Source organism: Hemiscyllium ocellatum, chromosome 5 (genome assembly GCF_020745735.1).
Source record: "Hemiscyllium ocellatum isolate sHemOce1 chromosome 5, sHemOce1.pat.X.cur, whole genome shotgun sequence".
NCBI lineage: Eukaryota > Metazoa > Chordata > Chondrichthyes > Orectolobiformes > Hemiscylliidae > Hemiscyllium > Hemiscyllium ocellatum.
Window position 1 is genome coordinate 99,101,282 of NC_083405.1, and position 144,179 is coordinate 99,245,460.

At 40.9% G+C, this 144,179-nt stretch overlaps 2 protein-coding genes and 1 pseudogene across 2 annotated transcripts; all 3 read left to right on the forward strand.

Moving 5' to 3' along the window:
• The first annotated feature begins 247 nt into the window (after positions 1 to 247).
• Positions 248 to 47,589, forward strand: LOC132816126 (patched domain-containing protein 3-like). Its single transcript, XM_060825588.1, has 5 exons — positions 248 to 360; positions 36,531 to 37,311; positions 41,828 to 41,949; positions 42,056 to 42,201; positions 44,363 to 47,589. Exons 2-5 carry the CDS (start codon positions 36,583 to 36,585, stop codon positions 45,997 to 45,999), a joined length of 2,634 nt encoding a protein of 877 aa, XP_060681571.1. The 5' UTR covers positions 248 to 360; positions 36,531 to 36,582; the 3' UTR covers positions 46,000 to 47,589.
• A 13,666-nt stretch (positions 47,590 to 61,255) lies between these two features.
• LOC132816223 (patched domain-containing protein 3-like) lies at positions 61,256 to 72,505 on the forward strand (annotated as a pseudogene).
• Positions 72,506 to 104,976: 32,471 nt separating this feature from the next.
• LOC132816224 (phthioceranic/hydroxyphthioceranic acid synthase-like) lies at positions 104,977 to 133,761 on the forward strand. Its single transcript, XM_060825718.1, has 6 exons — positions 104,977 to 105,034; positions 109,438 to 109,591; positions 114,853 to 115,013; positions 124,306 to 124,509; positions 127,894 to 128,075; positions 128,194 to 133,761. The coding sequence occupies exons 1-6, from the start codon at positions 104,977 to 104,979 to the stop codon at positions 133,759 to 133,761; spliced, it is 6,327 nt and encodes a 2,108-aa protein (XP_060681701.1).
• Positions 133,762 to 144,179: the final 10,418 nt, after the last annotated feature.

Genomic DNA, 144,179 nt, shown 5'->3' on the forward strand with positions numbered 1-144,179 from the left:
CAGTGCTTCCCGACCTGGCAATCCCACCCTAAGCTGACCTACCTTCACATCCTGAAACTGCCCTAAACACTCATCTACTTACCTTCCACCCTACCCTACATCTGTATTTAGTTGCATAAGCAAATATTATGCAGAACTGAAAAAGATTCATTCCACTCTCTAGTGGTTATGAGTTCCGCCCTTTCCTGGAGTTTGCTTCCCTTGTGACCAGTCACATGTCGTTGATGCTGCATTTTACCTCAGAGAAATCAGAAACAGTTTGTGAATGAGGATAGTCTTTCTGGCTTACAGCAAGTAAAAGACTGCACAGAAATTGATCTTAGCCACAGCTCTACAGTTGGAAGTGTATGTATTAATCAGGTAGGTTTTTTTGATGCTTTACCCAAATATAATGCTGATGCAATATTATTCTTTACACATCCTCTATAGATTGTACAATATCTGTTGCTAACTGTAATCACATCGGTTAGACCATTTTTTCATTAGTTTTGAGTTTTTGTACGTTGTAATTATGTTAATAAAGCCATTTGATTGAGAGAATGATCTGTACGTCAGTTGCTACTGTTCTGCTTCCTTTCTCTGCTGTGGCATAGTTTTAAGTTGACAAGCACTAGGTGTAAGGTCAAAAACAGAAACCACAACCTCAATCAGCAATAAAGGGTAAATTTGTCACAAACTGTCCAAATTTAAATAAAGAAATTTAGAAAAAAAAATAAGATCTATAACAAAGTTATCCTAATCACTGTAAATGTAACAGCCAAATTTCTAGTGCCAAGACTGGCTCTCATGTAATTAGGGGTACATCAGGTTCTAAGTGATTGATTATGAAAGGGAACTCTCTCTAGTCAAAGGCACAGACAGACTTGTCTGAGGCAGAGAAATCAGAATGGTGTGTTATCTCCCTGGTACTGTCATCAAAGATATCTCAGAGAGGGTGCAGAATATTCTCAAAGGGGCGTGGGACCAGCAGCAGGTCATTGTATACATTGAAACTAATGACATAGGAAGGAAAAAGGATTAGATTCTGAAGGGAGAATATAGGAAGTTAGGCAGGAATTTAAAAAGGATGTCCTCGAGGGTAGTAATGTCTGGATTACTCCCGGTGCTACGAGCTAGTGAGGGTAGGAATTGGAGGATAGAGCAGATAAACGTGTGGCTGAGGAGCTGGTACAGTGGAGAAGGGTTCACATTTTTGGATCATTTGAATATCTTCTGGGTAGAAGTGACCTGTACAAGAAGGATGGATTGCATTTGAATTGGACGGGGAATACTGCACTGGCGGGAGATTTTGCTCGAGCTGCTTGGTAGGATTTAAACAAGTAAGTTGGTGGGGGGGAGAGGTGGGACATAGAGAGACAGTGAGGAAAGAGACCAACCTGAGAAAAGGAGCTGGGAAAAGGAGCAAATCAAACAGTCAGGGCAGGAAAGAACAAAGTAGAGAATGTTGTAGGACTGATAAATTAAACTGCATTTATCTCAATGCAAGAGGGCAAACAGGGAAGGCAGATGGACTCGGGGCATGGTCAGGAACATAAGATGAGGCTATTATAGCGATTCCAGTGACATAGTTCAGGGATGGGTGGGACTGGCAGCTTAATGTTCCAAGATACAAATGCTGTAGGAAGGATGGAAAGGGGGGAGTGGGGGGTGCAAGAGAGGAGGGGGACTGGAGTTTTTGATAAGGGATAACATTATGACTGTACTTAGGGAGGATATTATTGGGAACATGTCCAGGGAAGTTATTTGGGTGGAACCGAGAAATAAGAAAGGGATGAGCACCTTATTGGGATTGTACTATAGACAATATAACAGACCCTTCATCTAACTCATCCGCTACCACCAGATATCCTAAACTGACAGTCCCATTTGCCTGCATTTGGCCCATATCCCTCTAAACCCTTCCTCTTCATGTATGCATCCAGCTGCCTTTTAAATGTTTGTAGTTGTATCTGCAGAGTATTTTCTTTAATTTTAAAATTTTAATATATTTTCTTAAAAGTAGGGGCGTTAGATTATGATAAAAATGAAGAAAGGTCCCCAGCTTAATTAAATTCTCTTTATAGGTGAGGTGTTGGAAGACTGGAGATTGGCTAACATGGTGCCACTATTTAAGAAAGGTGGTAAGGAAAAGCCAGGAAACCATAGACTGGTGAACTTGACATCGGTGGTGGGCAAGTTGTTGGAGGGAATCCTCAGGAACAGGATTTACATGTATTTGGACAGGCAAGGAACGATTAGGGATATCGACATGGCTTTGTGTGTGAGAAATCATGTCTCACGAACTTCATTGAGTTTATTGAAGAAGTAATGAAGAGGATTGATGAGGGTGGATATGATTTATATGGACTTCAGTAAAGCATTCAACAAGGTCACTCATGGTAGACTGGTGAGCAAGGTTAGATCACACGGAATACAGGGAGAACTAGCCATTTGGATATAGAGCTGGCTAAAAGGTAGAAGACAGAGGGTGGTGGTGGAGGGTTGCTTTTCAGACTGGAGGCCTGTGACCAGTGGAGTGCCACAAGGATCGGTGCTGGATCCACTGCTTTTTGTCGCTTATATAAATGATTTGGATATGAACATAGGAGGTATGATTAGTAAGATTGCAGTTGACCAAAATTAGAGGTGTTGTGAACAGCGAAGAAGGTTACCTCAGAGTACAACAGATCTTGATCAGATGAGCCAATGATAAATGTACGGTTCTGCATTTAGTAAAGGCAATTTAGGGCAGGACTTATACACTTAATGGTACAGTCCAGGGGAGTGTTGCTGAACAAAGAGACCTTGGAGTGCAGGTTCATAGTTCTTTGGAAGTGGATTCTCAGGTAGATAGGAAAGTAAAGAAGGCTTTTGGTATGCTTTCCTTTCTTGGTCAGAGCAATGGGTTTAGGAGTTGGGAGATTGTGTTGTGGCTGTACAGGACATTGTTAGGCCACTTTTGGAATATTGTGTGCAATTCTGGTCTCCCTCCTATAGGAAGAATGTTGTGAAACTTGAAAGGATTAAAAAAAAGATTTACAAGTACTTTTCCAGGATTGGAGAGTTTGAGCTGTAGGGAGAGCCTGAATAGGTTGGGGCTGTTTTCCCTGAAGCGTCAGAGGCTGAGGGGTGACCTTATAGAGGTTTATAAAATCATGAGGAGCATGGAGAGGGTAAATAGACAAGGTCTTTTCCCTGGGCTGGGGGAGTCCAGAACTAGAGGGCATAGGGTGAGAGAGGGAAGACTTAAGGGGCAATGTTTTCATGCAGAGGGTGGTGCATGTATGGAATGAGCTCCCAGTGGCAGTGGTGGAGACTGATACAATCACAACATTTAAAAGGCATCTGGCTGGGTATATGAATAGGAAGGGTTTAGAGGGATATGGACCAAGTGCTAGCAAATGGGACTAGATTAACTTAGGATATCTGGTAGGCGAGTTGGACCATAGGGTCTGTTTCTGTGCTGTATGACTCTGATTCTGTATGCTTGTTTTATTCATGATAAAAAAATATTCCATGGTTTTGTCAGAGCTCTTCCCCTTTTTTTTCTGGTGAAAATGAAAACAAACTTAGGTTTTTAATGTCATTGAACATTTTTTTTTGTTAGCTCAAAAAGGGTGGAATTAAATTCCTGACAAAATGTTAGTACCCGAAAATGATCAAGGCCCAGCTTTTGCTTCTGGGGTATAGAGTCGTAGAGTTGATCCAACTCATCCATGCTGACTAGGTCCCCCAAACTAAACTATGCCCATTGCTTGTGTTTGGCCATGTCCCTCTAAACATTTCCCATTCGTGTGCCTATTCAAGTGTCACTTAAATGTTGCAACTGCATCTACCACTTCCTCTGGCAGTTCAATCCACATACGAAACACCCTCTCTGTGGAAAAAAGTTGTTCCTCAAATCCCCTTAAATTTTTCTCCCATCACCTTAAAATTAAGCCATCTTGTTTTGAATTCCCACACCTTTGCTATTCACCCTATCTATGTCCCTCATAATTTCTATACATTCATCCCTTCACCCCTTATGTTCCAGGGAAAGGAGTCCCACTGTATTCAGCTTCTCCTTATAATGCAAACCCTCGAGTCTCAGTGTCATCCTTGGAAATCTTTTCTGCACCCTTTATGGTTTAATAATATCCTTCCTATAGTAGGGTGACCAGAACTGTACACAATACTCCAAATGTGGCCTCACCAACATCCTGTAGATCTGCAACATGACATCCCAACCTCTGTACTCAATGGTCTGAGCGATGAAGGCAAATGTGCCAAACACCCCTTTTACTGTTAACCTGTGAAACAACTTTCAAGGAACTATGTACCTGAACTCAGAGGTGTCTGTGTTCAACAACACTCCCAGGGCCCTACCATTAACTGTATAAATCCTGGCCTTGTTTGTCTTACCCAGATGCAATGCTTCACATTTACCTAAATTAAATTCCATCTGCTACTCCTCAGCTCAGTGCCCAGATGATCAAGTACACTTAGATAAATCTCTTCACTGTCCACTATACAATCGATGTTGGTGTTATTTGCAAACTTATTAACCGTGCTTCCTCTACTCTCATCAAAATTGCTTAGGTAAATGACAAACAACAGTGGATCCAGCACTGATCCCTCGGGAACACTGCTGTTACAGGCCTCCAGTCCAAAAAACAACTCGCCACCACCATCCTCTGTCTCCTAACACCAAGCCAATTTTGTATCCAATTGACAAGCTGTCCTCTGGTTCCAAGTAGTCTAATTTTATAAATCAGTGTACCATGCGGTACGTAGTCAAAGGCCTCACTAAAGTCCACTGAGACAACTCCTACTGCTCTGTCCTCCTCTATCTTCTCAGTCACATCTTCAAAAATCTCACTCAAGTTTGTGAGACATGATTTCCTTTGCACAAAGCCATAATGACTATCTCTAATCAGTGCGTGCTTCTCTAAATGCATGTAGATCCTCTCTCTCAGAATCCCCTTCAAAAACCTACCAATGACTAATGTCAGACTCATCAATCTATGATTCCCAGGCTTCTCCTTGTAGTCTTTCTTAAAGACACAACATCAGCCATCTCCATTCTTTGGTCACCTCACCTATGGCTGTAAATGATTTTTTAAAAAGTCTGCTCCAGGGGCTCAGCCATCTCTTGCCTATCTTCTCACACTGGGGGCCCCCCAGGGGTGCGTACACAGCCCCCTACTGTACTCGCTGTATACCCATAACTGCATCACCAAATACCAGACTAATGCCATTTACAAGTTTGCTGATGTCACCACCATAGTTGGTCGAATCTCAGATGATGATGAAACAGACTACAGATGCGAGGTGGAAGACTCTGAAAAATGGTGCACTGAGAACAACCTAGCGCTCAATGTTGTCAAAACCAAGGAACTCATTCTTGGCTTTTGGCAGGATGTTACTCATGCCCCCCTACACATTAACAGCACAGAGGTGGAACGAGTGGAGAGTGTCAAGCTCCTGGGAGTGGTCATCAACAACAAGCTTTTTTGGACTCTTCATGTAGACGCACTGGTTACAAAGGTCCAACAACGTCTCTTCTTCCTCAGGCAGTTGAGGAAATTTGGCATGACGGCGAGTACCCTTGCCAACTTTTATAGGTGCACCATTGAGAACATTCTGTCTGGATATATCACTATCTAGTATGGCAACTGTACCATTCAAGATCAGAAATGGTTACAGAGAGTGGTGAACTCAACCCAGACGACTACAAAGGCCAACCTCCCATTTATAGAATCCATCTACCAGGCCTGCTGTCAAGGAAAGGCTGCCAGCATTCTCAAAGATCCATCCAACCCTGGCAATGCTTTTCTACAACCTCTACCATCGGGGAGAAAGTACAGAAGCCTGAACACATGCACCAGCCGGTTTCAAAACAGTTTCTACCCTACTGTTGTTAGAATACTGAATGGACTCACAAACTCTTAGCATTCACCTGTACCTGTGTTTTTGTTTACCTATTATTTACTTATCTATGCTACTTAACTATGTGATTTGCCTGTATTGCTCGCAAGACAAAGCTTTTCACTGTGCCTCGGTACACGTGACAATAAATTCAATTCAATTCAATCCAAATTCAAAGTATTGCAGTGATAGTGTACCTGTGGTGGTAGTAATATGTAAGGACTCAATGGAGTGCCAATTGAGTGAGTTCCTTGACTGGTGCTGTTACTCTACTCCCTTCAGGGAATCTGGGCTGTTAGATAAGAAGTGTCAGACATCCTCTTAACTCTGACAGCTGCATCTTAGGGAGCTGGATCAGTGTCAAGAACTCTGCACATGTAAATAAAAGGTGACTTGGTGCTGGGATACCAGCCACTGTGAAATTATTCCAGAGGTGTTGAGAGTGGAATGAATGATGTAACCATACAAATGCACCTACCATCTAAAGCAAACATGGCTCATGTCAAGCTTCGTTAAGGACAGCACCCGCCTGCCAACTTTGCATGAAGATCTTATGTGCCAAGGACTGGGTATTTATCCAACTGTGAAGAGTGGTTTACCGAGTTTTTAACATCCCCACGAAAGTGAACCGACCCATCAAGCTTCACAATCAGTGCTGCCCATTCTGCAACTGGACTGGTTTGATGATTCCCTTGTTTTCCAGCCTTCTAATTTCTACCCCTAATTTTGCCCATAAGGCAAATAACACTGTGTGGGCCTTGCAGAATTCAAACATACTCTACAACTGGCTTTATCATTGGAAAATTCAGAAAGTGGAGCATGAGAGTTGCAGGGTATTCAAATAGAATTGGACACTCTTGCCAGTCCAACTGAGCTTGGGGAACACCACTTGAGTGAAGGCAATTACATCACCTCACTCAACATATCCTGAAGAGTGGGTTTGTAGGTCAGCCCATATCAAACCCCCAAAGTAAAGCCAAGCCTCAATCAAACAGTTAAAAGTTTGCTCAGAAGCCATTGCTGCTGGTATGTGGAGTCGAGACATCAAAAATACCTCATGAGACCTAAATTGAGTAAGAGACCTCAGGCTAGTATCTTGGACAGTATGCACCTTGGAAAGTTCACCCACATCTGGTTTGAAACAGTTAAATGGCTCAGCAACATCCAAGTTAGAACTAATCAAAATAAACATTTGGTTAAATGGTCACCTGATTATAATGTAAATCAACACTGGTGCAGCTGTTTCAGTCTTTAACAAAGTTCGCTCTGGACTCCAACAATTAAATTTGTTCAAAGACCTGGGCTACACTGAGAATCTATACTAAGGAACCTTTTCAGATTAAGGGTGCAACTTCGGTTCCAGACTCTTATGCGAAGCAGCTAGTTCAGTCAACACTGATTGTAGTAAAAGCCTCTGTTCCAAGCTTGATGGGGCAAAATTGGTTGAGAAAGATTCATCTAGCTTATCCTAATTAAATACCCAGAATTATTTCAGGATGATCTCAGGACTATCTAAGGAGCATGTTGACCAGAAAGCCATTCCACAATTCTTCAAGGCCCACGCAGTACCATTTGCCTTACGGGCAAAATTTAGGGGCAGAAATTAGAAGGCTAGAAAGCAAGGGAATCATCAAACCCAATGCCATTTGCAGAATGGGCAGCACTGATTGTGAAGCTCAATGGGTTGGTTCACTTTAGTGGGGATGTTAAACACTCGGTATGCCATTTTTCACAGCCGGATAAATACCTGGTCCTTGGCGCAGAAGATCTTCATGCAAAGCTGGCAGGCGATGCTGTCCTTCACGAAGCTTGACATGAGCCATGTGTACTTCGGTTAGATGAGGATTCCTAGATGCCTGCTACAATTAATAGCCATAATGGTTTGTGTGAATATACGAGACTGCCATTGGGGATATCATCAGTCTGTGCAATTTCTCAGCAGACGATGGAAAACAATTTGCAAAGTCTACCCCAGGTCGCTGTTGATGGTCTGAACAATGTGCTAATAACAGGAAAGACCAGTAAGGAGCTGAGATAACTTGGATATCTTCCTTAGATGTTCCTCCCAGGCAAGCAAATGCTTTAGAATGGAATAATATGTATACCAGGCACCCCAAGAGACCTGCATGTGCTACAGAGTCGACACAACTGGGTTACACCAGTTAGAAGATAAAGTGAAGGTGATCAAAGTTGCCCAGGCTCCCACACCTGAATTGGAGCTTAGGGTGGCACGGTGGCTCAGTGGTTAGCACTGCTACCTCACAGCATCAGGAACCCAGGTTCAATTCCTGTCTTGGGGCGACCCTAAGATGCGCAAGTTATGTGAATTGGCCATGCTAAATTGCCTATTGTATTCAGGGATATGTAGGTTAGGTGCATTAGTTCTGGGTAAACGTAGAGTAATAGGGTATGGGAATGAGTATGGGTGGGTTACTCTTCAGAGGGTTGGTATGGATTTGTTGGGCCTAATGGCATGTTTCCACACTGTAGGGATTCTATGATTTTAGGGCTGGTGAAATATTACAGAAAGTTTATATATAATCTGGTCTCCATTCTTGCACCTTTGCATCAACTTGTAAAAAGAGTGCTCAGCCTTGGAAATGATCATGTCGCCAAAGCTTTCAGCGAAGTGAAGAAACAGCTAGCATTCTCAAAGGTGTTGGCACACTGTGATCCCAAGTGAGATCTGGTGCTGATGTATGATGCCTTTCCATTGGGCATTGGGGTAGAAATAGCTCATAGGTGGCCCAATAGAGGGGAACACCCAATAGTGTATGCATCCAAGACTTTGGCTCATGCAGAGTGTAAAAAGCCCAGACAGAGTAAAAAGGTTTGGCAGTCAGAGATGGAGTCAAGAAATTCCATAAATACCTTTCTACAGATGTAAATTTGTAAAGTGATAAACTGCAAACCTCTGTAATGGTGATGGGGGAAACCAGAGGGCTATCACAACCAGAATTGTAACCTTTTTGAATCTGAAGAGACCAGATCACAGTAGAGGACAGCATATTATTATAGGGTGCAAGAGTGATTGACCCCAGCAAATGTCACCACCAGATATCAGCTGAACTCCACCAGGGTCATCCAGGAGTTTCCAAAATGAATATGTTAGTGAGAAATGTTACATCTGGTGACCAGGATTGGATGCAGACCCATAGCTGCATTGCTGGGGCAGTGCCCAGAGTGCCAACAAGGACAAACATTACCGCCAGCAGCTGCCCTACATTCGTGGAACGAGCCAGATAAACCCTGGACTCGGTTACGCGTCAACTATGCAGCTCCTTTCATGGGCTCAATGTTCTTAGGCACTGTAGATGCCCTCTTAACATGGTTGGTCAATGCACAGAGTTCATTCGTTAAACACAATGATAGAAAACCTGTGCCCATCTTCTGCTGGAAACAAACTCTTGGAATTGTTGATCACAGATAATGAGGCATTGTTTACCAGCAGGGAATTTGAATATTTCCTAAAGTTCAATGGTATTTGTCATATGAGGACAGAAAAGGCAGTCCAAAATTTGAAGGTAAGCTTAAGAAAACAGCCTACAGCTTCACTAGATACGAAACTGTCCAGGTTCCTATTTGATTATTTGACCACTCCTCATAAAATGACAGGGATAGCTCCAGAAGAGTTGTTAATGGGGAGGCAACTTTGCACCAGGTTAAATCAATCTTCCCAGATGTTGGCAGGGGGCGGGGGGTGGTGTTCTTGGCGGGTGTTGGTGGTGGTTAATTGGCATCAGGAGTGCCAAAGCTGGACACAAGACTCTGCTAAGTGAGTGTTTATTTCAGGGGATGAAAGTTGGTGTAGGAATCTCAAGAATAGCGCTGCATGGATAAGAGGCATGGTTGATGCAAGTTCAGGTCCAGTGATGTGTAAAGTTCAGGTAGATGTGATGGCCCTGAACCAAGCATATGCACCACATAGAAGCTGCAAATTTGCAAACAGTGCAGGAGCAAAGGATGCCCCGCTCCTTACAAGCTTTCCAACTGTGCCAGTGCCCGTGGGTTCTCCCTGTCCATCAAGTGTTGAAGATATCACAGAATCTGAAATGGACATGGAGGATGTTGATGCCTTTGCTGCCTGAAGAGGAGGAGGAATTTCATCTGAGATGCTCCGGGTGCAAGAGGTGATCGAGTGTGCTTTGCACGCTGCCATGTCAGAGGCAGAAGTGGAGGAATGTGACCCCAGGAGCAACTGCAAACAAAAACAGCTGCGCTTGGACTTGGTGAGATGGGGATGGAAGAGATGAGGTGATTGTAATGAGGTCAGCCAGTTGGACCTCATAGAATATGAGTTCCCTGATTTGGAGTAGATTTACATCCCCACAGGAGTGTCAGGCAGAGAGCTGGATCAGTGCCAAGGAGACTCCATGTGGAAAGAAAGGGTGACTCGGTGACGGGATAACAGCCTCTGTGGAATTATTTTATGTTGTCCTGGTTAATATTGAGTATTTTAGTGTGTCATTGGAGTCGCAGTCAACCAGGCTAGCAAAGTCTACTCATTTTATAAATTTAACCTATTTTTCCAATCAACTTGTTCACTGGTATTATTACACTCCCCTCTAGAGCAGGTGGACTGGAATCCTGGTCTCCTAGTCCAGGGATGGGACAGTACAAGAAGACAAGGCCTATTCAATCACATTCCTGATATGTGCCTTACAGATGGTGGAAAAGTCTTTGGGACTCAGGAGGTGAATTATTTACGCAGAATACTCACTCTTTGGCTCATAATTACAATCCAGTTAAGCTTTTAGTTAATGATGACCTCAAGATGTAAATTTTGGGAACATAGTGATGGTAATGATGACTCTATCTTGTAAGAGATGCTCATTCCATCGATCATATATGACACTTGATACTTATCGGTTTAAGCAGGACAGAATCAGATATTGTGGCACAGTGATATACAGTTGGGAGCAAGCAGTCCCAGATATTATCAAATTGATTCCACAAGGCTCAGTTTGGGTGCTTGAGAGTTACAGGTTAGCCAGGAAAGACCCAAAGAGAGTGCTAAGAAGAGCCAGGAGAGGACATGAGAGGTCGTTGACGGATAGGATCATGAAAAATCCTAAAACTTTGTGTAGGTATATCAGAAATAAAAGAAAGAGCAGAGAAAGATTACGGCCAATCAAGGATAGTAAGGGAAGTTGTGCGTAGAGTCTGAGGAGATCGGAGAAGCACCAGATGAATATTTTTCTTCAGTATTCACCCTGGGAAAAGACAATGTTGTTGAGGAGAATACTGAGATACAGGCTACTAGACTAGACAGGATTGAGGTTCACAAGAGGGAGGTGTTAGCAATTCTGGTAAGTGTGACAATAGATAAGTCCCCTAGGTTAGATGGGATTTATCCTAGGATTCTCTGAGAAGCCCGGGAGGAGATTGCTGAGCCTTTGGCTTTGATCTTTATAATGTCATTGTCTACAGGAATAGTGCCAGAAGACTGGAGGATAGCAAATGTTGTCCACTTGTTCAAGAAGGGGAGTAGAGACAACCCTGGTTATTACCCTGACTTTGGTTGTGGGTAAAGTGTTGGAAAAGGTTATAAGAGATAGGATTTATAATCATCTAGAAAGGAATAAGTTGATTAGGGATAGTCAATACTATATTGTGAAGGGTAGGTCATGCCTTACAAACCTTGCTGAGTTCTTTGAGAAGTTGACCAAACAGGTAGATGAGGGTAAAGTGATTGATGTGGTGTACATGGATTTCAGTAAGGTGCTTGATAAGGTTCCCCAAGGTAGGCTATTGCATAAACTACGGAGGCATGGGATTGAGGGTGATGTAGCGGTTTTGATCAGAAATTGGCTAGCTCAAAGAAGACAGAGGGTAGTGGTTGTTGGAAAATGTTCATCCTGGAGTTCACTTACTAGTGGTGTACTGCAAGGATCTGTTTTGGGGCCACTGCTGTTTGTCATTTTTATAAATGATATGGATGAGGGCGTAGAAGGATTGCTTAGTAAATTTGCAGATGACACTAAGGTCAGTGGAGTTGTGGTTAATGCTGAAGGATGTTGCAGTTACAGAGGGACAGAGATAAGCTACAGAGCTGGACTGAGAGGTGGCAAATGGAATTTAATGAGGAAAAGTGTGAGATGATTCACTTTGGAAGGAGCAACAAGAATGCAGATTACTGGGGCTTTGGTGAGATTCTTGGTAGTATAGCTTGGTAGTATATCTGTGTCCGTGTACATAGAACCCTGAAAGTTGCCTCCAGTTTGGTAGGGTTGTTAAGAAGGCATACAATGTTTTATTGGTGAAGGATTACGTTTCGGAGCCATGAAGTCATCCTGCAGCTGTTCAAAGCTCTGGCGTAGCCGCACCTGGATTATTGCGTACAGTTCTGGTCACCGTTTTATGATGTGGAAACTTTGGAAAGGGTTCAGAGAAGACTTACTAGGATGTTGCCTGGTATGGAGAGATGGTCTTATGAGAAAAGACTGAGGGACATGAGGCTGTTTTCGTTAGAGAGAAGAAGGTTGAGATGTGATTTAATTGAGACATATAAGATACCAGAGGGTTAGATAGGGTGGACAGTGAGAGCCTTTTTCATCAGATGGTAATGGCTAGTGCGAGGGGGTATAGCTTTAAATTGAGGGTTGATAGATATAGGACAGATGGCGAATTTTCAGAAGATTTGTAGCTCAGGTTGAGGTTCTGGATGTAGGTTTGCTTACTGAGCTGGAAGTTTCGGTTTCAGGCATTTCATCACTATACTAGGTGGTGTAGCCCACTTTCTGTTTATATGTTTGAGTTTTCTTGAGTTGGTGATGTCATTTCCTGTTCTTTTTCTCAGGAGGTGGTAAATTGGATCCAAAGCGATGTGTTTGTTGATAGAGTTCCAGTTGGAATGCCATGCTTCTAGGAATTCTCATACATGTCTCTGCTTGGCTTGTCCTAGGATAGATGTGTTGTCCTAGTCGAAGTGGTGTCCTTCCTCATCCATATGTAAGGATACTAATAAGGGAGGGTCATGTCATTTTGTGGCTGGTTGATGTTTATGTATCCTGGTGGCTAGTTTTCTGCCTGTTGGTCCAATGTAGTGTTTGTAATAGTTCTTGCAAGTATTTTGTAAATGACATTAGTTTTGCTTGTTGTCTATATAGGGCCTTTCAAGTTCATTAGCTGCTATTTTAGTGTGTTGGTGGGTTTGTGGGCTACCATGATGCCAAGGGGTCTGAGTGGTCTGACAGTCATTTCCAAGATGCCTTTGATGTAGGGGAGAGTGGCTAGCGTTTCTGGATGTGTTTTGTTGGGGTTTGTTGCTGAGAAATCGGCGAACTGTGTTCATTGGATACCCATTCTTTTGAGTACACTGTTTAGGTGGTTTTCTTCTCTGTGTAGTTCCTCTGTGCTGCAGTGTGTGGTTGCTCATTGAAATAATGTTCTGATGCAGCTTCGTTTTGTGGATGTTGGGATGATTACTTCAGTAGTTCAATATTTGATCCATATGTGTTGTTTTCCTGTAGACACTGGTTTAAAGTTCCCCACTTGCTGTTCATTTTACTGCGACATCCAGGAATGGCAGTTTGTTGTTTTTTTCCTCTTCTTTAGTGAATTTTATGTCAGTAAGGGTCTTGAAGGTTTCCTCTAATTTATTTCGTTTAGTGATGACAAAGGTGTCATCCACACAACGGATCCAAAGTTTGGGTTGGATGTTTGGCAGAGTTGTTTCTTCAAGTCTCTGCATTCCTGCCTCTGCTAAGAACCCTGATATCAGAGATCCCATGGGTGTTCCATTGGTTTGTCTGTAGGTTTTGTTGTCAAAGGTGAAGTGGGTGGTAAGGCATAGGTCCACTAGCTTGACGATACTGTCCTTGGTGACGATACTGTCCTTGGTGATGATGTTGGTGGTGTTTGGTGCATGTGTGTTTGGTTCTTCTAATAATGTAATCAGTGGTTCCTTGGCCAGGTTGACGTTGCTGGATGTGAGCAGGGCTGTTACATCAAAGGAGATAATTACTCCATCCTTTTCTGTTTTTGGTGTCTTTGGTCTTCAGGAATTCTTGGATGGAGTGGCGTGAGTCTTCTACTAAGTGTTTTAGTTCTTTTGTGTAGGTCCTTGGCCAATCTGTAAGTTTGTGTTGCAGGTAGCGAGACTATGGGTCTGAGGGGGTGGGGGGGGGGGGGGGTCCCTTGTCTGTGAATTTTGGTTAATCCGTAAAAGTATGATGTGTTGGATCTGTCTGGTTTCATTTTTTGAAAGTTGGTCTTACTTTATTTCTCCACATTTCTAGAGTTTTTTTGAGCAGGGCTTTGATTCAGTTCTTTAGTTGTGGGGTTGGGTCTATTGCCACTTGTTGGTAAGTGTTTGTATCTGCAGGTTGTGCATTTGCTTTCTCAAAGTAGTCTCTTTGATTTAAGATGACTGTCAAGCATCCTTTGTCTGCAGGTAGGATAACAATGTTTTTATCGTTTTTTTAGTCTTTTTAGTGCTTTTCTTTCTTTTTTATTGAGTGTGTTTTCTTCCTTTTCCCTGATTAATGTTGGTGTGACTGCCTGCCTGATAGTTTGCTGGGTTTCTTTTGTGAGTTTGTTGTCTTTCAGTATTGTTTCTAATGCTGCTAAGAAATCTTTCTTGTCTGCATCCAGGAAGTTATAATTTAATCCTCTTACTAAGACTTTTTTTCAGTGCCTGTTAAGGGTCAGTCAGATAAGTTTCATTTTTATCCATGCTTCTGTGTTGTCAGTGTTGTTATTTTGTGTAAGTTTGTCTAGTTATTTTTCTGCAGGTCTAGTTTTTTTCATTTTCTGTGTATGTCGCTGTATAATATCTATGGCTTCTTGTACTGTGTTTGTCCATTCATGGTCTGTTGCATTAGTGACTAAAGCTTTTTGGTGCAAAATTTTCTGGTTATATTTACGGAGTCTGTTGTGGATGAGGAAGGACACCACTTCGATTGGGACAACACATCCATCTTGGGACAAGCCAAACAGAGACATACACAAGAATTCCCTGAAGCATGACTCTATATCAACAAACACATTGACTTGGATCCCATTTACCACCCCTGAGAAAAAGAACAGGCAATGACATCATCCTAGGAAATGATGTCACCACAGGAAATTACATCACCAGCCCAAGGAAACTCAAATATATAAATACCAGTGTTTCATTTGGAGGGTCACTGAAGATGTTACCTAGTATGGTGATGAAACATCTGAAAACGAACCTTCCAGCTTACTGAGCAAATCTACATCCATAGAGGACAGATGTCAGAGGTAGTTTCTTTACACAGAGAGCAGTGGGGGCGTGGAATGCACTGCCTGCAACAGTAGTAGACTTGCCAAACTTAAGAGCACGTATATGGTCATTGGATAGACATATCGATGAAAATGGAATAGTTTAGGATAGACAGGCTTCAGATTGGTCAGTCAGATCAGCAGAACATTGAGGGCCGAAGGGCCCTTACTGTGCTGCAATGTTTTATGTTCTATCCCATGAAGTCACTTGATATGAATACCCCCGCCCAAAAAAAAGCTGATGAATCAGCATTCTTTCAAGTTGAATACTACATAGTGGAGTCGAGATGTTTCAGAGTAAGTCGCTCAGCTGGAGTGCGTCCATTCCTTACGTTTCTGTCTCTTGTTTTTCTCTCTGTTTCTTGTCTTCTTTCTTCTCCCAGACTCAGTGCAGACCTGGCAAGGGGTCCTCCTGGCCCAGTGTGTGGAGGCCTGTGGTGGTCTGTCAATCCGGCATTTGAGGCAGCTACCAGTGAGAGTGGGGCATAGCCAGGTGATCAGAGTCTGTGAGCAGGTCCTGCAATCGGGGGCTGCGAATGGGTTGTTCCTGGACTCGTTCCAAGGCAGCAGGAGGAGATCTAAGGTAGCAGCTTCAGCGGGAGCAACTGCAATAATGGCATTGAGGCCCAATGTGGGAAGAGTGAGCAGTGCGGGAGGTTCCCTGGTATCTGCAGCGGTGGGAACAGACAGCTAAGGTTTCCCAGAGAGTGACCTAAGGGGAAGAGATTGGTCCACCAAAAAGCACTCCAAGACTGTTAAACTTTTTAAAATTTGTTGTGGGTCTGTTCGCCGAGCTGGGAGTTTTTGTTGCAAACGTTTCATCCCCTTTCTAGGTGACATCCTCAGTGCATGGGAGCCTCCTGTGAAGCACTTCTGTGATGTTTCCTCCGGCATTTATAGTGGCTTGTCTCTGCCGCTTCCGGTTGTCAGTTCCAGCTGTCCGCTGCAGTGGCCAGTATATTGGGTCCAGGTCGATGTGTTTGTTGATAGAATCTGTGGATGAGTGCCATGCCTCTAGGAATTCCCTGGCTGTTCTCTGTTTGGCTTGCCCTATAATAGTAGTGTTGGCCCAGTCGAATTCATGTTGTTTGTCATCTGCGTGTGTGGCTACTAAGGATAGCTGGTTGTGTCGTTTTGTGGCTAGTTGGTGTTCATGGATGCGGGTTATTAGCTGTCTTCCTGTTTGTCCTATGTAGTATTTTGTGCAGTCCTTGCATGGGATTTTGTACACTACATTGGTTTTGCTCATGCTGGGTATCGGGTCCTTTGTCCTGGTGAGTTGTTGTCTGAGAGTGGCTGAGAGACCACTAGGACTCATAACAGCACACAAACCAACAGCCACACTCAGACAACAACTCACCAGGACAAAGGACCCGATACCCAGCATGAGCAAAACCAATGTAGTGTACAAAATCCCATGCAAGGACTGCACAAAATACTACATAGGACAAACAGGAAGACAGCTAACAACCCGCATCCATGAACACCAACTAGCCACGAAACGACACGACCAGCTATCCTTAGTAGCCACACACGCAGATGACAAACAACATGAATTTGACTGGGACAACACTACTATTATAGGTGAAAATGTGTTGCTGGTTAAAGCACAGCAGGTCAGGCAGCATCCAAGGAATAGGAAATTCAGCTGCCTGACCTGCTGTGCTTTAACCAGCAACACATTTTCAACTGTGGTCTCCAGCATCTGCAGACCTCATTTTTTACTCCTATTATAGGGCAAGCCAAACAGAGAACAGCCAGGGAATTCCTAGAGGCATGGCACTCATCCACAGATTCTATCAACAAACACATCGACCTGGACCCAATATACCGGCCACTGCAGCGGACAGCTGGAACTGACAACCGGAAGCGGCAGAGACAAGCCACTATAAATGCCGGAGGAAACATCACAGAAGCACTTCACAAGAGGCTCCCAAGCACTGAGGATGTCACCTAGAAAGGGGATGAAACGTTTGCAACAAAAACTCCCAGCTTGGCGGACAGAACCACAACAACGAGCACCCGAGCTACAAATCTTCTCCCAAACCTTTTTAAAATTTATTCCTTTTTATCTTTCTAGTTTACATTAAGAACTTTAATGGTAACTATTACTTTATTTCTTTATTTTCTGCTTATTCTATGACAGTCTAAAATGCTTAACTTTTTAAACTTTGTTTCTTTACTACTTTGTACCTGAGATTTCTGTACCTAGATACTTCTGCACCTAAGATGGTCCCGTGTGTGGCGACATTAGACACTTTTCCCTGTTCTTCTTTATTTGCGTACACATGACAATAAAATCTAAATCTAAACATGAGAAATCATTGAAGGTGTCAAGGGCCCAGAACATATTTTAGATGGAGGACTTCAATATCCATCACCAACAGTATCTCAGTTTCACCACTACTGACCAGCTGGTCAAATCCTAAAGGACAGAGCTGCTCACTGGATCTGTAGCAGGTAGTGAGGGGAAAAACATACTTCACCTCATCCTCATCAATCTGCCTACTGGAGATAAAGCTGTCCATGACAGCGTAGGATGGAATTACCACCACATAGTCTTTTTAAAATATATTTTTATTGGAAAACATTTTTATACTTTTACAAAAAAATTACAACAGTGCTCATATTATTGTAATGTAATAATAAGCTACCCTACTGCCCAACAGGATACAATTGTCTTATACTTACTCAAATTAAACTAAAATCAAATTAAGTGAAGTGAAATTTGAGTAAGTATAAGACAATTGTATCCTGTTGGGCAGTAGGGTAGCTTATTATTACATTACAATAACATTAGCAATGTTGTATTATCCCTATTCTTTTCTATGTTTGTATTTTTATAATTTTTTAAAATTAATTTAAATTACATTACTCTACTCACCACACCTTCACCAAAGTTCCTGTCCAGGGGATCAACAGTTATTATACCAGTATTTACCAAATTTGGCCCCCATGCCTAGACAAAGGCTCTTGTCAGTATCACTGGCAAATCCATGTCGATATAATTTAAAAAGAGTCACCACGCCTTATAAAATTGCTCCATATTTGTAAGATAATCTTAGGGGACGTGCTCCATCACGAATCTGCACCACCCTGTAAGACCTGGGGTTTTATCTGAAGTCCCGTTCATTATAATGTTCCTCTTGCACATTATGTAAGAATGTTAAATAACCTCTTCCCATGTTCATTCTGAGAGGGCAGATTCCCAAAAGAAGGGACACCGGGACTGCCTTAATTCCCAGGATCTTCTCCAACTCATTCACTATGGCACCCAAGTATCTACGAATCTTGAAATATGACCAGAAGCAATATATAAGGGTGCCTGTGCTAATTTTACATTTAGGCTATCCTGGAGACGATCCTTCTTGTAATTTGCTAACCTCTCTGGTGCCATATGGGCCCTGTGAAGAACCTTGAATTGCATAGCTTGTGCTTTATTGCATATTGAGATTTTCTTCACATTCTCCCATATATCCTCCCATGTTTCTGATGCAATTTCTTCTCTTAGTTTCTGATTCCAGATTCCATGGAGTATCTCCATATCTCCCAAGTTACTCCCTCTCTGTAAATGATATATGGTACTGACCGAGAGAGCGCCCGCACACTGGAGCACTCTGCTCTCTCTGTCCGGCTTGTAGGGCTGAGCCAAGAGCGTGGTCCTCCTCTGTATGTAATCCCTAACCTGGAAGTATCGGAAGAGGTCCCTGCTAAGTAGCCCATATTTCTGACCTAATTGGTTAAAAGACGTCAAGACCTCTCCCTCAAATACGTCTCCCGAAAAGGAAATTTCCTTGCTCTCCCATGCTTTGAAGCTAAAATCCATTGGCCCCAGCCTGAATCCTGGAGCTCCCACAAAATGGGTAAACGGTGAAGTCTTAAGCAAATTGCCCTCACCCTGCCGCATTATTCTCCATGCTTTCAGTATGTTTAAGATAATTGGGCTCTTACAATGCTCAGCCATGGATTTCATCTTATCCATAAATAGTAAATTTGAGAGGGGACACCTTGCCTGTGAGGTCTCAACATCAAGCCAAATCGACCTTGAGTCCTTACGCACCCAATCACCCACATATGACAACAGGGTGCCTAATTGGCATCTCTTCAGATCTGGGAGATCCACACCCCCCATACCCTGTGGGAGTTAGAGCTTAGTAAATTTAATTAGGGAGCGCCAACTAAAGGAGCCAAGCCAGCGAGTGAACTTCTACAGCATCTGTCAGGGTATCAACAACAGGAGCGTCCTCGTAGGATATAAAAGCTGAGGAAGAACATTAATTTTAATCAAGGCTATTTGGCCTAACCATGATATTAGTAATCCGTCCCATTGCTGCAGGTCCTGTTTTATCCTATCAAACAATTGCAAAAGCTACCTCTGTACATCTGATAGAAGACAGGGGTGAGTAATAAAAATTCCCAAGTAGAGAAAACCTTTTGGCGACCCTGAAAGAGAAACTGCGTTCAACCCTCCAGCTCAGGCACTCCCACCAATCCCACAGGGACATGGCTTCCAACTTTATAAAATGTATCCTGTATCCCAAAAAACTGCCAAATAATTTAATTTTTTGTTTTAGCTGGGGTACGGACTTTTCCAAGTTAGTCAGAAATAGGACATCCTTTGGCCTTCCTACTACTTTTACCTCCCTACTATTTCAGGATCCTTCCGGATGGCCTCTACCAACGGTTCAGTAACCAAGGTAAATAGCAGGGGTGCGACAGGACACCGATGTAGGCTACCTCTCCCACTACTATAATCTGATTTAACACTGTTTGTGATAACCGCTGCCTTCGGATCATTATGTAGCACTGCCGCCCACTGAGCGAAGGCTGCCCCAAGACCAAAACAATCCAGAACACCAAGAGATACGACCATTCCACCCGAACAAACACCTTTTCTGCATCCAGGGAGACCACCGAGCCCGGAATCAATCTCTGCCGACATACTTGCACTTTATTCAATACCCTCCTGATATCAAGCTTCGACCCTTGATAAAACCTGTCTGGCCTTCTTTTATAATAACAGACAGTAGGGCCAGCATCTTTGATAAAATTTTAAAGTCTACACTCAACATTGAAATAGGCCTGTAGGAGGCGCAGTCCTTGGGGTCTCTCTCTTCCCTTAAAATAGGGGAAATATTGGCCTTCCTAAGGGAGGGCGGAAGGCAGTCCTGGCTATACAAGTGACTATACATCTGCAGAAGTGGCTCAGCCAACATGTAAATAAACTCATTGTAAACTCACTTGGGAACCCATCTGGGCCACGTGATTTGCCACTTTGGAGCTGCCTTACTGCCTCTTGTACTACTTGTATCGTCAGGGGTGCATTTAAAATGGAGGCCTGCTCTGCAATTATACCAGAGAAGTCCAAGTTCTCGAAAAAGGAATGCATTGTCGCTACTCATCCTCAAAGCACTCCGACCGGTATAACTCTGTATAGAATTCCCAAAATCTGGCATTAAACTTTTTCAGCTGTACCAACTCTCTCCCTAATAGATACAATGGACTGCGGAGTACTTTCCTTTCTAGCCAGGTAAGCCAGGACTTTACCTGGGTTATCCCTATATTCAAACCACCTTTGCTTTGCAAAGGAGACATCTCCCTTTGCCGCCTCCGTTATGTACAGAGTCCAGAGCAGCCCGGAGAGCCATGACCCGCTGTAACTTAACCACAGATGGCCTGTTATAATATGCTGATTTGGCTGCTTCCAGCCAGGCCTCGAGCACCAGCTGCTGCTCCCCTCTCTGCCTCTTTCTAGTTGTTGAATATGAGATAATCAAACCCCTTAAATACACGTTGATGGTCTCCCAAAGCATCAATGGATTATTGGCCATACTGAATTGATGTTCCAGAAGACCCTGAACTCTCTTGTAGTGTATTCCACAAAATTGCCAACCTTCAATAGAAATGGATCCATGCGCCTGTGCCGTGCACCAGTTCCATTACCCATAACTTTGATACCCAAGTACACTGCCATATGGTCCGAAATAGTTACGTTCCCAATCCTGCAGTCTAAACAATGAGTCTAAACAACCAACATAATAAAGAACACATTAGTTTTTATGTGGCACTTGTGTGGGTTGGAGTAGAAGGTAAAATTCCTCCCATTAGAGTGGAGACACCTTCATACATCCACTAGCCCCAACTTCCTACACGAGACCACAAGCTGTCTAGATTGCATGGGTATACCTAACCGACCCCTTAGCATCTTGTCTACCTTGGGGTCCATGAGACGATTAAAGTCTCCTCCAATGATCGTGTGGTGCACTTCAAGAGCCATGAATTTAAAGCCTGCGTCAATGAAAAATTTGAGGGTGTGCGCTGGGGAACAATAAACGTTCAAGATGCCATACTGTTCTCCATGTATTAAGGTCTTGAGAATGCTGAACTGCCTGTGTTCATCCCTGATTTGATCTATTATCTGGAAAGGGAGGTTCTTTTGTACCAGTCTGGCCATGCCTCTACTTTCCGAGTTGAAGAAGAATACCCTATCATATCCCCCTGCTGTGACTTCAAATGTTCCCCATCAGTTAAGCGTGTCTCCTGCAGCAGAGTAATGTCAACCCTTTCCTTCCTAAAGTTTGAGACCACCTTTTTCCTTTAACCAGGAGAAGAGTTCGCTGTTACATTCCAGGTGCACCATCTGAACGGATCATGAGCCATGACCGCCCACCACAGCGCTTGGTCCCCGAGAGGAAGGAGCTTATTGAATGTGCAGCAAATGGAAAAAACACAGACTTTACAGAATCTAAAAAAAACTATCCCTACAAACTCTACTGAAACTAAAAAAACTAACCACTACGCTTAACTTGAACGAATAAATATCTAAACCACAAATTGGTAGAGATTTCCCCCGTCACCCATAGGGGGCATTCTTTACAAACCTTACAGCCATCCTGGTTCCTTGCAGCTAAGGCTGCGCTGCAGACCCAAGCAATGCACAGACAAAGAAAACAAGTTATTTACACCCATGGACATTAACAATGGATGCCGTCCACTCCCCCTCCATACCTCAATTCCATACATCTTTACACAAAAGAAATAACCACCCCTCACCCAGAAAAAAGAGCAGTGAAGTAACAGATAATTACGAAATGGATGAAATATTAAACAAACTATGTTTTACACCAAAGCAGTGCCAAGCCTTTAGGACCAAAAACCAAGGGAAAAGAACAAAGAAAGAGTAAAAAGGCATACCATTGTCCGTAATTATCTACTCCCCCCTCTGCCCAAGTCATTTGTTTTAGAGTTCAAAAATTCTTATGCTTTTTCTGCCGAGTCGAAATATAAACAGACCCTCCATGATTAAAACACAGTAATGTTGGGTACCTCAGAGAATATTGAATATTCAGGTCTCTTAATTTCTTCATCAAAGGATTTCCTCCTCTTAATTATGGCTCTGGAAGAGTCTTGGAAGAACATTATTCTTGAACCTTTATTCGCCAGGGTCTGTGGATCTCTTGCCAGTCTTGTGGAGGGTTCTGTTATTAACTGCTTCTCTTTATAGTGCTGGAGTCACACTAGGACCGGGCGGTGACGCCAATCCAGTGGGTCTGCTCCACACTCACCCGACCTGACTCGATCTCCAGTCCCAGGAACTGTGGGAGCCACTGTTCCAAGAATCCAACCAGACTCTTGCCCTCCTCACATTCTGAATGACCGATGACCCGTAAGTTTTTCCTGCGATCTTGGTTTTCAAGGTTGTCAACCTCATCCAATAGGGCCTGAGCCTGGCCTTCCAAGGTTTGGATCTGCCCCTTCAAGTTCTCCGTTGCAGTCTCCGATGCTGCAGTCCTTTGCTCGACCACTTCCACACATCAATCCCACATCTAGATCCTCTGCTCATGCTTTTTCACCATGGCAGAGATCAGCTCGGAGTTTTATGAGCTCTGAGCGTAAATGCTGCTGCTCCACCGGGTTCAAAGGCGCTGCTGTGGGACTCGGAGTAGCACTGTGGGTGCGCCTGATGCAGTAGGGGAACGCCCTGCCTACTGTAATCCTTTTGCTTCCTTTCCCTTGTTCGTCTTCATCTTGATCCCAGAATTTGCAAATCAAAATTTAAAAGGTTCTAGGTACTTTTCCTGCTTTGTGCTACCAGTCTTTCTTAGAGGTGGCTAATGGGGGAGGTGTAGAATCCCACCTTGCTTGCAGACTTTTCAGATTGCCGCCATCTTGGATTTCACCACACAGTCTTTGAGTTCACTGTGTTTTGTATAAAGTGTGGCATGGTGGCTCAGTGGTTAGCGCTGCTGCCTCACAGCACCATGGACCTGGTTCAATTCTAGCTTTGAGCAACAGTCTGTGGGGAGTTTGCACATTCTCCCTGTGTTTGGATTTCCTCTGGGTGCTCTGGTTTCCTCCCACAGTTCAAAGATGTGCAGATTAGGTGGATTGGTCATGCTAATTTGCCCATAGTGTGAGGGATGCGTAGGCTAGGTGAATTAGTCAAGGTAATTGTAGAAATAGGGTGGGGGTGTGGGAATGATGCTTTTTGGAGGGTCAGTATGGACTCAATGGGCCAAATGGCTTGCTCCTACACTGGTGAGATTCTATTCTAGAATTTTCTCCCCTCCCCCAAGCCAGATGGCCTTCCCAATATTCCCAATGACCTTTTCCCTTCACCCTCTGGTCAGGGGAGGTAGTATAGCCTGACCAGCCCTGACAGAATTTTAAACATTTCAATGAGATTCTTTCATTCTTCTGAACTCCAGTGAATAAAGTGTCAACTCAATTCACATTCTCCTCATAAGACAAACTGCCATCCCAGGAATTAGTCCAGTGAACTTTAGCTGTACTCTGTATAGAATGTATATCTTTTGCTTGGTAAGGAGGTTAAAACTGCACAGAATACGCTAGGTACACACACACACACACACACACACACACACACACACACCCCTGTGCAGCTGCAATAAGATTTCTTTGTTCCTGTACTCAACCCCTCTCGCCATGAAGGTCGGCATACCATTTGCTTTCTGAATTGCTTGCTGCACCTGCATGCTTGGTTTCAGTGACTAGTACGGAGGCACCTTGTTTATTTCCACCTTGACCAAGTATCACCATTTTAGTATTACTTTGCCAATTTGTTTTTCTCACCAAAGTGGACAACGTTGTATTTATCCACATTGTACTGCATCTGCCACTCATTCACTCAACTAGTCTATGTCATCTTCAAGCCTCTTTACATCCCCTCGCCATTCACAATCCCATTTAGTTTTGTGTCATCAACAAATTTGGGAATGTTATATTTGACTCATTGATTTATATTCTAAATAGCTGAGGCCCAAACTAGGAAGAGAGTGTGGTGCTGGCAAAGCACAGCAGATCAGACAGCATCAGAGGAGCAGGAGAAATGATGATTCGGGCATTATCCCTTCCTGAATAAGACTTATGCCCGAATTGTCGATTCACTTGCTGCTTTGATGCTGCCTGCCCTGCTGTGCTTTTCCAGCACCACACTCTCAACTCTGACCTACAGCATCTGCAGTCTTAATTTTCTCCTTCTTGCCCAAGCTATGATCCCTACATTAAATCACTATCACTGCCTTCTACTCTGAAAAAGACTCATTTGTTCCAACTGTCTGTTTCCTGTCTGCTAACCAAATTTCAATCCATGCCAGCTGTATTACCACCAATCCCATGTGTTTTAAATTTGCGCACTAAACTATGTGAAACTGTATCAAGTTTCTTGTTTCGCCTTCCTCCATTCTACTAGTTGCACCCTCAAAAAAAACTCCAGCAGGTTTGTGAAATACTATTTTTCTTTCATAAGTCCCATGTAATCCCATTGGTATGTTCTGGGTGTCCTGTGATCTCATCCTTTATAATAGTTGCCAGTACTTTTCCTACTACGGATAGTAAGCAAAGTTAACTGTAATTCCATGTTTGCTCCCTCTTTTTCCTTTTTTTAAAAAATAGCTTGTGTCACATTTGCCACCCTGCAATCTGCCCGGCCTGTTCAGAATCTTCAGAGGTTTGGAAATGATGACCAACTTACCCACTATTTCCATGGCCACCTTCTTTAGTTCCCTGGGATGTTGATTATTCACCTTTGGGATTTATCAGCATATCATCCTAATCATTTCTCTGACACTCATAAAAACGTTAATATGAATTCCTTAAATGCTTCTTTCCCATTAGACATTTGCGTCTGTAGCATTTCTAAGAAGCAATTTGTGTTTTCTGGGAAGATAGAACTAATGCACTTGTTTAATTACTCAGCCATTTCCTGCTCCCAATTATGAATTGTTCTTATTCAGACTGTGCGAGACCAACATTTGTCTGCAGCAAACTTTTTCCTTTTACATGCTTATAGAAACTGTTACAGTTTGCTTTTATTTTCCATGAAAGTTTACTCTCATACTTTATATTTCCCCCCTTAATCAATCTCTTGTTCCTCCTTTGCTGAATTCTAAACTGCTCCCAGTCCACTAAGAACACTGCTAAGGCTGTTATTATGCAATCAAAAATATTTGCCCTTTGTGAAACATCCTGGTAATGAAAAAGAATGGTGGCAATCAAAAAAGCATACTTGACAATGAGAGCCTTTTTTGTAGCATCAGCAAACGACCTTGGATCTAACACTGTTCTTAAATTCTTTTGTTAACCACAGATGAGCCATTTTCACAGTAGTGTCCTTTCACCTAAAAGGAATGTATAAATGTTACAACGCATGTAGTTTTTTCCTTGGATATTAACCATTGCCAATCCATTCTCATGCTTTTAAATCAAGTTACCCAGTCTTTTACAGCCAGCCCAACCCCTCATTCCTTCATAATTACCTTTGAAGTTTGGTATTGTTTAAATTTAGAGCCTAGTTTCATAAGATGTAAGAGCAGAAGCAGACGATTGAGCCTATCAAGTTAACTTCACCAACGAGATCATGGCTGATCTGATCATTCTCAACTCCACTTTACTGCTCTCTCCCCATAACCTTGATTTCCTTACTGATTAAAAATCTGTTTATTTCAGCCTGGGATATACTCAATGACCCAGCTTCTACAGCCCACTGTGGTAAAGAATTCCACAAACACACTAGTCTGCGAGAGAAGACATTTCTCCTCATCTCTGTCTGAAATGGCCTCCCACTTATTGTGGAGTTATGCCCTCTGGTCCTAGGCTCTTCCACAGGTGGAAGCAACCTTCCATGTCATGCCCCTAAGAATCTTGTGTTTCAATAAGATCCACATCTCATTCTTTTGGACGTCAGGCTCAACCAATTCCATTTGTCTTCTCTCCATTTCTAGAATGAGCCACGTGAACTTTCTCTGGACTGCATCCAATGCCAGTACATCTTTCCTGAGATAATAGGCCCAAGACTGTTAACAATATTCCACCTTTGATCTGACTTGCATAGTTTTCACAAGACTTTCCTATTTCCTGATGAAGGGCTTATGCTCGAAACGTCGAATTCTCTATTCCTGAGACGCTGCCTGGCCTGCTGTGCTTTGACCAGCAACACATTTGCAGCTTTCCTATTATTATGTTCCATTTCGTTTCAAATAAAGGCCAACTTTCCATTTGTCTTCTCTGATACCTGCTGAAGTTGTTGGTTGCTTTTTGTAATTTATGCGCAAAATTCCTCGGTTGTGCAGCATTGTGCAGTTTCTCTACATTTTAAACAATATTCATCTCCTAAACTCTTCCTGCCAAAGTGAATAACCTCATATTTTCCCACATTATATTCCTCACTTGCTCATTTGCTTAATATGAAAATGTGATAAAAATATATTAAAACAATATGATCACAGCCTTTTAAGAAGTTAACAGCCAGAAAGGTGGGCTTGCTCAAATGGTGTCTGCGCACTTGTAGTAATGATGACAGTACAAGAAGATCGTTTTGGGAGTTAAAGTACATTTGCTACATTCAGTGAGGTCAGGTTAAGCGTAGCTCAAAGCAAGTTAAGTTGTCATGGCGCTCGTGGAGCTTCTCTGAAAGTTTACTGATTTCAGCTTTTCTGGGTGCGTATTTTCTGGAACAGATTAGTTGCAGCTTAGAACTTGGAAACTGCTGAGGCGGAAGTGAGTCTTAGCAGCACAAGTGCTGCTGTAAGCAAACATCAGGCAGTTAGGGCTCAGGAGAAGTTCCAGGAGTGGTGACTCCACCGTGAAATAAGTGAGGGCTAAAAGAAGTCATGCGACCCATCATTGCTGGTTAAGTGCAGCTAAATGTAGTGAAGAAAAAAACAGGAATCCGTTTTAATGAGATTCATTAACACACAGTATTGCTAATACAAATTTGGGATCCATCTTGACTGCATTGGCCATTTAAAGTGCAACCAATGAGATGTTCACCCAATGTTAGTTTGATAATTTGTGATTACCTTGTAACCCTAAATGTCTTGAATCCTTTTACCTAGTGAAGAAAACCACAAGCAATATTTGATTGATGCAACTGTGAAAAAAGTCTGAGCTTAGAGAAATTCACTAGTTTGGTTGAAGTTAGCAGTTTGATAAAATCTGAAATTGTGCTGATAATGAGTCCTGAGGCACTCATTCTTTGGAGAAGATTGAACTATTAAGACATGAACGGTTGTTCAGATGGTCCGAGATGGAGATATTCTGTAGGTGTTGCAAAGCTTGATCTTTGAAAACCAAGAACAGGAATCCATTATAATGAGATTCATTAACACAGTTTTAATGAGATTCATTAACACACAGTATTGCTAATACATGTTTGGGATCCATCTTGATAATTTGTGTTTACCTTGTAACCCTAAATGTCTTGAATCAAACAACAAAGAACTGTACAGCACAGGTTAAGGCCATTTAGTCCTTAAATATTGCTATTATACCTGTTTCGACCACCACCTCAGGCAGCACATTCTGGGCAGTTACCATTTTCTGTGTTTTAAAAAAAAACCTTGCCCCTCACATCTCCTTTAAACTTTTCCCCTTCTATCTTAAACTTATGTCCTGTAGTAATTGACATTTCTATCTGGGAAATAGATTCGGACTATCCATACCTGTCTTCATTTTGTATATTTTGTATTTTAGAGCATTTAAAAAGAATAGGGAGGGGGGAGAAAGAAGAGGGGGTGTAGCACTACTAATCAGAGAGGGTATCACAGCTATAGAAGCTTCCATTGTCGAGGAAGATCTGCCTACCGAGTCAGTATGGGTGGAAATTAGGAACCGCAAGGGAGCAGTCACCTTGTTAGGGGTTTCCTACAGGCCCCCCAATAGCAGCAGGGAGATTGAAGAAAGCATAGGTCGGCAGATTTTGGAAAAGTGTGGACATAGTAGGGTTGCTGTAATGGGTGACTTTAACTTTCCCAATATTGATTGGAACCTCCTTCGAGCAGAATATTTGAATGGAGCTGTTTTTGTAAGGTGTGTTCAGGAGGGTTTCCTAACTCAGTACGTTGACAGGCCAACGAGGGGAGAGGCCATTCTAGACTTGGTGCTCGGAAACGAGCCTGGGCAGATCTTGTGATGGGAGAGTATTTTGGTGATAGTGACCACAACTGCCTCACATTCTACATAGCTATGGAGAAGGAGAGGATTAGGCAAAATGGGAGGATATTTAATTGGGGAAGAGGAAACTATGATGCGAATAGACATGAGTTAGGAAGCATGGACTGGGAGCAATTGTTCCATGGTAAAGGCACTATAGACATGTGGAGACTGTTTAAGGAACAGTTGTTGTGGTTGATGAATAAATATGTCCCTCTGAGACAGGCAAGAAGGAGTATGACAAAGGAACCTTGGATGACAAGAGCGGTGGAGTTTCTCGTCAAAAGGAAGAAGGTAGCTTACATAAGGTGGAGGAAGCTAGGGTCAAGCTCAGCTCTAGAGGATTACAGGCAGGTGAGGAAGGAATTCAAAAATGGTCCGAGGAGAGCCAGGAGGAGGCATGAGAAAGGCTTGGCAGAATGGATTAGGGAGAACACAAAGGCATTTTACACTTATGTGAGGAATAAGAGAATGGTCAAAGAAAGAGTAGGGCCGATCAGGGATAGGACAGGGAACTTGTGTGTGGAGTCTGAGGAGGTAGGGGAAGCCCTAAATGAGTTTTTTACTTCTGTCTTTATGAAAGAAACAAACTTTGTAGTGAATGAAACCTTTGAAGAGCAGGTGTGCATGCTGGAATGGATAGAGATAGAGGAAGCTGATATGCTGAAAATTTTGTCAAACATTAAGATTGACAAGTCACTAGGCCCAGACCAGATTTGTCCTCGGCTGCCTTGGGAAACGAGAAATGTAATTCCTTCGCCACTTGCGAAGATCTTTGCATCCTCGCTCTCCACTGGAGTCGTACCTGAGGACTGGAGAGAGGCAAATGTAATTCCTCTCTTCAAGAAAGGAAATAGGGAAATCCCCGGCAATTACAGACCAGTGAGTCTCACGTCTGTCGTCTGCAAGGTGTTAGACAGTATAGAGGGTTATTGACAGGATGCAGAGATGGGCTGAGAGGTGGCAGATGGAGTTCAACCTGGATAAATGCAAGGTGATGCATTTTGGAAGGTCGAATTTGAAAGCTGAGTACAGGATTAAGGATAGGATTCTTGGCAGTGTGGAGGAACAGAGGGATCTTGGTGTGCAGGTACATAGATCCCTTAAAATGGCCACCCAAGTGGACAGGGTTGTTAAGAAAGCATATGGTGTTTTGGCTTTAATTAACAGGGGGATTGAGTTTAAGAGTCAGGAGATCTTGTTGCAGCTCTATAAAACTTTGGTTAGACCGCACTTGGAATACTGCATCCAGTTCTGGCCACCCTATTATAGAAATGATGTGGATGCTTTGGAAAGGGTTCAGAGGAGGTTTACCAGGATGCTGCCTGGACTGGAGGGCTTATCTTGTGAAGAGAAGTTGACTGAGCTTGGAGAAAAGGAGGAGGAGAGGAGACCAAATTGAGGTATACAAGTCGATAGCCAGAAACTATTTCCCAGGGCAGAAATGGCTAACACGAGGGGTCATAGTTTTAAGCTGGTTGGAGGAAAGTATAGAGGGGATGTCAGAGGTGAGTTCTTTACACAGAGAGTTGTGAGAGCATGGAATGTGTTGCCAGCAGCCTGCTGGACATGCATATGGTCACAGAACGTTGAGGGTGCATACATGAGGATCAATTGTCAGCACAACATCGTGGGCTGAAGGGCCTGTTCCGTGCTGTACTGTTCTATGTTCTATGTTCTACATTTCTATTAGGTTGTCCCTCACCTACCTATGTTCAATTCGCCACACTCTCTTCATAGCTAAAACCCTCCAAACCAGGCAGCATCCTGATAAACCTTTTCTGTAATGTCTCCAAAACCTCCATACCCTTCTGGTAATGCAACAACCTGAATTCTATATATTATTCCAAATGTGGCCTAACTAAAGGGCTGAAACATAACTTGCCAGTTTTTATACTCTTATGACCTGATCAAAGAAGGCAATTATGCCTTATGCCTTCTTGACCACTTTATCCACTTGTGTTGCCATTTTAAGGGAACTGTGAACTTGTATGCTTAGCTCCCTACTTATGTTCATGCTTCTAAGGGTTCTATCATTTACAATGGGCCCTCCTACATTAGTCCTTTCAAAATACATAATCTTGCATTTGTCTGAAGTAAATTCCACCTGCCATTTTTTTTTTCATCTGCCAAATCTCCAGCCTACCTGTATCCTGTTGTCTCCTCTGGCAATCCTCTTCATTATCTGTATCTCGCCAAATCAAAGTTAAGAATCAGGTTATTTATGTTCTCTACCAAATCATTTATTACAAATAACAGGACTCCAGGCGTTGATCACTGGAATACCATTGGTCATAAATGTCTAGTCTAAAAAAACACCTTTCCACTGCTATTCTGTCTTCTATGATCAAGCCAGTTCTGCATCCATCTTACCAGCTCACTATGGATCCCAAGTGACTTCACCGTTGTACCGGCCTACCATGAGGGACCTTGTCAAAGACCTTGTTAAAGTACATGTAGACAATATCCACCACCCTGCCATCCATCATCTTTGTAACTTCTGCAAAAAATGCAATCAAGTTTATGATCTGTGACTTCCCCTACATAAAGCCATGTTGCCGAATGCAAATAAGTCCTTTTCTATTTTCCAAATGTGAATAATCCTGTCCCTAAGAATCTTCTCCAATAATTTCTCTACTTTCAATTTGCATTTAAACCAGGAAAGTCAGAATATAGCAAAGGAGGACCAAGAAACTGATAAGGAAAGGAAGAATAGAACACAATAACAATTTAGCAAAAAAACATAACAATTGACTGTATAAGTTTCAGCGATCATGTGAAAAGGAAATGTTTGACTAAGACAAATGTGTGTCCATTTAATAAAGGGTCAGGAGAATTTATAATATGGCAGAAAAACAACTATTTATTTGTCTGTTTTCATGAGGGAAGATGCAATAAATCTCCCAGAATTACAGATCCAAGTGACTGGGGAGAATAAGGAGTTTAAGGAATTGATATTAGTAAGAAGGTTATGTTAAAGCAATTGAGAGGGCTGAAAGTTGATGATTTCCCAGGACCTGATAGTTATTGTCCCAAAGTGTTGAAGGAAGTGGCTATAGAAATAGTTGATGCATTAGTAATCATCTTGCAAAAGTCTACATAATCTAGAGTGATTTCTGCCATTTGAACACTTACAAATGATGTCCCATTGAAAGGAAATAGCAATGGAAGAAAAAAATGGATCTACAGACTTGACAACCTAAGGTCAGGAGTTGGGAAATGCTAGAATATATCAAGGATGTGATAAATGGAACTTAAAAATGATCTGTTGGGGCACAGTCACCTTGGATTTGTGAATGGAAAATCATGTTTGACAAACTTATTGGTATTTTATAAAGATAAAGGGGGTTGTGGATGTTGTACATTTAGATTTTCAGAAGATTTTTGATAAAGCCCACCACAATATGCTGGAATGTAAAATTAAAGCACATTGTATAGAAGGTAATGTACTGGTGTGGAGTATGGATTGGATAACAGGCATAATATGTAGAGCATGAATAAATGAGTTATCCTTATGTTGGAAAGCTATGTCTAATGTGGTACTGGAAGAATCAGTACTTGGGCTCCTGCTGTTCACAACACTTATCAATGATTTGAACGTGGCACCAAACTGCAGAAGATTCAAAACTAAGCAGGAATGTGTGTTATGAGATCATGGCTGATCTGATTGTGGTCTCAATTCCATTTCCCTGTCTGTCCCCGATAACCTCTGACTCCCTTGTCCATCAAAAATTCCACCTTGAATGATCCAGCTGAGGAAGAGAATTCCGCAGACTCATACCCTCAGAAGAATTTTTGTTTCCTCTCGATTTTGAAACAGATTTATTTTTTAAAACTCCATGCTTTCTAGTCCATGACCCTAATAAAAGTCATGAGATATTCTGTGTGACTGTGGTAAACATTTTTTCCCTTATCGTCCTCGATGTATCTGCAGTCTTTGACATGGATAACCACACTATCCTGCTCTAAAGCCTCTCTTCCTCTGTCATCCAGCTGAATTGGATTACATTGGCTTGTTCCATTCTTATTTATTCAATCATAACCAAAGGATCATCTGCAATCTTTTCTCCTGCAATATTACCTCTGGCAATCTATAAGATCTATTCATGGTCCCCTCCTATTTCTCATATACTTTCTGCTCCTTGGTGGCAACTTCTGAAAAGATGAATTCCCACATAGGACACCCAGCACTAACACACCATTATCTTTCATGACCTTCCACTTTCTTTGAGTTGTCATATTGTTTATCCAGCGTTCAGTTCTGAATGAACAGATCTTTCTTCCAACTAAATTTCAGAATGACTAAAACCATTACAGACAGTCCTTGCCACAAACACTCTTCCCTAGCCGTGAGCTATATCACTTTCCTTCTAATTTATGAGGCAGAACCAGTGAATTCACATCTTTTAAAATTTTGTTTAACCCTAAGATGAGGCTCCATCTACAAATACACTCCATCAAGGCTGCCGACATTCACCTCCATAACAGCTCTGATTCTGTCTTTGTTTCAACTTATATGCAACTGAAGACTTCATTCATGCTTTTACTTGACTATTCTGGTGATGTCCTGATCAGCATCTGGCCTTCCATTCTTCATAAATTTGAAATCAACCACAACTCTGCTACCTGCTTTATAACTCACCTCAAATTCTGTTCATTTGTCAACTTTGTAATTTGTAATTGCATTGGCCACAAGCCAGCCACATTCCGATTTAAAGTTCCTTATCCTTGCTTTCAGATCCTCCAAAGCATGTGACACCTGGTCCATATTTTGTTCTCTATCCTTTTTTTCCTGTTCGTCAGTCATTCATTATATTGAGGAATGAGATTGATAAGTTCTTAGGAACTCATGGAATCAGTGGAATTGGGGGATCAAATGGCAAAGAGTGATTTATACAATTTAGCCGTGTACTTGTTGAATAAGCAGGCTTGCTGCAAAGGGCCATAAAAATAGCTTACAAATGTTACTAAAAGTGATTGTGAAAAGAAACTTCAAAAGGTACATCAAAATTAATAAGAAATTCCATAGTTACATAAAGAGAAACCAAGTGATCAGGATCAATGTTGACTCATGAAAGATTGAAAGTGAGGATATTGTCAATGACCTTGAGGAAATGGTAGACATGCTGAGTTATAGGAAGGATATTAAGCTGGAGAGGGTGCAGAAGAGATTCACCAGGATGTTGCTGGGTATGGAAGGTTTGAGTTACAAAGAAAGGCTGAATAGGCAGGCACCTTTTCACTGAAGCATAGGAGGTTGAGAGGTAACCTACCAGAGATTTATAAAATCGTGAGGGGTATAGATAGAGTTAATAGTAGATGTTTTTTTCCCAAGGATTCGGGATTTCAAATTGAGGGAGCATATTTTTAAGTTGAGAGGAGAAAGATTTCAAAAAGAAATGGGAGCATTTTTTTACACAGAAGGTGATTTGCGTGTGGAATGAACTTCCTGAGGAAGTGGTGGATTGGGGCACAGTTACAACACTAAAAGACGCTTAGATAAGAACATGAATAGGAAAGGTTTGGAGGGATATGGGCCAGGATGAAGCATGTAGGACCGGATTATGTTCAGTATGGACTGATTGGGTTGTTTCTGTGCTGTATGTCTGTGTCTCTATGTTAGAATATGTTTGCTTCAGTATTTATGGTAGAAAAGGACAATGGCTTTCTGGAAATTAATAATGGTTTGGGGAAAGGAAATGAATAAAATTAACATAAATTAACATTTGATAATGAGGAAATTAATTAAACTAATGAGTGACAAATCCCCAAGACTTGATTGTTTCCATCCGAATATGTTAATAGAAGTAGGGGAGCATATTGCGGAAACTCTAATTAAAAGCTTTCAGAGTTCCCTAATTTCAGGAATCATCCTTCTAAATTGGAAAGTTGTGTATATTTCTATATATTAGAAGGGCAAAAGAGGAAACCTAGGAAATTACAGACCAGTTGGCTTAATGTCTGTGGTGAGAAATGTGTTGGAGGCCATAATTGAGGATAGGGTAATTGAACACCTCACAAAGTTTCAGTTAATCAGGAAGAGCCAACATGGATTTTTAACATGGAGGACATGTCTGACAAACATCTTTGAATTTTTCTGAAGAGCTGACTTAGGTCGTGGACAGGGGAATGTTTGAGTGTTGTTTATCAAATGCCTTATGGAACTCCATGTAAAGTCCCACATAAGAGACTGTTAACTAAGGTAGAAGCCCACAGAATTGAAGGCAAATTACTGACATGGCTGGCAATTTGTTTGAGTGACAGGCAACAGAAAGTAGGGATAATAGGTAGATACTGAAATTGGCAGGACAGACTATTATTATCCCATAAGGATGTGTGATAGGGGCTTAATTATTTGTGCTTTATTAACAACTTGGAAAATGGCTTAGTAATTCACATATCCAAATTTGTTAATGTCACAAAGTTAGGCAGCAGTGCAGATAGTGTAGATGATCGTATATAATTACAAAGGGACATTGATAGACAAGGTGAATGGGCAAAACTGTGGCAGATGGATTTCAATGTAAGCACGTGTAAGGTTATTTTGGACAGAAGAAAGGATAGAGTACTTTGTAGATGATATGATACAGTGGAAGTCCAAACAGAATGGGGGTGTTTACAATCATAGATCTTTAAAATACCACAAAGAGGTGCAGAAAATAATCAAGGTGGCCAATAGAATGCTGGCCTTGAAATCTAGAGGACTGGAGTTTAAGAACATAGAACTTATATGGCAGTTTTATAAAGCCCTGGTTAGACTCCAGTTGGAATACAGTCAGTTCTGCTATAATGCTTGTTTCTTCAAGCTATAACATGATTGAAAAATTTAGACCATTAATAGAGCGCAAACTTTCCTTACCTGTATTGGTTATGATGTGATTCTGGCCCCCATTAGTTTAAAAGGTGCTGCAGATTAAGCAATTTTCTAATAACGCAGGTCGTGTGGGAATGGAACGATTGTGTTATATCAGAACCAACTGTACGGTAAACAATCTGGGCACCACACCTGAGGAAGGATAAACTGGCCTTTGAGAGAGTATAAAGTAGTTTTACAAGACTAATACCTGGACTTCAGAGGTTAAGTTATGAGGACAGATTATACAAATTTAAGTCTGTTTTCTCTAGAATTTAGAAGGTTAAGGGATGATGTGATCAAACTCTTAAAAATAATAACAAGAAAGAATAGGTTAGAAAAAGATAAACTATTTCCACTGGTTGGAGATTCTAGAACTGCTGGACATAGTCTAAAACGTAGGGCCAGATCATTCAGGAGAGATCTTAGGAAGCATTTGTATACATACACGGTAGCAGTTTGCAATTCTCTTCCAAAAAAGAAGTTGATGCTAGATCAGTTGGTAATTTTAAAATCTGAAATGGATAATTTTTTGTTAAGCATTAAGCAATATTGGCCAAAGGCAGATGTATGGGGTTAGGCCACAGATCTACCAGAATGTTATTGAACATGGGAACAGGCTTGAGGCGCTGAATGACTTACTCCTGTTCTTATGTTCTAGAGCTTTGAGACTGTATGCACCTCCTATGTTATAGCATATTAAATTTATGTTACACCTAGCCACCATTCCACTTCCTTCTTAAGAGCGTTCTTTAGACACTCCTTCTTTGACAATGTTTTGATCCCAATGTAGTTTGGTGTTATGTTTTGGTAGGTGAATTATGTGAAGCTTCTTAGGAGAATTACCTACATTAATGATGCTATATACATGCTAGTTGTTGATGATGCACTTCAATGTCAATGCTTTATTTGTTCTTTACTCTTTTTACCAAATTGGACCCAGTCATGGGTGGACAGACTGCTGAGTAATCTCTCAATACAAACATTTCTAAATTGAATCACAACTTGTACTGGACAGGTTTTATGCATTATATGCCATAACCCATTTTATTAAAATCAGTTTATAATCATTGTTTCTGTCTTTGTCTTTCAGAATAATGAACTTGTTGAATTGAAAACCTTGGAATCCCAGTTCTGTTCTTATCATGGCTTGGTATCAGACGGATTGTATTGAAAAACCTCTTTGTAGAGCCTTCAGAAAACTGGGAACTTGTGTTGGTCAGAATCCTTGGTGGTTCTTGTTGATTCCTCTGTTTGTTTCTGGAGGATTAGGGGCAGGATTTTGTTTCTTTGCTCAAAATGAAAGCAATAACATAGAGGATCAATTCACACCCATTAATGGACCAGCAAAGTCAGTGAGAGAATTTATTAAAGAGCATTTTCCAACCAATGATTCTCAATTTTTCTCCAGACAGAGACTTTATACAGAGGGGACATTTGCTTCTTTGATTGCTGTTTCAAAAGATGGCAATATTCTGACAAAAGTAGCATTTGAAGAGATTCTATTGCTGGATAAAAAAATCAAAGACTTTCAAATTATTGACAATGGCACAGCCTACAATTATTATAATCTTTGTGCAAAAACAGCAAACACTTGTTTCTCAAATGCACTCTTAGCTTTGCTACACTATGATCCTCACCTGATTGAGAGTACAAATATTTCTTACCCAATAGCAAATAATGCTTTTATTGCTAGTACAGTGGGTGGTGTTGAATTAGATGAAAATGGAACTATCATAAAAATGGCAAAAGCTTTAAAGTTACATTATCCCCTAAGAGAAGATGATGAAGCATATAAGAGACTCAGTTTGCTGTGGATTGAAAAGTTTCTTAGTGAATTCCCAATGGATCTTACATATTCATCTCATATTGAGGTAAGGATTTAAAGTACGCAAATTATCACTTGGAGATATCCCTCTCTTGTCATAGTAGAATTTGACCTTGCAACATGATCAGAATAGATGTCAAAGCCTGGATGGCCAATCCATAATTCATGTTATAATAGCCAGATTTATGAGAGATCAGTTCTTATTTCAGTTGTATCTGCAAGTTCGAATTGCTCAGGAAACATATGATGCCTTTTTATGATGTCTTTGTAAGCTATAGTGCTTTACACCTTTAAGGGATACATCAAAGCACTGCACATGCCGTATTATTGCAGTACAGTCTTTGTTGTGTTAGTAAATAGCATACTTGACAAAGTAATCCACCATGCAAAGCAATTTCTCAAATCATGAGAGACATGGATAGGGTAAATAGACAAGGTCTTTTCCCTGGGGTTGGGGTATCCAGAGGGTGTAAGTTTAGGGTGAGGGAAAAATTTCAAAAAGGACCTGGGGGCTACCTTTTCCTGCCAAGGGTGCTGCATGTTTGGAATGAGCTGCTAGACAAAGTGATATAGGGTGGTGGAATTACAACATTTAAAAGTCAACTGGATGGGTATATGAATAGGAAGGGTTTACAGGGATATGGGCCAAGTGCTGGCAAATAGGATTAGATTATCTGGTCAGTATAGATGATTTGGACCAAGACTCTATGACTCTTAGATTCACTGCAAGTGGTCAGTCAACCCAATCTGTTTGTGTGATAAAACTGCCATCCCAGGAGTCAGTCTGGCACACGTTCACTGCATTATTTCTGTCAATTATACTTTCCTTCAGTAAGGAAACTAAAACTGCATGCAGTACATTAGGTGTGGTCTCACCAAGGTCCTATGCAGCTGCAGTGAGACTTCATTGCTCTTGTACTCAAACCCTCTTGCAATGAGGGCCATTGTAACATTTGCTTTCCTAACTGCTCGTGGGGTATCTGCATGCTTGCTTTCAATCAGTGATGTGCAAGGTCACCCATGTCCCTTTGAGCATCAACATTTACCACTTACATAGTACTCTGTTTTCATTGTTTTTCCTACCAACGTAGACAACTTCATGTATTTGCCCACTCACTCAATATAACTAAATTATTTTACAGCCTCTTCACTTTCTCCTCACCATTCATGTTTCATCTTATTTTTGTGTAGTCAGCAAACCTGGACATGCTACATTTGATTCCCTCATCCAAATTATTGGTTCAGAAGATATGGTGAATTGCTGGGCCCCATGCAGTGAACCTGTGTGACTTCAAAAATTGATACATTCTGCTCTGGAAAACACCCACTTATTGCTACTTTCTGTTTCCCATTTGCTAACCAATTCTTGATCCATGCCAGTACTTTAACTCCAATTGCGTGTGCTTTAGTTTTGCATACAAACTTTGAATGTCGATTCTCAAAGTTTTCTGATTATCCAAATGCAACACATCAATCGTCCTTGATCATCTATTCTACTAGTTATGTCCTGAAAGAAAAACAACTCCGGTCAGTTTGTGAAACATGAAAAGATTTACAAGGTTGCTGCCAGGGTTGGAGGATTGGAGCTACAGGGAGAGGCTGAACAGGCTGGGGCTGTTTTTCCTGGAGCTTCGAAGGCTGAGGGGTGACCTTATAGAGGTTTACACAATTATGAGGGGCATGGATAGGATAAATAGACAAAGTCATTTCCCTGGGGTGGGGGAGTCCAGAACTAGAGGGCATAGGTTTAGGGTGAGAGAAGAAAGATTAAAAGAGATGTATGGGGCAACTTTTTCACGCAGAGGGTGGTATGTGTATGGAATGAGCTGCCAGAGGAAGTGGTGGAGGCTGATACAATTGCAACATTTGAAAGGCATTTGGATGGGTATATTGATAGGAAGGGTTTGGAGGGATATGTGCTAGGTGCTGGCAAGTGGGACTAGATTGGATTGGGATATCTGGTCGGCATGGACAGGTTGGACAGAAGGGTCTGTTTCCATGCTGTACATCTCTATGTCTATGTCTATGTCTACGTCTATGTCTGTGATTTCCCTATCATCCGTTAATGTTGAACTCATAGCGTCACAGAATTGTTGTGGTGCAGAAGGAAGCCATTCAACTCCTCATGTCAGCATTAGCTTGGAGTATTTTAACTTTGTGCTAATCTCCTGCCTTTTCTCCAAACCTCTGCACATTGTATTTATTTAAACAGAAAACAATTCCCTCAATTGAACTTGATTCCTTCAGACTTCCTGGCAGTGCATTCCCTACCTTAATTACTTGCTGAGTGAAAACATTTTTTAGCACCTCATTTTTTTTGTGCAAAACACCATAAAGCCATGCTCTCAAGCTGATAAAGCACAAAATAGTCTATAATTTCCTGTTTTCTTCCTCCCATTGTATTTAAATTGGAGGGTGGTAAATGTAACCCTATTATCTGTGGGACTGTTTCACGATCTGCAGAATTTATGAAGGTGATAACCAACTCATCCACTACCTCTTCAATAATTTTTTGCATGAAATGATCCCATTTCCTCTCTGTTCTGCACATTCATGACATGGTTAGATGATGATTTAAGACTGATGTTATCCACAGAGCTTTCAGCCTTGTAGCTGTACCATTATGATGCCATTTGTTGCTCAAACTCTGAAACCCAAAATGGAGGATGTTCATAGAGTGAGGTCCTTCAGTCCATAGACCTATCTGTGCTAATTCTACTTGCAACACCTAGCCCATTGCCTTGAATGTTATGGCATTTCAAGTTCTCATCCATGTACTTTTTAAAGGCCATAAGGTTTACAATCTCCACTGCTCCCTCCCTGGCAGTGCATTCCAGACTCGATCCAGCCTCTGGGTGAAAAATCCTTTCCTCAGATACCCTCTCAATCTCGTCCAATCCTCTCGTTATTGACCCTTCTACTAAGGGGGACAGCTACTTCCTATCCACCCTATCCATTCCCCTCATAATCTTATATGCCTCAATTTGGTCACCCCTCTACCTTCTCAGCTTTGAAGAGAAGTTAGATAGGCTTGGGTTTTTTTTTAGAACAGAAATGCTCCAACCCAATGCAACATCCTGGTGATTCTTCTCTGCACCCCCTTCAGTGCAATCATATTCTTTCTATAGTGAGGCAGCCAGGACTGCAAACTGTACTACAACTGTGGCCTAACCAAACTTTCATTCCAATATAACCTCCTTGCTCTGATAATCTATGCCATGACTGATAAGAAGACATTTGGGACACTTGTCTTTAACTCTCCTATTAACCTATCCAGCCGCCTTCAGGGATCTGTGGACAAGCATCTTAAGATCCCTCTATTCCTCCAATCTTCCTAGTGTCCTAAGTTTCATTGAATACTTCCTTATATTGTTATGTCTTCTAAAATGCATCACCTCATACTTTTCAGGATTGAATTCTATCTGGCTCATCTGACCAACATATAAAGTCTTCCTGTACGCTTAGACTTTCTTACTTGGTATTAACTACCTGGCCAATCTTCCTGTCATTTGCATCCCTCCTACATTTTCATCTACATTGTTTATAAATGCCATGAACAATAAGGAACCCAGCACTGATTCCTGTGTTACTTCACTATACACCAGCTTCCAGTCACACAAACAGCTTTCTTCCACCACCTTCTGTCTTCTACCATTAAACCAATTTTGGATTCATCTTGCCAAATTACCTCATTTAGAGTCACCCATGTTGGACCTCGTCAAAGGCTTTGCTGAAACCTACGTAAACGACTTGAATTGTGTGACCCTTATCTATGCACCTGATTGAGTTTCTCAAGGTGGCAATCAGATTTGTTAGGAATGACTTCCCTCTGACAAGGGAGGCGTGGCTGACTACTCCTGATCAAAACCTTGCCTCTATAAGTAGCAATGTGGAGCTTGAACACTAGCCCATGCTATCTGGGACAACTCCCATTTCTGTGCTGCAAATTCCATGCAAAATATATAAATTTGTTAAAAATGGTTTCCAAAATTGTTGAAAATTATGAATTAATAATTATTAATTACTGATCATGCCATAATACTATAGATGTCAGGAGATAATGGACTGTAAATCACTTGGGAACTGAATATGGTCTATTAGGCTGTAGAGCCGGATTTATGAGCTGCACTCATTTTGCCAGTAAATATGAATAGTGGTTGAAGTTAATTGGCATTTTGTCCTCCAATAGGCTGTCTTTTGTGCCAAATGCTCAATTCTTTTGTCATTTGGTTTTTCCATGCCCTTTCTGACTGCCCAATTCCAGACACACACTACGGCAGTAACATCCATCCATGCATTGACTCTGATCCTTAACAGCTTTAGGACTCACTTGTAACCATTTCAATATCACAGATAGAATATATAAATGCCCATCATATACAGTATATCAAACATAATGTTGGGTTCAAGTCATTGAATACACGGAATGGCTTCCTTTTTGTGTTGGAAGATTGTATGATTGGACAAAGGAATCTTTTCAATTATTGTTGTTATTGTACATTCATAAGGTTGTTGTTACTTTTTTATAGTGTGTAAATAACATCTATTTTAACTACTTCCAGGTTTCACATTTTACTTCCGTCTCAAGACAAGAAGAATTTGAGAAAACTTCCAAAAGAATCATTCCTCTTTTTTCTGTAACATATTTGCTATCAATATCCTTTTCCATCTTGTCGTGTATGAGGTAAAGTTAATTTGTGTGGAACTTGGTGCATATGTTTGTTTCCATAAATACTTAATAGAAATGTAAAAGCCTGTTACTTCACTGAAGGTATGTTGCTTATTTTCAGGCTTGACTGTGTGAAAAATAAGATCTGGGTTGCTGCTATGGGAGTCATATCAGCTGGATTAGCTGTGCTGACTGGCTTTGGATTGCTACTCTTTTGTGGAATGTCATTTGCCATCAATACTGCAAATGCACCCTTTCTGATTCTAGGTCAGTATCATCTCAACAACACGTGAATTATCATTGTTTGTTAGGTAGGCTTCTCCGTAAATTTTGTTCTGGTAGGTTCCAAAGATATTTTTGGTAATAATAAATTGGTAGGACTGTACATTGCAACCTGACAGCATTCTGTTCATTGCTTGTGACTAAAACCCATTATACAAAAGATACACGGCAGCAACATCAGTACTTGGCTGTAACTTAGCATGCATTTAATCTCCACTTATAGATGAACTTGGCAAATAATAACCTTTAGGTTATCTTTAATTTAATCTTTAGCACACAGTATTTATGTCAACTAGCATAGTTGTTATAACTTACTCATGCTACATAAATCCCAGGCTTATTCACAAATGTTTCTCTCTTTCTAATATCCAACCCAAAGCAACCAAACCATCAACTCTAACACATCAATTATATAGTCCTATCAGTGTCATTAGTATCAATGATAACTGTATTTCTCCCTCCCACTCACATTCCTCTCCAGCCCTAAAGAGATTTCCTTAATTCTGGCACTGCACAGACAATACAGCTTTCACGTATCTCTAAAGTGCAAAGAACTGAATCTATCCTAATTATCATATCCCCAATGATTACTTTATTTCTGTTTCTTCACCCCCATTGAAACGACCTCCTGTCAAATGATGTTACGGTCAGTTTTCTCTTGCTTACTGCAATCTCTACAATTGTCAGCACAGCTTGCAAGAATCTCATAATTGATGGACAGTTCTGTGGACCAAGGCTCCATGAATGCAATCCACCAAATCCCCAATTTTTAGTCAAATCTTCAATGCAAATTTATATTGCATAGTTTAGGGATGTAACTGCCTCCTGGCTCAAATGTTCCGTAACCTGATGTGCCACAATATCTGCATTTCCCTGCACTCATATCACATTGCCACCACTGGACTCTCAGTAAGTAGGCAAAAGTGAGTACTGTAGATGCTGGAAACCAGAGTTTAGATCAGAGTGGTGCTGGAAAAGCACAGCAGGTCAGGCGACATCTGAGGAGCAGGAAAATCGATGTTTCGGGCAAAAGTGCTTCAAAAGTGGGCCTCTTGAGTTGTGCCTTTTATCCTCTCCTGTTTATTTCTCACTCTGGATAGCTTACTTCTTGGAATATACCTTAAAACATCCCTGTTCTCCTTTGAAGTGAATTCTCACTTTGCACCAAATTCCCAGTTTCACTCACTTAGCCTTTGTCTCAGGTGAAGTCACCAGTCACATTAACCATGCTCTTTATTAACGATGATTTCTGTTTCGCCATCAGGCACAGTGGTATATAACGTTAGGTATTAAACTGCTGTACTTAAAGAGCACAGTTTTCTTGTTGGATTATTAGAAAGGACAGATGCATAATTATCATGAATCTAGTTTGAGCAGCTGGAAAGATCCCCATTCCTGGCTTTTCCTCCAGACCTTGTGAAAGGCAAGAAGATAGACGCATTTCTGTCACAAGACTACAACAGGATAAAATCTCTCTTCAAAATAATTCTAAAATTATGGATCCATTTCTACATGCTTTAAAAACATGGAGGCAAGTTTTCATATTCAGTACAGTGTAATAAATACCTTCAATATATTTTATTCCTAATGGAATAATGCTGGGGTATACATGGAAATTTTGTGAATGGATTGTCTGTTCACTGGTATTAGTAATAAGCAAAGGTGTGATGCAGCACTTCTAAAGAGCAAAGAAAAGGTGTTACAATCTTTAATTATGTATAAGTTGATTCAGTCTTCCTCTTTTATCACTGTTTCCTTCTAAGTAGCAAACTATGCACCAAAATTCAGTATAAGTGCTCAATGTAACTGTTTCACACAGTGTTCTACATTCAAGTATACTTCATGAACGCCAAAAGAAAAAATTTTTTATTCGCTCATCAGCTGTGGGCGTCTTTGATTGGTTCTGCATTTATTGCACATCCCTAGTTGCCCTTGAGTAGGTGGTGATGAATTGTTGTTGCAATCCCATTGGTTTAGGTAGACCAAAATGACAATAGGAAGGGAATTTCAGAATTTTGATCTAGTAATACAGAATAAATGGCAACATATTTCCAAGTATGGATAGTAAATGATTTAGACAGGAATTTGAAAACGTAAACGCTGAACAAATTGACAGACTTATTTTACATTACACTTGAATCTGCAGGTATTGGCGTGGATGATATGTTTATTATGCTTGCCAGTTGGCAAAAGACACAAGTGCATAATAGAATTGAAGATCGTCTGGCAGAGACTTATGCTGAAGCAGCTGTTTCTATTACAATCACCACTCTAACTGATGTTTTGGCCTTTTATATTGGCATTATGACACCTTTTCGATCTGTGCAGTCATTCTGTGTTTACACAGGCACAACTGTTCTATTGTGCTTCATTTATAACGTTACATTTTTTGGAGCTGTCCTTGCATTGAATGGGAAAAGAGAAGCCGGTAATAAGCATTGGTTGACATTCAGAAAGGTTGAAGAAGATCATAAACCAGGAGAATCCAAATTCCATGGATTATGTTGTGTAGGTGGGACATACGATCAGGACTTGGGTACAGAATCAGAACTCAAAGTTTATTTTTTCTTTAAGAAATATTACGGACCATTCCTTACAAATCGATGGACCAAGGCAATCGTGGTACTCCTGTATGTCGGATATTTAACTGGCAGTATTTATGGCTGTTTACACATCAAAGAAGGAATTGATCTCAGAAATCTGGCTTTTGATGATTCATATTTGATTAAGTTCTATGATGACGAAAATAATTTTTTCTCAAAATATGGACCACGAGTCATGGTTACTGTTACTGACTCTGTGAAATATTGGGATTCCAGTGTTCAAGATGAAATTGAAACCTGCATGGACAGATTGGAGAACAACTCGTATGTAGATCCTGAACTGTCCGAGTCCTGGCTTCGTGTGTATATTGACTATTCTAAAAAGATGTCAATAGGTATAAAGGAGAAGAATACATTCATTGGAAATTTACCTAAATTGTTTAAGTTTGTCTCTTCATTTCAACAAGATATTGAGCTGTCAGAAGATAATATGAGTATTACAGCTTCACGATTTTTCATTCAAATTGTGAATGCCAGTGATCCGTTTGATCAAAAAAACATGTTGATTGAATTAAGAAACTTGACAACTGAGTGTAGAATCCCTTTACTTGTGTATCATCCAGCATTCATCTATTTTGATCAATTTCTTGTGATAGTGACCAATACAGTCCAGAATGTAATTATAGCAGCTATTGCTATGTTGATCATTTCTTTACTATTAGTACCTAATCCAGTTTGTTCTTTATGGGTAACATTTGCTATTGCATCTGTTTTAGTGGGTGTGGCTGGCTTTATGGCTTTCTGGGGTGTCAACTTGGATTCCATATCTATGATTAATCTGGTTGTCTGTATTGGATTTTCTGTGGATTTTACAGCTCATATTACATATGCATTTGTTTCAAATGATAAAACAAATGCCAATGAGCGAGCCATTGATGTGCTATACAGCCTTGGCTATCCCATTCTACAGGGGGCTCTTTCAACTATTCTGGGTGTTGCAGTGTTGTCTATTGCAGGTAGTTACATATTTAGAACATTTTTTAAGATCATGTTTCTTGTTATATTTTTTGGTGCTGTTCATGGTATTATATTTATGCCAGTGTTTTTGACATTTTTACAAGCTTGTGGCAAACAGAATAATGGTGCCTCAAACGGACAAAGTAGTAATGCCCACAGCTACCGGCATGTTCGTCATAGCAAAGTAAATGGAGATGCTTCCTGTGAACTGACAGAAAAATAATAACAGTTGCTGTTATATGAAACCAAAGAGATCTGTAGCAACTTTATTAATTTGCCATGCACCATCCAATATAAGCATTTTTCTTCCATTCCCATCAATTTGAAATCAAAAGCAATAACATCCCCTATTACACTTTGGTGTTTCCTAAGGACAATGGAGCTCTTCACTTTCCACGGGATTAGTTTCCTCTTACAGACCTGAAAAACAATAATTTGTTAATACTTAAAAGAATATTTCTTGATTGATAATATTTTCAATGCTTTCATCTCACCATTCCCTCTATGTCAATTCTTGCAATTAGCCATTCACCTTGGTTCCTTAGTCAAATGTTTCTCTTCCAGGACTTTGAAATAAATATAAATATTGTTATAGTGAACATTATATATAATGCTCTCATACAAAAGATTGTTCATAGTAAAGCAAATATGAATTATGACAAACTGTGTCTCCACCACTGTTGTTACCAAGCTGGTGGTGACATCCAGCACTGGATGAGTAGAAATTACTTGTAATCGACTATTTGGAAAATTGCAATGATTGTTTTCAGCCATCCTTCCAACTCAGTTCTCTCAGTATTGACTCTATCTCTTAGTACCAGTCTTGACTCTAAACCAATTTGTTTGCAAACTTGCCATCACATTCAAACCAACAAAGAGATTTAGATCATATATTCAAGCCCTCAACAAGGCTGCCATCTTCCATGTCCATAACATTGCCCAACTTTGTATCTACCACTAAAACCCACATTTTGTCATAGGGTCCCCACAGTGTGGAATAGGGTATTTGGCCTAACAAGTCCATACCAACCCTCTGAACAGGATCCCACTCACCCATTCTCCTACATTTCTCCTGGCTAATGCACCTGCCCTAGACATCCCTAAACACCAAAGGCAATTTAGCATGGCTAGTTCACCCAACCTGCATATCTTTGGGCTGTGGGAGCACCTGGAGGAAACCCACACAGACACGGGGAGAATGTACAAAGTCCACACAGACATCTGGTTGTTATCCAACCTTCAACCATCTGTTAACTTGAGATAATCTAAACCTCTGCTCCTTGTGTCTTAATTCATGGTAAATCTTGTTCCCCTTTCACCCTTGTGTTCCCTGATGTAGATTGGATACTGGTCAAGCAACACCTTAGTTTCTAAATTCTCATCCTTGTATTCAAATCCCTCTATAATGCTCCTAAAAGCACTATAATTTTCTCTGGAATGACAAACCTACAAGATATCTGTGTTCATCTCATTGTGTTTTCTTGAGTGTTCCTGGCATTAATCTGTGTGCCATTGGTAACTGTGCCTTTAAATGCCTAGACTCATAGCTTAGAAATTCCTTTGAAGCAGCCTTCCACCTCTCTTCTGTACCTTCCTCCTTTACTTCTTCAAACCTAGCTCATTTGGTCATCTAACATAATATCTTTTGTGGATCTGTGCCATATTTTATCATGATATTGAGGTGCCAGTGTTGGACTGGGGTGGACTAAGTTAAATATCACACAACACCAGCTTATAGTCTAACAGGTTTATTTGGAAGCACTAGCTTTTGAGGCACTGCCTCTTTATCAGGTGGTCGTGCCTCCTGAAATAATATCACAGCCTCCTGATGAAGAGACCATGCCTCAAAAGCTAGTGCTTCCAAATAAATCTGTTGGACTATAACCTGGTGTTGTGATATTTTATTATGGTTTTGTAAAATACCCTGGGGTGTTTTATTGTGTTAAATGTATTATGTAAATGTTAATTATTGTTATGGTTGTACTCTGCCATTGGATACCAGTTGCACTTTGCAAGTCCAAGTGTAGAAACCCTGAGGCTGTGAAAAGGTACACTTTAAAGGGTACGTCTTTCTCTACTGATGATCCAAAGGAGGGAGCCTCTTGGGAGTACAGACCTTGAATAGTAAATGCTGTTGACGCTTTTTGTCTTGAACTCATTAGGACAGTGGAGTGCCACAAGGATCAGTGCTGGGCCCTCTACTTTTTGTCATTTACATAAATGATTTGGATGCGAGCATAAGAGATACAGTTAGTAAGTTTGCAGATGACGCCAAAATTGGAGGTGTAGTGGACAGTGAAGATGGTTACCTCAGATTACAACAGGATCTGGACCAGGTGGGCCAATGGGCTGAGAAGTGGCAGATGGAGTTTAATTTAGATAAATGTGAGGTGCTGCATTTCAGGAAAGCAAATCTTAGCAGTACTTATACACTTAATGGTAAGGTCCTAGGGAGTGTTGCTGAACAAAGAGACCTTGGAGTACAGGTTCATAGCTCCTTGAAAGTGGAGTTGCAGGTAGATAGGATAGTGAAGAAGGCGTTTGGTATGCTTTCCTTTATTGGTCAGAGTATTGATTGCAGGAGTTGGGAGGTCATGTTGCGGCTGTACAGGACATTGGTTAGGCCTCTGTTGGAATATTGCATGCAATTCTGGTCTCCTTTCTATCAGAAAGATGTTGTGAAATTTGAAAGAGTTCAGAAAAGATTTAAAAGGATGTTGCCAGGGTTGGAGGATCTGAGCTACAGGGAGAGGCTGAACAGGCTGGGGCTGTTTTCCTGGAGCATGGAGGGGTGACCTTATAGAGGTTTACAAAATTATGACGGGCATGGATAGGATAAATAGACAAAGTCTTTTCCCTGGGGTAGGGAAGTCCAAAACTAGAGAGCATTGGTTTAGGGCGAGAGGGGAAAGATATAAAAGAGACCTGAGGGGCAACGTTTTCACGCAGAGGGTGGTACGTGTATGGAATGAGCTGCCAGAGGATGTGGTGGAGTCTGGTACAATTGCAACATTTAAGAAGCATTTGGATGGGTATATGAATAGGAAGGCTTTGGAGGGATATGGGCCGGGTGCTGGCAGGTGGGGCTAGATTGCGCTGGGATATGTGGTCAGCATGGACGGGTTGGACCGAAGGTCTGTTTCCATGCTGTATACCTCTATGACTCTATGTCAGAAACTCAAGATTACCAAGTACGAAAGTGACTAACAATTTATACTGCATGAGAAAGTGTGCTGGATAACATCTACTAAAAGACTTTGAATATATTATGAATATAATTTAAATTTACCAGTTGGGCTTGCAATGCGATGGCTTAGTGGTAGCATTGCTGGGCTGTTAATCCAGAGACCCCAGGTAATGATCCAGACATGTGGGTTTGAATCCTGCCACGGCAGATAATAAAACCATTAAACCAATGTTGATGTTAGGAAAAACCCATTTGCTTCACTGATGTTCTTTCAGGAAGGAAAGTGCCATCCTTAACTGGTCTGATCTAATGTAACTCCAGATCCACAGCAATGTGGTTGAATCTTAACTGCCCTATGGGCCATTAGGATGCAATCTGCGCAGTCGCAGAAGCATCTGAAATTGAATTGATTTTTTCAATTGCTTTTATATGATGTATCAGATTAATCCGTAACAAACTGTGTCCTGCATTGAATATAACATGTTTTTCTTGTCTTTTGATATACTCATGTCTACAATGACTGTGCCTAATAAGATGAACTATGTTATTAACATGTTATTGTCACAAGAAGAGATTGCAGTGTGATACTACTGTCATAATCAAATATTGTCTGAAAGTATCTTATTCAAATAAAGAGCATGGATTTACTGCAGTTATACTAGATAATTTGTATTTGTACTCTTGCATCTACCACTACCACCACATAGGTTTCTATATGCTTCTGGTAATATGGAGACCAAAAATATTTACATCACTTTAAATATGATTAACCTAAATTTTGGACAAATTTATGTAATTTTGCTTTTCAATTCTATGCTTATGAAATGACCTTTGTGCTTTTTTTAAAACCTGTTATCTGTTAATGATTTGTGTACCTGAAACTCTAGATCCTTTTATTTCTTAACATGTCTTCTGCAAAGAATATGCAAGCACATCCTTCTTTCTACCAAAAAAAACTCTTAAAAATCTGGGTTGAAGTTTATTTACCAATTACATGCCTGTTCTACAAGGTTACTAATATCCTTCTGAGTTTTGTTGTAATCCTCTTCTTCTATATCTACAAATGGTGTAACTGGCAAATTTTCAAATTGTATTTATGCTTGAACAAAATCAGGTGATGGTTATTGTACAAATAAGAGATCCCTGGATGTGTTAATTTAAGTGATTGTACTTCAAAAAACAGTTGTTTTGCAAGGAACCGTTAAATAATTTATGAAATTCCTTATTGGAAACCTTGTTACGGCACTGTGGTGAAACACTCTGTTATTTAAAACAAACACTCAGAAAAGTTCATTGCATTATCTCTTAAAATATGAGTGACAAGAGAACTCCAAATTCCATGATTTAAATAAAATGGTCTCAATTGTTTTTAACTCTGAAAGTGAACATTAAACAACAAGTATTCACAACTCTAAGCACCCCCCCCACCACCACCACCCCGTCTCTGAACTGCTAATTAGCATATATGCTCATATATAGGTTGGTCTCATATGTAAGTAGTGTTTTTGTCCAAAATGTCTTGTATTTTCCATATATGTTGTGTATAAGTCGACCTTAGCTCTTTAAGATAACATATTGACATTTATGAGTCAAAGCATCTGCCCGTTCGCTCCGCTCAGGCTTTCCAGTCTGCAGGACTAACCGCTCCATTCTGGGTCTTCCAATTTGCTAGGTATTACACTCTACTCCAGATTTTCAGAATTACTGTATTACAGTATGTGTAGACCTACATGCACTTTACAGTACTTGGAGCTGGAATACGGTACGGCAGTGCCATTCTAACATAGCAGGCAGAATGCAGACAGGTATTTTGTCAATAAATATTCAATAATGGCCATAATTCTTTTCCCTTTTGTTATTTATTATTTTATAGAGAGATTTGGCTTTTGTTTGTCCATTTTTTGATTCATACCAAGCATGAATTTCATCCCCTTGAAAAGAATACCTTGTATATTAGTTGACCCCCTAATTTCAGCTTTAAAAAGTCTTCAAAATGTGACCTATATACAAGTATGTACAGTCTCTGCCTCCAACTCGGTAGCAATATGCTATTCCAATAAGACACTTATTAAAATTACATCAACTTAATTTCAAATCCACATGGCTGCTGACATCAACAGTTTCTTTTTCTTCTGGCTGAAGATCTCCCTGGGTTGTTGTCTTTCTCTTTACTGCAAATATGTTTCATATGAATAGATACCTTTAATAGAGAGTGTTTCCTAACATATTGGGTCACTCTTGATGACAGTTTAGATTAGATTACTCAGTGTGGGAACAGGCCCTTTGGCCCAACAAGTCCACACCGACCATCCAAAGACCAAACCACACATACCAATTCCCCTACATTTACCCCTTCACCTAACACTACGGGCAATTTAGCATGGCCAATTCATCTAACCTGCACAAATTTGGACTGTGGGAGGAAACCGGAGCACCCAGAGGAAACCCACATAGCCATGGGGAGAATGTGCAAACTCCACACAGACAATTGCCTGAGGTGGAAATTGAACCTGGGTCTCTGGCGCTGAGGCAGCAGTGCTAACCACTGTGCCGCCCACTATTTTCTCTCCAATTTTCAAAATGCCTACCTTTTTATGTTCCCAACATTGGATCATCTCATTGGCTCGATGTTGGCAAGACAATAAATTCAAATTCAGTTGGATTTTAATATCCTGGGGCACAGTTTAACCTGGTTAAATTCAAATTGTTGTCAAAACAGCAACCAACTCAGGTATCCATTTCACAGCCAAATGTTACATATTTTCAATTTTCCAGTACACTGTGAGACTGCCATCTACTCATATACACAGGTGCTTGTAATCTCTCAGTTCAAAACAGCATTCAGTCTCTCTTAAGGTACAGTACATGCCTTCAACTTCATAATAGTCTTAACTGCGCAATTCGTATTACCCCTCTCCATTATATTGCAAAATAAAATACACAAGAGAGTTAAACATGATGGAATGAATTATCACTGCCTATTTGGGAAGCAAGAGGACTGGCAAATGATAGTTAAGTGCGTTGGTTGGGCAACCTGATGTCTTCCTGTTGCCATACTATTTTGCCAGCAGTGTGAATTTGGCAGCTCTTGGACCCTGCTGGGCAGTTAATTGAACTATTTACTTTCCCATATTTATTGAAATTTTCCCTGGATCAGGATGATCCGATACCACTTGAAGAAATACTGGGTGAAACTTGGCAATGTCCAGCGGGTTCTGCGGATGGTGTTCCTTCTTTACGAGTATTTCATAGTACATGGAAGTGCCTCCACCAGAAGCCACGGTCACTCAGATGGTATTGATGCAGTTGTTGCTCAACAACCTCCTCCAGACTGTTGCTGATGCTTTGCTGGCTGACCCTAGCTTCAATCCAACATAACTCATCTGCTATTGAGGACACATATAATTGAAGTAACCTTTATGTGGCAGATTGAACAATGACCACGATTAGCAGTGACACTCTGAACTGCTACCACATTGACTTAATTTGGCAGCTCTTTAGGATTGGGCCATCATTCCTATTTGGACTCTTAACTGGCCCTGTAATTGAACACTGCTGACAATATGCTGCAGTAAAAACAATGACTGCAGATGCTGGAAACCAAAGTCTAGATTAGAGTGGTGCTGGAAAAGCATAGCAGTTCAGGCAGCATCTGAGGAGCAGTAAAATCGACGTTTCGGGAAAAGCCCTTCATCAGGAATAAAGGCAGAGAGGCTGAAGGGTGGAGAGATAAGCTAGAGGAGGATGGAGGTGGTGAGAAAGTAGCATAGAGTACAATAGGTAAGTGGGGGAGGGGATGAAGGTGATAGGTCAGGGAGGAGGGTGGAGTGGATAGGTGGAAAAGAAGATAGGCAGGTAGGACAAGTCATGGGGACAGTGCTGAGCTGGAAGTTGGGAACTGGGGTGAGGTGGGGGAAGGGGAAATGAGGAAACTGTTGAAGTCCACATTGATGCCCTGGGGTTGAAGTGTTCCAAGGAGGAAGATGAGGCATTCTTCCTCCATGCGTCTGGTGGTGAGGGAGCAGCAGTGAAGGAGGCCCAGGACCTCCATGTCCTCAGTGGAGTGAGAGGGGGAGTTGTAATGTTGGGTCACAGGGTGGTGTGGTTGATTGGTGCGGGTGACAATACGCTGCCCCAGGTACTGTCATCCATTGTAGAGAGTTCACATCACACCTTTGCCTTCTAGGAAGAAAGCAAAGTAGGTGGTAACATTCATTCTGATTCTTGTTAATAAATCTGTGCTAGTTTAGATTTATTAACCGACTTTGCTCAATGATTGTTTCATTAATCAAAAGGTCAGAATTAGGGATGCTTGCTGTTGATTACAACTGTTCAGTACCGTGGGAAACTTTGGAGATTCTGATGCAATCCATGACTGCATGCTGCAAGATGTACAATATCCAGACTGATATGATGCAAGAAACAAGCACACCATTCAAATATACAGCAATGGCCATTTCCAACAAGAGAGAATTCAGTCAAGCTATCTGGAAGTTCAGTGGCATCATCATTGCTGAATGTCTTGTTACCAACACCCTGGCAGTTAACATTAACCAGACTGGGCAAAAGTGAGGACTGCAGATGCTGGAAATCAGAGTCTAGATCAGAGTGGTGCTGGAAAAGCACAACTGGGCAGGCAACATCCGAGGAGCAGGAAAATCGACTTTTCGGTCAAAAGCCCTTCATCAGGCATTGAAGGCCACTAACCAGACTGGATAAGCCATAAAAATGACGAATGATATCGATCATAACTCCACTGCACAATGTACACTTGTACAGCATGTTGATATGTGTGATTAAACAGAAATTGAAGTGCAACACTTTTACTGCTGGATCATGTTGGAGGGGATTGGCTGAAAAGTGGGTTTCACCATCTGAAAATCTTGTTGTTGTTATTCTATCTTTCCCAAGTCAGATTTATTTCCTGCACAGTTACCTTCACCTGCTTCAGCCATAAAGCATCTTTCCTTTGAGGAGTTTAGGTTTTAAATAGTGCTATCTATTTTTGATATTGGCCTTCTGGTGAAATATACAGTCTACCTGCACTATGCTTGGACACAAATCATTTACAATAGCAAGTAGCATGATGCCTTTTCAGTGATTGTGTGAATTGTGCAACATGATTCTCATGTCTGTTTCTGAGGGCAATTAAATTTATGCTTCTAGTTTTTCTAAAAGCAATTTATTATGTGCCTTGACTCAAAACTTCATGACCACAGTGACTGAGTAATGTGTAAGAATTTGCAGATCTGGCACCAGACCCATTTATAAACGTTACATTTCCCTGAAATTTAACTTCTTTGTATGGAACTGATTACTGCAGTTTCAAATATAGTTTCCGCTTCATAATGAAGAAAATGCTGTTAATGTAAGCATAATCATTTATGGAATAGTTTGTAGATAGCATAGCAATAGATGACCCCAGAAAATCTGTTTCACTAACATTCGTTTACTTACTCCTGAAGATTATTTGTAGTACAAGTGACATTATAAAGCATTGCATAATTTTCAATGTAAATTTTTGTTCTTATTTATTATTTTGACTTCTAACAATTTTCAATTTTTTTTCTTGAAGAATCCTCCCACCTCCACCACCCACTGTCTCTGTAACCACTACAATTTGTTCAATGCCTCTGTCATGAGAAACTGATTGAGAATGATGATGAGTAAAGTACAGAAGGGAGACAGAGGGTTTGGTGATGCGGTGCAATGAGAACAACTTCTATCTCATCTTCAGCAAAACTGAAGAACTGATCGTTGGCATTAGGAAGAAAGGAGAAGAACACACCCCCATCTACATAAACAGAACCGAGGTTGAGAGGGTGGAAAGTATCAAGTTCCTTGGAGTGACGATAACCGACAACCTGTCCTGGTATTCCTGTGTAGCTGCAATGGTCAAGAAGGCATAACAATGCCTCTTCTTCCTCTGGTGGCTCAGGAAATTCAGGTATTCCATAAGCACCCTCACCAACCTTTACAGATACACAATTGAAAGCATACTGTACAGATGCTTAACGTCTTGGTACAACAACTGCTCTGCCCAGAGTCGCAAGCAACTACAGATGGTGGTGTGCACAGACCAGACCATCACGGGAGACAACTTTCCATCCATGGGCCCCATTGACATGGCTCGCTGCCGCAGAAAGGCTGAAAACATCAAAGACCCTTTGCACACTGGCACACAGGAGCTGAAAAACTACGCCATGTTCTTCACAGCCTACAATTACCAATGAGGATGAGCACTTTGCCAAGACCTTCCTCACACCTCCACTGCTCACCTTTAAACAACCACTAAACCTCAAACAGATCATTGTTCGTATCAATCTACCCGGCTTTTAGGACAACTCCATACAACCCTGTCATGTGTAGGCACTGCAAGACGTGTCAGAGTATGGACATGGATACCACCATTACGCGTGGGGACACCTCCCATCATGTACGTGCAGGTACTCATGCGACTCAGCCAACGTTGTCTATCTCTTATGCTGCAAGCAAGGATGCCCTGAGGCATGGTACATTGGTGAAACTGAGCAGAGGCTACGGCAACGGATGAATGGGCCCCGCACAGCAATCAGGTGTGTTCCCTCCCAGTTGGAGAACACTTCAGTGGTCACGGGTATTCGACCAGACCTTCGGGTGACCATTCTCCAAGGCAGACTTCGGGACAGGCAGCAGCGAAAAGTGGCTGATAGCTAAGTTTGGTACCCATAGGGAGGGCCTCAACCGGGACCTTGGGTTCATGTCAAACTACAGGTGACCACCATTGCACTATACACACACACAGATGCTCCTACACACACTCCTACACACACACACACACACACACACACACACACACTCATACACACTCTTAAAGACAGACACACGCCCACACTCACACATGCACCCTCTCACAGACTTAGACCCCTTTACACTCACACACACATATACACTGTCTCTCACAGACACTCAAAACTCCCCCCCCCCAGATACACACACACACCTCCTACACACATACACATTCCCACACTCAGACATGCACCCTCTCACAGACTTAGACCCCTTCACACTCTCTCTCACACACACACACATATATACTCTGTCACAGACACACACACACACTTGCACACACAAAAACCCACATGCGCACGTACACATTTATGTTTGTGGCAAGTGGTGATCCCCACGCAGAGTAGGACTGGCGATGGTGTCCACTTCCATTGGAATACCCTGCAACTCATTGCTCCACTTGCCACATTTTCCAGTGATAAAGCCAGTTGTAGGTTTGTTTGAAGTCCAGTTGGGCTTCAGCTAGTAAGCACTTTTGCCTGGCCACATCGTTAATCCCACAAACCAAATAGTTTTTCAGCATCTCATTAATGGTTAAACCAAAGTCACATGTTTCTGCCAGTCATCTTAACCTATTCAAAAATCCCAAAGGTTTTAATATCTGGTGGCTCAGAGTTAGGCTCCTAATAACCAAAAAAAGCAATGGGTCCACAATCTGTCAGGGGAATTACTTGTTACTGTTCATTTGCTCCAGTCATTTGCTGAGAGAAAATAACACATTTTTCCCACATAATGGACCCAGTCTTCAATGACAGAAACAAATAAGCCAAACTTCTCAAATAGTGGCATGATGCCAGGAATGCTCAACCCAACTCTGTTCCAAACAAATGACTGTTCCAAACAAATCACTGTTCCAAACAAATTTCTTCAAGAGAGAGCTTTCCTCTCTGCCACTGAAATAATCCACTGAGGTCAGTATCCCATCACCAATTCATCCTTTATTTACACGTGAAGAGACCTTGACACTGATCCAGCTCCCTCAGACCCAGTTCTCAGAGACAACAGGGTGTCTGACACACCTCTACTAATCTGTCAGCCAGATTAACAGCCCCAATCAGGGAACTCATTGAGGTCCACCTGGCTGACCTCATTACAATTAGGACCAGTTCAGTTTAGGAAGTCTGGTCAGTTTAGACGGGTTGGGCCGAAGGGCCCATTTCCAAGCTGTATAATGCTATGTTTCTATCATAGCACTGATGAAAGGTTGGTCTGACAACACCTTGGGTACACCTATTGGTGGAAGACCTTATTGGTTATTCAGAGATGAACTGATAGCCCACGATGATAAATTGTACAAAGTAAATGGGCTTATTATCCTTAAAGAATGGAAGGAAAGATGCTAAAACATATTTATGCAAGAATTGAGTCATGTCTAAAGAAGAATGTGGTCTCCAGGCCAAGCTCTATTTTTTATTTGCTTGCGTTTTATGGGTACCACTGACTGGGCAGCATTTATTGCCTATCCTTACTTTCCCTTGAGAAGGAGGTGGGGAGCTGTCTTCTTACACAACTGCAGTCCATGTGTGGTAGGCTGACCCACAATGCCATTAGGAAGGTATTTCCCGGATTTTGACACAGTCGTTCCGCAAGGACCACTCCCTTCGTGACTCCCTTGTCAGACGTTCCGCAAGGACCACTCCCTTCGTGACTCCCTTGTCAGACGTTCCGCAAGGACCACTCCCTTCGTGACTCCCTTGTCAGACGTTCCGCAAGGACCACTCCCTTCGTGACTCCCTTGTCAGACGTTCCGCAAGGACCACTCCCTTCGTGACTCCCTTGTCAGACGTTCCGCAAGGACCACTCCCTTCGTGACTCCCTTGTCAGACGTTCCGCAAGGACCACTCCCTTCGTGACTCCCTTGTCAGACGTTCCGCAAGGACCACTCCCTTCGTGACTCCCTTGTCAGACGTTCCGCAAGGACCACTCCCTTCGTGACTCCCTTGTCAGACGTTCCGCAAGGACCACTCCCTTCGTGACTCCCTTGTCAGACGTTCCGCAAGGACCACTCCCTTCGTGACTCCCTTGTCAGACGTTCCGCAAGGACCACTCCCTTCGTGACTCCCTTGTCAGATCCACACCCCCCACCAACCCAACCTCCACCCCCGGCACCTTCCCCTGCAACCGCAGGAAATGTAAAACTTGCGCCCACACCTCCACACTCACTTCCCTCCAAGGCCCCAAGGGATCCTTCCATATCCGCCACAAGTTCACCTGTACCTCCACACACATCATCTATTGCATCCGCTGCACCCGATGTGGCCTCCTCTATATTGGTGAGACAGGCCGCTTACTTGCGGAACGCTTCAGAGAACACCTCTGGGCCGCCCGAACCAACCAACCCAATCACCCCGTGGCTCAACACTTTAACTCCCCCTCCCACTCCACCGAGGACATGCAGGTCCTTGGACTCCTCCACCGGCAGAACACAACTACACGACGGCTGGAGGAGGAGCGCCTCATCTTCCGCCTGGGAACCCTCCAACCACAAGGTATGAATTCAGATTTCTCCAGCTTCCTCATTTCCCCTCCCCCCACCTTGTCTCAGTCGGTTCCCTCAACTCAGCACCGCCCTCCTAACCTGCAATCCTCTTCCTGACCTCTCCGCCCCCACCCCACTCCGGCCTATCACCCTCACCTTGACCTCCTTCCACCTATCCCACCTCCATCGCCCCTCCCCCTAGTCCCTCCTCCCTACCTTTTATCTCAGCCGGCTTGGCTCTCTCTCTCTTATTCCTGATGAAGGGCTTATGCTCGAAACGTCGAATTCTCTATTCCTGAGATGCTGCCTAACCTGCTGTGCTTTGACCAGCAACACATTTGCAGCTGTGATCTCCAGCATCTGCAGACCTCATTTTTTACTTACAGTGACACTGAAGGTATAGTGGCATATTTCCAAGTCAGTATGGTGAAAGGTTTGGAGGGGAAGTTGCAGATCCCATGTATCTGCTGCCCTTGTTCTTTTGGATCGAACTGGTTGTGGGTTTGGAAGGTGCTGTCTAAATTCTTTGGTGAATTTCTGCAGTGCAGCTAATAAATGATGCACCCTGCAGCAGTGGGATGGAATGGTAACTTCTGCATGTGGTGCCAATGAATCTATTTTGACTTAGATGGTGTCAAGCTTCTTGAGAATTGTTGGAGCTGCTCCCATCCAGGCAAATGTGGACTATTCCAGCTCATTCTTGTCTTATGCCTTATAGATGGTGGACAAGCTTGGGGGAGTCAGGAGGTGAGTTGCTCGCAACAGTATTCTCAGCCTCTGACCTGCTCTTGCAGCCAGTGCATTTCTGTGGCAATTGGAATTTCTGATTTATGGTAATCCCCAGGATGTTGATAATGGGGATTCAGTGATGGTAACACCATGGGATATCAAAGAGTGCTGGTTGGATTATATTTTATGGGAAATAGTCATTGCCTGGCATTTGTGTGGCACCAATGTTACTTGCCACTTGTCAGCTCAAGCCTGGATATTGTCCAGAACGTATGTCATGAGGACACAGAATGGTTCAGTGTCTGAGTAGTCACAGATGGTGCTGAATATTGTGCAATCATTGGCGAACATCTCCACTTCTAACGTTATGATGGAGGGAAGGTCATTGATGATGCAGCGAAAGATTATTCCACCCATGATACTCTCCTGAGGAACTCCTGCAGAGATTGTCCTGAAGCTGAGATGGCTGACCTCCAATAACCACAATCATCATCCGATGTGCCAGCTATGACTCCAACAAGCAGAGAGTTTCCCCCAATTCCCATGGGTTCCAATTTTGCCAGGACACCTTGATGTCACACCCGGTTGAATGTGGCCATGATGTCAAGGGCTGTCACTCATATCTCATCTTTGTAATTCAGCTTTTTTGTCCGTGTTTGAATCAAGGCTGTTATGAGGTCAGGAGCTGAGTGGCTTTAGTAGAACCCAAACTGGCTGTCAGTGAGCAGGTAAATAACAAAATCAAGAATCACATCAACCAGTGCAGTGCCTGTAACAAGTACTAAGCTTGGCAACTAGAGAGCTGCTGTTTACACATGACATCTCAGGTAGACCATGGAACATGCTGGGAGTGAAAGTGTTGACACTTGCAGGGACTGATAAGTTGTCACGATTGACTACTATTCTGAAAATTATTTATTAGCTAAATTTGTGATTGTCATGGAATTGTGCTGTGCAAATGGCTGATAATATGACGTGAAAGTGGTGATCAGCAAAATCAAGCTAAAATTAAGGTTAACTTTTATTAAAATCAAGAGTCACACCTCTTTCCAGGGTGATGTAGGCAAGTCTTGATGAGTTAATTGATCAAATCTACATGGAAAAAATTATGTAAACGCCCTTAAGCTTAAAAAAATTTCAATAAGTCGCCAATATCAGGAAGGCTCATTGTGTTGCATTGTAAGTCAAACTAGCATAAACAAAAGTCTATTAATGTTGTATAAAACCAATTTACTCTTATGCCAAGCCACAAACCTGTTTTAAGAGAAATGAGTAAGGCTACAGAAATCCTTACCAGTCCCTGGCTCTGTGAAGCAGCCGTATTAATCATTGATCCACCATGCCACCCTTACATGTGTTAAAAAATATATAAACACAAATTTTGCATGACTATAATCCCAACTGAGCTGACAATGCATCAACTGCCACAATCCTGGGAGCTCATGATCATAATGCACTGGGAACTCTGAGGATATTAAAATCTTTTGTGTTCTCAGTCCAGCTCCATGTCTGGTCTTGCCTAGGGAGTTGCCTTAAAGCTTCCTTTGTAAAAAGCTAGGTGCAGGAAAAATCTACCCATGGGTTTGACCATTCCCATGAACACCTGTGCATTCCCTAATGATGGGATCTCCCTTCTCTTATTTTTTTGTGGCTCATTACTTCCACAAACTTTGTTATAGGTTTATAGAATTTGACTTTCTCATTTAGTGTAAAATCTACATGTTATACAGCATGGAATGCCTCCTTTGATCACGTTCTTTTTTCAATCAATGATAGATATCATTAATCATTAATATCAATATCATTAATATGATAAATGACTTCCAATCATGACCTGTTCAGTTTGGACTTTTTGGGCTGAAAGGCCTGTTTCAAGGTGTATGACTCTATGTCTCTATCACAGCACTGATGAAAGGATGGTCTGACAACATCTTGGATATACCTGTTGGTGGAAGACTTTATTGGTTATTCAGAAATGAATTGCCAGCCCAGAATGGTAAACTGTACAAAGGAATAGACTTATTATCCTTAAGGGATTGAAAGGAAAGATGCTAAAACATACCTATGCAAGAATTGAGTCATGTCTAAAGAAGAAATGTGTTCTCCTGGCCAAGCATTTTAAAAAAAAAATTGCTGTGGGATGTCGGTGTCACCGGCTGGCCAGCATTGATTGCCTATCCCTACTTTCCCTTGAGAAGGGGGTGGTGAGCTGTCTTCTTAAACAGCTGCAGTCCATGTGCTGTAGATTGACCCACAATGCCATTAGGAAGATATTTCCCAGAGTTTGATCCAGTGACAATGAAGGTAAAGTGATATATTTCCAAGTCAGTCTGGTGAAAGGTTTGGAGGGGAAGTTGCAGTGAGGATATGGGCCTCTGGGAGGTAGGACAAAATGGCTGAAGGACCTGAATAAAATAGCTTCTGCATTGCTAAATTAGGTTAGACAAAATGATTCACTTTGTAATCTCTAAAGCTATATAAATAACTAACCACTAAAACCACCAGCATGAAGAAGTAGATAGATAAGATGCAGAAATACTAACCACACTCTGCAAACTACGAGTCTTTGTAAAGGGAAGTGCTAGCCGCACTCTGAAAGCTGCAATGATGACCTAATCATTGTGACTTAATTTGTTTATAAATCAAAATCATTGGTTCAAGCGACTATCAATGAAGTGATATCCTGTATTAATTGGTTGTTACTATGCGATCATGTTCCATGTCTGACTATGAACAATGTATATAAACCTGATGCAAACTGTAAAGTTGTTGGATTCTTTTGATTGCCAAGAAGTTTTCATACTTCTGGGTGAATCAGAGTCTGCCAACCCAGCGCTGTAACATACAATTAATGATTGCTTGTATGTTTGACAAGGAGTCGTTTACTGGTGTGTTTAATGACAGATCGCGGAACTGAGAAACCCCACCCCAAGGATTGAGAAGTCTTCATTTGGTGCCATGACTCGACTCAGTATGGACAGACCATTGACCTTGAGTCCTCCGCGATTAGGTATTGAGGAATCAGCCATCCCAAACGTGAGTATTTCCTCCTCCATTTGGTTTTCCTCCCACTTATTTTGGGGCGGACTCGACTCTTCACTGATTTTCGTCTTGATCCAAACTGACAAATTATCGATCACAGAAATCTACACCTATAAAAGTTTCAATACAGATTTCTGATTAACAGTTAAAAAAAACGAAAGGCTTAAAGATTATAAGTTTAGAATTATACGTGGTGTCGACATTGAGACACAAAAAGGTAGCAGGAGGGATAGTACAGAATTGGAAAGTGGTTATTCTCTCGGAGGGTCTGCAGTAGGGATCCTGATGAATGGATTGGGATTGGGGACTGAGGATAGGTCAAGTAAGTCATCTACTGATAGAGAGGAATAAGATACTACTAACTCAGGGGTGAAGAGTGACCTGTGGACCTGTATAAATAAGTTGTTTGTGAATTGAGGAGTTTCCTCTATCAGGCTTCTCTTTTGTCAAGCAGGCCCATCCTGAAAAACGTAATGGTGCTCCTGGGCCTCCTTAAAACATTTACCAAAGGGACGGGTTGATCATTTCTATCTTCACTGGGCTTATGTTTGCAGGTAAAATCAAAAAGACAGGTTTGGTACTGATATGGTAATTTCTACTGTCCAGATGGACCATATGGTCACTCTGATGTAAAAGTCCATTGCAATAATCAACCTTAGTCATGCTCCACATGTTAAAGGCATCTGGTCCGGTGCACTAGATGGTATCTCCTCGGTATAGGTGGTAGATAATCTTGGATCATTCCGGATCACATCGATTCTTAGTGACTTTCCCCTTCAGGATGTCGTAAGTGATCAAACAGGTCAATAAGTAGGTGATCTCCCACATGTCTCCCCTCTTAGTTCAAGTGTCTGTAATAAGAATACCGTTAAAACAACAGTAAAAATCAAAATCCCAAATGGACAGGATCTCGGTTCCCTAGGATTCCAGTATTATATCCTTCTCTCCCCCCTTTTGATTGGCGCGGTCAAGTAATTTACAATGGTGCAGGTGTACATAAGCTGAGCGACCAGTGATTTTGACTGTCATAGGGGTGGTAGGTAAACCTGGAAGGAGCCATCCTAATGAGGTTGGAGACCTTTGTGAGTCCAGTTCTTGACAAGTAGGAGAAAGTGAGGACTGCAGATGCTGGAGATCAGAGATGAAAAATGTGCTGCTGGAAAAGTGCAGCAGGTCAGGCAGCATCCAAGGAGCAGGAGAATCGACGTTTCAGGCATAAGCCCTTCTTCAGGAATCCTGAAGAAGGGCTTGTGCACGAAACATCAATTCTCCTGCTCCTTGGATGCTGCCTGACCTGCTGAGCTTTTCCAGCAACACATTTTTCAGTTATTGACAAGTACCAATGAACGTGGCTCCACCGTGACGAGGCTGAAAGGGAGGAGACATCGCTGTAGGTTACATGCATCTGGGAGTAAAAGGCAAGCACAATGTTCCTTAGAGCAAGAACATAACCAATCATTTCTTCCACCATGTGGTGGAAGTAGACTGAGGACGGAGTTGAATCGTTTCAAGGAGTATGGAACGGGTGACAGTCGAGAATCTCAGCTGGAGACTGGCGTGTCTCCCGCAGGCGTGGATTGTGGTCAAAGAATAAGGTCAAAGACAGCAGCATTATCCAAGAGAGGACAGTCTCAGCCATTAGTTTGGCAAGTTTAGTCTTAAGAGTCAGGTTAAGACGTTCAACAAGGCTGGTAGCCTGAGGACGGTAAGCACAATACAGTTGCAGATGAATAGAAAACTGGGAACAGAGTTCTTCATTAATATAACCCACAAAGCGCAGCCCATTTTGTCAGCTCATGCACACAGGTATACCGAAGCAGGAAATAATTTCCTTAAGCAAAACCTTTACTACAGTCTCCGTAGTAACATGAGCAGTAGGGTAAGCTTCAATCCACTTAGAAAAGACATCAACAATAACCAAAACATATTTATAACATTGGCATTTACTCAACTCAATGTAGTCCAGTTGGAATATCTCAAAAGGGCTGCCAGGCGAAGGGTATATTCCTCTTCTCACAGGGATCGCCCCTTGCTAGGGTTATACTCCTGATAGATCGAGCAATAGTCACTAACCCTCTGAGCCAACAAAGGTGTTCAGACGTAAGTCACTGACCGCTCTGGCGGCTTCCTTTCTGTCAGAAGTTGTTTACTTGCACCTCTGCATCTTTCTCAGCAATTTGTCACTGAAACTGCTGTACAGTATAACGCTGTCACTGCGGACTTCAGTTCAAAATCCAACAAGTACCAAGATAAAAAACTGTAACTGACAGTGAATGATGGTTTAAAATTTCCAAAGATGATTTGAAGAAATTCTGGGTCACTCAACACTGGAATTTGGAATAGTAGTCTTGCACTATAGAGAGATTGGATGAGTTTGGAAGCTTTGGGAGGACAGAATAGAATGTTACAAAATAAAAAGGGAAAAGGAAGATAGATCAAGATGTTCTCATTTACAAATGGGAACAGAATGGGAACAGCCATTTTGCCCACTTCTTATGGTGTTCAAAAGATGCCTCTTGCAAAATATCTGCCCTTTACTCCTGTGGACCTGACCGGAATCACTTCTCAAACATTTCAATGACCTATTTTAACAAACCCTGCCTCATATACACCAAACCAGGCTATTATTTCTTCATCCAAGATAAAGCTACCAATTTCCTTATCCTTGATAGTAAAGATGTTCTCCATAAGTTTGCTATTGGACCCCTTGTTCCCAGAACAGTACCTTGTCCTGACAAGTGGACAAGTCAATGGAACCTTCATCTGAAGAGGACACAGCTGTCGGTCTCAGCTGCCTTTTGCTCCAAGTAGAAGGATCCCAAGGGACTGGGGAACAATTCAGGACACTTGAAAGACTGGGAAATTCTGAGTACCCTGAGTTTGGGAGGGTCAACAGGGATAATAAGTCAAAAGAACTGCAATTATCTCACCTGTGGCCTGACTATTCTAGGAAATAAGACCAAAGAGACTCTGGAGCTGATCAAACTGGGATTATCAGATCTGCGTCTTTACTCTATGCAGAATAGGTACACCTTAGACTATAGCTGAAAATGTGTTACTGGTTAAAGCACAGCAGGTTAGGCAGCATCCAAGGAACAGGAAATTCGACGTTTCGGGCCAGAGCCCTTCATCAGGAATGCCATTCCTGATGAAGGGCTCTGGCCCAAAACGTCGAATTTCCTGTTCCTTGGATGCTGCCTAACCTGCTGTGCTTTAACCAACAACACATTTTCAGCTCTGATCTCCAGCATCTGCAGACCTCATTTTTTATACCTTAGACTATATCCTAGCCTGAGAAGGTGGAGTCTGTACAATTGTCCAAGACAAATGCATTATGGACTATATTACTAAGATACAAAATAAGATTCAGATGTTCCTTGACAGAATGATTGAAGGGACCAGTTGGGGAAACTGGGGATCAGGCTCTTGGTACAATTGGCTTTTCAATTTAGCGATGTGTATCAGAATCATTCTCCTCTGTCTGTTTGTGGTATTGCTATTGTTGTGTTTAATTGCTAAACCTAAGAACACCCCTAATGATATAGACTCATTCCAGAAGATGCTTCTTTTGCAATCCAATGGCTCACCCTCATGTGTTAATGGCGATGATAAAGTGACCAGGTGAGCAACGAGGATGGTGGTGCTGCTCAAGAGGATGTTGATGGCTGGAATGTCTTGAAGGGCATTCGTTTGGATTGGCCTTCCCTTTTCGTGATCACAGAGCGATCAAAGGAGGGGGATTGAGGATATGGGCCTTTGGGAGGTAGGACAAAATGGCTGAAGGAGCTGCACAAAATGGCTTCTGAATTGCTAAATTAGATTAGACAAAATGGTTCACTGTGTCATCTCTAAAGCTGTATAAATAAATAACCACTAAAACCACTATCATGAAGAAATAGATGGATAAAAAGCAGAAAAACTAACCTGCAAGCTACAAGTCTTTGTAAAGGGAAATATGAACCACACTCTGTAAGCTGCGAGCCTTTGTAAAGGAAAGTGCTAGCCGCACTCTAAAAGCTGCAAGTCTTTGTAAAGATGACCTAATCATTATGACTTAACTTGTTTATAAATCAAAATCATTGGTTCAAGCGACTATCAATGAAGTGATATCATATGTTGATTGGTTGTCACTATGCGATCATGTTCCATGTCTGACTATGAACAATGTATATAAACCTGATGCAAACTCTGTAAAGTTGTTGGATTCTTTTGATTGCCAAGAAGTTTTCATACTTCTGGGTGAATCAGAATCTGCCAACCCAGCGCAGTAACATACAATAACTGATTGCTTGTATGTTTGACAAGGAGTCGTTTACAGGTGTGTTTAATGACCAATTGCGGAACCGAGAGACCAATCCCCGGGGATTCAGATCTTCAATGAAAATGAACCTTCCAGCTCAGCGAGCAAATCTACATCCTGAACCTCAACTTGAGCTACAAATCTTCTCACAAACTCAAATCACAGACCTGTTGACCTAATGTCTATGGTGGGGAATGTGTTGGAGGCCATAATCGAGGATAGGGTAACTGAACACCTCACAAATTTTCAGTTAATCAGGGAGAGCCAGCATGGATTTGTGACACAGCGGTTATGTCTGACAAACATCTTTGAATTTTTCTGAAGAGACCACTTAGGTCGTGGACAGGGGAATGTCTGAGTGTTGTTTATCCAGAAATGCCTTCTGGAAATCCATGTAAAGTCCCACAAAAGAGACTGTTAACTAAGGTAGAAGCCCATGGAATTGAGGGCAAATTACTGACATGGCTGGCAATTTGTTTGAGTGACGGGCAACAGAAAGTAGGGATAATAGGTAGATACTGAAATTGGCAGGACAGACTAGTATTATCCCATAAGGATGTGTGATAGGGGCTTAATTATTTGTGCTTTATTAACAACTTGGAAATTGGCATAGTAAGTCACATATCCAAATTTGTTAATGTCACAAAGTTAGGCAGAAGTGCAGACAGTGTAGATGATCGTATAAAATTACAAAGGGACATTGATAGACAAGGTGAATGGGCAAAACTATGGCAGATAGATTTCAATATGAGCACGCGAAAGGTTATTTTGGACAGAAGAAAGGATAGATCAGAGTACTTTGTAGATGATATGATACAGTGGAAGTCCAAACAGAATGGGGGTGTTTACAATCATAGATCTTTAAAATACCACAAAGAGGTGCAGAAAATAATCAAGGTGGCCAGTAGAATGCTGGCCTTGAAACCGAGAGGACTGGAGTTTAAGAACGTAGAACTTATATGGCAGCTTTACAAAACCCTGCTTAGACCCCACTTGGAGTACAGTCAGTTCTGCTATAATGCTTGTTTTTCAAGCTATAACGTGATTGAAAAATTTAGACCATTTATAGAACACAAACTTTCCTTACCTGTATTGGTTATAACATGATTCTGGCCCCCATTAGTTTGAAAGATGCTGCTATTAAGTAATTTTCTAATAACGCAGGTCATATGGGAATGGAACGATTGTGTTATATCAGAACCAACTGTACGGTAAATAATCTGGGCACCACACCTGAGGAAGGATAAACTGGCCTTTGAGAGAGTATAAAGTAGTTTTACAAGACTGATACCTGGACTTCAGAGGTTAAGTTATGAGGAGAGATTATACAAATTTAAGTCTGTTTTCTCCAGAATTTAGAAGGTTAAGGGATGAACTGATCAAGCTCTTAAAAATAATAACAAGAAAGAATAGGTTGGAAAAAGATAAACTATTTCCACTGGTTGGAGATTCTAGAACTGCTGGGCATAGTCTAAAATGTAGGACCAGATCATTCAGGAGAGATCTTAGGAAGCATTTGTATACACACATGATAGCAGTTTGCAACTCTCTTCCAAAACAGCAGTCGATACTAGATCAGTTGGTAATTTTAAAATCTGAAATGGATAATTTTTTGTTAAGCATTAAGCGGTATTGGTCAAAAGCAGGTACATGGAGTTAGGCCACAGATCTACCAGGATGTTATTGAGCGTGAGAACAGGCTTGAGGCGCTGAATGACTTACTCCTGTCCCTATGTTCTGGAGACTTAAGACTGTATGAACCTCCTATGTTATAGCATATTAATTTTATGTTAAACCTAGCCACCGTTCCACGTCTTAAGAGCTCTTAAGACACTCCCTCTGTGACCAGGTTTTGGTCCCAATACAGTTTGGTGTTATATTTTGGTAGGTGACTTCTGTGAATCCTCTTAGGGGAATTTCCTACCTTAATAATGCTATATAAATGCAAGTTGTTGTTGATGCACTTCAATGTCAACACTTTATTTGTTCTTTGTTCTTTTCACTGAATTGGACCCAGTCATGGGTGGACAGACTGCTGAGTAATCTCTCAATACAAACATTTCTAATTTGAATCACAACTTGTACTGGACAGGTTTTATGCATTATATGCCATAATCCATTTTGTTAAAATCAGTTTATAATCATTGTTTCTGTCTTTGTCTTTCAGAATAATGAATTTGTTGAATTGAAAACCTTGGAACCCCAGTTCTGTTCTTATCTTGGCTTGGTATCAGACGGATTGTATTGAAAAACCTCTTTGTAGAGCCTTCAGAAAACTGGGAACTTGTGTTGGTCAGAATCCTTGGTGGTTCTTGTTGATTCCTCTGTTTGTTTCTGGAGGATTAGGGGCAGGATTTTGTTTCTTTGCTCAAAATGAAAGCAATAACATAGAGGATCAATTCACACCCATTAATGGGCCAGCAAAGTCAGTGAGAGAATTTATTAAAGAGCATTTTCCAACCAATGATTCTCAATTTTTCTCCAGACAGAGAATTTATACAGAGGGGACATTTGCTTCTTTGATTGCTGTTTCAAAAGATGGCAATATTCTGTCAAAAGTAGCATTTGAAGAGATTCTGTTTCTTGATAAGAAAATCAAAGACTTTCAAATTATTGATAATGGCACAGCCTACAATTATTATAACCTTTGTACAAAATAACAGACACTTGTTTCTCAAATGCACTCTTACATTTGTTACACTATGATCCTCTCCTGGTTGAGAGTACAAATATTTCTTACCCAATAGCAAATCATGCTTTTATTGCTAGTACAGTGGGTGGTGTTGAATTAGATGGAAGTGGAACTATTATAACAATGGCAAAAGCTTTAAAGTTACGTCATCCATTAAAAGAAGATGATGAAGCATATAAGAGTCTCAGTTTGCTGTGGATTGAAAAGTTTCTTAGTGAATTCCCAATGGACCTTACATATTCACTTCATATTGAGGTAAGGATTTAACGTACGCAGGTTATCACTTGGAGAATTCCCACTCTTGTCTGAGTAGAATTTGACCTTGCAGCATGATCAGAATAGATGTCAAGGCCTGGATGGCCAATCCATAATTCATGTGATAATAGCCAGATTTATGAAAGATCAGTTCTTATTTCAGTTGTATCTGCAAGTTCCTATTGCTAGGGAAACATATGATGCTTTTTTATGATGTCTTTGTAAGCTATAGTGCCTTACACTTTTAAGGGATACATCAAAGCACTGCATATGCTGTATTATTGCAGTACCATCTTTGTTGTGTTAGTAAATAGCATACTTGACAAAGTAATCCACCATGCAAAACAATTTCTCAAATCATGAGAGACATGGGTAGGGTAAATAGACAAGATCTTTTCCCTGGCATTCGGGTATCTAGAGGGCATAGGTTTAGGGTGAGGGGAATCATTTTAAAGAGTCCTGGGGGCAACCTTTTCCTGCCAAGGGTGCTGCGTGTATGGAATGAGCTGCTAGAAGAAAGTGAGAACTGCAGATGCTGGAGACCAGAGTTGAAAAATGTGATGCTGGTAAAACACAGCAGGCCAGGCCGCATCCGCGGAGCAGGAGAATCGACGTTTCATGTCCTGAAGAAGGGCTTATGCCCGAAACATCGATTCTTCTGCTCCTCAGATGCTGCCTGGCCTGCTGTGTTTTTCTAGTATCACATTTTTCAACACAGAGCTGCTAGAGGAAGAGATGGAGGCTGGTAGAATTATAACATTTAGAAGGCATCTGGATGGGTATATTAATAGGAAGGATTTAGAGGGATATGGGCCAAGTGCTGGCAAATAGGATTAGATTGGTCAGTATAGATGAATTGGACTGAGACTCTATGACTCTTAGATTCACTGCACGTGGTCAGTCAACCCAAACTGTTTGTATGACAAACCTGTCACCCAAGGAATTAGTCTAGCACACCTTCACCACATTATTTCTGCCAATTGTATTTTCCTTCAGTAAGGAAACTAAAACTGCATGCAGTACATTAGGTGTGGTCTCACCAAGGCCCTATGCAGCTGCAGTGAGACTTCATTGCTCTTGTACTCAAACCCTCTTGCAATGAAGGCCACTGTAACATTTGCTTTCCTAACTGCTTGTGGGGTATCTGCATGCTTGCTTTCAATCAGTGATGTGCAAGGTCGCCCATGTCCCTTTGTGCATCAAAATCTACCACTTATATCGTATGTTTTCATTTTGTTTTTCCAACCAACATAGACAACTTCAAGTGTTTGCCCTCTCACTCAATATGACTGAATCATTTTGTAGCCTCTTCACTTTCTCCTCACCATTCTTGTTTCATCTTATTTCTGTGTAGTCAGCAAACCTGGACATGCTACATTTGATTCCCTCATCCAAATTATTGGTTCAGAAGATATGGTGAATTGCTGGGCCCCATGCAGTGAACCTGTGTGACTTCACTAACTGACACATTCTGCTCTGAAAAACACCCACTTATTGCTACTTTCTGTTTCCCGTTTGCTAACCAACTCTTAATCCGTGCCAGTATGTTAACCCCAACTGGGTGTGCTTTAGTTTTGTGTACAAACCTTAAATGTCAGTCCTCAAAGTTTTCTGAATATCCAAATGCATCACAAATTAGTCCTCGATCATCTATCCTATTAGTTTTGTCCTGTAAAAAACCCAGCTCCATTCATTGTTGAACATGATTTTCCAATCATCCATTGATGTTGAATTCATAGCGTCACAGAATTGTGGTGCAGAAGGAAGCCATTCAACTCCTCATGTCAGCATTAGCTTGAAGTATTTTAACTTTGTGCTGCTCTCATGCCTTTTCCCCAAATCTCTGCACACTGTATTTAGTTAAACAGAAAACAATTCCCTCAACTGAACTGTTGCTCCCGATGCGGTCTCCTCTACGTTGGGGAGACTGGGCGCCTCCTAGCAGAGCGCTTTAGGGAACATCTCCGGGACACTCGCACCAATCAACCACACCGCCCGTGGCCCAACATTTCAACTCCCCCTCCCACTCTGCCGAGGACATGGAGGGCTTCCTTCACTGCCGCTCCCTCGCCACCAGATGCCTGGAGGAAGAACACCTCATCTTCCACCTCAGAACACTTCAACCCCAGGGCATCAATGTGGACTTCACCAATGTGGACTTTCCTCATTTCCCCTTCCCCCACCTCATCCTAGTTTCAAACTTCCAGTTCAGCACAGACTTGTCCAGACTTGTCCAACCTGCCCAGCTCCTTTTCCACCTATCTACTCCACCCTCTCCTCCCTGACCTATCACCTTCATCTCCTCACCCATTGTACTCTATGCTACTCTCTCCCCACCCCCACCTCCCTCTAGCTTATCTCTCCATGCTTCCAGCTCACTGCCTTTATTCCTGATGAAGGGCTTTTGCCCGAAACATCGATTTCGCTATTCTAAAAAGATGTCAATAGGTATAAAGGAGAAGAATACATTCATTGGAAATTTACTTAAATTTTTTAAGTGTGTCGCTTCATTTCAACAAGATATCGAGCTGTCGGAAGATAATATGAGAATTAAGAAACTTGACAAATCAGTGTAGAATCCCTTTACTTGTGTATCATCCAGCATTCACCTATTTTGATCAATTTCTTGTGATAGTGACCAATACAGTCCAGAATGTAATTATAGCAGCTATTGCTATGTTGATCATTTCTTTACTATTAGTACCTAATCCAGTTTGTTCTTTATGGGTAACATTTGCTATTGCATCTGTTTTAGTGGGTGTGGCTTGTTTTATGGCTTTCTGGGGTGTCAACTTGGATTCCATATCTATGATTAATCTGGTCATTTGTATTGGATTTTCTATGGATTTTACAGCTCATATTACATATGCATTTGCTTCAAATGATAAAGCAAATGCCAGTGAGCGAGCCATTGATGTGCTATACAGCCTTGGCTATCCCATTCTACAGGGGGCTCTTTCAACTCTTCTGGGTGTTGCAGTGTTGTCTATTGCAGGTAGTTACATATTTAGAACATTTTTTAAGATCACGTTTCTGTTAATTTTTTGGTGCTGTTCATGGTATTATATTTATGCCAGTGTTTTTGACATTTTTACAAGCTTGTGGCAAACAGAATAATGGTGCCTCAAATGGACAAAGTAGTAATGCCCACAGCTACCGGCATGTTCATCATAGCAAAGTAAATGGAGATGCTTCTTGTGAACTGACAGAAAAATAATAACAGTTGCTGTTATATGAGATTAAAGAGATCTGTAGCAACTTTATTAACTTGCTCATTTCTTAACAGTGATCCCAGGGCTTAAAGGATAAACTTCGTTAGAAGTACAAGAATAACTTTTTCCCCAATAAAATTTTATAACTTGCATAAATTGAGTTATCGAAGAATTAAATAAATGACCTACTCAAATGTTTTTATACCAAAGAAAATTACCATTGGTCCAACTTGTTCTGCATAGCCATGCACCATCCAATATAAGCATCTTTCTTCCACTCCCATCAATTTGAAATCAAAAGCAATAACATCCCCTATTACACTTTGATGTTTCCTAAGGACCTCAATACAATGGAGCTCTTCAATTTCCACAGGATTAGTTTCCTCTTACAGACCTGAAAAGCAATAATTCCTTAATACTTAAAAGAATATTTCTTGATTGATAATATTTTCAATGCTTTCATCTTAAAATTTCCTCTTTGTCAATTCTTTCAATTAGCCGTTCACTTTGGTTCCTTAGTCAAATGTTTGTCTTCCAGGACTTTGAAATAAATATAAATATTGTTATAGTGAACATAATATATAATGCTCTCAAATCAAAAGGTTATTCATAGTAAAGCAAATATGAATTATAACAAACTGTGTCTCCACCACTGTTGTTATCAAGCTGGTTGTGACATCCAGCACTGGATGAGTAGAAATTACCTGTAATTGACTATTTGGAAAATTACAATGATTGTTTTCAGTCATCCTTCCAACTCAGTTCTCTCAGACTTGACTCTATCTCTTAGTTCCAGTCTTGACTCTAAACCAATTTGTTTGCAAACTTGCCATCATATTCAAACCCACAAAGGGTTTGGATCATATATTCAAGCCCTCAACAAGGCTGCCATTTTCCATGTCCATAACTTTGTCCAACTTTGCATCTACCACTGAAACCCACATTTTATGATAGGGTCCCCACAGTGTGAAAAATTGGCCTAATAAGTCCACACCAACCCTCCGAACAGTATTCCACTCACACCTATTCTACTACCTAACATTTCTCCTGACTAATGCACCTGCCCTAGACATCTCTGAACACTATAGGCACTTAAGCATGGCCATGTTAACCCAGCCTGCACATTTTTAGGCTGTCGGACGAAACTGGAGCACCTGGAAGAAACCCAAGCAGACATGCATAGAATGTGCAAAGTCCTCACAGACAGTTGCCCGAGGCTAGAATCGAACTAGGTCCCTGGCGCCTTGAGGCAGCAGTGCTAACGACTGAGCCACCATGCCACCCCAATTTATGGCTCTGTTACCTCTAGAATTAACTCTTTTGCACATCTGGTTGATATCCAACATTCAACTGTCTGTTAACTTGAGATAATCTAAAGTCCTCTGCTCCTTCTGTCTTAATTCACAGGAAATCTTTTCCCCCTTTGACCCTTGTGTTCCCTGATGTAGATTGGATACTGGTTGAGCAACTCCTTAGTTTCTAAATTCTCATCCTTACATTCAGTACCCTCTATAATGCTTCCAAAAGCACTATAATTTTCTCCAGAATGACAAACCTACAAGATATTTGTGTTCATCTAATTGTGGCATCTTGAGTGTTCCTGACATTAATCTGTCTACCATTGGTAACAATGCCTTTAACTGCCTAGGCTCAAAGCTGAGAAATTCCTTTGAAGCCTTCTTCCACCTCTCTTCTGTACTTTCATCCTTTACTCCTTCAAACCTAGCTCATTTGGTCATCTAACATAATGTCTTTTGTGGATCTGTGCCATATTTTATCATGATTTTGAGGTGCCAGTGTTGGACTGGGGTGGACTAAGTTAAAAATCACACAATACCAGCTTATAGTCTAACAGGTTTATTTGGAAGCACTAGCTTTCGAGGCACTGCCTCTTTATCAGGTGGTCAAGCTTCCTGATAAAATATCACAATCACCTGATGAAAAGACAGTGCCTCGGAAGCTAGTGCTTTCAAATAAACCTGTTGTACTATAACCTGGTGTTGTGATATTTTATTATGGTTTGTAAAATACCCTGGGGTGTATTATTGTGTTGAAGGTATTATGTAAATATAAATTGTTGTTATGGTTGCATTCAGTCATCGGATACCAGTTGCACTTTGCAAAAGTCCAAGTGTAGAAACCCTGAGGCTGTGAAAAGGTACATTTTAAAGGCTACATCTTTCTTTACTGTTGATCCAAAGGAGGGAGCCTCTTGGGAACTTAAATTGTAAATGCTGTTGAAGCTTTTTGTCTTGAACTCATTAGGACAGAAGCTCAAGATTACCACATACAAAAGCGATTAACAATTTATACTGCATGAGAAAGGGTGCTGGATAACATCGGCTAAAAGACCTGGAATGTATTATGAATATAATTTAAATTTACCAGTTGGGCTTGCAATGCCATTGGCTTACATGATGTGATGGCTTAGTGGTAGCATCGCTGGACTATTAATCCAGAGACCCCAGGTAATGATCCAGACATGTGGGTTTGAATCCTGCCACGGCAGATAGTAAAGCCATGAAACCAATGTTGATGTTAGGAAAAAAACATTTGCTTCAATGATGTTCTTTTGGGAAGGAAACTGCCATCCTTATCTGGTCTTATCTACATGTAACTCCAGATCCACAGCAATGTGGTTGACTCTTAACTGCCCTCTGGGCCATTAGGATGCAATCTGTGCAGTCACAGAAGCATCTGAAATTTAATATATATTTTTGCAATTGCTTTTATATGGTGTATCAGATTAATCTGTAACAAACTGTGTCCTGCATTGAATATAACATGTTTTTCTTGTCTTTTGATATACTCATGTCTACAACAACTGTGCCTAATAAGATGAACTATGTTATTAACATATTATTGTCACAAGAAGAGATTGCAGTGTAATCAAATATTGTCTGAAAGCATCTTATTCAAATAAAGAGCATGGCTTCACTGCAGTTATACTCGATAAATTGTACTTGTACTCTTGCATCTACCACTACCACCACATAGGCTTCTATACGCTTTTGGTAATATGGAGACCAAAAATATTTACATCACTTTAAATATGATTAACTTAAATTTTGGACAAATTTATGTAATTTTTCTTTTCATTTCTATGCTTTCTTAAAAACCCGTTATCAGTGTATGTCATTAATTTTAATGATTTATGTACCTAAACTTCGAGTTCCTTTTGTTTCTCAACATGTCTTCTGCAAACAATATGCAAGCGTATCCTTCTTTCCATCAAAAAAACTTCTTAAAAATCTGGGTTGAAGTTTATTTACTGATTACATGCACATGCGGCAAGATTATTAATATCTTCCTGTGTTTTGTTGTAATCCTCTTCTTCTATATCCACAAATGGTATAACTAGCAAATTTTCAAATTGTATTTATGCTTGAACAACATCATGTGATGGTTATCGTACAAATAAGAGATTCCTGTGTGTGTTAATTTAAGTGATTGTATTTCAAAACACAGTTGTTTTGCAAGGAACTTTTAAATCCTCCATGAAATTCCTTATCAGAAACCTTGTTATGACACTGCAGTGAACCACTCTGTTTTTTTAATCAAGCACCCAGAAAAGCTCATTGCATAATCTCTTAAAATATGAGTGACAAGAGAACTCCAAATTCCATGATTTAAAGAAAATAATATCAATTTTTTTAATTCTAAAAGTGAACATTAAATAACAAGCTTTCACAACTCTAAGCCCCTGTCTCTTAAATATAATTAGCATATATACTAAATGTGTGAAAATAGACAAGTGCTCTGGGCTGGATGGGATCTATCCTAGGATCCTCTGGGAAGCAAGGGAAGAGATTGCTGAGCCTTTGGCATTGATCTTCAAATCATCATTGTCTACAGGAATAGTGCCTGAGCTGCCAAATTCACACTGCTGGCAAAATAGTATGGCAACAGGAAGACATCAGGTTCCCCAACCAACTCACCTACCTATCATTTGCCAGTCCTCTTATTTCCCAAATAGGCAGTGACACTTCATTCCATCATGTTTAACTACCTTCGGTATTTTATTTTACAATATAATCTAGAGGGATAATACGAATTGTGCAGTTAAGGTTGTTATGAAGTTGAAGGCATGTACTGTACCTTTAAGAGAGAGTGAATGCTGTTTTGAACTGAGAGATTACAAGCACCTGTGTATAAGAGTAGATGGCAGTCTCACAGTGTACTGGAAAATTGAAAATATGTAACGTTTGGCTGTAAAATGGATACCTGAATTGGTTGCTGTTTTGACAACAAGTTGAATTTAACCAATCAGTTTAAATTATGCCCTAGGATACTAAAACCTAACTGAGTTTGAATTTATTGTTTTTCCAACATCGAATCAATGAGACAATCTAATGATGGGAATATAAAGACAGGAATTTTGAAAATTGAAGAGAAAGCAATTGTCATCAAGAGTGACCCAATACATTAGAAACACTCTCTATCAAAGATATCTATTCAAATGAAACATATTTGCAGTAAAGAGAAAGTCGACAACCCGGGGAGATACTCAGCCAGAAGAAACAGAAACTGATGGTAACAGCAGCCATGGGGATTTGAAATTAAGTTGATGTAATTTTAAGAAGTGTTTTATTGGAATAGCATATTATTATCAAGTTGGAGGCAGAGACCATATATACTTGTGAATAGGTCACATTTTGAAGAATTTTTAAAGCTGAAATTAAGGGGTCAACTAATACACGAGGTATTCTTTTCGAGGGGATGAAATTCATGCTTGGTATGAATCAAAAAATGGACAAACAAAAGCCAAATCTCTATAAAATAATAAATAACAAAAGGGAAAATAATTATGGTGATTATTGAATATTTATCAGCAAAATACCTGTCCGAATTCTGCCTGCTATGGTAGAATGGCACTGTTGAACCGTATTCCAGCTCCAAGTACTATAAAGTGCATGTAGGTCTACACATACTGTAATACAGTAATTCTGAAAATCTGGAGTGGAGTGTAACACCTAGTGGACTGGAAGACCTAGAATGGATGGTACGGCCAGCAGACTGGAAAGCCTGAGTGGAGTGCAATGGGCAGATGCATTGACTCATAAATGTCAATATGTTATCTGTGAAGCACTAAGGTCTACTTATACACAACATACATGGAAAATACAAGAATTTTTGGATAAAAATACGATGTATTGATGAGATCAACCTATACATGAGTATAGAACATACAACATTACAGCGTAGTACAAGCCCTTCAGCCCTCGATGTAGCGCCACCCTGTCATACTAATCTGAAGCCAATCCCACCTACACTATTCCATGTACATCCATATGCCTGTCCAATGACGACTTAAATGTACTTAAACTTGGCGAATCTACTACTGTTGCAGGCAAAGCATTCCATACCCTTACTATTCTCTGAGTAAAGAAACTACCTCTGACATCTGTCTTATACCTATTTCCCTTCACTTTAAAGTTGTGTCCCCACGTGTTTGCTGTTCTCATACTTGGAAAAAGGCTCTCCCTGTCCACCCTATCTAACCCTCTGATTATCTTGTATGTCTCTACTAAGTCACCTCTCAAACTTCTTCTCTCTAACGAGAACAGCCTCAAGGCCCTCAGCCTTTCCTTGTAAGACATTCCTTCCATACCAGGCAACATCCTAGTAAATCTCCTCTGCACCCTTTCCAAAGCTTCCACATCCTTTTTATAATGTTCTGACCAGAACTGTACACAATACGTCAAGTGGGGCCATACCAGAGCTTTGTACAGCTGCAGTATAACCTCCTGGTTCCGGAACTCAATCCCTCTATTAATAAAGGTCAAAACACTGTATGCCTTCTTAACAACCCTGTCAATCCGGGTGGCAACTTTCAGGGATCTGTGTACATGGACACCGAGATCTCTCTGCTCATCTGCACTCCCAAGAATCTTACCATTAGCCCAATACTTTGCATTTTGATTACTCTGTCCAAAGTGTATCACGTCACACTTGTCCACATTAAACTCCATTTGCCACCTCTCAGCCTAGCTCTGCTGAGAGCTATCTATGTCTCTCTGCAACCTACTACATCCTTCGTTACCATCCACAACTCCACCGGTCTTAGTGTTGTCCACAAATTTACTAACCCACCCTTCTAAGCTCTCATCCAGGTCATTTATAAAAATGACGAACAGCAGTGGACCCAACACCAACCCTTGCAGTATGCTGTTAGTAACTGGACACCAAGATGAACATGTTCCATCAACTACTACCCTCTGTTTTCTTTCAGCGAGCCAATTACTGATCCAAACTACTATGTCTCCCACAATCCCATTCCTCCGCATTTTGTGTAATAGCCTACTGTGGGGAACCTCATCGAACACCGTGCTGAAATTCATTAACACCACATCAACCGGTTTAATCTTCTCTACCTGTTTGGTCACTTTGTCAAAAACTCAATAAGATTCATTAGGCACGACCTACCCTTCATAAAACCGGTCAATTGAATTATTTCATTTCACATATTGATGGATATTTTCCCTGGATCAGGATGATATGATACCACTTGGGAAAATCACTGGGTGAAACTTGGAAATGTACCCTGGGTTCTGCGGATGGTGTTCCTTCTTTACGAGTATTTCATAGTACATGGAAGTGCCCCCACCAGCAGCCATGGTCACTCAGATGATATTGATGCAGTTGTTGCTCAACAATCTAACAATCAACAAGGTAAGGGGTAAATGTAGGGGTATGGGTGGGTTGCGCTTCGGCGGGTCAGTGTGGACTTGTTGGGCCGAAGGGCCTGTTTCCACACTGTAAGTAATCTAATCTCCTCCAGACTGTTGCTGGTGCTTTGCTGACTGACTCTTGCTACCCCCAACATAACTCATCTGCCATTGAGGACACATATAATTGAGGTAACCTTTATGTGGCAGACTGAACAATGACCACAATTAGCAGTGACACTCTGAACTGCCATTACATTGATTTAATTTGGCAGCTCTTGAGGATTGGGCCATCATTCCTATTTGGACTCTTAATTAGCCGTGTAATTGACAACATGCTGCCCCAGGTCCTGTCATCCACTATGGAGAGGTCACATTCCAACTTTGCTTTATGGGGAGAAAGCAAAGTAGTTGGTAACACTCATTCTGATTCTTGTTAATAAATCTGTGCTAGTTTAAATTTATTAACCCACTTTGCTCATTAATTGTTTCCTCTATCATAAGGTCAGAATTAGGGATATTTGCTGTTAATTGCAACTGGCAACACTAGAGATTCTGATGCAATCCATGACTGCATGCTGCAAGATCTACAATATCCAGACAGATATGAGGCAAGGAACAAGCACACCATTCAAATAGCAAGCAATGACCATTTCCAACAAGAGAGAGAATCCAATCAAGCTGCCTGGAAGTTCAGTGGCATCATCATTGCTGAATTCTTATTACCAACACTAACCAGACTGGACAAACCATAAAAAATACGAATGATATGGGTCATAACTCCACTGCACAAAATATGCAATGTACACTTCCACAGAATACTGATGTGTGATTAAACAGAAATTGAAGTGCAACACTTTTACCCGTGGACCATGGTGGGCAACACTTTTACACCTTGACCATGCTGGAGGGGATAGGCTGAAGAATGGGTTTCACCTTCTGAAACTCTTGGAAGCTGTTATTAAATTATTCTACCTTTCCCAAGTCAGATTTATTTTCCGCACAGTTGTCTTCACCTGCTTCAACCATAAAGCATCTCTCCTTTGAGGAGTTTATGCTTTAAGTATTGCTATCTACTTAAGATATTGGCCCTCTGGTGAAATATACAGCCTATCTGTACTATGATTGGACACAAATAATTTACAATAGCAAGTATCATGATGCTGGCATGCTGCCTTTTCAGTGAGTGTGTTAATTGTGCAAGATGATTCTCATATTGGTTTCTGAAGGCAATTAAATTTATGCTTCTAGTTTTTCTAAAAGCAATTTATTATGTGCCTTGACTCAAACCTTCATGATCACAGTGACTGAGTAATGTGTAAGAATTTGCAGATCTGGCACCAGACCCATTTATAAACGTTACATTTCCCTGAAATTTAACTTCCTTGTATGGAACAGATTATAGCAGTTTCAAATATAGTTTCCGCTTCATAATGAAGAAAATGCTGTTAATGTAAGCATAATCATTTATGGAATAGTTTGTAGATAGCATAGCAATAGATGACCCCAGAAAATCTGTTTCGCTGACATTCGTTAACTTACTCCTGAAGATTATTTGTAGTACAAGTGACATTATAAAGCATTGCATGATTTTCAATATAAATTTTTGTTCTTATTTATTATTTTGACTTTTAACAATTTCCAATTTTTTTTCTTGAAGAATCCTCCCACCTCCACCACCCACTGTCTCTGTAACCACTACAATTTGTTCAATGCCTCTGTCATGAGAAACTGATTGAGAATGATGATGAGTAAAGTACAGAAGGGAGACAGAGGGTTTGGTGATGCAGTGCAATGAGAACAACTTCTATCTCATCTTCAGCAAAACTAAAGAACTGATCATTGACGTTAGGAAGAAAGGAGAAGAACACACTCCCATCTACACAAACAGAACTGAGGTTGAGAGGGTGGAAAGTATCAAGTTCCTTGGAGTGACGATAACCAATAACCTGTCCTGGTATTCCTGTGTAGCTGCAATGGTTAAGAAGGCATAACAATGCCTCCTCTTCGTCTGGTGGTTCAGAAAATTTAGGTATTCCATAAGCACCCTCACCAACCTTTACAGATACACAATTGAAAGCATACTGTCCAAGTTCATAACGTCTTAGTACAGCAATTGCTCTGCCCAGAGTCGCAAGAAACTACAGGTGGTGGTGTGCACGGCCCAGACCATCACAGGAGACAACCTTTTATCCATGGGCTCCATTGACATGGCTCGCTGCCACGGAAAAGCTGAAAACATCAAAGACATTTTGCACACTGGTAATGATCTCTTACAATCTTTTCCATTAGGCAGATGATACGGAAGCTTGATCACATATCCCAGTGGATTCAAAGACAGTTATTAGAGCATTGAATGGACTCTTTAGCCTCAAATAATGCTGATCTTGCTAATATTGCTCTTTCTTGTACATCCTGTACAATGTTACCTGTATGTCTCTAAATCTTTTGTTCTGTATATCCTTGCTTACTATGATCTGTCTGTACTGCTCATAAACAAAGCTGTTTACTGTACTTTAGTACTAGTGACAATAAATAAAATCAATCAGGTATAATTGCATGTTCATTGGTTGCACACGTTAATGGAGACTTCAATAGCATGAAAGCCCAGCACTATTTATAGTCAGCTTGTAGCTTTTAAAGGGAAGCATAATAATATCACTGGACTAGTAGTGCAGAACCCCATGCTAATGTTTTACAGAAATTGATTCATGGAAGTGGTGAAAGTTGAGTTCCAGTAAGTCTGGAATTAAAAATTGCTCTGAAAGTTAACCTCGTTTCTATGATTTTAATGGTAACCATACAACCATTGTTGGATGTCATAAAAAATATCTAGTTCATTAATATCCTTTGGAGACAGGAATTCTGCTGTAAGCTGGTTTTGCATACATGTACAACAATGTACAACATTGTGGTTGACTCTGAACTGCCTTCTGAAATGGGTCTAGCAAACTACTTAGCTGTATCATACCACAATGCCGTCTAAAGAACAGAATGACTATACTTGGACCACCTACTCTCAACCTAATCACTGGAAATGAAATTAAACAGTGTCCTTACAAGACTTCCCTACCATCAAATGGGGTCCAATCAGTACCATTCCTGAGTGGCTCTGTGTCACACACATTGTTCAGTGGAGATTAAATATCATATTCATATTGAGGATGCCCTCCTTAGTGTTGGGTAGTATTACACTATGCTAAATGGACACTTTGACGTGATCTAGCAACTCAAACTGGCTGACATGCAGTGTTGACTATCAGCAACAAAACTGTATTCAACTATAATCTGTAACATCAGGGCATAGCATACCTCCAAGTGTATTAATCCAATTCTCAAGCTGGAAGATCAACCTGTTAATGAAGAATGCAAGAGGGCAGGGCAGAAACAGCATAAAGCAAATCAAAAATGAGGTGTCACCCTCATGAGGCTACAACACAAGGCTACCTGTATGGCAAGTATCTTACCCTCAACAAGGTATTATTGCAAAATGCAAAGCTGAATCATTTACATGTATCTTCAGCAAGACATGCTGAGCAAACGATTCATCCAAGTCTCCTTCTGAGGTCCCCAGCATTACAGATACATTTCAATCAATTTGATTCACTCCATATGATATCAAGGAATGGCTGAAGTTAGTGAACACTGCAAAGGCTATTGTCCTTGACAACATTCTGGCAATTGTTCTGAAGACATGTGCTCCAGAACTAGTGGCAACCACTAGCCAAACTGTTCCAGTACAACTACTAACACTAGCACAATCCAGCCAATGTGGATAATTGCCGAGTATACCCTTAACGCAAAAGGCAGAACAAATCTAAACTGGACAAGTTTTGTTCTTATGTCTTTTGAGCATCAGCAAAGTGATAGAAATGGCCATCAACAATACTCTCAAACAGTATTAACAAAGGAGTAACCTGCAGACTAAAGCTCAGATTGAGTTCAGAAGCACACTCAGCTCAACACCTCATTTCAGCCTTGGTGCAATTAAAAACCAAAAAACTGAACTCCAGAGTTGTGGTGAAAGTGACTGCCCATGACATAGAGGCTGGATTTGATTGGAAATGGAATTAAGAGGCCCTAGCAAAACAGGAGTCAGTGGGCTTCAGGGAATATTCTAGCACAAAGGATAATGGCTGTGTTTGCTGGAAATCAATCATCACAACTCCAGGGTATCAGTGCAGGTCAGAAACTAGGAAGTCTGTGGCAAGTGGTGATCCCCACGCAGAGTAGGACTGGCGATGGTGTCCACTTCCATTGGAATACCCTGCAACTCATTGTTCCACTTGCCACATTTTCCAGTGATAAAGCCAGTTGTAGGTTTGTTTGAAGTCCAGTTGGGCTTCAGCTAGTAAGCACTTTTGCATGGCCACATCGTTAATCCCACAAACCAAATAGTTTCTCAGCATCTCATTAATGGTTAAACTAAAGTCACATGTTTCTGCCAGTCATCTTAACCTATTCAAAAATCCCAAAGGTTTTAATATCTGGTGGCTCAGAGAAAGTTAGGCTCCTAATAACCAAAAAAAGCAGTGGGTCCACAATCTGTCAGGGGAATTACTTGTTGCTGTTCATTTGCTCCAGTCATTTGCTGAGAGAAAATAACACATTTTTTCCACATAATGGACCCAGTCTTCAATGACAGAAACAAATAAGCCAAACTTCTCAAATAGTGGCATGATGCCAGGAATGCTCAGCCCAACTCACAGATGACTGTTCCAAACAAATTTCTTCAAGAGAGAGCTTTTCTCTCTGCTACTGAAATAATCCACTGAGGCCAGTATCCCATCACCAATTCATCCTTTATTTACATGTGAAGAGACCTTGACACTGATCCAGCTCCCTCAGACCCAGTTCTCAGAGTGAACAGGATGTCTGACACACCTCTACTTATCTGTCAGCCAGATTAACAGCCCCAATCAGGGAACTCATTGAGGTCCACCTGGCTGACCTCATTACAATTAGGACCAGTTCAGTTTAGGAAGTCTGGTCAGTTTGGATGGGTTGGGCCGAAGGGCCCATTTTCTAGGTGTGCAATGCTATGTTTCTATCACACAACCATTTGATGAAGGAGCGGCTCTCCAAAAACTAGTGTGCTTCCAATTAAACCTGTTGGACTATAACCTGGTGTTATGTGATTTTTAACTTTGTACACCCCAGTCCAACACCAGCATCTCCAAATCATGTTTCTATCATAACACTGATGAAAGGTTGGTCTGATAACATCTTGGAAGACCTTATTGGTTATTCAGAGATGAACTGATAGCCCACGATGGTACATTGTACAAAGCAAATGGACTTATTATCCTTAAAGAATGGAAGGAATGATGCTAAAACATATTTATGCAAGAATTGAGTCATGTCTAAAGAAGAATGTGGTCTCCAGGCCAAGCTTTTTTTTAAATTTACTTGTGGGATATGGGTGCCACTGGCTGGCCAGCATTTATTGCCTATCCCTACTTGCCCTTAAGAAGGGAGTGATAAGCTACCTCCTTACACGGCTGCAGTCCATGTCCTGTAGGTTGACGCACAATGCCATTAGGAAGGTATTTCACGGATTTCAGTGACACTGAAGGTATAGTGGCATATTTCCAAGTCAGTATGGTGAAAGGTTTGGAGGGGAAGTTGCAGATCCCATGTATCTGCTGCCCTTGTTCTTTTGGATCGAACTGGTTGTGGGTTTGGAAGGTGCTGTCTAAATTCTTTGGTGAATTTCTGCAGTGCAGCTAATAAATGATGCACCCTGCAGCAGTGGGATGGAATGGTAACTTCTGCATGTGGTGCCAATGAATCTATTTTGACTTAGATGGTGTCAAGCTTCTTGAGAATTGTTGGAGCTGCTCCCATCCAGGCAAATGTGGACTATTCCAGCTCATTCTTGTCTTATGCCTTATAGATGGTGGACAAGCTTGGGGGAGTCAGGAGGTGAGTTGCTCGCAACAGTATTCCCAGCCTCTGACCTGCTCTTGCAGCCAGTGCATTTCTGTGGCTATTGGAATTTCTGATTTGTGGTAATCCCAGGATGTTGATAGTGGGGATTCAGTGATGGTAACACCATGGGATATCAAAGAGTGCTGGTTGGATTGTATCTTATGGGAAATAGTCATTGCCTGGCATTTGTGTGGCACCAATGTTACTTGCCACTTGTCAGCTCAAGCCTGAATATTGTCCAGAATGTACGGCATTTGGACACATAATGCTTCAGTGTGTAAGTAGTTGCAGATGGTGCTGAATATTGTGCAATCATTGGTGAACATCTCCACTTCTAACGTTATGATGGAGGGAAGGTCTTTGATGATGCAGCGAAAGATTATTCCAGCCATGAAACTCTCCTGAGGAACTCCTGCCGAGATGTTCTCGAGCTGAGATGGCTGACCTCCAATAACCACAATCATCATCCGATGTGCCAGCTACTCAGCGGGTTGTGAGTTCATGGAATGCACTGCCAGTATCAGTGGTGGACTCTCCATCTTTATGGGTAAAAAGTGAGGTCTGCAGATGCTGGAGATCACAGTTGAAAATGTGTTGCTGGTTAAAGCACAGCAGGTTAGGCAGCATCCAAGGAATAGGAAATTCGACGTTTCGGGCATAAGCCCTTTCCTGATGAAGGGCTTATGCCCAAAACATCGAATTTCCTATTCCTTGGATGCTGCCTAACCTGCTGTGCTTTAACCAGCAACACATTTTCAACTCTCCATCTTTATGGTCATTCAAGCCGGCATTGGATAAGCATATGGAGGTTATTGGGCTAGTGTAGGTTTGGCAGGCTTCGGTCGGTGCAACATCGAGGGCCGAAGGGCCTGTACTGCGCTGTATTTTTCTATGTTCTATGTTCTATGTTCGATGTTCTATGACTCCAACCAGCAGAGAGTTTCCCCCAATTCCCATGAATTCCAGTTTTGCCAGGACACCTTGATGTCACACCCAGTTGAATGTGGTCATGATGTCAAGAACTGCCACTCATATCTCATCTTTGTAATTCAGCTTTTTTGTCTGTGTTTGAACCAAGCCTGTTATGAAGTCAGGAGCTGAGTGGCTTTAGCAGAACCCAAACTGGCTGTCAGTGAGCAGGTAAATAACAAAATCAAGAATCACATCAGCCAGTGCAGTGCCCGTAACAAGTACTAAGCTTAGCAACTAGAGAGCTGCTGTTTACACATGACATCTCAGGTAGACCATGGAACAAACTGGGAGTGAAAGTGTTGACACTTCCAGGGACTGATAAATTGTCACGATCGACTACTATTCTGAAAATGATTTATTAGCTAAATTTGTGATTGTCATGGAATTGTACTGTGTAAATGGCTGATAATATGACGTGAAAGTAGTGATCAGCAAAATCAAGCTAAAACTGAGGTTAAGTTTTATTCAAAAAAAGAGCCACGCGTCTTTCCGGAGTGATGTAGGCAAGTGTGAATGAATTAATTGATCAAACCTACAAGTCTATTAATGTTGTATGAAACCAATTTACTCTCATGCCAAGCCACAAATCTGTTTTAAGAGAAATGAGCAAGGCTACAGAAAATCCTTGCTGAAAATATGTTGCTGGTTAAAGCACAGCAGGTTAGGCAGCATCCTTACAAACCCCGATCCCTGGTGCTGTGAAGTAGCCGTACTAATCACTGATCCACTGTGCCACCCTTACATGTGTTAAAAAATATATAAAATACAAATTTTGCATGGCTATAATCCCAACTGAGCTGACAATGCATCAACTGCCACTCTCTTGGTAGCTCATGATCATAATGCACTGGGAACTCTGAGGATATTAAAATCTTTTGTGTTCTCAGTCCAGCTCCAAGTCCGGTCTTGCTGAGAGAGTTGCCTTAAAGCTTCCTTTAAAAAGCTTGGCGCAGTAAAAATCGACCTACTGGTTGGACCATTCCCATGAACCTCTGTGCGGTCCCTCACGATGGGAACTCTTTTCTCTCATTTTCTGTGACTCATTACTTCCATAATGTTGAAAGCTTTGTTATAGGTTTATAGAATTTGACTTTCTTATTTAGTGTAAAACTGACATTTTATACAGCATGAAATACCTCCTTCGCCAGTTGCTCATGTTCTTTTTTCAAACAATAATATAATAAATGACTTCCAATTACGACCAGTTCAGTTTAGGAAACCGGATCAGTTTGGACATGTTGGGGCGAAGGGCCCATTTCCAAGTTATATGATTCTATGTCTATCACAGCACTGATGAAAGGATGGTCTGACAACATCTTGGATACACTTGTTGGAAGACTTTAATGGTTATTCAGAGATGAATTGACAGCCCAAGATGATAAATTTGTACAAAGGAAATAGACTTATTTTCCTTAAGGAATTGAAAGGAAAGATGCTAAAACATCTATGCAAGAACTGAGTCATGTCTAAAGAAGAAATGTGTTCTCCTGGCCAAGCATTTTTTTTAAAAAATTGCTGTGGGATGTCGGTGTCACCGGCTGGCCAGCATTGATTGCCTATCCCTACTTTCCCTTGAGAAGGGGGTGGTGAGCTGTCTTCTTAAACAGCTGCAGTCCATGTGCTGTAGATTGACCCACAAAGCCATTAGGAGGATATTTCCCGGATTTTGACCCAGTGACAATGAAGGTATAGTGATATATTTCCAAGTCAGTATAGTGAAAGGTTTGGAGGGGAAGTTGCAGGCCAAAATGGCTGACAGAGCCGCACAATTTGATTTCTGCCTTGCTAAGTTAGATTAGACAAAATGATTCACTGTGTCATCTCTAAAACTATATAAATAATTAACCACTAAAACCACCAGCATGAAGAGGTAGATGGATAAGATGAAGAAATACTAACCACACTCTGCAAGCTATGAGTCTTTTTAGAGGGAAATACTAATCACACTTTGCAAGCTGCGAGCCTTTATGATGATGACCTAATCATTATGACTTAACCAGTTTATAAATCAAAATCATTGGTTCAACCATCTATAAATGAAGTGATATCATGCACTGATTGGTTGTTACTATGTGATTATGTTCCATGTCTGACTAGTGTACAATGTATATAAAGCTTACGCAAACTCTGTAAAGTTGTTGGATTCTTTTGATTGCCAAGAAGTTTTTATGCTTCTGGGCAAATCAGAGTCTGCCAACCCAACGCTGTAACATACAATAAATGACTGCTTGTATGTTTGACAAGGAGTCATTTACAGGTGTGTTTAATGATCGATTGCGAAACTGAGAGACCCCTACCCGGGGGTTCAGGAATCTTCATTTGGTACCGTGACTCGACTCAGTACGGACAGACCGTCGACAGCAGTGTAAGTGCCTTGAGTCCTCCACAATTAGGTATTGAGGAATCGGCCACCCAGATGTGAGTATTTCCTCCTCCATTTGGTTTTCCTCCCATTTATTTTGGGGTGGGCTCAACCCTTTGCTGACTTTGGTCTTAATCCAAACTGACAAATTATCAATCACAGAAATCTACATCTATTAAAGTTTTGACACAAATTTCTGATTAACAATTAAAAAAAAATGATAGGCTTAAAGGTTATAAGTTTAGAATTAGATGTGGTGTCTAAATTGAGACACAAAAAGATGGTAGCAGGGCTGATATGGCATTGGAAAGTGATATTTCTCTTTGGAGAATCAACAGTAGGGATCCTGAGAAATAGATTGGGATTGGAAACTGGGGACAGGGCAAGTAAGTCATCTACTGATAGAGAGGAATAACATATTACTGACTCAGGCGTGAAGAGTGTCCTGTGGACCTGTATAAATAAGTTGTTTGTGGAGTGAGGAGTTTCCCCTATCAGGCTTCTCGTCCTGCAAAACGTGATGGTGCTCCTGGGCCTCCTTAAAACATTCACCAAAGGAACGGGTTTGATCATTTCACTGGGATTATGTTTGCAGGTAAAATCAAAAGCCAGGTTTGGTACTGACATGGTAATTTCTACTGTCCAGATGGACCATATGGTCACTCTGATGTAAAAGTCCGTTGCAATAATCAACCTTAGTCATGCTCCACATGTTAAAGGCGTCTGTTCCAGTGCACTGGACAACATCTCCTCGAAAGAGGTAGTAGATAATCTCGAATCGTTCCAGATCACATCGATTTTTAGTGGCTTTCCCCTTCAGGGTGTCATAAGTGATCAAACAGATCAATAAGTAGGTGATCCCCCACATGTCTCGCCTCTTAGTTCAAGTGTCTGTAATAAGAATACCATTAAAACAACAGCAAAAATCAAAAACCCAAATGGACAGGATCTTGGTTTCCTAGGAATCAAGAATTCTATCCTCCTCTCCCCCATTTTGATGGGCGCAGTCAAGTAGTTTACAATGGTGCAGGTGGACCTAAACCAAGCGACCAGTGATTTTGACTGCTGTAGGAGTGGTAAGTAAGCCTCGAAGGGGCCATCCTAACGAGGTTGGAGACACTTGTGAATCCTGTTCTTGACAAGCACCAATGAACGTGGCTCCACCCGTGACGAGGCTGAAAGGGAGGGGACATTGCCGTAGGTTGCATGCATCTGGGAGTAAAAGGCATGTAAATGGATTTTATTCATTGTGTGAGAAGAGTGACATAAAAAAATCGCAATATTTGGTAAAAATACGATAAACTGAGAGATTATATAAAAGATGGTTCGGGTTCCAAAATGGAAGTCCAACAGGACACCAGTCAGTAGTTTAGATTCCGAAAAGAAATGCTGATTGGACACTGACTCTGTCATAAATTGGTCACAAAGGAAATGACTGCGAAGTTGTGAATTTTGTTTATTAAAGGCAGATTGCTGGGAGAAAAACTTGTAGGGACTGAGTTACTTAGACTAATAGAAATATAAGGTAAAACTTGTACAAAGTTAAAAGTCACACAACACCAGGTTATAGTCCAACAGGTTTAATTGGAAGCACACTAGCTTTCGGAGTGACGCTCCTTCATCAGGTGATAGTGGAGGGTTCAATCCTAACACAGAATTTATAGCAAAAATTTACAGTGTGATGTAACTGAAATTATACATTGAAAAATTGATTGTCTGTTAAGCCTTTCATCTGTTAGAATACAGTGATAGTTACACTTCTTTCATGTGTAAATCACAAAACCTTTTTTAAAAAAAGTTGCATTCTTGTGCTAGCTGTTAACAATGGCGATAGCTAGACAATATGTTGAAGGCGTTAGCCCCCTGTGTTCTCTGTCTATGCCATGATGTTTAGATTAATTCTAATCTAAAAAGTGAGATAAAGGAGTTTTACATAAATTCATGCTGTTTTTGAGCTCATACATGAATGCATGCAGGCTTTGAGCAAAGTACAATGTAACCCTGAAAGTACAAATTCACCCCACAAAATATATGTGTGCGTGTGGGTCTTTGTCTGTGTGTGTGTGTCTGTCTGGATTGGGGGTTGTGAGTGTGAGAAAGTGTATGTGTGTGGGTGTAGTGAGTGCAGCTCTGCACTCACTACACCCATATTCATACACTTTCTCACACTCACAACCCCCAACCCAGACAGACAGACACACACACACACACACACACACAGTCAAAGACCCATGTGCATACATATATTTTGTGGGGTGAATTTGTACTTGCAGGGTTACATTGTACTGTGCTCAAAACCTGCATGCATTCATGTATGAGCTCAAAAACAGCATGAATTTATGTAAAACTCCTTTATCTCACTTTTTAGATTAGAATCAATCTAAACATCAGGTCATAGACAGAGAACACAGGGGGCCAATACCTTCAACATATTGTCTAGCTATCGCCATTGTTAACAGCTAACCCAAGAATGCAACTTTTAAAAAAACAGTTTTGTGATTTACACATGAAAGAAGTGTAACTATCACTGTATTCTAACAGATGAAAGGCTTAACAGACATTCAATTTTTCAATGTATAATTTCAGTTAAATCACACTGTAAAATTTTACAACAAATTCTGTGTTAGGATTGAACCCTCCACTATCACCTGATGAAGGAGCGTTGCTCTGAAAGGTAGTGTGCTTCCAATTAAACCTGTTAGACTATAACCTGGTGTTGTGTGATTTTTAACTTTGTACACCCCAGTCCAACACTGGCATCTCCAAATCATAAAATTTGTATGGACGTAATTGAAGAAAACATAATCAATATAAATTTGGGAAGAAAATCTTGTGTTTGAGGATAGAGTTAATATGAATTCCACATGTATATTTTCCTGCATTGCAGACTAATAAAACCACATTAAAAACTTGTCCAGAATTAAATAATGAACAGGAAAAGTTAGAGAATGTGTGTGTGTCAGAGAGAGAGAGAGCCTGTTGAAAATTTAACTCATTGTTGTCCGGTTTGAATGCACATTTGTTTGAATGCTTGTGTATTGTTCTCTGGAGCTCCAAACATAAAATAATTGTCTTGATTGAAGACATTGTAATTTAGACATTTAAATTTGATTTGAAAACTGCATTCTAAAGATTTTAATTTGCTTTAAAAAGTCTTTTAATATTGTGTTGTCTTATATGTTGAAACATTCATCTGTTTTAAACTGTTTCGAAAATAAGAAATTCTGGGAAATTATATAGATTTGACCATTGAGAAAGATTATTCTTTGCAAGCGTTATGTGATAAATATCCAGAAAAAGCCCAAAGTTTTAGACAATTGTCTGGTGACCCAAACACAAACAAATTAGGGTTTGGGAGGTCTGAAGAACTTAGACATGGTAAAGTCAGCCCAACAGCAAATTTGGTGAAAAATTATGAGCTCAAAAGCTAAAGAATTAATTGGACTTTGGCATCAATATTGTCAGGAACTTAAAGATAATTCTTTGCTACCTTCTTGGTGTGAAAATGCTACTAAATTGGGCAACAAATTGACCAAAGGGAGTATTCTTAAACTGGTTGAAGTTATTAAAAAGAAATGTGCACATGAGAAAAGGTTACAGTCTGAGAGATCTCTATGTAAATGAAATGACAAGATGAAAGAACTGTGCAGTTCAATGGGTGGCCTTAAATTAATGAGGGAGATTTTGAATATGTGGATCTTAATTATTGGATGTCAATAATTAAAAAAGGGGGAAGTGAATCTTCATGGAAGGTCCCATCAAATTCCATTTAAGTCAAAAGACAATGTAGCTCAGTGGGGATACTGTTGGTAGTCAACTAGGACTCACTGCTGAGGTGACACCATATCTGGGAAAGCATTAAAACAGTCCGGTCTGCAAGTGACAGCATTATAATGCATGTGGTGCCAATGAATATACTTTGACTTAGATGGTGTCATGCTTCTTGAGGGTTGTTGGAGCTGCACCCATCCAGGCAAATGGGGAGTATTCCATCTCACTCCTGTCTTATGCCTTATAAATGGTGGACATGCTTGGGGGAGTCAGGAGGTGAGTTACTTGCAACTGTGTTCCCAGCCTCTGACCTGCTCTTGCAGCCAGTGCATTTCTGTGGCTATTGGAATTTCTGATTTGTGGTAATCCCAGGATGTTGATAGTGGGGATTCAGTGATGGTAACACCATGGGATATCAAAGAGTGCTGGTTGGATTGTATCTTATGGGAAATAGTCATTGCCTGGCATTTGTGTGGCACCAATGTTACTTGCCACTTGTCAGCTCAAGCCTGAATATTGTCCAGAATGTACGGCATTTGGACACATAATGCTTCAGTGTGTAAGTAGTTGCAGATGGTGCTGAATATTGTGCAATCATTGGTGAACATCTCCACTTCTAACGTTATGATGGAGGGAAGGTCTTTGATGATGCAGTGAAAGATTATTCCAGCCATGATACTCTCCTGAGGAACTCCTGCCGAGATGTTCTCGAGCTGAGATGGCTGACCTCCAATAACCACAATCATCATCCGATGTGCCAGCTACTCAGCGGGTTGTGAGTTCATGGAATGCACTGCCAGTATCAGTGGTGGACTCTCCATCTTTATGGGTAAAACGTGAGGTCTGCAGATGCTGGAGATCACAGTTGAAAATGTGTTGCTGGTTAAAGCACAGCAGGTTAGGCAGCATCCAAGGAATAGGAAATTCGACGTTTCGGGCATAAGCCCTTTCCTGATGAAGGGCTTATGCCCGAAACGTCGAATTTCCTATTCCTTGGATGCTGCCTAACCTGCTGTGCTTTAACCAGCAACACATTTTCAACTCTCCATCTTTATGGTCATTCAAGCCGGCATTGGATAAGCATATGGAGGTTATTGGGCTAGTGTAGGTTTGGCAGGCTTCGGTCGGTGCAACATCAAGGGCCGAAGGGCCTGTACTGCGCTGTATTTTTCTATGTTCTATGTTCTATGTTCTATGTTCTATGTTCTATGACTCCAACCAGCAGAGAGTTTTCCCCAATTCCCATGGATTCCAGTTTTGCCAGGACACCTTGATGTCACACCCAGTTGAATGTGGTCATGATGTCAAGAACTGCCACTCATATAGAAACATAGAAACATAGAAAAAAATACAGCGCAGTACAGGCCCTTCGGCCCTCAATGTTGCGCCGACCGAATCCTACCTAACCTACACTAGCCCAATAACTTCCAAATGCCTATCCAATGCCCGCTTAAATGACCATAAAGAGGGAGAGTTCACCACTGCTACTGGCAGGGCATTCCATGAACTCACAACCCGCTGTGTAAAGAATCTACCCCTAACATCTGTCCTATACCTTCCACCCCTTAATTTAAAGCTGTGTCCCCTTGTAACAGCTGACTCCATTAGCGGTAAAAGGTTCTCAGTGTCGACCCTATCTAAACCCCTAATCATCTTGTACACCTCTATCAAATCTCCCCTAAACCTTCTTTTCTCCAATGAGAACAGCCCCAAGTGCCTCAGTCTTTCCTCATACGATTTTCCTACCATACCAGGCAACATCCTGGTAAACCTCCCCTGCACTCGTTCCAATGCCTCCACATCCTTCCTATAGTATGGCGACCAAAACTGCACACAATACTCCAGATGAGGCCGCACCAGAGTCTTATACAACTGCAACATGACCTCAGGACTCCGGAACTCAATTCCTCTGCCAATAAAGCCTAGTACACCATATGCCTTCCTCACAGCACTATTTACCTGGGTGGCAACTTTCAGAGATCTGTGTACATGGACACCAAGATCCCTCTGCTCATCCACACTACCAAGTAGCCTACCATTAGCCCAGTAATCCATCTTCTTGTTACTCCTACCAAAGTGAATGACTTCACACTTAGCTACATTGAATTCCATTTGCCACCTTTCTGCCCAGCTTTGCAACTTATCTATATCCCGCTGTAACCTGCCACGTCCTTCCTCACTATCCACAACTCCACCGACTTTTGTGTCATCCGCAAACTTACTCACCCAGCTTTCAAGCCCCTCCTCTAGATCATTTATAAAGATAACAAAAAGCAATGATCCCAAAACAGATCCTTGAGGTACACCGCTAGTAACTGCACTCCAAGATGAACCTATACCATCAACTACTACCCTCTGTCTCCTTTCAGCCAGCCAATTTCTAATCCAAACCTCTAATGCACCCTCAATGCCATACCTCCGTAGTTTTTGCATTAGCCTACCATGGGGTACCTTATCGAACGCCTTACTAAAATCCATATACACAACATCTACTGCTTTACCCTCGTCCACCTCCTTAGTCACCTGCTTATGCCTTATAAATGGTGGACATGCTTGGGGGAGTCAGGAGGTGAGTTACTTGCAACTGTGTTCCCAGCCTCTGATCTGCTCTTGTAGCCAGTGCATTTCTATGGCAATGGAATTTCTGATTTATGGTAACCCCCAGGAAGTTGATAGTGAGGATTCAATGATGGTGGGCACTTTTGAATATCAAGGGGTGCTGGTTGGATTGTCTCTTATTTGAAATGGTCATTGCCTGGCATTTATGTGGAACAAATATTACTTGCCACTTGTCAGCTCAAGCCTGGATATTGCCTAGATCTTGGAGCATTTGGACATGGAATGACTCAGTATCTGAGGAGTCACAAATGGTGCTAAACATTGTGCAATCATTGGCAATCAGCCCCACTTCTGCTGGAGGGAAGGTCATTGATGAAGCAGCAAAAGATGATTCCATCTAGGATACTACCTTGATGAAATGTCTTGCAGCTGAGATAGCTGACCTCCAATAACCACAATCATCGTGCGATGTGCCAGGTATGACTCCAACTAGCAGAGTTTCCCATTGTTTCCAGTTTTGCTAAGGCACCTTAATGTCACACTCGGTCGAATGTGGCCATGATGTCAAGAACTGCCACTTATATCTCATCTTTGTAATTCAGCTTTTTTGTCCGTGTTTGAATCAAGGCTGTTATGAAGTCAGGAGTTGTGTGGCATTAGCAGAACCCAAACTGGCTGTCAGTGAGCAGGTAAATAACAAAATCAAGAATCACATCAACCAGTGCAGTGCCCGTAACAAGTACTAAGTTAGCAACCAGAGAGCTGCTGATTACACATGACATCTCAGGTAGACCATGTAACAAAGTGGCAGTGGACATGTTTATACTTGCAGGGACTGATTAAATTGTCACAATCGACTACTATTCTGAAAATTATTTATTAGCTAAATTTATGATTGTCATAGAATTGTGCTGTGTAAATGGCAGATAAGATGACGTGAAAGTGGTGATCAGCAAAATCAATCCAGAATTGAGTTTAAATTTCATTAAAAGCAAGAGCCATGTCTTTTTCCAGGGTGATGTAAGCAAGTCCTAATGAGTTAATTGAACAAACCTACATGGAAAAAATGATAAAAAAGTACCTTAAGCTTAAAGAAATTTCCACAAGTCTCTAATACTTGGAAAGCCCATTGTGTTGCATTGTAAGTCAAACTAGCATAAACAAAAGTCTATTAATGTTGTATGAAACCAATTTACTTTCATGCCAAGCCACAAATCTGTTTTACGGGAAATGAGCAAAGTGACAGGATTCCTTACAAACCCTGGTCCCTGGCTCTGAGGCAGCAGTACTAATCACTAATCCACCATGCCACCCTTGCATGTGTTAAAAAAAATATAAAACACAAATTTTGCATGACTATAATCCCAACTAAGCTGACAATGCATCAACTGCCACAATCTTGGGAGCTCATGATCATAATGCAATAGGAACTCTGAGGATATTAAAATCTTTTGTGTTCTCAGTCCAGCTCCATGTCTGGTCTTGCCTAGGGAGTTGCCTTAAAGTGTCCTTAGTAAAAAGCTAGGCGCAGTAAAAATCTACCCACTGGTTTGACCATTCCCGTGAACCTCTGTGCCTTCCTTAGTGATGGGAACTCCCTTCTCTTGTTTTCTGTGTTTCATTGTTTAAACAATGTTGAAAAACTTTTTGTAGGTTTATAGAATTTGACTTTCTTATTTAGTGTTAAACCTGCATTATATAGAGCATGGAATACCTCCTTTGCCAATTGATCACATTCTTTTTTCAACCAGTGATAGATCAAAATATCATTAATATTAGCATTAAATGCCTTCCACTCATTCTAAGGTATTTCATATTGACCTTTAGAATGTTTCTTGCGCAGATGTGATGACTGAGAGTATGTAATTTGATTTGATTTGACTTATCATTGTCACATGTGCCTACGTAAAGTGAAAAATTTTGTTTTGCGTGTAGTACAGGCAGATCATACCATACAATGTGCATCAGTATAATGGAACAGAGTGAAGAATACAGTATTATGGCTGCAGAAAAAGTGCACAAAGAATGAGAGTTTTTGAGAGGTCATGCCAAAGTCTAACAATAGTGGGGAATCTGTTCCTGAATCTTTTGGTACGTGTGTTTAAGCTTTTGTATCTTCTGCCCGATGGAAGAGATTATAACTGGGTGGGAGGGGTCTTTGATTATGATGGCTGCCTTTCCGAGGCAGGGAGAAGTATATATGGAGGCAAAGGTTTGAAGATTGGCTTGTTTGATGGACTGGGCTGTGTTTCTTACAGTCCTGAGCAGAGCAGTTGTTGTACTAAGCCTTGATGCATCTAGATGAAATGCTTTTTCTGGTGCATCTAACAAAATTTGTCAGTCTTTCCAGACATTCTGGGTTTCCTCAGCCTCCTGAGGAGGTGTTGTGCTTTCTTGACTGTCATATCAACAAATTGATATTTAGTTCCCAGTCTTTATCCCTTTGCAATCACGTCTCTGTCAACATCATACCTGCCAATTTCAATCTGCTCTGCAAGCTCATTTTCTTGTTTTGTACAATGTGTGCATTTAAGCACAACAATGTCAATCCTGCAACGACTGCTCCTCTTCTCATAGTTGTCTCCTCAACTGCTGTGCCTCAAGTTGGATTCCTGAGCTTTTCCAAACTTTCTGTTTTATTATTTGTTCTGGAAACTTTAATAAGCTCTCTTGAGCCTTAACCCCCTTTAACTTTTTCCATAGTTTTCCATGCAACTGAATCAATCCCCCCTATTTAAGTTAAAACCCAATCCACACCCCTAGATATGTGATTCTCCAGTACTCGGGTGACAGCATGATTTATGCGCCCATCCCATCAGAACAGCTCCCTCCTTCCTCAGTACTGGTGCCAACGCTCCATTCCAATCCCCCATCAATCTTTGAGTCATGCACTTACCTCTTTAATATTGTTGACCTTGTGTCAATATCTGTCTCGTGAGTGATTGAAAATTTTGGCCTATCTTTCTCCAGCCACAGATGCTATCTGATCTACTGATTATTTCTAGCATTTTCTATTTTTGTCAAGAGTATGAAATTAGTCTCATTAGCATATTTTAACAAATAGCATGCTGTGAATTAATCATTAAATGAAAAACTGCACTCTGAACAATTTAGAATATTCTAAGCAATAATCTGTGGAATGCAAACATAGACAATGTTCTATTGTTCTCATAAACAATGTGTAAAACTGGCAATAGGGAGAGCTATCCTCTCCCACGAGCTCCCTGAAGTGAGAGTGGGATTCTGAAAGCTTCTGTTTTGAAATAAACATGTCATACATGTCTTGTGCCTTTTGACAATGGGATAAGAGATTAGATAACTGTAATTGAGTGCCTGTTTACTTTATTATCAAGAATCGATTTATGGCCTCAATGTCAAAGTTGTAGATGATACACTTGTTTTGATTAACTACTGCAGAAATAATTTACACTGATGATGTATGACATTAATTCTCCTGGAGAGTTAATGGATTACTAAGGATAAACATCACACAAAAAAGCAATTTCAGTCATTCATTGATCATGAAGTAGACTGGGTCATTTGGTAACTTCCCATGTAAACAAGTCTTAACTGACCTGCTGAAAGTTATTGTATCTGGAAATCATATTATTTAGCAATCTTATTAATTTTGTTTAACAGGGCAAGTTTTCTGACAGCTATTACCAAGTGTGAAAGTAGTTTAGTGGTAGTGTCACTGAAATCCCATTATGATAGATGGTCAAATTTAATGTGACAATATCTGAGATTAAAAAGTTCTTAATGGTCACCCTATAACTTGTCAATTGTTATAAAGACCCATCTGATTCAGTTGCCATTTTTACCCGATCTGCCTTATATGTGATTTTAGTTCCAAAGCAATCTGGTTGACCTTTAGCTGTCTTCTGGCAATTACAGATGAGCAATAAAAACCCGTTTAGTTAGCAATGTTAACACCCCATGAGCAGTTACTGAAGAATCTAAGGTCCGTGATGAATGATCTCTTAAAGCAGTAATCATTAAGCTAAATTGTCAAACTAATCCAAATAACTGAGTTTTTTTCTCAATTGGAAAACACCTCGCCAATACCTGTCAAAAAACAATTTCCTCTTGTGAAGTTATTTATATCGAACTCAGTGAGGTAGATCACTGCATTGTTTTGAAACTGAACCAGAGAAAAGAAGTGATAGAGTGGAATATGAGGTAAGAACTAAATTCTTTCATAAACTATATAAATGCAGTTTTCACTTTGCCATTTGAAAACATTTCATATTCTTGTTTCCATTAATCAATACTATTTTTGCTAATCATATTAGTTTTACGTTCAAAAAGGAAATCTTCTGAACAATGTAGTTTATTGGAACATTGGAAATTGTTTAATATTGTTGCTAATTGAAATGGTGAATTGTCATCTTAACTATGTTGTCTGTAGCTTTCAGAGTGGAACACTGTGGCAATTTTCAATGGATTGGAAATTGTCAATATCTATAATGTATGATAATTCCTCCAGATTACAGGCAATGTAGGAAAGTCAAAACTGTTATCAATATCTTTAGGCATTTGTATCTTTGACTTTGATAAGTTATTTAATAAGTTTAATTTATTTAATGTGATTTAAAATAAGACATGCAACTTTATCTACGATTTTTAGGCAATTTATGGTCTGTTCAGGTGGGGAATGCACAAAATCCACTCACCTACATTATCTGAAAGATTTCAGCGCAATTTTGCATGAGTCCAGCAGTGGGCATCTCATTTCAACATTGCTGGAGCTCTGGGCATAGAAGGATATTCTAGCAGTGCTGCTAATGGCCCGTGGTACAGACAACATGTTTGTTCTTAAAGGCAGCCTACCTGTTTAGGCAAGGATGGAAAAAGCGATTGCTGTAATGGAAACTCCGGGCTGCTTTCGACGGCCTGAGCAATGTCACTTGCAGCAGTAGCTTAAGGAGAAAAAGAGAAGCAATATCACAGTAGTAAAGAGTATGGACTGTCACTTGGTATGGCACTTGGAGCCCACAAGCTCAGACTCTGGTGCCACATTTGTTTAGAGGATAGTTTTTGGGGTTATTATCAACACGTGATGAGTTGTCTAGTACAAATGAGTTGCAACCTTACCATAGTAAAGGATAGTTTGTTAGTCAGCTGATCAGAAGGCAAAGTGGCAAGTAAGTACTACTGCAAAGATCTCGAATGTGCATCTCGATGAGGCAGCATGCAGGAGAGCACTGAATGGCTTTGGTGTAATGGTTAGCCTTTGAGGCAGTCTTCTGTCATAGTCAAGGACCAGTGTGGAACTTGGAGCTTACCCTTTCCTCAGTCTTTCATACTCTAACTCATGGCAATGGTTCAGATGCAGAGGCAGTGGCATGTTCACTTGCTCTCCTAATATCTGGTTCAGCCTTTTGGCAAACAGACCTTCCGCTTTTCTGCCAAAATATGTTAACATTGACAAAATGGCAAATTCTGTGACTTTCAGAAACTTGCCAACAAGAAAACGTTGTTGTAATTTTATTTAGCTGCATTTGAAATGCTGTTGCAGGGTCAATGTTGTGTCATCATGCTTTCCTTAAGATTGGGCAATGCAAGCATCACTAGAGCTTGCACTGTTCAAAATTAGCATCCTGGGGCTTCAGCAATGAGGTGGTTGTGCACAAAGGAGGCAAGTCCAATTGCCCATTTCAATGAAGAATGTGGATTGTGCAAATATAACACATGCTGTGCAATCTACCTCGGTGGGAATAATGTAGGGCAGCATAGTTCCACTCCACAAACAAATTTCTCATCCAATTAGAAATGATAGTGACGACAGGACAGTGCTGTACTGTTGCTGCAAGATGTGGAGTCCAAAGTGATCCATCTGTAGTAAATGTTGTATCTCAAAGAACTTTGGATTGAAGTTGAGGAGACATTGTGCCACATCAGGGAAGAGGAAAGCTACTGGACACTTTGCTTTAGAGGCAGTCAAATCCCTCAGACCATGTAATTCAAAATGATGTGTCATCAGGGACATGAGGGTGTAACTGCAGATAAGAAAGGTATGGTGACCCTACAGTGCAGATAGAGGCCGTTTGGCCTTTCAGGTTCTCACCAACCCACTGAAGAACATCCCACCCAGATGCACCCCTCTGCCTCCCTGGGTTTGTTTTTAATCATGGCTAATCCACCTAACATGCATATTCTGGACAATATAGGGCAATTTAGCTTGGACAATCCACCTAGCTTGCACACCTTTGGACTGTGGGAAGAAACTGGAGCAAGCAGAGGAAACCCGTGCAGGCATGGGGAGAACATGGAAACTCCACATAGACAGTCACCTGGAATCGAAACCTGGGTTCCCAGTGCTGTGAGGCAGAAGTGCTAACCATCAATTCCCATCCTCAATTGTCCAACAGTTACAGGATTCTTGCAAGCTGTATGGATGAGGTTGGGGATTGCAGGGAGGATGAGCAAACTTACCATTGAACCTTGGTACGGGAAGCCACTCAAGTGGGGGAAGGAAATAGGAAGGTTAAAATAGTGGGTTAATGTAGAATTAGGGAGACAACTACTGTTCTCTGCAGCCCTGAATGGGTGTCTAGAAGACCCAGTCCCAAGATTAAGGACATCTCTTCGAAGCTGAAGATGATCTTGGAGTAGGAGGGGAGGGATCAGCTGTCATCATCGCATTGGTACCAATGACATTAATAAGATTCACACAACACCAGGTTATGGTCCAACAGGTTTATTTAGAAGTATAACCTTTCAAATCGTACTTCTGCCTGATGAAGTTGCTTTTTCATCAGGCAGCTAGTGGAGCAGGATCATGAGGCACAGAATTTATAGCAAAAGTTCACAGGGTCATACAACTGATGCGATATATTGAACAAACCTAAAGGGTTGTTAAGTCTTTCATTTTTTAGAATGGGTTGCAGGTTTTGACTCATCAATATGTAATTCCCAGAACTTCCTTCAAGTTGCATTCCTAAGATAACTTAAGGTGACATTTCAGCTCTGACAATGCATTAAAAGCGTAAGGTTGGAGTCTGTATGTCGTCCAATCTTGAGTCAGACTGCTTCTATTTCCAAAGTAGGGATTTATAAAAAGTCACATGGATTGATGTGTGTGCTTTTTGAACAAAATAGATTGTATTTGCAAATACATTTCTGCAAATGCACATTCACCCTGTAGACTTCTATGTGTGTGCTTTTGAACAAAATAGACTGTATCTGCATCGAAATAGAATACATCAGTTATATGACATTATGATCTTTTGCTATAAATTCTGTGTCCTATAATCTTGCTCCTCTAACTACCTGACTAAAGAGCAGCACTCTGAAAAATTATACTTGCAAATAAACCTGTTAGACTATAACCTGGTGTTATGATTTTTAATTTTGTCCACCCCAGTCCAACACTGGCACCTCCACCTCATTAATAGGACTGGCTAGGATATGCTGCTTGAAAGATTTTGAACAGGTAAGTGCTGAATTGAGAAACAGAACCTCCCAGTCAACAATCTTTAGATTTCTACCTGAGGAATGAGCAAATTGGCATAGCATAAATAAAGAATTATTTGTGTTGCTCAAAGATAGGAGTGGGTATCATTTTGTGGACACTGGCACCACTATTGGGTGGAATGTATCTGTTCTGGTGGGAGGGGCTTCACTTGAACCAATTTGGGATATTGTCCTGGTGAATCAAATAACTAGAGCTGTGGAGAGAGCTTTCAAACTAATTTGAGAGGATTAGGGTGGGGAAGGGAGCGTAGACAGATAGGAGAGAGGAAATTAAGGTTTATAAAACCAGACAATATGGATAGCTACATAGATAATGATACCCAGAATGAAACAGAATGGGACTTTACTTGAATGTGTGGAGTATTCAGATGAAAATAGATGAATTAACAGCACAAGTATAGATTAATGGGTATGATGTTGTTGCCATTATGGAAGCATGGTAACAAGTAGATTAAAGCTTGAAATGAAAGATTCAGAGGTATGAGAATTTTCAATAGGGTAAGCCTGGTGGAAAGGATTGTGAGGTAGCAACATTAGAACAGAATAGAATAAGTTCGATAGCAAGAAATGATCTTGGATCAAAAGACTTAGAATCCCTTTGGGTGGAAGTAAGAAATAGAAGGGTGATTTTAATTTTCTTGTAGATTGAGATAGTCAAAATGGCTGATGTAGCCACAAGGACTAATTCATAAAATGTGTTCATTTCTGAGGACAATAAGCATGTAAATCCTAGTCCCAATGCATAAATCTCTTCCAAGTTCAGCAGATAATAATGAAGGCAAATTAAATGTTGGGCTTTATTTCAGAGAGAATGGAGTACAAAAAAGGTAATGATATTTTGCAAAACAAACATACAAGGCACTCGTGAGACCACAACTGGAATACTGTAAACAGTTTTGGTCCCCTTATCTAAGGTACATATATTGGCATTGGTGGCAGTCCAGGGAAGGTTCAGGGGTTTATACCAAATATGGACGAACTGTCTTATGATGAAATGTTGACTAGGTTGGGCCTGTGCTCATTAGAGTTTAAGCGAATGAGAGGAAACTCTTTTGAAATATTCAAGATTTTTAGGAGATTTGACAGCATGGATACTGAAAGGCTGTTGGAGAGTCTAGGACCAGAATCTCAGAGGGATAATCTCAGAATAAGGGTTCACACATTTAAGACAGTGATAAGAAGGTATTTCTTCTGAGGGTAGTGAATCTGTGGAATTCTTTACATCAGAGGACTGTCAAAGTTGTTCATTAAGTATATTCAATGCACAGAGGCAAAGTTTTAATCAACAAGGGACTCGAAGATTATGGGGAAAAGGCAGGATGGTGGAGTTGAAGATGATTACTTACAGTGTGGAAATAGGCCCTTCTGCCCAACAAGTCCACACTGACCTGCAACCCACCCATTCCCCTACATTTACCCCTTTACCTAACATTACAGACAATTTAGCTTGGCCAATTCACCTGACCTACACATCTTTGGATTGTGGGAGGAAACTGGAGCACCTGGAGAATGTGCAAGCTCCACACAGCCAGTCACCTGAGGCGGGAATTGAACCCAGGTCTCTGGTTCTATGAGGCAGCAGTGCTAACCACTGTGCCATCATGCCGCCCACAGATCAGATCAACAATGATTTAATCAGAAGATGGAGCAGATCTGAAGGGCTGAATGGCCTATTTCTTCTTCTGTTTTATGGTTTTATGGTTGTTCATGCACAAAGACAGATATTCAAGGTAATCCTTCCTAAGTCTGTCAGATATCCATTATGTCAACCTGTGGCTTATATTTCCTTGAAGCTCTGTGGGTAACTGCAGAATATTGGGTCACTTATGACTCATAAAATTAAGCAACTTACTCTGGAACCACCACAAAACAATGATTCAGTCTGTTTGTGTTTGATATATGCCTTGTGTTTGCCAGTCTGGGAAACTAGTATGGGGACTATCCTTACAAGAGAGAAAGAGAAAACATTATACCCACGGTATTTAATACATTTCTTGGAAGATTTTACAAAATGATTACTGTGACTTCTTATAGAGTACAGCTCCACAGCTAATAAAGTATTCCTGTTCTTTAGGTAACTGAGCTACCAGAGGTCCTGCCACCAGTGAATTGGCCCAGCATCAGACCTATTTTGAAGACCCCTCCTAACAATGCTTCCCAGCCTTTCCTGGCCACATCTCCAATTTCAACTTGTTTCCCTTGCTTCCTAGGGGACAATAAAATCTTATCTGAATTGTCTAACCCATCTCAACATCCAAGCATAGAAAAGAAACAGAAATTGGGAGCAGCATTAGGCCATTCAGTCCTACAGACCTGGTCTGCCATTCAATATGATCATGGGTTGATCATCAACTCAGTACCCTATTCCCACTTTCTCCCCACAGTCTTTGATCTCTTTGGCCCTAAGAGATATACCTAACTCCTTGATGAAAACATTCAACGCTTTGGCCTCAATCGCTTTCCAAGGCAGAGAATTCCACAGGGTCACCATTCTCTGGATGAACAAGTTTCTCTTCTTGTCAGTCCCAAATTACTGTTCTTATACAGTATCTTTTAGTCTGTTTTCCTTGATTCGGAACCCTCGGGTCACCAGAAACAGCCTTCCTGTGTTCACTCTGTCTAGCCCTGTAGGATTTCCTGGGTTTCTGAGAATCAACTCATTCTTTTAAATTTCAGTGAGTACAGTCTGAACTGATCCAACCTTTGTTCTCTTTTTCAATAGACAACATAGTGAAAAATGGAAAATAAAGGTGAAGAAATAGCAATCGTTGGAATAGGATGCAATTTTCCTGGAGGTAAATAGATAAGGATTGGAATTAAATATTTATTAATGTTATCGTAATTAACATTATTATACATTCAAGACTAAGAGATTTTCCTCTAATGTTTCGGTGTAAAGAACTGTAGTACAACAGCAAATTGAAGAAAATTATGTGAAGCTAATTATATACCCATAATGAGATTGCCTCATTTTCTATCCACTTATTTTGATAAGGTTTGGTACACCTCCCCCTGCTGCATTACTATCGACATGTGACCCTGGTCATTCATTATACCCATCTGTAATATGAGAAACAATGATTTGGAAATTTTTAATATGTATATTCTAATCTGCATGAGAAAACTAACTAGAATGTGAACACAAACCAAACCAAACTATTCTTTCCTGACCCTTAAGTGCACCTGCGTTTTGATATTCTGGCACTTCTCCAATATGCAAACAGAGGGCCTTCATTCTAAAAGGTTATTCACTTTCAATTTCATGAATCAAATGAATTGGTGCATTTTTGCTGTTCTAGTGATTTCAAAGGATAGAATAAGAATTTGATGACTGTGATGCAGGCTGTAGTTTTTCAGAGTTTTCATGATCTGATAACTGTAATTTGAATAGCAACCCAATGTTAGAGGCATTGTTCAAAGGCTGAGTACAACAGCTGGAGTTGACATTCCTTCTCAGAACAGCAATAGATGCCAAACCATACACAACATGTTTTTGAGAATCATGGCATAGAGGAGAAACCACCATAGCACACCATGGCATTTTCCTCCAGGAGTCAATGGCATTAGAGGAGAATCTTCTTAGATCCATGACCTTTATAGAGTCATACAGTCATAGAGATATACAGCATGGAAACAGACCCTTCAGACCAATCCGTCCATGCCGACCAGATATCCCAACCCAACCTAGTTTCACCTGCCAGCACCCAGCCCATATTCCTCCAAACCCTTCCAATTCATATACTCATCCAAATGCCTCTTAAATGTTGCAATTGTACCAGCCTCCACCACTTTCTCTGGCAGCTCATTCCATACATTCTCTGTGTGAAAAGATTGCCCTGTAGGTCTATTTTACCCTCTCACCCTAAACCTACGCCCTCTAGTTCTAGACTCCCTGACACTAGGGAAAAGACTTTGGCTATTTACCCTATCCATGCCCCTCATAATTTTGTAAACCTCTATAAGGCCATCCTTCAGTCTCCAATGCTCCAGGGAAAACAGCCCCAGCTCGCCAGTCTCTCCCTATAGCTCAAATCCTCCAAATCTTTCAAGTTTCACAACATCTTTCCGATAGGAAGGAGACCAGAATTGCACACAATATTCCAACAGTCGCCTAACCAATGTCCTGTATCGCCACAACATGACCTCCCAACTTCTGTACTCAATACTCCGGCCAATAAAGGAAAGCATACCAAACACCTTCTTCACTATCATATCTACCTGCGACTCCGCTTTCAAGGAGCTATGAACCTGCACTCCAAGGTCTCTTTGTTCAGCAACACTCCCTAGGACCTTACCATTAAGTGTATAAGTCCAGCTAAGATTTGTTTTCCCAAAATGCATCACCTCACATGTATCTGAATTAAACTCCATCTGCCACTTCTCAGCCCATTGGCCCATCTGGTCAAGATCCTGTTGTAATTTGAGGTATCCCTCTTCGCTGTCCACTACAATTCCAATTTTGATGTTTTCTGCAAACTAGCTAACTGTATCTCTTATGCTCACATCCAAATCATTTATTTAAATGACAAAAAGTAGAGGACCCAGCAGTCCTTGTGGCACTCCACTGTTCACAGGCCTCCAGTCTGAAAAACAACCCTCCACCACCACCCTCTGTCTTCTACCTTTGAGGCAGTTCTGTATTCAAATGGCTAGTTCTCCCTGCATTCCGTGAGATCAAACCTTGCTAATCAGTTTCCCATGGGGAACCTTGTCGAACGCCTTACTGAATTCCTGATGAAGGGCTTATGCTCGAAACGTCGAATTCTCTATTCCTGAGATGCTGCCTGGCCTGCTGTGCTTTGACCAGCAACACATTTGCATCCATATAGATCACATCTACTGCTCTGCCCTCATCAATCCTTTTTGTTATTACTTCCTCAAAAAACTCAATCAAGTTTGTGAGACATGATTACACATGCACAAAACCATGTTGACTATCGCTAATCAGTCATGCCTTTCCAAATACATGTACATCCTGTCCCTCAGGATTCTCTCCAACAACCTGCCCACCACCGACGTCAGGCTCACCAGGCTATAGTTCCCTGGCTTGTCCTTACCACCCTTCTTAAACAGTGGCACCACATTAGCCAACCTCCAGTCTTCCGGCACCTCACCTTTGACTATCGATGATACAAATATCTCAGCAAGAGGTCCAGCAATCACTTCTCTAGCTTCCCACAGAGTTCTAGGGTACACTTGATCAGGTCCTGGGGATTTATTCACTTTTGTGCGGATCAAGACATCCAGCACTTCCTCCTCTGTAACCCGAGCATTTTGCAAGATGTCACCATCTACTTCCCTACAGTCGATATCCTCCATGTCCTTGCTGATCTTTGAGGGGCCCTATTCTCTCCCTAGTTACCCTTTTGTACTTAATGTATTTGTAAAAACCTTTTGGATTCTCCTTAACCCTATTTGCCAAAGTATGTAGGACCAGAGGAGTCCTTTTGGGATGAAGATCCTCTGCTTGCACATTGAAGAAGTGCCAGAACATCAAAAAGAAGGTGCACTTAGGGGCCAGGAAAGAATAGGTTGGTTCCTGGTTAGTTCTAGTTAGTTTTCTCATGCAGATTGAATAGTTTGCATAAATGTGATGCTGAACTATTCAGCCAAATGATGATGACATGGTCATGATCCAGGTTGAAAATTGATATATTTGAAAGGGGTTGCAAAGAAACGATGGTGACTAAGTTAAATGGAAATAAATACAAAGAAAGATTTTGACTATTGTTTGTGCTCTGATGCTTGCAGCAGTTACTTGGTAAGTCTCTGACTGAAGGTGATCCTGATAGTCTTTCTCACTATCATCTGCTTCTGCAACAGCTATATCTTATGTCCCCAGAAATGTTCAGGCTCAGACTTTTCTGTATGGTGAAGATATTCCTAGCACAACAGGATTAGCAGTGCAGGATATACAAGTTGGAGCATATCGCAGAGTTCTTCTGATCTGCCTAGTCAGAGATGAAGATTGCTCCCTGAGTCATTGGTTTATTTTGGAAGAATCCTAGTTTGGTTATTATTCATAAGGGTGGATTGTTTTCGCACAAAGCATTCATTAACAGATATGTTTTCTTTATCAATTCAAAGAAGGGCTGCATTTTTTAACTTGAATGCACTCTGACAACTTGCAACAAATTTCACATAAACATGTCGGATTCTTTGATATTTTCACAAATAATCCGAAGAGTAAGGGGCTGCTGAGGAGCTGACTGTAGAATTTCACAAGAAAACTGGATCTTGGGAATCCAGCAGTCTCATGAAACAGGATATTCCTTTCTCATTGCTGATATACTTTAGTGTCAGGTAGTTAATTCCCATAATTCTGAAATATATCTGACACCTCATGGACCATGTCCATATAGTGCTTTTGCAGATGTTATGGAAACTTGCTGTAACTGACTGAAATATTGAATTCAATAAACACTCAATTTCATAGTGACGGCTCATGTAGGTGTTCACAAACAATAGCTTGTGCTATTATCTCTCAGTGAAGTGCAACCTTTGAATACAGCTCTCTTCATTAAGATCTGCATAAGATAGTATTGGGGGAACCAGAGTCTAGATCAGAGAGGTGCTGGAAAAGCACAGCTGTTCAGGCAGCATCTGAGGAGCAGGAAAATCGATGTTTCAGGCAAAAGCCCTTCAATCAGGAATAGAGGCAGAGTGCCTGCAGAGTGGAGAGATACCTCGTCTCCCTAAATACCAGCTCCGTTTCCTTCTCCTCGTCTTCCACTCTTTCACCTCTATAATAATATTATAATAATATAATAATGTTTACCCAAAGAGGAAGCTATATTTGGTCTTGGGAAATTTTGTATGGGCTTGCCATCTCACTGTACGACTTGTTTCATCTGATGAACATTGCTGCTACCATCCACGTTGATGAAAGGCTTATGCCTGAAATGTCGATTCTCCTGCACCTTGACCTGCTGCGCTTTTCCAGCACCACACTTCTTTTGACTCTGAACTCTAGCATCTGCAGTCCTCATTTTTCCTTTGTTGTGATGACCCTATTATTTAACAGGCATCAATCTCCACTGTCCAGAGAGAAATGTGAGTAATGGCAATGTAGGCAGGTTACAGGAGAGCTGTCATAACCAGATATGTGTCTTTCTTCAGTGATCTTGACTAATGATGTATTCAGAATGAATTCTAACACAGGCAATTCCTGTCTTAATCTTCTGGTTTTTGTAATCAGGAGAAGGTATTGATAATTTCTGGAAAGTTCTGCATGAAGGAAGAAGCTGTGTGGTAGACATTCCACCAGATCGATTCAATACAAAGTTCTGGCATGACACAGATGAAACCAAAGCTGGAAAAATGATCACAAAACGTGGATGTTTTATTGATGGGTAACAATTTATCAAATACTGTACAAGTAATAAATTCAAAGCTCAGCCAACTGAAATATTTTATTCTAAATTTAGAGATATTGAACTTGGAAGCAAATGTGAAAAATAAACATGTCAACATAGAGTCATAGAGGCGTACAGCACGGAAACAGACTCTTTGCTTCAACTCAACCATGCTGACCAGATATCCTAAATTAATCTAGTCCCATTTGCCAGCACTTGGTCCATCTCTTTCTTAACCCTTCCTATTCTTATACCCATCTGGATGCTTTTTAAATGTAATTTTTGTAAACGCCCCCACCACTTCCTCTGGCAGCTCTTTCCATACATGCACCACCCTTTGCAAGAAAAGGTTGCCTCTTAGGTCCATTTTAAATTTTCCTCTCTCACCCTAGCACATGCCCTCTCGCTCTGGACTCCCCCACCTAAGGGAAATGACCTTATCTATTTACCCTATCCATGTCCCTCATGATTTTATAAACGTCTATAAGGACATCCCTCAGCCTCCAACACTCCAGCCCCAGCCTTTTCAGTCTGTCCCTACAGCTCAAACCCTCCAACCCTGGCAACATCCATGGAAATGTTTTCTGAACCCTTTCTAGTTTTGCGACATCGTTCCTATAGCAAGGAGACCAGAATTGCACGCAATATTCCAAAAGTGCCCAACCAATGTCCTGTACAGCTGTAACATGTCCTCGCAATTCCTATACTCAGTCCTTGATCGATAAATGAAAGGATATCAAATACCTTCACGATCCTTTCTACCTGAGATTCCACTTTCAAGGAGCTATGATCATACAATCCAAGGTCTCTTTGTCCAGCAACACTGTCCAGGCCCTTACTGTTAAGTGCAAAAGTCCTGCCCTAATTTGCCTTTCCAAAATGCAGCACCTCCCATTTATCTAAATTAAACTCCATCTGCCACTCCTCGACCCATTAGCCAATCTGATCAATGTCCTGTTGTACTCTGAGGTAACCTTCTTTGCAGTTCACTACACCTCCAATTTTGATGTCATCTGCAAACTTACTAATCATACCTCGTATGTTCACATCCAAATCACTAAAATAAATAATGAAAAGCAGTGGACCCAGCACTGATCCTTGTGGCACAACACTGGTCACAGGCCTCCAGTCTGAAAGGCAACCCTCCACCATCAACCTCTGTCTTCTACTTTGATTCAGTTCTGCATCCAAATGGTTAGTTCTCCCTGTATTCCATGTGATCTAACCTTGTTGAGCAGTCTACCATGAGGAAACTTGTTGAATGTCTTACTGTAGACCATATACATCACATCCAACATGCCCTCATCAATCATCTTTGTTACTACTTCAAAAAACTGTATCAAGTTACAGTTAGATTATTTACAGTGTGGAAGCAGGCCCTTCGGCCCAACAAGTCCACACCAACCCTCCGAAGAGCAACCCACCCAGACCCATTCATTTACCCCTTCACCTAACACTATGGGCAATTTAGCATGGCAAATTCACCTAACCTGCACATTTTTGGACTGGGGGAGGAAACCGGAGCACCCTGAGGAAACCCACGCAGACACGGGGAGAATGTGCAAACTCTACACAGACAGTTAGCCCGAGGCAGGAATTGAACCCGGGTCTCTGGCGCTGTGAGGGAGCAGTGCTAGCCACTGTAGCACCGTGCCGCCTACTTAGTGAATTATGATTTCCCACACACAAAGGCAAGTTGACTATCCCTAATCAGTCCATGTCTTCTGGATACATGTAAATCCTGTCCCTGAGGATTCCCTCCAACAACCTGCCCACCAGTGATGTCAGGCTCACTGGTCTATAGCTGCCTGACTTTTCTTTACCACCTTTCTTAAATAGTAGCACCATGTTAGCCAACCTCCAGTCTTCAGGCATCTCACCTGTGACCATTGATGATACAAATATCTCAACAAGGGGCCCAGCGATCACATCCCTGGTTTCCCACAGAGGTCTATGGTACACCTGATCAAGTCGTTAAGATTAATCCAACTGTATGCATTTTAAGACATCCAACACCACCTCCTCTGTAATATGGACATTTTTTCAAGATGATGAAATCGAGGACTGGAGATGCTAGAGATCAGAGTGTGGTGCTGACAAAGCATAGCCGGTCAGGCAGCATCCAAGGAGTGGGAGAGTCGACATCTTGTGTATGAGTTCTTCATCAGGAATGAAGGGAGCCCAAGAGAGCTGAGAGCCAGGCACCAACTCGCAGACACCACCACCTACTGCCCTCTTCAATCACATCCTCACCTCCCATCACCAAACCATCATCTTCCAGACCATCCACAACCTCATCACCTCAGGGGATCTCCCAGTAACAGCCACCAACCTCACAGTCCAGGAACCCCACACCACCCGGTTCTATCTCCTACCCAGAATTCACAAAACTGACTGCCCCGGTTGACCCATTGTCTCCATCTGCTCCTGCACCCCCCAACCCCACCACTCCCCCTGCCCCTCCCAAACTTATCTCTGCATACCTTGCCACTGTCCTGTCCCCCTTGGTCCAGGATCTCTCCACATACATTTGGTACACCACCCATGCCATTCACCTCCTCCGTGACTTTCACTTCCCAGGCCCCCAGTACCTCCTCTTCATCATGGACATCCAATCCCTGTACACATCCATCCATCATGATGAAAGCTTCCAAGCCCTCCATTCCTTCATCTCCCAACCAGTCCCTTCCACTGACACATATGTTCGATTGGCTGAACTAGTCCCCACCCTCAACAATTTTTCCTTCAAATCTTCCCACTTCCTCTAGGCCAAAGGGGTAGCCAGAGGTACCCTCATGGACCCCAGCTATGCCTGATTCTTCATCAGGTACATGGAACAGTCCGTCTTTCACAGCTACACTGGCACCATTGCCTACCTTTTCCTCTGCTACATAACGACTGTATCGGCACTATCTGATGCTCCCACAAGGAAGTTAAACAGTTCATCAATGTCACAAGCACCTTCCACCCTGACCTCAAGTTCAATTGGTCCATTTCAGATACCTCCCTCCCCTTCTTAGACCTTTCCATCTCCATTTCCTACGACCGACTCAACACAGCCATCTACTTCAAACCCACTGACTCCCACAGCTACCTGGACTATACCTCCTCCCACACTGCCTCCTGGAAAAATGCTATCCCTTAATCCCAATTGCTTTGCCTCCGCTGCATCTGCTCCTAGCAGAACAAATTCCACCCTAACATCCCTGATGGCCTTCTTCTTCAAGGACTACATTTTCCCCTCCCACATGGTCAATAATGTCCTCCAGCACATCCCCTCCCCTTCCCACAACCCTACCCTTGGACCCCATCCCCTCCAACCACAGCAAGGATAGATCCCCCGGTCCTCATCTTTTACCCCATCAACCTCCGCATACAACGCATCATCCCCCACCATTTCTGCCACCATCATGGATATATTTTCCTCCCCACCCCTATCTGTGTTCCACGGAGTTCATTCCCTCCACGACTCCCTTGTTAAGTCACGGTCCCCACAAACCCACCCTCCACTCCCTACACCTTCCCTTGCCGCTGCAAGAGGTACAAAACCTGCACCCACACCTACCCCCCCGTCTTCCGTCATCCCAAAGGATCCTTCCACATCTGACAGAGATTTACCTGTATTTTCACAAGCGTCATCTACTGTGTCCGTTGCTCTCAATGTGGCCTCTTCTACATCGAGGAGACAGGGCGCCAACTTGCGGAACATTTCAGAGAACATCTTTGGGCCACATAAACACTTCAACTCCCCCTCCGACTCCGCCAAGGATATGCACGTCCTGGGCCTCTTCCCCACCAAACCTAAGCCACCCGATGATCATGAGAAAAAATGCCTCATCTTCCAACTTTACATCAATGTTGATTTCACCAGTTTCCTTATTTCCCCTCCCCCCATCTTATGCCAGATCCAATCTTCCATCTCGACACCACTCTCTTGAATTTTCATACCCATGTATCTTCCTTTCCACCTACCTGGTCTATCCTCCTCTCTAACCTGTCATCACCCCCACCTTCATCTACCTATCACATTCCCAGCGAACATCCCCCCAGCCCCACCACCCTCCCATTTATCTCTCAGCACCCTTGCGGCCTCCCCTCATTCCAGATGAAGAGCTTATACTTGAAACATCAACTCTCCTGCTCCTTGGAAGCTGCCTAACCAGCTGTGCTTTTTCAGCACCACACTTTTCGATCCATATTTTTCAAGATGTCAACATATATTTCCCCACATTCTATATCTTTCCCACATGTCCTTTTCCACAGTGACTGATACAAAATTCTTGTTCAGTATCTCCCCCATCTCCTGCAGTTTCACACATAGGCTGCCTTGCTGATCTTTGAGGGGCCCTATTCTCTCCCTAGTTACCCTTTTGTCCTTAAAGTATTTATAAAATCCCTTTGGATTTTCCTTCAACCTATTTGACAAAACTGTTCTCATGTCATTTTTTTGTCCTCCCAGTACTTTGAAGTATATTCCTACTGTCTTTATGTTCTTCTAAGGATTCACTTGATCTTTGCTGTCTATACCTGACATATGTTTCCTCCTTTTCCTTGATCAAAACCTCAATTTCTCTCATTATCTAGCATTCCCTACATCTCTCAGCCTTGCCCTTCATCCTAACAGGAATATACTGTCTCTGGACTCTCATTATCTCAGTTTTGAAGGCTTCCCATTTTTCAGCCATCCCTTTCCCTGGGATCATCCACTCCTGCCCCCACCCCCCCCAACCCCATCAACTTTTGAAAGGTCTTGCCTAATACTATCAAAATTGGCCTTTCTCCAATTTAGAACTTCAACTTTTAGATCTAGTCCATCCTTTTCCATCATTATTTTAAAACTAATAAAATTATGTTCCCTGGCCCCAAAGTACTCCCCCACTGACACCATAATTAAGAGATCAAAGAATTTAATTATAAATTATCAAGGACTCAAACTCTGTTCCTACATTCTTTTAAAATTGTGTAATTTCGCATATATTAGCTCTCCTTACTCTCAGTCTCAAAATACATTGCTTCACATTTCTCTCACATTTTTAGTGAGACTGCAAAAGGAGTGATTTTCTGTACAGTGTCGTTAATTTCAGCAGAAGAGCCGCAAAGTCCCTGGAGAAATGATAACTAGCAATTCAGCTAATTTTCCTGAGCTTTGATAGCTTTTCAGTTGAAGTTTTAGCTTATGAAAGCGAAAACTTTCCACCCATTGTAAATTTTCTTACATGCAGTTATCATGAACTTCTGATTTTTCAAAAAATTAATAGGTTTAATGAATTCGACCACAAACTGTTTAACATAAGTCAAACAGAAGTGAACAGTATGGATCCACAGCATATGCTTCTGTTAGAGTGTACATACAAAGCACTTGAAAATGCTGGGATGCCTATGGAAGACATCAGTGGCAGCAAAACAGGAGTTTTCATCGGTGAGTAGGCATCTGATGCTACATGATGGTATGACCACATCATAGGTGAAGTTCCCTAATTTGATGTAGTCCCGATGGGTCACCCCCAACTGTTAAGATCCTGGTGAGGAAGGATGAACTGGCTCACCTTCTTTATTCATTCAGTTATTTGGTTGGTTGCAACAAGATTAATTTTCCCTGCTAGATACCTTTGTCACATATCACAAACATTTATGCTTTAAAAGGAGCCAGTTTAACCAGGCTTTTTTGAGTTAACAAGAAGAGTGAGTTTGTTAAACATTGGAGAATTAGTCAGACAACACACATGCACACAGATTAGAAATAAGTGGATTGTCCAAATGATAAAAGTGAAAAGGGACAGATATATGGATCAGTCTTTGAACTGTTTATAAGCAACATATAGTTAACTGTCATAGCAGTGGCAGTAGAGGTTACTGGTAGTTTGATGTTGATAGTCGATTAGGGGATGATCCTTCATGTGTGACCTTCACAACAAACTAATACCTGGACCCAGGCCACGACACACTAGAACATTCAGTCTTACTAGTGCATCCCAGTAGACTTGAAATTAGCTTCTTAAACCATTTGATGTTAATTCTTCAAAGAGAAAAACACAGAACATATCTTCAGTCTGGGACATAGTTTAAAGAAGATGGTTTAAACTGAGTCTAAAATGTAGAAAGTAATCAGTTCCAGTGAACATATTACCTTGGTTGGAAAATATCCAGTATTTATTTACAATCTGCTTACAACTTTGATGTGATATCACTTCGTTTCTGCTTTTTTTCAAACTGTAGTGGATTTCAGTTTATATTCTCTTTGTCTCCAAAGTATATAATTGTAAGTCTGCATTCTGTTCTCTCTCTCAGGTAAATGTAAACCCTTAGCTTTGGAGTAAATAATTAGATCAATTAATGAATTGTAGTTGAATTTTGAAGTATATAAATGAGTTAACTACTACTTCATAATGAGAATGACATCTTACATTTATTTAATGTCTTTAAAATAAGAAGACCTCAAGGAGAATGAAGGAAATAAATAAATTGGAAGCAAAAGGAAAACATTTTGAAGGAGAAGGGCTGAGAGAGAACTTTTAAGAGACATAGGAATAGGACGAGCGTATTCAGCCCCTCAAGGATGATCTTTGGCCTAACTCTGTTTTCAGCAATATTCCTTAAAACCTTTTCTGAACAAAAAATTATCTATGTTAGATTTAAATCTAGCAATCGATATAGTATGAACTACCATTTGTGGAAAAGAGTTCCAAAACTCTACCACCCTTGTGTGTAGAAGTGCTTCCTAACAGCTCTTCTGAACACCTGGCCCTAATTTTCAGACTGTGTCCCCGTTTCTAAAATCTCCATCAGTGGAAATCAATTATTGTTAGCTATTCTGTTTCCTATTGATATTTTGAAGATTTGGATCAGGCCACCCCTTAACCTTCTAAATTTTAGAGAAAACAGACTTAATTTGTACAAATTCTCTTCATGACTCCTGTAAATGTACTTGGCACTCCTCCAAGGACAATATATCCTTCCTGAAATGCAGTGCATAGGTCTGCTTGTAGGTTTCCAAATGGGGTCTCACTAGGGTTTTGTACATGACCACAGTTCCCAAAAATACTCCAGTCCTTTAGATATAGCAGCCAGTATTCCATTATTCCATTCGCCACCTTGATAATTTTCAGCACCTATTTGTGACACTATAAGGACCTACACCCCTGAACCCTGAAGTCTCTTTGGATATCCACTGTATTTAACTTCATATACCAAATCCACATTGGATTTGGTACTGGGTAATGAACCAGATCAAGTGTTAGATTTGGAGGTAGCTGAGCACTTTGGTGATAGTGACTACAATTCGGTTATATTTACTTTAGCGATGGAAAGGGATAGGTATACAGTACAACCTCAGTTATCTGAACATCAATTATCCGAATTTTGGATTATTTGAACAAGATCTCAAAGTCCTGTAAAAATGGTATTAGGCAACTCAGCATTCAGTAATCAGTTAAACGTCAATAATCGACACTCAAATAATCATTTGTTTACGATCAGATTAGTTATCCAAACAAAATACACCCCGCATTATTGCATTCGGATAATCAAAGTTGTACTGTATACAACAGGGCTAGAATTATAACTGGGGAAAAGCAATTACCGTCCATACTCGTGTATCGGTCAATTTTGGAAAGTGTTTCAAAGTTGAAATTAGGGGGTTGACTATTACATGGGCACAAGTTTTGAAAGACTAAAATTCATGCTGTAGTTTGAAACACCGTGCTATTAACAAATGTTGATTTGGCCGCACAACTAATCCCAGGTACAGAAGAAACACACAATGAATTACGCTAAAGATAATTACTGGATAAAAGCAGGAGAATGGTATGAAAATTTAACACGTTAAAGATTCATTGAACTCCTGCAAAATCACATTGTCCAACATCGTCATGGTCTGGTATAATGGCACACTTAAAATTAAATATTTATTAAATTCTGAATGTGTAAACATCTTGAACTTTCCCACTAAATTTTTCTGTTTCCCTCCCATTTACTCTCTCATATTATGAACCTCAGCAACAGTAACATATTTGTCAAAAAATTAAAGATATACCAGTACGTAGTTAATATATCTCACTTTTATCGAGATATAATGGCACAATTAAAATAATTAATTTTTTTTAAACGATGTTAACTTTTGGATAGATAGTTGAACAATGTGTGATAAGTACCGATAGACTGGGTACTGGTATGAATGAATCAAACCGTGCTGTCATAAATCAAGCGCGGTAAGTAGAGTTACGAATGAGTGAATAGAGATGCAGCACAGTAAACAAAGAGTAAGTGAATGAATGCAATTTCGCTTAAGTGGGTTAATGGGAACATGCAGTTAGTAGGGTTGACAATACATGAGATATATTGGCCAAAAATAAGGGGTCGACTTATACATGAGATCAGCCTCTACCTGAGTATATATGGTATGATGCAATTAGGCAAGATTTAGGATGCATAGGATAGGGAAGGAAACTGAAGGGGATGGGCACATTTGAAATGTGGAGCTTATTCAAGGAACGGCTACTGTGTGTCCTTGATAAGTATGCACCTGTCAGTCGAGCGAGAGAGACGAGGTTTGCTGAAGAAGTTGAATCTCTTATCAAGAGGAAGAAGGAGGTTTATGGAAAGATGAAACATGAAGGCTCAGTTAGGGTGCTTGAGAGTTGAAAGTTAACCAGGAAAGACCTAAAGAGAGCTAAGAAGAGCCAGGAGGGAACATGAGTCTTTGGCAGGTAGGATCAAGGAAAGCTCTAAAGATTCCTATAGGTATGTCAGGAATAAAAGAATAATGGTTAAGATTAGAGCCAATCAAGGACAGTAATCAGAAATTGTGCATGGAGTCTAAGGAAATGGGAGAGGTGCTACATGAATATTTTTTGTCAGTAATAAAACTGGAAAAAGACAATATTGTCAGAGAATATTGAGGTAAGGCTATTAGACTAGACAGGATTGAGGTTCATAAGGATGGAGTGTTAGCAATTCGGGAAAGTGGGAAAATAGATAAATCCTCTGGGTCAAATGGGATTTATCCTAGGACTCTCTGGGAAGCTAGGGAGGAGTTTGCAGAACTTTTAACTTTGATCTTTATGTCGGGATTGTCTACAGAAATGGTGTCAGAAGATTGGAGTATAGCAAATGTTGTTCCCTTGTTCACGAAGGGGAATAAAAACAACCCTGGTAATTATAGACCAGTGAGCCATACTTCGATTGTGGGCAAAGTGTTGGAAAGGATGGTAAGAGATAGGAATAATTTGATTAGGGATAGTCAACATATTTTTGTGAAGATTGTGTCTCACAAACCTTTCTGAGTTCTTTGAGAATGTGACCAAACAGGTGGATGAGGGTAAAGTGGTTGATGTGGTGTATATGGATTTCAGTAAGGCATTTGATAAGGTTTGCCATGATAGGCTATTGCAGAAAATACGGAGACATGGGATTAAAGGTGACGTAGTTGTTTGGATCAGTAATTGACTAGCTGAAAAGAGACAGAGTGTGGTGGTTGATGGGAGATGTTCATCCTGGAGATTAGTTACAAGTGGAGCACCATAAGGGTCTGTTTTGGGGCCACTACTTTTGTCATTTTTATAAATGAGCTAGATGAGTGCGAAGAAGGATGGATTAATAAATTTGTGGATGACACTAAGGTTGGTGGAGTTGCAGACATTGCCAAAGGATGTTGCAGGTTACAGAGGGACATAGATAAGCTGCAGAGCTGGACTGAGAGGTGGCAAATGGAGTTTAATGCAGAAAAGTGTGAGGTGATTCACTTTGGAAGGAGTAACAGGAATACAGAGAACTGGCCTTATGGTAAGATTCTTCACAGTGTGGATGAGCAGAAAGACCTTGATGTCCATGTACATAGATTCCTGAAAGTTGCAACCTAGGTGGACAGGGTTGTTAAGAAGGCATACGGTGTGTTGGCTTTTATTGGTAGAGGGATTGAGTTTCAAAGCCATGAGGTCATGTTGCAGCTGTACAAAACTCTGGTGCGACCACACTTGGAATATTGTGTACAGTCCTGGGTCATTTCATTATAGGAAGGATGTGGAAGCATTGGAAAGGGTCCAGAGGAGACTTACCAGGATGTTGCCTGGTATGGAAGGAAGGTCTTATGAGGAAAGACTGAGGGACTTGAGGCTAATTTCGTTAGAGCGAAGAAGACTAAGAGGTGACCTAATAGAGACATTTAAGATAATCAGAGGGTTAGATAGCGTGGGCGGTGAGAGCCTTTTTCCTCAGATGGCAATGGCTAGCATGAGGGGACATAGCTTTAAATTGAGGGTTGACAGACATAAAACAGATATCAGAAGCAGGTTCTTAGAGTAGTAAGGGCATGGAATGACCTGCCTGCAACAGTTGTAGACTCGCCAACTTTAAGGACATTTAAATTGTCATTGGATAAACATTGATAGGTTAGATGAGTTTCAGATTGGTTTCACAAGTTGGTACAACATTGAGGGCCAATGGGCCTGTACTGCACTTTAATGTTCTATGTTCATACCTTCTAGAAAGTACACTGATCTATCCTTTATCCAAAGTGGATAACTAAACACTTATTTACACTGAACTCCTTCTACTACCATTTGTCCTTTCACCCAGCCTACCAATACCATTTTTTAATTTTATGCTATCATCTACACTGTATACAATGTTGCCTAACTTTGTGCCACCAGCAAATTTGGATAAATGAAAGAGTATCTTAAAGGGATATTGGAGCCTTCACACACCTCCCAAAGAAAGGAACGAAACTACTGGAAAGAAGAAAAGCTAAAGATGGGAAAAAAAGACACAGCTCTACAGTGCAAGCCAATGTGGTTAATAATGATTAAATAGGAATGAACGTACTTCATATCTGGACTTTCCTGGCGGCTTTTTATTTATTCCTGTTTTGGTAGCCATCAGAAATCTGACAATCTCCTGCAACCATATCATGCCACTCCCTCCACTAACCTTCCCAACCCTCCTGGTACCTTCCCCTGCGAAAGTAAAAAATGCAAAACTTGCCAACACACCTCCCTCACCTCCATCCAGGGCCCCAAATCGCCCTTCCAAACAAAGTAGGTTTACCTGCTTATCATCCAACCTAGTTTTCTGAATCCAGTGCTCCCGATGTGGTCTTTTCTACATCGATAAGATGAAATGTAAACTAAGGGCATATTTTGCCAGCATCTCAGTTGGGCACATAAGGGCCAGCCTGACCTCTCAGTCACCTTCAATTCTCCTTCCCACTCCTTCGCCGACAAGTTACCCTTTTGTCCTGAATGTATTTGTAAAAACCTTTTGGATTCTCCTTAACTCTATTTGCCTAAGCTATCTCATGTCCCCTTTTTGCCGTCCTGATTTCCTGCTTTAGTATACTCCTACTGCCTTTATACTCTTCTAAGGATTCACATGATCTATCCTGTCTATACCTGACATATGCTTCCTTCTTTTTCTTAACCAAACCTTCAATTTCTTTAGTCATCCAGCATTCCCTATACCTACCAGCCTTTCCTTTCACCCTGACAGGAATATACTTTCTCTGGATTCTCGTTATCTCATTTCTGAAGCTTCCCATTTTCCAGCCTCCCCTTTACCTGCAAACATCTGAACCCAATCAGCTTTTGAAAGTTCTTGCCTAATACCGTCAAAACTGGCCTTTCTCCAATTTAGAACTTCAACTTTTAGATCTGGTCATCCTTTTCCATCACTATTTTAAAACTAATAGAATTATGGTCGCTGGCCCCAAAGTGCTCTTCCACTGACACCTTCGTCCCCTGCCCTGCCTTAGTTACCATGAGTAGGTCAAGGTTTGCACCTTCTCTAGTAGGTACATCCACATGCTGAATCAGAACATTTTCTCATACATACTTAACAAATTCCTCTCCATCTAAACCCTTAACACTGGCAATCCCAGTCTGTTTGGAAAGTTAAAATCCCCTACCATTACCACTCTATTATTCTTACAGATAGCTCTTGCTGAGATATTTTTATCATCAATAGTCACAGATGAGGTGCCAGAAGACTGGAGGTTGGCTAATGTAGTACCACTGAAGGGGGTATGGACAAGCCAGGGAACTATAGACCAGTGAGCCTGACGTCGATGGTGGGCAAGTTGTTGAAGGGAATCCTGAGGGACAGGATGTACATGTATTTGGAAAGGCAAGGACTAATTAGGGATAGTCAACATGACTTTGTGTGTGGGAAATCATGTCTCTCAAATTTGATTGAGTTTTTTAAAGAAGTAATAAAGACGAGGGCAGAGCGAAGAGGGCAGAGCGATATATGTGATCTACGTGGACTTTAGTCAGGCATTCAACAAGGTTTGCCATGGGAGACTGTCAGCAAGGTTAGATCTCATGGAATACAGGGAGAACTAGCCATTTGGATACAAAAGTGGCCCAAAGGTAGAAGACAGAGGTGGTGGTGGAGGGTTGTTTTTCAGTTTGGAGGCATGTTACCAGTGGAGTGCCACAAGGATCGGTACTAGGTCCTCTACTTTTTGTCATTTATATAAATGATTCAGATGTGAGCATAAGGGGTAGAGTTAGTAAGTTTGCAGATGACACCAAAATTGGGCGTGTAGTGGAAAGCAAAGAGGATTACCTCAGATTACAATAGGATTTTGATCAGAAGGGCCAATGGACTGAGAACTGGCAGATGGAGTTTAATTCAAATAAATGCGAGGTGCTGCATTTTGCGAAAGCAAATCTTAGCAGGACTTTTACACTTAATGATAAGGTCCTGGGAGTGTTGCTGAACAAAGAGACCTTGGAGTGCAGGTTCATAGCTTCTTGAAAGTTGAGTCGCAGGTAGACAGGATAGTGAAGAAGGCATTTGGTATGCGTTCCTTTATCGGTCAGTGTATTGAGTACAGGATTTGGGAGGTCATGTTGCATCTATACCGGACATTGGTTAGGCCATTTTTGGAATATTGCATGCAATTCTGGTCTCCTTCCTATTGGAAAGATGTTGTGAAACTTGAAAGGGTCAGAAAAGATTTACAAACATGTTGCCAGGGTTGGAGGATTTGAGCTATAGGAAGAGGCTGAACAGGCTGAGGCTGTTTTCCCTGGAGCATCAGAGGCTGAGGAGTGATCTTATAGAGTTCTACAAAATTATGAGGGGCATGGATAGGATAAATAGACAAAGTCTTTTCCCTGGTGTCGGGGAGTCCAGAACTAGAGGGCATAGGTTTAGGGTGAGCGGGGAATATAAAAGGGACCGAAGAGGCAACATTTTCATGCAGAGGGTGGTACGTGTGTGGAATGAGCTGCCAGAGGAAGTGGTGGAGGCTTGTACAATTGCAACATTTAAGAGGCATTTGGATGGGTGTATGAATAGGAAGGGTTTGGAGGGATATGGGCTGGGTGCTGGCAGGTGGGACTCGATTGGGTTGGATGTCTGGTCGGCATGAACGGGTTGGACTGAATGGTTTGTTTCCATGCTGTACATCTCTATGACTCCATGTCCATCCTCTGCTTCCTCCATTGTCACAGTGAATCAGACCTCAACTTTGAGGAACAGCACCTTGTCTTCCGGTTGGGCAGCCGACAGCCCACAGGACTCAACATTGAGTTCTCCAATTTCAAATAGACACCCTTCCCATTCCCCGATCCCCTTTCCAGCTCCTCCCCTCCCTCCTATTCCTCTTGCCGACCCTTCCTTCCAGCTACCAACCAGATTCATTCCTCCTGTCAACTAACCGGATCGTACCTACCACCTGTGTTCACCTATGACTACCTCACCATTCTGCCCCCAACCCAAAATCCATCGCCCCCCAACTTTCTTTATCTTTAACCTTCCCTACTCCCACCTCCATTTCTGAACAATGGTTATGCCCGAAATGTCAACTTCTCCACCTTCTGATGCTTCCTGGTTTGCTGTGTTCTTCCAGCCTCCTGCTTATCTAATATGCCCTACTGTTGAGCATCTGGACCCCATTTCAACAGGACAACGAACTGTGCATCTTCTTTATTTATCAGATTGAAGGATTGTAAATGGACTCAGCATGAATGTCTGTTAGAAAACTTAATTTAATATCAAATCAAGAGCAGGAAATAAAATAATATGGGGAAAAATAAGATTGGATTAATAGAGAGGAGTCCAAGAAAACTATTTAACAAAATTTGAATTTTTGGAAATTATAAAAATGACTAATATTTGAAGAAGTGGCTCACCATACTGTTTAAATTTAGTTTTAATTTCCAGAGAAGTTCTTTAACAGATTAAAATGATGCTTACTTTAGAAAAGACAAACTTTAAAACTTTTACTGATGAATTTAATGTCTGTGTATGTTAATGCTGTTCCACATTGTCGAATTTTTGTTTTCTTGAACTGTTTGGCTTCTGGAGGAGATCACCATTTCACAAATCAACCTTTTGCTTTCAGCTTTTAACTGCAAATGTGTGAAACCTGGAAGTTGTTGCCAGATTAAAACTTCTATATCCAAAAGCAAAATCTAATCCATTACCTACAAATATTTCATCAAAGCATTTGAATGTGTAAACTACTTGAGAGAGAGCTTTTCCCAGGGATAGATACAAAAGGAACTGATTTGCAAGGGTATGGAGATATATCAGTGATAAAAGATATGAGGAAAGGTTGGGAATAATATGTAAGAGATCAAAGTCAAGTATCTGAACTCGATTCCAGAAAAAAATGTTCTCGCTTTCGCACAGCATTGATACTTCATTTCAATGTGTAAGCACGGATATACACGCTAGTTAAATGACATTTTATTCTTGGCTTTTTTTAGGACTCATGAATCGTGACTATGAAAGGATTGTAAATAGTGTCGCCAACAAAATCACCCATTATAATGGAACAGGGACATCAATGAGTATAGCTGCAAATCGAATTTCTTTCACTTTCAATCTAACGGGACCATCATTAGCTATTGATACAGCATGCTCTTCATCTCTTGTTGCTCTACACTATGCTTTTCACAGCATCAAGCAAGGTACATGAAATTATTTTCCTTTTTTAAAAATAATATTAAATAACATCGAAAATAGCAGCATGAATATGCTATTTGTCCTTTCAAATCTACTCCGCCATTCAGGAAGTTCATGGTTGACTGGTAATGAACTAATTCCATTTTCCTGTCCAGTCCATTTCCATCAAACTCCATAATACATGTTTCTCTTGTTAACAAAAATCGTCCAAGCCAGTCTTGAATCTATTCAATGAGCTTCCACTGCTCTCTGAGGTGAAGAATTTCTAAGATTAATGATCCACATAAAATAAATTTCTCTTCATGCTTATCTTAAAAGGCTGACTGTGTTTATTTGGAATATATATATGCTATTATTAGATGATAATACATTCAAAAAAAGCACGCACTTGACTTCTTTGTCCAATATGCACTGCTGTGCTGGGTACTATTGGCGTGCTAGCATTTGCTTATTCATTATAATTTCAAATTGCTTGCAGTCACTTTTTTGACATAAACCTATCATACCAAGATTTAATGTATTATTGATTGACAGTTGGCTAACCTGGATGGATATTGCTAGTTTCATATGATAGTGTCAAAAGTGATTGTAAGCTGTTTCTTAACTGATTTTGGTCACATTTATTGGTGACTTTAGCGGATTGGATCAGATTTCTGAATTTTCCTCTTGGAAGACAAGATATGCCTAACATACTGCTGCAGAGGAATTAAATGTTCTCTGAAACATATAGAGTGATTCAATCATTATTGGACAGACCAACATAGGTTTTAGAGTTCAACGCTGCTATGGTGGAATGGTATGGGTAAGGAAGAAGCAAATTGTGGAAATAATGATGTGCAAGATTGTACAAAATGGAGATGTGGTTGGATGTCTGTTATTAGTATTCTGCAATTGTAATTATATTCACTTTTGCTTGCTAAATTAAAATGCTGAATGCTTTAATTAGTGAGTTAAGGGTGACACAGTGGCTCAGTAGCTCGCAATGCTGCCTCACAACACCAGGGACCTGATTCTACTCCTAGGTGACTGCCTGTGTGGAGTTTGCAGATCCTCTCCATGTCTGCATGGGTGCCCTCTGAGTGCACTGGTTCCTCCCACAATGCACAGATATGCAGAATAAGTGGATTGGCTATGGTGGGTATAGGCAGAAGTGGTTACTGCAGATGCTGGAAATCCGAGTCTAGATTAGAGTGGTGCTGGAAAAGCACAGAGGGTCAGACAGCATCTGAGGAGCAGGAAAATTGACGTTTCCAGCAAAAGCCCTTCATCAGGAATGGTGGGAATAGATCTAGGTGGGATGCTCTTTGGAGGATCACAGTGTGGAAATAATGGGCCAAATGGCGTACTTCCATACTGTAGGGTCTATGATTCTATGAGGTACTACTTTAGAGTTTTGTTCTTTTGCCTCCAAGAAGTTGTAAACATTTAGAACTCTGACTGAAAGAACAAAATTTAAGACAATAATTTAAAGATAGAAACATTTTATTCAAATAAAAATAATAAATACAAACAACCAATAGCCTCAAGATCTCAGTGGTGCTAATGTAAGCTAGTATGGAATTGCTGATCATAGAATTCCTACAGTGTGGAACCAGGCCAGTCAGCCAATTGTATTCCACCCAGACCATCCCTTACCTCTTCCCTGTAACCCTATGTTTCCCATTGCTAATCCACCTAGCCTGCATATCTTTGGACGATGGGAGGAAATTAGAGTGCTTGGAGGAAATCCACCCAGGGAGAAAGTGTAAACTCCACAAAGACAGTCACCCAAGGGTGGAATAGAGCCCGGGTCCATGGCACTGTGATGCAGTAGTGCTCATCATCGAACCACCGTGCCACTCCAATCTGTAGCTGTTATGTTTTATGCCTCGGAGATACGCAAAGATAATACATTCCAGTTTCTACATGTACACTAAAAGTTTTATTTGCTGCTTTAATTGTCTCCACTCATCTTACAGTTGGGTGGCTACAGTGTTATGTCTTGTTAACAGTAACCACACCCAGGTTTAATTAATCAAACATGATAGGAAGATAGGATCAAGAGTATGGTGCTGGGAAAAGCACAGCAGGCGAGGCAGCATCCGAGGAGCAGGAGAATCAAAGTTTTGGGCATTAGCCTTTCATCAGAAAGATAAGAAGATAGAACAGACACACAGTTGGGTTAATTGAACAATAAAAGTGCATGTGTTAGGGTATAGATATGTGCACTTGTGTATGGAATACAATTTTTCTTGGTTCATTCAATTTTCTTCAGGGAAATTGGCCAGCGCAGTAGATACAGGAAATATTATAGACACAGCAGAAAGTAAGAATATTAAACCAACTTGATATATGACAGATGCTATTAGCTACTCATGGATTGTATTGTCAATATTTTATTGCCATCTTTTATTTATATTATCATCCCCAAAAGCTTTTTGTCATTTTTATATAAATGATTTGGATGTGAACATAGGAGGTATGGTTAGTGAGTTTGCAAGTGACATTAAAATTGGAGGTGTAGCAAACAATGAAGAAGGTTACCTTAGAGTACAGCAGGATCTTGATCAGATGGGCCAATAGGCAAGCAGTGGCAGATGGAGTTTAATTTAGATAAATGTGAGGTGCTGCACTTTGGACACGCAAATCAGGGCAGGACTTATGCACTTAATGGTGAGGTCTTGGGGGGTGTTCTGAACAAAGAGACCTTGGAGTACAGGTTCATGGTTCGTTGAAAGTTGGTAATGAAGAAAGTGTCTGGTATGCTTTCATTTATTGGTCAGTGTATTGAGTATAGGAGGTGGAAGGTCATGTTGTAGCTGTACAGGACATTGGTTTGGCCAGTATTAGAGTATTTCATGCAGTCTAGTCCCCTACTATGTAGCAATGTTGTGAAACTAGAAAGGATTCAGAAAAGATTTACAAGGATGTTGCCAGGGTTGGAGGGTTTGAGCTATAGGGAGAGGGTGAATAGGCTGGGTCTGCTTTCCCTGGAGCATTGGAGGCTGAGGGGTGAAATTAGAGGTTCATAAAGCACGAGGAGCACGGATAGGGTAAATAGGCAAGGTCTTTTCCATAGGATGAGGGAGTCCAAAACCAGGAGGCATAGGTTTAAGGTGAGAGGGGAAAAATATAAAAAGGGACCTGAGGGAAAGTGTTTCCACACAGAGGTAGCATACGTACAGAATGAGCTACCAGAGGAAATGGCGGAGGCTGGTATGATTACAACATTTAAAAGCATCTGGATAGATATATGAATAGGAAGGGTTTTAGGAATACAGGCCAAATGCTGGCAAATGGGATTAGACTTATACTGGATACCTGTCGGCATAGACATGTTAGACCAAAGCATCTGCTTCCCTGCTGTATATCTCTATGACTCCATTGAAACACCCGTTTTCATCTTTCAGGTGATTGTGAGATGGCTATTTGTGGGGGAGTAAGCTGTATCATTGAGCCAAGAGTCAATGTAGCACTAAGCAAAGCAAAAATGATATCACCAGATGGAATCAGCAAACCATTCTCCAGTAATGCCAATGGATATGGAAGAGGAGAAGGCTGTGGAATTCTTCTGCTGAAGAAACTTAAAAAGGTGAGGCATGATTATTACACATCTTTCCCTACTGTTTTCTCCAAAATATTGACTTACAAATGGGTCCTGACTCCAATATTTGTAGTAAAATTACCATATTTGTTAATCCTGTTGACAGGCACAGGAGGATCGTGATCATATTTGGGGAGTAATAGTTTGTAGTGCGGTCAATCAGGATGGTAGGACAATCACACCAATCACCAGACCCTCACAAATGCAGCAGGAAGAACTGTTGAGAAGTATTTACCCAAAAAATGTTGACCCATCACAGATTCAGTACATGGAGGCTCATGGAACTGGAACACCAGCTGGTGACCCTACAGAAGCAGCCAGTATATCAAATATTATTGGAAAATCCAGACATTCAAACTCCCCTCCACTCATCATGGGTTCTGTCAAAGGAAACATCGGTCACACAGAGTCTGCTGCAGGGGCAGCAGGTTTAATTAAAGTGCTCCTCATGATGCATCATGGAAAAATTGTATCATCACTGCACTATTCCGAGGAGAATTCAAGCATCAATGCAAAAGCTTTAAATCTACATATTCCAACTCATGTGGAAAAATGGGAAGAGGGTTGGATGAAAGAGAGGATGGCAGGGATCAACTCATTTGGATTTGGGGGAACAAATGCTCATGTAGTGGTAAGGCAGTTCAAACAGAGTTCTGTTCAAAACAGTGTACAAAAACCATTAGAAATATTTGTGCTTTCTGCTGCCTCCCAGAATTCAGTTAGAATGATGTTAGAAGATGCAAGTCACCAAATAAAGGAAAATGACGACATTGTGCTCCAGAACCTGGCATATACATCTGCTTGCAGAAGAAGCCATAAAAATAACAAATACAGAAAGGTATTTGTGGCATATTCTCTCAGGCATCTACAACAGCAACTTAAATCAGCCACAGGTACGGAAGTGGCTCAGATAAAGACAGGGGTGAAGCTAATATTTGTATTTTGTGGCAATGGTGTTTTATATCAAGGTATGTGCAAACAGCTACTGCAAACAGAAGCAGTATTCAGGGCACAAATTGAGGAGATAGAACAAATATTCAAACAATATTCAGAAGTCAAATTGCTAGATTTAATTCAAAATGACTGTGGTGACTTCACAAACCCTGGCATAGCACAACCAGTGCTATTTGCCATTCAGATGGCAATTGTCTCTCTTTTGAAGTTTTGGGGAGTGCAGCCTGATGTTGTCATTGGCCATTCAGTTGGGGAAGTTGCTGCAGTATGTTGTGCAGGGATGCTTTCATTACAAGATGCTGTAAAAGTGGTTTACCACCGAAGTGTATTCCAGTCAACAGTGACAGGAGGTAGGATGTTGGTGATTAGCAACCTATCTGTGTCAATAGTGTCAGACAGACTTGATTCCTATTCAGGGGATCTGTGCATTGCTGCATTCAATAGTCCCTCATCATGTACAGTATCAGGTGATGCCAAAGCAATAGACAGGTTGTACGCTGAATTATCCAGTTCATTTGGTAACAAAAATGTATTGCTTCATATTTTAGATGTTCCTGCAGCATATCATAGTCACTTGATGGATCCAATTTTAAGGCAGGTGGAAGAGACCATAGGCAACTTAGAAACACAAAAAACAGAGACAAAAGTAGTTTCCACAGTTACTGGTCAGTTGGTTACACAGGATGACTATGTCACAGGCAAATATTGGGCCAGAAATATTCGCAATCCTGTTGCTTTTGAACAAGCCATAAGAACTGCTGTTGTAGGCATGAAGAGTGCTGTGTTTGTAGAAATAGGTCCAAGAAGGGCTTTACAAAGATATATCAAAGAAATTGTAGGGAATGAGGTTTTGGTTTTGTCTGCTGTACAGCCAGAGAAAGATTATGCAACACTGCTTTCTGTTTTATCAACACTCTTTGAGCTAGGATTCAATCCTAACTGGCAAAATATGTATGTAGAACGTGAGACTGCTCCAACATTGTATCCTTGCTATAAATTTGATCGTACTAAACTTCAGGTCAATTTAGAAGACTTTAGACAAAGTCATGAAAATGTAATATCTACCTCTCATCCTTTTCTCTGTGGTTCAAACAGAGATCGTAAAGAATTCAACTACATCCTAACAGAAGCCACAATGCCATACATATTGGAGCACAAAAACAACAATGTTCCTATACTACCTGGTTCAATTTATGTGGAACTTGGCTTAGCATCTACCCTGGCAAATATTAAGCCAAAGATACCTCTCAGTTTGTGTCAAACCCAAATCACTTTTTTAAATCCCTGTATTGTGCACCCAAACTCAACTGAGCTCAAAGTGCAGCTCAGCAATGAAGGCACAGTGACCAAGTTTACTGTTTCGGCATCTACTGCCACTTATGCAGAGGGAGAGGTTCATTATGCAAATGAATGCATAGTTGAAGAAAATGTTATTTCTGTTCAACATATTTTGCAAAGAGCCAAAGAAAGGCTCAAGGCAGAAGACATCTACGAAAGCCTCTCCTCTTTAGGTTTCCAGTATGGCTCAGTTTATAGATACCTTGGGGATGTGTTCATTGGAGATGAACTAAAGGAAGCTATTACATGTATTAAAGTCCCTGATGAGATTGTGTTGCAGATGCATGAATATCACATTCATCCAGTCATTTTAGATTATTATATGCAAATGACAGCTATTGTAGCAATGAAAATGTCAGACTGTAGAGCAGGATTCCCAACATCCATAAGGAGTTTGACAGTATGTCGACCAATGCAGCCGGAAATGATGATGTATATGAGAACATGTAAAAGTACCACAGAATTCTTTGAAGTCTCTGGGGGGTTTACAGATACAAAGGGAGTCCTCATTGCAGAACTAAAAAATGTCAGAATTACATTTCTGAGCCATCACAATTCCACAGAATTGAACAATCTTTTCTACCAGAATGACTGGGAGCAAATTGTTAACCTCCCCAAAGGTATAGCTTCAGCCCCCAAATCATTGGTATTTGCAGATAACTATGGAATTGCTAAACGCCTTCTGAAGTACTTACACACTCAGTCCTCATATATTCCTTATAAGGAACCTAAGACAATGATGGACATAGAACTTACACAGGTTCTAAGACAGTACAATGTGGGTAATTTAAACAACTTTGATGAAGTATTATTTTTTTGGGGAATGCAAAATATAACTGATCAGAGCAGTGAAGCAGTGGTGGAGCATGTCAGTAGCTGCTGTGAGATTTATCGTCAAATCCTTCAACTACTTCAGAGAGAAAAATCCACAAAGTCCATCAGAACAATCACATACAGGACCTCAGAAAAAACAGTGGATCGAATCACTCCAGGCTTTGCCTTGTGGGGTATGATCAGATCATGTGCTGCAGAACTTCATGAGATAACTTTTCACCTGATTGATATCAGCTCTGCTCTTGATGCAGATATAGTAGCATTAGCAAATGCTGTTACCCTGCCTGCTAATTACCCTGAAGTAATGATTAAACTAGGAAGGATGTATACATCTCACATCAGACGAGTCCCCATTAAAACTTCTGACAATGTACAGAACATGGTTCCTTACTCTAGCTTTGGAAATGTTGTTTTCCAGACGATGGATCCATACAAAGTTGTAAATTTTCATGCAAAGCCACAACAAAGCAAAATGAATAAGCCTACAAAACAAACTGTATGTGTTGAAATTGATAACATTTGCATCCATTCATCAGACTATTTTCCAGTCAGTGTCTCAGATATGAACATTGGACGGACAATGTACTGGAACAAATCTGTCACAGAAGGACATAATCTACTTGCTCTTGACTTCAGTGGTACAATCACTGCAGTCAGCAATGATGTAACGACCTGCAAAGTAGGTGATCATGTTGTTGCATGTTATCCAGTTGCTGCATTTTCAACAGTCACCCTTTCTGCTTCTGTTTGTTACAAAAGCAGTAAAATTCCTGTACTGAAACAGACACCGTGTGTTTCATACTTTATACTTGCATGGGAAATACTCCATAACACTTTACGTCGAAATAAGCATCACAAATTGGTAATTATTTCCAGTGAACCTGAATCGTGTTTGAGTCAAGTGTTGTCTGTGGCAGCCAGTGCATTTGGTTGGAGAGTTCAAATTGAATACAATGACATTTCACATACTTCAACTCATGCTGATGCACTGCTTTTTCTGCCTCCTATTAAGACATCCTTAGTTGCAAAGTATGTCAACAGCTCTTCGGCTCAGCATGTTGTTGTCCTCTTTGACAACAATCATGTGCTTGGCACTTCTCAGAGCATTCCTGGTTGTGAAAGACACAATGTTTATATTCACATTTTGAAGGTAGCTAACATATTTCAGAAAGGATATCTTGTAAAATCTGCACATGATGTTTACAAGTGGATGAGATCAATGCATTTAAAAATGAAACATCTTGATTTACCAAAAATTAATTTTCAACAAATTGTCTTGAATGTGAATGAATACAGGGAAGAGTCATACTTCACCTGCAAAGCTGTTTCAGTTGTAGATCTGAAGAATGTGCATGCGTCAAATAGCCTGATATCAGAGATACCAGTGTATCTTAATCAAAATCAACTTTTTAGAAATGATGCAGCCTATATAATCACAGGGGGACTTTCAGGGCTTGGCTTTCTGACAGTAAATTTCATTGCAAAACACGGTGGTGGATATGTCATTATTTTGTCAAGACGGACTCCATCTAATGAGATGCAGGAAGAATTTAGAAATATCCAGAATAAGTTTGGGACTAATGTAGTTAGCATAGCCTGTGATGTTTCAGTTCTTTCAAATGTTGAAAAAGCAATCAATGCCTTTCGTCACTCCTTTCCAAAGGTTGCAATTAAAGGGGTTTTTCACAGCGCTGTGGTATTGCACGATGGCCTGCTTCAAATTCTGAACAAATCATTATTTGAAAAAGTTCTGAATCCCAAAGTTGCAGGAATCCTGAATCTTCACCACACAACACGATCCCTCCAGCTGGATTACTTTGTGTGTTACTCATCAATTGCATCATTTAGTGGAAGTTCTGCCCAATCAAGCTATTCTGCAGCAAACTCATTTCTTGACTTCTTTATCCACTATAGAAGAAACCAAGGGCTTGTGGGGCAAACTTTAAACTGGGGTGCACTAAACCTTGGACTGTTACACAATAAGTTTAGAACCCAAAAATTTCTGGAGTCAAAAGGAATAATGATGATGGAACCTTCAGAAGTTTCTGAATGCCTTAAGCAGTGCTTGGTGCTAAATAATCCACAACAAGCTATATGCAAATTTAATTTCTTGATTTTATATAGGTTTGATGAAAATCCATCCTTCAAAGCACGATTCTTTTCAATTGTAATGGATGAAATTAGTAATTTAGAAGTCAATAAAGAGCAAGTTGTATCTAGTAATTCAGCAATGACACCGGAACAGTATGTTATTTCATTGTTGTCTGAAGTCAGCAATGCTGATCCTGCAGATTTTACAAAAGAATCAAATCTCTCCAGCTTTGGCCTTGATTCCATGCTGAGTATGACAGTGCAGAATCGCATTTATGAGGAAAAACACATCAACTTGCCACTGGTAACATTTCTTGATCCAAAGACTACAATACATACTGTGGTATCGTTACTTGAAGAGAAAAGTACTGTTCAGCCACAGATTGGAAACATAACTGTGGGACAATTCGAGAGCAAATCTCTGAGTGATACAGATGATCAATACACCCAATTGTAAAATAGTTACACTTAGCTACCCTAATGAAGGAGAATTTAACATTTTCATGTGTGGAAAAAGCTTTTCCAGCAATTCCACTCAGAATGGTTACTCAGAGTTGGATAGGAATTGCTGGAAAAACTCAGTAGGTCTGGCAGCATCTGCGGAGTGAAAGCAGAGTTGATGTTTCAAGTCCAGAAGGGTCACTGGATTCGTAATGCTAACTCTGCCTCTCTCCACATGCTGTCAGGCCTGCTGAGTTATTCCAGCAATTTCTGAATTTGATTCTGACTTCCAACATCCGCAGTTCTTTGTTATTTTTAGTTGCTCAGAGTTCAATAGTTACACAGATTACAGTTTCTGAGTGCTATCTAACTCAACTAATAATTAGAAGTTTATTTCATTGTTTAACATGCATATAACATGACATAGACATTCTCAGAAATTTTCCATCTTGGTTTTTGTGCAAATCTCAAAATTTAAGAATCAGAGAAGGATTGTTGGTATATTGCTTGCTGGCAGGATGGATGAGCTATGTTATTTCTCTTTATGAACATGTGTATTTTACCTTTCTGCATCAGAGGAATTTTAAATGAATAAAGCAGCAATGAGAATTTTGTGAAGATTGTTTTGAAAATCTATGTGGCAAAGGAATGCTTGCACTGTACAATAAACAATTCACCTGTAGTGTCTGTGGATAAGTTTGATTTACTGAATTACAGCATATTTCAATCAGTTTCTATTAGCATGTTATAGCCTGTGGATCACAATTTGTTTGCATCATTCGTCATTTAGGCATATTTTCATTAAATGTCAATTTGTTCAGGATTTCCAACTGAATATGTTATAAAAGTTATAATCGTCTTCTTTAAGAAGGCCAAATTAAAATATTTTAGTAATATGGTGCATACGGATATAATTGTAAATTTGGTTGCAAACTATGATGTAATAAATAATATCTGCGGTTGGGAATACAATTGAATTCTAATAAAATTAATGGTTGTTTTATTAAGAATCCATGACTTCAATATTCTTCTTTGGAATTTTCCACAATTATCTCACAGTCATAAGGAAATAATTGATTCTTCCTTTATGCATAGTGATCAAGCTAGTGAGGACTTAAGTTCTATTTTATTGAGTTGAAAAACTAGTTTCTGTAAGGAAGTAATCCAGAAGGCCCAAATCAAAATGAAAGTCTATGATTTTATTGGTATTTTATGGTCCAAGTTGATACAAACATTGTAGTGAAGAGATGCAGGACAAATGCTTTTACTCCAGTACATAGTTATGTTTTAACATGGACTTATTTTAGAATTAAATTATTTAAGTAGCATATGGTGATGTAGTAGTGGTTTTAGGTTCTGCAGTGCATTTTGCCACTCTTATCTGGTTTCTATATGTGACTGCAGACCTACACAAGGTGGCTTACTCTTAATTAATCTCTTAATGGATGAGGAAGCTACTCTGTTTAAACACAGTCATGGATCGATAGCAAATGCTGACTGTTCCATTGACACCCACATCCCATGAAAGAATAAGAAAAGTTACAGTGTATCAGGGTCAAACCTATATTACATACAAGTAGAAGACTTAGGTTGAGACTCATCTGCTTATGTCACAAAGATAAGGAGAATTGTAATAAAGCTAGAAAAAAACAGGAAATGAATATTAGCAAAGATGTTTCAGGATGTTAAGTAAAATAAAGGAGAGAGCAAGAATTATACACAGAGGTATTTCAAAGTAATTTTAAAATTCATCTACAAAATTGGAAGTGTAGTGGACAGCAAAGAAGGTTACCTCAGATTACAACAGGATCTTGATCAGATGGGCCAATGGGCTGAGCAGTGGCAGATGGAGTTTAATTCAGATAAATGTGAGGTGCTGCATTTTGGGAAATCAAACTTATACTTTGAACAGTAAAGTCCTAGGGAGTGTTGCTGAACAAAGAGACCTTGGCGTGCAGGTTCATAGCTCCTTGAAAGTAGAGTCACAGGTAGACAGGATAGTGAAGAAGGTGTTTGGTATGAGTATTGAGTACAGGAGTTGAGAGGTCTTGTTGCGGTTGTACAGGACGTTGGTTAGGCCGCTGTTGGAATATTGCATGCAATTCTGGTCACCTTTCTATTGAAAAGATGCTATGAAACTTGAAAGCATTCAGAAAAGATTTACAAGGATGCTGTCAGGGCTGGAGGATTTGAGCTATAGGGAAAGGTTGAATAGGTTAGGGCTGTTTTCCCTGAAGAGTTGGAGGCTGAGGTTTATAAAATTATGAGGGGCATGGATAGGATAAATAGACAAAGTCTTTTCCCTGGGGTGGGGGAGTCCAGAACTGGAGGGCATAGGTTTAGGGTGAGAGGGGAAAGTTAAGAAAGAGACCGAAGTGGCAATGTTTTCAGCAGAGAGTGGTACATGCATGAAATGAGCTGCGAGAGGGAATGGTGGGGACTAGTACAATTACAACACTTAAAAAGCATCTGGATGAGTATATGAATAGGAAGGGTTTGTAGGGATATGAGCCAGGTAGTGGCAAATGGGACTATATTAGGTTAGGATATCTGGTTGGCATGGACGAGTTGGACCAAAGGGTCTGTTTCCGCGCTATACATCTCAATGACTTTAAGTTCAAGGAAGGAACACGTTAATATTTGAAGTACAAAAGTACAATATTTGAAGGGGGGGGGGAGCTGGTCTGGTGGGAAGCTTTATGTAGGGTCAGTGTGGACTTGATGGGCCGAATGGCCTACTTCCACACTGTAAGGATTCTGTGGTCTGAATGCAACATTGAGAAATAAAGACAGCAATATCTCTGAAGCATTATGTCAATCAGAAACAAATTTGCTTATTTTACAAGAGAAAAGCTTGTATAAATCTGAGGTTAATTTTTAAAGTTGAATAAGTCCTTGAAGTTTCTAAAAGCATTCGGGACATGGATAGGATAAATAGTCAAGGTCTTTTTCCCAAGGTAGGGGAAAAACTAATAGGCACAGGTTTAAGGTGAGAGGGAAAAGATTTAAAACAGGCAACTTTTTCACACAGGCAGTGGTCTGGAATGAGCTGCCAGGGGGGCTGGTGGAAATGAGTATAATTACAACATTTAAAAAGCATTTAGATGGGTACATGAATAGGAAGGGTTTCGAGGAATAAGGGCCAAATGCAGTTAAATGAGACTAAATCTGATTAGGATATCTGGTTGGCATTGGACTGAAGAGTCTGTTTCTGTGCTGTATAATGCTATGGCTAGGAGCCAGGTATTGAATTCAAAAAAGAAATTCTCAAACTACTCGGAGCCTTGGGCTAACTGCGAACTACATCCCACAATATGCTAAAAACAGATGCAAAGGTCACAAAACAGAAAAAGAAATGTGACGGTAATGGCCATTGTAAAATGTCATTTCACCAGGAGCAAAACCAATCAGATATTGTGACATGAGTCCAGTTCGAAACCAAGTTGTGTTTACCTAAGCTATTGAATGAAGTCATAAAACGTAAAGCATATCCAACACCACCTGGAGACAAAAGCTTGGCTAAACTTGTGAACAGTACTATATTTACAAAACTTGGTGCAAACAGGGAACTCTGATAGTCACCATTGGGTGGTGAGACAAAACTTCTAACTGATTTCATCATTTTTCAGTCATTACTGTTTCATCTGTCAATTTTTAGGAATCTTATCCACACTGCAGATGAACCAGAGAAATAAATAGCTATTTTAGATAGAATGGATGACGGTGTCATTTGCCAAATGGGCGATGTTTTGTCCTACGTTCAATGAAATCAGAATATGTCAGGAGAGTAGGAGAAGAACTGCAAACACTCCAAGATGCTTGAATAACATAAATGAGAAGTGTAGGTTCTGTGTATTGTAAAGTATTTAGACCACAAATTCCAAGAAACAAGGATTACTGAAAACAAAAATACTATGAGAATTTTTGTCACTCAAAGATGTACAGAGCTCTACAGGATTGTGGGAATGGTTGAAATAAGTGGACAAATGTTTGCACAACCTGTCTTTGATTTATAGAGTCATAGAGGCACAAAAACAGAGCCTTTGATCCAACAGTCCATGCCGAACATAATCCTGAACTAAACTAGTTCCATCTGCCTACTCCTGACCCATGTCCCTCCAAACTTCTCGAAGTGTCTCTTAAACATTGTAACTGTGCCTGCGCCTCTGCTTAAAAAAATTGTCACTCATACTTTTTTAAAAATATCTCTCCTTAAAAATATGCCCCCAATCTTAAAATTCCCCCATCCTAGGGAAAAGACACCTACCAGTAACCATGATTTTATAAATTTCTATAAGGTCACTTCTCAACCTTCTACATTCCAACTAGCCTATCCAGCTTTATTTTATAACTTGCATACCGGCAACTTCCTGGTATATCCTTTCTGAACCTTGTCTAACTTAATAATATTCTTCCTATAACCGAGCAACCAGAACTGGACACAGTACTCCAGAAGAGGCTTTGTTAATGTCCTGAACAACCTCAACATTTGACTTGATTTGATTGCTTGTAGTAACATGTGCCTAAGAATAGTAAGAAGTTTTGATTTGCAAGCAGTGCAGGCAGATCATAACAAACGAAGATATAGAAATCAAAGGGTGCTTAGACAGAGTGAGGCATACAGGTTACACTGCACGGGAGGTGTACAAAGCAAAATCAACATTATTTGAAGTTAGAGAATTCATTTACCAGTCTAATAACAGCAGGGAAGAAGCTGATCTTGAACCTGTTGGTGCATGTATTCAAGCTTCTGTATCTTCTGCCTGATGGAAGAAATTGCAAGAGAACATTGCCGGGGTGGGAGGGGTCTTTGATGTTGGCAGCCTTTCTGCAGCAACGAGCTGTATAAATGTAGTCCATGGATGGGAGGTTGGCTTCTGTGATTGTCTGGACTGTGCACACCACCATCTAGTCCTGGGCAGTGCAGTTGTTGTACCAGGCTGTTATACACCTGGATAGTATGCTTTCTGTGGTGCATCTGTAAAAGTTGGTGAGGGTCATGATGAAATTTCAAAACTGCATGAAGAGGCATTGTTTTGTCTTTTTGACCAGCACGTCTACATGACTGGCCCAGGATACGTTGTCAGTTATTGTTACTCCTTGGAACATGACACTCTCGACCCTCACCACCTCAGCTTTGTTGATGTAAATGGGAGCATGTTCTCCTCCTTTCCTACTGAAGTCAAGGATCAGTTCTTTTGTTTGGCCAACATTGCATCATGACACCAAGCTCTCTATCTCCTTTCTGTATCTGACTTATCGTTGTGTGATATCTGTCCTACCACACTGGTGTTGTCAGCAAACTTGTAAATGGAATTCATTCAGAATTTGGCTATGTAGTTGTGGATGTACAGGGAGTACAAGTAAGGGCCTGAGAATGCATCCTTTGGGGATTGCAGTGTTGAGGGTTATCATGGAGGAGGTGCTGTTGCCTATCTTCATTGACAGCAGTACATGGGTCAGGATGCTGAGAATTCACTTGCACAGGGCAGAGCAGGGACCTAGGTCTTGAAATCAGTCTAGAGGGGATATTTGTGTTGAAGGCTGAGCTGTAATTAATAAGGAGGAGTCTGACATAGGTGTCCTTATTATCCAGATGTTCCAGTGATGAGTGTAGGGCTAGGGAGATGGCACCTGCTGTGGACCATTTTCATTGATAGGCATATTGCAGGGAATCAAGGCAAGCTGGAAGGCTAGAGTTGATGTGGGTCATGATCAGCCTCTCAAAACACATCATGATTATTGAGGTCAGAGCCACTGGGTGGTAATAATTAAGGCATGTTGCATGTGCTTTCTTTGGTAGTGGGATGATAGTGGTCTTCTTGAAGCAGGTGGGGACTTTGGTTTGTAGGAGGGAGAGATCGAAGATGTTAGTGAATACCTCTGCCAGCTGGTCCACGCAGGAGCTAAATGCATAGCTGGGGACTCCATCTGGGCCTGTCGCTTTCCTTGGGTTGACTCTCAGGAAGACCAATCTGACATCTGGAATGGTGACGGACTGAAAAGGTGCATCCAGCATAAAACCAAGCATAGAAAACATTGAGTGCATCATGGAGAGACGTGGTTTTATCCACTATATTGCTCTGTTCATTTTGTATCCCATTATATCGTGTAGGTCTTGCCACAGATGGTGGTCGTCTACATGGTTAATTTGGGCCTCTAACTTGGTCCAGTACTACTTCTTGGCATCTTTGATGGCTTTGCAAAGGTCACATCTGGATTTTAGGCATAGGTGTGGGTCATCTGAATTGAATGCTGCATGCCTGGTCTTTAATAGGCAGTGGATTTCTCAATTCATTCAAGGTTTCACCCAATTGAGCATGAGCTTTCAGAGTGAAGAAGTTAGCATTAATATTGCAGTGAGAGAAGGACATTATCCTTCTTCCAGTGCTGTGCTTTCCTCCAAATGGCTGAAATTGCTTTAAAATGGCTGTCAACCTAGCATATTCTAGTGTCATGGCAGCCACTCCTGGCCTGGAAGAAGAGGGACTCCTACTGCTATACAATTTCATCCAGCAGGACCTTCTGGTCTCTGCATAAAGCAGGATTCTGATTTCCTCCTGTCTGCAATACCGCTGAAACTGTGCAGGATGTCTCCAGGCTGACAGTGCTTATCTGGGCGCTCAGTGGGCTTCTGAACATGCCATAGTTGCTAGTCTTTTGGTGGAAATCTGCTGAGTAGCAAGTTGGTTTGGGAAAGGTATGTGGTACGTTGGGGCCAGAATTAATTATGAGGCATGTGGTAGCTAATTATTATGATGTACTTGGTACAATATGGCAAGATAATTTATGAGGACTTCCAAAAAATGCTTCAAAAAAACTCGATGCACCTTGGACTTAGCCAAAACAATAAGATGCTAAGTATTTGAGGATGTTGCATTGATCCCTCTGGTAATTCACTTAAAACCAGTTTACCAATCTAGAAAAGACAACTTATTCCTGCGTTCTGTCAGCTAACTAGTCCTTATCCATGCTAATTACATTATGTACTCTTATCCCATGCAACAATCATTGATGTGGCTCCTTAGCAAAAGCATTTTGGAAATCCAAGTACACCACATCCACTAGTTTACATTTATCTAAAATGGATCTTATTTCATCAAAAAAAACCTAATAAATGAGTCAAACAGGACTTTTTTTTCATCAAGTTATGTTGGCTTTGTCTGGGATTGCTGTCATTTTTGAAATATCCTGCTTATTCTGAGCATATTCTCTATGGCAGAGGTTCAGCTAACTTGCCCATAGTTAGTTTTATGTGTTGTCTACAAGAAGCACTCTGCTTTCTGAACTCTAAAATGTTAATGTTTCTAACACAAAATGTTGCTAAAGAGCCTTGGTGAATTTCTGCAATGCATCATGGATATGGTGCACACCGCTGCTATTGGGCATTCATGTTGGACGGAATAGATGTTTGTACATGTGGTGCCAATAAAGAGGGCTACTTTGTCCTGAAAGGTATCAAACTTCTTGATTGTTCTTGGAGTTGTACTCATCCATCACATTTCTGACTTGTGCCTTGCAGATGATGGACAGACTTAGGGGAGTCAGGAGGGGAGTTACTCGCTGCAATGCTCCAAGCTGCTGACTTGTTGTTGTAGCCACTCTCTTTATAATGGCAAGTTCTGTCAGTTTGTGGTATTCCCCAGAATATTAATTTAAGAGGATTCAGTGATGGTGACACCTTTGAATGTCAATGGGCGGTGGTTAGATTGTCTTTTATTGGAGAAAGATATTGCCTGGCAATTGTGTAACCACTTTTCAGCCCAAGACTGGATATCGTCCAGCTCTTCCTGCATTTAGACAACGACTGTTTCACTATTAGATGAGTCACAAATGATGCTGAACATTGTGTACTCATTAGCATCAGCACATTGTGCTATCATTCTTGAGCAGTGATGTGGAGTGCAGGTTTTGGATTGGGATGGACAAAGTCAGAAATCACATGGCATCAGGTTAAAGTCCAACAGGTTCATTTGAAATAGCAAGCTTTTGAAGCATATCCACTTTGTCAGGTTAAGTGAGAGGGAAGCACATAGAACACAGAAGATCAAGGACAGAGAGCTCAAAAGGTCATACAAATGGTGTGAGTGGTCTGTCGAATATAAGTCTCTGCAGGTGACCAAAGTTGTTAGTTGGTGTGAGTGAAGTGTCAATAGTTAAATAATAACATTGATTTCTCTACTAATAAATTCGGTATTCTGTATGTGATCCTGTCCAGTTTCCAGCAATTAATCAGTTTCACCACTGGCTAACATCACAAATTTGTCATCTACCACACCTGGTTTAATTATTGCTCATTAAACCATTTATCTCCCTGGAAACAAGGTTGGCTCTGTTTGAATAAACATTGAACATCAGCCTTGATGCTGCTGCCAGTCAACTGTATAATATTTACACAGAGCACTCCTGTGGCTACTAGTTCCAGTTTAGCTGATAAATAGTCAAATTATGTACATATCTGATGCCCTGGTCTGTTTCAAAGAGAACTTCAGCCAAACACTGTAATAGTTCAGTTATCACTCTGCAGTTTATAGCACTTGATTTAAACCACTTAATTTAAACCTGCGCATTCCTTCAGGTAAAGAAACATTTAAGACCAGTGACCTCTTCAATCATTAGGTCATCATCCAAATCAATTAACTTTTCAATGTTTTTATTTAATTTCACTTTGACTCCCCAGAAAATTTTAGTATACTATACCTATGCAATATTCTGAATGCATAGCCTGGAAATATGATGGACACAGATTTAATTAAGACATTCAAAAGATCTTTAGATGATAAGTTAAATACTGTGCAGGGTTATAGGGAAAGGGTCCACCACAACAGAAGGAAATTATACTGGCCTGTATGTATATTTCTTTCAAATTTTATTTGTCTGAACATCCAAAAGGACCTTGCAGTGGATTTAAACATTGTGTATCAATTTAAAGTGGAAGAGTCATGTTATCACTATTTTTGATTGACTATATTTACATCAATCGTTATTAATGGAACGGAGCATTGAATATTTACTTTTCTTAGAGTCATCACTACCTATGTAAGTGAAGTGGTTATCTCCAAGTGTTAGATATTCTACAGTGCTGAGTTCATTTCACTATAAAGTAATCGGGAATTAATTTATACAATTAATATTCACCAGCAGTTATAAATGTTTTAGTCTCATATTTATATATTCATAAGCTTACATTTAGATGACAATATTCTAGAATTCTTAAGTTAAGAATGTAAGATCTGGCGTAAGTGGACTTAACTTTTTCTGCTATAGCATACCTGTAACTACATTCTACCCTGAGATAATTTTGTAGATTTGAAAGCTCATGAGAGGGAGGACATTTCAATACAGGACTTAGTCTAAAGCTCTGACTAAGTTCATTAACAATATGAAATTTCTTGGCTGTTATTTTAAGCCAAGAGTAAAAAGTGAGGTCTGCAGATGCTGGAGATCAGAGCTGAAAATGTGTTGCTGGTTAAAGCGCAGCAGGTCAAGCAGCATCCAAGGAACAGGAAATTCGATGTTTCGGGCATAAGCCCTTCATCAGGAATGAGGAAAGTGTGTCCAGCAGGCTAAGATAAAAGGTAGGGAGGAGGGACTTGGGGGAGGGGCGATGGAGATGTGATAGATGGAAGGAGGTCAAGGTGAGGGTGATAGGCCGGAGTGGGGTTGGGGGCGGAGAGGTCAGGAAGAGGACTGCAGGTTAGGGGGGCGGTGCTGAGTTCGAGGGAATCGACTGAGACAAGGTGGGGGGAGGGGGTAATGAGGAAACTGGAGAAATCTGAGTTCATTCCTTGTGGTTGGAGGGTTCCCAGGCGGAAGATGAGGTGCTCTTCCTCCAACCGTCGTGTTGTTATGTTCTGGCGATGGAGGGGTCGAAGGACCTGCATGTCTCCCACTCGACCAAGGACATGCAGGTCCTTGAACTCCTCCATCGCCAGAACATAACAACACGATGGTTGGAGGAAGAGCGCTTCATCTTCCGCCTGGGAACTCTCCAACCACAAGGGATGAACTCAGATTTCTCCAGTTTCCTCATTACCCCTCCCCCCACCTTGTCTCAGTCGATTCCCTCGAACTCAGCACCGCCCTCCTAACCTGCAATCTTCTTCCTGACCTCTCCGCCCCCACCCCACTCCAGCCTATCACCCTCACCTTGACCTCCTTCCACCTATCACATCTCCATCGCCCCTCCCCCAAGTCCCTCCTCCCTACCTTTTAGCCTGCTGGACACACTTTCCTCATTCCTGATGAAGGGCTTATGCCCGAAACGTCGAATTTCCTGTTCCTTGGATGCTGCCTGACCTGCTGTGCTTTAACCAGCAACACATTTTCAGCTGTTATTTTAAGCCACAATATGTTTGTCTCGGCAGGTTTACCTTGATGGGAGATCAGGATAGTAGATTGAAATAACTGCACTGAGGCCCAAATCAACCTTCA

Excerpts from the sequence above, each read along its gene's own strand:
- LOC132816126 (XM_060825588.1), top strand. The coding sequence starts at position 36,583 with ATGGCTTGGTATCAGACGGATTGTATTGAAAAACCTCTTTGTAGAGCC. Across the intron at positions 37,312-41,827 it reads CATATTCATCTCATATTGAG|GTTTCACATTTTACTTCCGT; the intron begins GTAAGGATTTAA and ends AACTACTTCCAG. Across the intron at positions 42,202-44,362 it reads TGCACCCTTTCTGATTCTAG|GTATTGGCGTGGATGATATG; the intron begins GTCAGTATCATC and ends TTGAATCTGCAG.
- LOC132816224 (XM_060825718.1), top strand. The coding sequence starts at position 104,977 with ATGGAAAATAAAGGTGAAGAAATAGCAATCGTTGGAATAGGATGCAAT. Across the intron at positions 105,035-109,437 it reads AGGATGCAATTTTCCTGGAG|GAGAAGGTATTGATAATTTC; the intron begins GTAAATAGATAA and ends TTTTGTAATCAG. Across the intron at positions 115,014-124,305 it reads CAAAACAGGAGTTTTCATCG|GACTCATGAATCGTGACTAT; the intron begins GTGAGTAGGCAT and ends GGCTTTTTTTAG.